The sequence below is a fragment of the Patella vulgata genome, chromosome 1, assembly GCF_932274485.2.
Source record: "Patella vulgata chromosome 1, xgPatVulg1.2, whole genome shotgun sequence".
Taxonomy (NCBI): Eukaryota; Metazoa; Mollusca; class Gastropoda; family Patellidae; genus Patella; species Patella vulgata.
Window position 1 is genome coordinate 6,521,261 of NC_065879.2, and position 144,179 is coordinate 6,665,439.

The 144,179-nt window shown below is 37.1% G+C and overlaps 1 protein-coding gene across 3 annotated transcripts; it reads left to right on the forward strand.

Moving 5' to 3' along the window:
• The first annotated feature begins 13,364 nt into the window (after positions 1-13,364).
• LOC126815283 (beta-arrestin-1) lies at positions 13,365-98,308 on the forward strand. 3 transcript variants are annotated; one of them, XM_050540852.1, is made up of 14 exons: positions 13,365-14,022; positions 55,954-55,984; positions 62,934-62,994; positions 66,666-66,907; positions 79,534-79,593; positions 80,488-80,555; positions 81,425-81,560; positions 82,971-83,055; positions 86,234-86,306; positions 88,581-88,616; positions 91,131-91,277; positions 91,905-91,991; positions 92,590-92,730; positions 93,453-98,308. In XM_050540852.1, exons 1-14 carry the CDS (start codon positions 13,949-13,951, stop codon positions 93,550-93,552), a joined length of 1,341 nt encoding a protein of 446 aa, XP_050396809.1. In that variant the 5' UTR covers positions 13,365-13,948; the 3' UTR covers positions 93,553-98,308. The 3 variants fall into 3 exon arrangements, with proteins under 3 accessions (XP_050396809.1, XP_050396817.1, XP_050396832.1); XM_050540860.1 differs by lacking the exon at positions 88,581-88,616; XM_050540875.1 differs by lacking the exons at positions 88,581-88,616; positions 91,131-91,277; positions 91,905-91,991; positions 92,590-92,730; positions 93,453-98,308 and adding an exon at positions 87,303-88,571.
• The last annotated feature ends 45,871 nt before the right edge of the window (positions 98,309-144,179 follow it).

Consider the following 144,179-nt stretch of genomic DNA (forward strand, 5'->3'; position numbering starts at 1 on the left):
ACAGTTCCGTGCAAAACACGCCTAAAGCTCGCCGTAACAGACCGTTTCATTGGCTTATCCCTGACACCATTCAGAACACGGGTTAAATAACAACTCTTCCAGATCCAAGTGTAGTAAAGACAAGTAAAACGAAATTTTGAACTATAAAAACGAAACGAAATAGGATCTGTGTTTTAATCAGATTGTTAATAAGGCCAACTTCAAGTTTGGTCAAAAGTTACGAGATGTAAACAGGACTAGGGCTAATCCCAACCCTAAACCTAAACCTAAACCTAGCCCTAATGCTTACCCTAAGACTGAAAGTGCACCTCGGGAAAGAATTAACGGTCACCTGTCAGACATAGTCACCAAAAAAGACAAACCGGTCTCAATTCATTTCAACCAACCAATTCATGACATTTCTGATCTCATTGTCACGCCAATAGAAAAGACCAGAGAAAAATTCTAGATTGACAAATTGAAAACAACAGCCCCCCCCCCCCCCCAGGTTTGAATATTCATATGGCTAGCGCAATAGCCCCTGTTGTAGTTCCATTTAGCGCAACAGCAGCAAGTGCATCCAAAATCATCAGAAAACACTATACTGATCTCCAAGAAAATCATCCGAAAATCTGAACACAGAAACTTATAATTGCATATTCTAAAAATAAAAATTTTAGTGCACAGAAAATTAGACTAAATAACACCAGCCCTCACCCTAAGCAAAGAATTTATCAAACCCTAGCCCTAATCCTTAGTAAGTAAATAAAATCAACTAGTTATAAGAATCCCTAGCCCTAACCCCGGGATCTTGAAAATCCAATCCTTAGTAATAAACACACTAATGTGGCTCTCACCCGACAGCCTCAAATTTATTCTTTTTTCTTCAGAAACCAAAATACCAGAATACCACAAGCGGCACCGAAGGAAGACCATCAGCGTCACCAACACCAAAAAAACAGCGAAACCAACTTTGTATATTAATCCAATGTATTGCATGTATTTTTAATAAAACTAGGAAATATCACGAACTAAATTTACATCATCCTTGGTCAGTGCTTAAGTGGAGACTTGACCTTTCCCCCAAATTCTTAAACCTAACCTACAATCTCGCCATCAACCACGTGTCCTAGCCTTATTTACATCTCAGCTACCTTGACGAAAATGGAGTTGGCCTTATAACAAATAGATTTAGCCCTATGGTAACACAACAAAGTAAACACATAGGGGATACTTGATTGAACGTTCCAGAATTAAATTCTCTCAATTCGGAAAATAATGTCCGTCGAGTGAAAAGCAGTATTTCGGAGTACAACGCATGTGCAGACTGCATAAAAAATATCCCAACCAATCATGGCAGCTGAAACATATGTGTTACTTAAAATACGTCACACCACACCACACCACCTCAGCTGTCGGGACTGGCAGAACTGTGACAGGACTGAATTCCATATCACTTGATTGCGATTCTGTCAATTCGGGACGTTCCGGACTGACAATCGAGTACCCACCTAAAGATTTGTAATGGCGACATCGAAAGACATTTTGTCGCCATCTCCGTCTTCATTATCCCAGTTGGTGCAGAACAGTAGGACGTTAAACCCCATTTCATTTCATTTCATTTTGCCGCCTTCTTGAGATTACGTCTCAGCGACCACGGGAAGTACTAGATAGACGAAAGTGCAGTAGCGCCAGAGAAATGAAGTAGAATCAAGTGCTACTTATAGGGGGTGCTCGATTGTCAATCCGGAACGTCCCGAATTGACAGAATTGCCAGTCCCGACAGCTGAGGCGGTGTGAGTAGAATCGTGACGTGTTTTAAGTAACAAATATGTTTCAGCTGCCACGATTGGTTGAGATATTTTTTTATGCAGTCTGCACATGCGTTGTACTCCGAAATTCTCGTTCCCACTCGATTGACACTATTTTGGGAATGGAGAAAATTTAATTCCGGAACGTCCAATCGAGTATCCCCAAAGTAACACCACTTAGTAAAACAGTAATTCCAATCAAAAGACCTTTCTTTCCGAACTTCCAGGAACTTGATCTACCACCTTAAAGAAATTGACAACTGTCACTTAAGATCTGTAATCTTCGTATCGATCTCTGTGCTCGTTTAACCTATTAACAGCGAGTGTTCCATAAATCACCCATTCCCTTGATAACAGTTTTCTAATGGCGTTATCGAGTTTGACCCCTTTTATTTCATGACATATAATCTGCGATCTTGGCGATGTCTATATTAGGATATAAAATATATGAAGCTGATCGCTTCTTTTAAACTATTAACCTTATTCATTAATACCGATGCCTTCTGGCTAGAAATATAAGCCGATGTTATTCCCTTATGTCCCCGTCAGAAAGGGTGGCGTCCTTACTGCGCTGCTGCGACTGTACGGCGACCAGAAAATGCACAAGGTCGCTGACAAACGACGAACACAAAGCGAAAAAAATGTCTAAAAAAATTACAAGCCTAAAAAAAAAAGTCACGTTTTCACAGCTTTTCAGGTCAGACGGTTGTAAAAGATGTGTGGCTTAAATACTGCCTTGGTAAACTCCTCAAATCATTGTTTATGTGATCTGGCAATAATTTATATGTTAAGATTTAAAGATCCGTCTCTGGAGCGTTATGAAAATTCCAGTCAGCAATCTTTCATAAATCAGGGAGCCGCGGTGGCTCAGTGCGTTAGGGCGTGGAGATCCTGTGCAGGACGGGGTTTCCTTGTACACATTGGTATGTACGAAAAAAAACCCGCTTGACGGTTGGAAATCGAAGTAAAAGTAAGTCGTCCGGAGAAACCTCCCATCAATCGATGCGCAATGGTCCAAGGTGCAAGCATGCCCAGGGTCGTGTCGATTGTACTTGAACTGGAGGAGCCTTGTGCTTTTTTCGAAAAGCGTAGCTCAAAAGAAGAAGAACAAACATTGCTAGGCGCCTTGACGGCACACTCTGTGAAGCCGCTAATTCTCTAACTCAATATTTCCATAATATTCGAATTTAAAAACAGGAATAAGAATTCAATACTGATCAATTTCAATCACTATTGATGTCTTATCTTGCCGTGAAACTATAGGATCCTAAAATCCAATATTTAAGGCACAATTAACATTTTATAATCAGTACACGAGTCGTGTATTCTATGCTTTTGGGTGCCATTTTAAAATGAACAAATAAAAACATCCTACAACACAATGTAGATGTAATTAGTAAAGGCTGATTCACAAACGAAAAAATAATAATTTTGCAAAAAAACGCGTATAATGCACTAAGCAGGCGTAAACGACTGCCGTTCAATTTGAACTATTCACATATTTCATCGAACATAATTGATTAGAAATTGTTCAAAAATTGAATATAAATCTTTTTACATACATTCATATTACATTAATATGTGCTTTTAGAACCATTTTTGTCTATTTCAAGGTGCCCAAAAATAGAGCCATAGGCCCTTTAAAAAAACAGATTTGTTATGTAACATTTTTCCACGATATCCTGTAACTTTATGCAACAATAATTTTGTGTATGCAACTAAATCCATATTCAACGTGTATGAAATTATCATGTTAGACCACCTACGCCTGACGATTAACTTTGATTTCAAACATGAAAACGTTACCTAATTAACTTAATGCTACCAACGGTTTATTTAATAAATAGATTTAATTTAATTAATCGAGTGGAATACCTTAAGGGGAAATTCCGAGCCTAGTTTCTATAATGCTGTATAGTATTATATTTCTGTGTGTCAATAAAACCAAACGTTGCTACATGTGTAATGACAATCTGTTTTACAGACCTAATGCGACATCCGTCTTTTATCTCTGTCCAAGATGACTGACCACTAAAAGGTCAGACCGCTGTAGTTCTAAGGATGACGTCACATCACAATGTTTACCAACAAAGCAAGATGGCATCGATAACACCAAAAAAGATTACTTCTGTGGCTTGTTTTTGTTGTTTTAAAACAAACACGAGCAGGTCAATCAAATTAGACGGTAAAAAATGTACTTCTGAAAGAATTCAGAGTAAACAAACAGAAAAAAAAACGTCAAATTGATGGTCACACGTGCGTTGTTTACATCGAACGTAGTAATATGAACTGTTACGGGCAGAATTATATCGTTTTACCCATTTTACGCCTCCGCGTACTATTTTCTGTACCTATTTACGCTAAATATGGAATATTTTTTTATCAAGATATACTTCAAACACCTTTATTTATTTTTCTAATACTAAAAAAAAATGTTTCAGAATTTAATTTGTCGAAAGAAAAAAGTTAATATTTTGTAGTTATTAAGTCGCATCGATGTCATCCTTATCAGTGATTGTAGCGGCCAAGCGAATATTCACTGCGGATCAGTGTGGTGTAATGATAGTAAGCCACATATTAAACTTAGGCTGCCTGTCTACAGTTAGCCCCGCTTAAGAAAAGACACTAAGCTAGTTGACCGACATTTTAAGTCTTAAATGGACGATTTTAGTCGAAAACACTAAGTATACTTCGAGAATTTTGTTTAGTAGTTATTCTGCTTCCATTTAATAAAATTGAAAAAAGTTTATTTAGTCTTTGAGTGTATGACAGATTGGAAATGGGGTAGAACCGCATTACAAAATAGTATACGAAGTTTTGGATATGGCGGCCATTTAGGGCAGAGATCTATTCTCGAAGTATGACGTAGATGGATCCCTGTGTACAGAATGAGTAAGCCAGTCAGTTGGGATGGGCAGAAATGAAATGAAATGAAATGGGGTTTAGCGTCCTACTGTTCTGCTCCGACTGGGCTAAGGAAGACGGGCATGCGCCATACAGTGTGCTATGAGGGAAATTTTGCCCGGGTAGCGGCACTATGGCCTACTCTTATATCGAATTCCAACTACCAAGGGATCTTTTACGTGCACGCCAATGTGTACACGGGAATGATTAGACAGCTTTCCTTGTCAGGCCCTCCGTCCTGCACCACTGACAAGGGGAAAGCACGCCGGAATGGGATGGGCAGAAAATATTTAGCCAAATAGTCAGTGATATGGGAATGGATTAATATTGTCGCCGAACAAAGCAAAGTTTTTAAAAATATACAAAAAGATTTGCCAGCCACAGATGGATTGCAATGGTGTACATCACCCAGTCCTTTTTGTTTCTATTGGCAATCAAGCGTCAATGGTCCAGAATAGATTTAATTGATTCATTCCGCTCGGCAGTAGAGAGAGAAATGAAATGAAATGAAATGGGGTTTAACGTCCTACTGTTCTGCTCCTAAACTGGGCTAATGAAGACGGTCATGGAGAGAGAGAGATGCGGTTTAACGTCCACTCGACAGAAACTAGGTCATTTCGGGACTAAACTATGGCTCAATTTTATTTCAATAATTCGCTTGCGCGTAGGGGTCTTTAGAAGTGGGAGGAAAACCGGAGGACCCGGAGTAAACCCACGAGGTTGGGCTGGCGACCCTATTCCTTTTCACGTACAACCGGGGAATTGAAACCACGCCAGTTGACTCAATGGCAGATCTTACTAATCATTCGGCCATCCAACCGCCCTGTAAATATTATATGTGTTTGCACATGGCTCTACTACTGCAGTTTTAGTCGCATTTTGATTTTAAATTCATAATCCAGGTGTCAATAAGTATTTGTCGATAAACGTTAGGAAGCAAAGGGGATTATTCACCCGTATTGTCAATTTGTACAGGGTCTGGATTTTTGGACCAGGAACTGCTGTTGTTGTTCGTCTTTGGGGCGACACCCAATCCAATAGTTACTATACTTGTAACGTTAAATTGTGTGTTTAACGTTACAATTGATACAGTCTAAGAATCCTTACGCAAGTTCAAATAGGTTCAAACGCACAATTGTCAACACATATCATTACAGTTTGTATTGGAATAAGTAATTCTATGACAAATATTGAAGACTGGACCACTAAAATAGTTACCGAACAGTTTTTCTTTATGGTTATGCGTTCTACATTTGCATAGCGATGTTTCTTGTAATGACGTATTACACAAGCCGCCATGACACCAGCCGGTAAAATTTCGCGTAGCAGTTGGGTTTCATCAAATCATATAATTATGCGGTAAGGCTTCACCTTTATTTCCATAGGAATTGATTTATTATATGTTAAGCTAGGTGCAGTACTGTTTTGGGTCAGTTTATATGTAAATTAAGGGAGCTATAGGCCAGTAACCTTTTTGTAGTGATTTCACTAAAGGAACTCCTGTAGGACGAGCCACTACTGTGGCTGGAGTAAGGCGGAAGACATCAGTAGTGGAACCATTTCTACCAATCCAAGTGCGATCGACGTGAAACTTTGCTTGCTTGTTCCTTGGACAAATGCGCATAGATTGAAAGGCATCGATTTTTGATATTTTAACAATTCCAAGATGGTTGCGATGACGTCGTACTCGGTTTTACGTCCATATTGTACGTTCGTACCTTTTTGTTCCATCCATGTAAAACTTGACGAACCGGAAACAGATGTTAAAAATCACGCGGTGTAATCCTGATTTATACGTCAGGTCTGACATGTAAACCTCAGATGCCTTTGCGTGATATTTTTTTTTTCAGACCATATATTTATTTGGAAAAAAAGATCGGTAGTCTGAGCTTTTTGTATTTATTTACACTGCCGCCGAAACAATCTTGTTATCACAAAAGTGACCCGAGGACACAGACTATAGTTTAGCTAGTCTCTATCATCCAGACAAATATTCTAAGTTGAGGACTAGGGGGCTTCTGGGCGACCGAGACTATATATAGTTTAGCAAAAATTGCGAAATGGCGGCCCTTTCATCTCATAATGTATCACAGTAAGCGTATAGAAAATTGAATAATGGAGAAATTAAAGATCCTTGTGTTAGGACATCAACTTACAGTCTAATCGATGTCTAACCAATGGCCCGAAGGGACAAAGTTTGATTTTTATAATAGGACAATTATCCAACCAGACTAATCTATGTCGTGAACCAATTAACATGCACGTGACTCTTGTCGACATGTCACAATATGCTCTAAACAAAACAAACGTCTATGCTGGAGGGGGAGGTGATTGGGTCCTAGGAAAAATAAAATATTATTTCGCTGCATAAACAAATTTTTGGAAGTGAGTGGCGTGGTTACTAACAGTCTTCACCCTGTATCATTTCAGAGAGAGAGAGAGAGAGAGAAATGGGGTTTAACGTCCACTCGACACAAACTAGGTCATTTTGGGACCAACATATTGTTTCATTTCATTTCAATAATTGGCTTGCGCGAGGGGTCTTTAGCAGTGGGAGGAAACCGGAGAACCCGGAGGAAACTCACGAGATTGGACAGGCGACCCTACTATTAGTCAGGTACAACCGGGGAATCGAAACCACGCCAGTTTACTCCTTGACAGACCTAATGATACAACGCGCATGCGCTAACCATTCGGCCACCCAACCCCCAAACTGGAAAGGTAACACCGACCACTACCAAAAGCCGACGGAAGAGTCAGAGTACACGTCACAGGCCCGTAACTAGGGGGAGCGCAGGGGGGAGGGGGGTGCAACGACCCCTGCAAAAATCCCCCACCCCACCCCCCGTGTAAAAATTGTCGACCTTAAAAACAATAGATATACATTGTCCGTCAATTTTACAGCACCCCTGAGAACACTTCCTGCCCCCTCGTTGCTCTTAGCTAGTTACGGCCCTGACACGTGAACAAAATATGTGGGCGTGTAAATGGCGTGAATAAGTGAATATCATATGTAACATTAACTTTCACAAAGAGCAAATTCTTCAGTCCACCTCCTCGATACAACATCTCTTTTAATCAAGATTGAGTTATTATGTCAACCATTGAACTGGAAAAACAAATCATCATTTGTCTACTTCATCTCGTTTCACCAGTCTTATATTTATCTATTGGCTAAATCTGCTATGTAGACAATTTAATCCCAACCCAATACCCTATACTGGTCATCCAGTAGTCTGCATGGATAGATTCCAGACTAACAAGTTTAAAAAATCGGATGAAAAGATCACAAATTAATAAAATAGAACGTTAGCAAAAAACCCCACCAAAACCCCTAAAACCGAGAGAGAGAGAGAGAGAGAGAGGGGGGGGGGTTAACGTCCACTCGACACTGGAGAAAACCCACAAGATTGGACAGACGACCCTCCTCTTTGCCACGTATAACCGGGGAATCGAAACCACGCCAGTTGACTCAATGACACACCTTATGATACAACGCGCACGTGCTAACCAGTCGGGCGTCCACCCCGGGAAAGCGAGGCTGTCTCGAATATACACATCTTGTCAAAACTACAAACAGTGATAACTTGACTCAGAATGAAGTAATTTGAATGAAATTTTCAATTTTTTAATTTTACATTATCTATTTTTGAGCTATTATAGCAAGAATGGTCAGCTCTTTATCTAAATCTTATATAATGTATCTTTAAATCTTACGTAATGTATCTTTAATTAAATGTTTAATACTCAATCTAAGTACATTTTAGCTTAGATTAAAGGACAATATTGGTGTCAGGTGTCAGCCACATAATATGTGATGGAACTGGTTAAACACATTCCAAAAATAATTTTAACACATAGATCTTTACTACGAACGGGAAGTGGCGCAGGAAAGGGGAAACACAATTTATCACCTAAGTAATAGTGCGAAAATATCACGCATCGTTACTTCAAGAAACTATTTTCGGATCATACGTTCAATATTTTAATCACGATTTGTTTGATTAAAATAAAGACTAACATTTATTCACGTTTATTTGTCTTCCGATAAATGAATTATTGGTCTATTTATATTTATACATTATACAGAATCTGCGTCAATCTGATTTTAACATTTTTTTTTGTTTTTCAATAAATTTACAGAATTAATATGGTAAAAATAGGATACGATAACCAGCTTTATCAGTGCTACCGCTCCCTTGGAATGAATCATTAACAGGTTTCCAACTAGCTATCGTAATACATAAATTTAAATATATATATACATAGTATAAAACATATATACAATTTAGATGATAATTTAGGATTTTTTAAAGGGACACTCCCACATTTTTATCGGTGGAATGCCGAATTCGGTGTCATCAGTAGAGAAGATTTTCCTATGTACTGTATTTCTGAGAAATGAGACTGTTAGGACTCGGTGGGTAAGGCATTGGTTCACTTAACTGGCGTTCCCGGGTTATATTCGGTATGTTCAAGCGTGATTTTCCCTTGACAGTGGTGCAGGGTAAGGAAAGGAACATCGACTAGATGAGGGAGAGAGATAAAATGGGGTTTATCGTCCACTCGACACAAACTAGGTCATTTCAGGACTAACATATGGTTCAATTTTATTTCAATAATCAGCTAGCGCGTAGGGGTCTTTAGCAGTGGAAATAAACCATGCAGAGGACCCGGAGAAAACCCACGAGGTTGGACAGGTGACCCTACTCCTTGTCACGAACAACCGGGGAATAGAAACCAAGCCACTTAACTCAATGACAGACCTTGTGATACAACGCGCATGCGTTAACCATTCAGCCATCCAGATATATTAAAAATTGTCCTGATCACTTACATAGGTATTAAACTGAGTTGGGCTTATATAACCCACACCCATGTCTAATCTACGTGTATTTGCTTTGAGACATCCCATGTGTCCTGGGATTTTAACATATTAACTATTTATTAGCCCAGTCCGAGCAGAAAAGTAGGACGTTAAACCCCATTTTCAACATTCATACACATTGTAGACCTTATATTACCATTAATATTAGTACGCACCGGTTTTAAAAATAAGCCGTTTCCCAAAATAATTTCTGGACTTCACAAGGCATAGAAATAATTCCGATTTCTGGCAATAATGTTATTGTCTTCCGGATAATTTCAGATGTTAGTATTGATGAAGCACACGATCGAATACGGGGTCCTTTTTGTGGATATGAATTATGGTGTTCTGGCTATAGTTGTGGTAAATGATCCTCAGGTTAAAACTGGATTAAACAGTTTTAAATATCTGTCAATCATCAGGACAGAGGAAATCATTAAATCCCCAACATGCCACATTGTAAAGGTTAAATAAGAGGTCAAGACCAAATGTATACAAATCTATACATTTCGTTTCGATTTTTTATACTTTCGATGGCCTACACTACATGAAGATCTGACCAGTTGTTTTAGAAGGTCGCGTCAGAGGTCACACGGGCGGTTTTTGACCCTATGACGTCAGACATTTGATTAACTAATTAGCATTGATGTTTCTAGGGGGTTACCCACAGTTCCGTTCACCTCACGCCAAAAGCTCGCCGTAACAGACCGTTTTATTGGCTAATCCCTCACATCATCCAGAACACGTCAATGATAACAGATCCTAGTGTAGTAAAGACAAGTAAAACGAAATTTTGAACTATAAAAAACGAAACGAAATAGGATCTGTTTTAATCAGATTGAGTTCAAGATATACACACATCAAAAAGTACAGTTTGGTCTAAAAATTATTCAAATCGATAGTTCTAACTTAAAGATACATTATGGGAGATTCGGTAACGAGTTGGCAGTTCTCACTATAATAGTTAAACACTAGAAAATGTAACGGGAATTTGGTGAAAATTTCATTCAAATTGAACCACTATGAATCGAGAACTTAACGACTGAAATTCCCATAAGCCTCGGTCATCATTACTTAAGTCAGTACGATAAACAGCATAGTCTCGATTATCCATTTAATCGTTTAATAGAGAAGGAAAGTTATGCAGTAAATCGGCTTACAATCCACTAAAGATCGCTGGCTAGCGCTGCCATCTAGAGTTGATTATGGCCTGGATAGGTTAATTAATGTCTAATTAATAATTTAGATAACATTTCAGGCCTAAAGCAAGACCTGAAATAGACAGATTCAGCTCTTGCATAATGTATGTTTAAAGTAGCTATGTCTTTTACCCAACATCACTGCACAGTCTTCGACATTGAAAACACGAATTATTTGATAATTTAAGGCGCAGATATCGACTTGTCGGCTTTCGTTTGAAGAGAGACATGTTGTTATTAGAACCCAATTAAAGGTGTTAAAGATTTTATGAATTTATGTTCACTGTGAATTTTATTCACCAATTTTGCAACAAGAACAAAATATCAATGAGATTAGAATCGTTCAGTATGCTGGGGGACAGGAACCACCAAGGAAAGGATACAAATATGCTCAAATCCAAAGCCAGCTCCAGGAATTTGGCGAAATTAAACTAATTTTTGTTATAGTATAGTTATGTTTTTAATTCTTATTTGGCGAAATTAAATTAATTTGTGTTATAGTATAGTTATGTTTTTATTTCTTATGCCAAAACTGATGCTAAAATGTTGGTTAATTAGTTACATTGGGGATTATGAAAGTGTAAATTCTTATCATAACAATCTATAACACCATTGTTATGTTTTTAATCCATTTTAATCCCTAGGGGCTGGATTCCCGCGAAGTCGTCGAAAACGACCCTTTTTAATCCGTTACGGTCAATAACTGCGCCTTCGTGGGAATAAACCCCAAATATTAGAGATTGAACTCCTTTAAAGTGGCTGGGTTTTTAACCCCCTGTAAACTACAATATGGAAAGGTCGAATCTCTAAAAAAGAATATTCCGTAGAGTATTTACAAAAATATGATAAATGTAAAATTTGTCAACATTGAGCATCCTCGGTAGACGGTAATTACCGGTATTTAGCCTCTTTTTATCCGGATGAATCCAAGCCGGGAGATTTTCTACCGTTGATATTTGGATTTTGTTTCCTTAATTAAAGATACATTAGGTAAGAGTCGGCCATTATTGCTGTAATAATTCAAAAATAGATGATAAAAAAGGAAAATATTAAAAATTTCAGTCAAATTACTTCATTCTGAGCACAATTATCACTGACAAAATGTGTGCATAGTGGTGACTAGGGCACTGGTATATTCGAGCCTTCGCCTCGCTTTCCCATTTTTAAATTAAATTTTTAAATGGCTAACCGTTCTAATCAAGTTAAAATCTCAAGTATCCGATGTAGTCGAGAGTTGATTATGATCTTGTTTTGTTAATAAATGTCTAATTAATAGTTCATATAACATTTCAGGCCTAAGGAAAGACCTGCAATAGGCAGATTTAGCTCTTGCATAATGTATGTTTAAATGTTAAATATTCAATTTGAGTGGATTAAGCCGTGGAAATTTCGATATTTTCCGAAATTAATATGAAAATGACGCACGCAGATTTTAATGTTATAAAATAAATGTTATAATACCTCAAATAATATCAAAGAATCACGGAGTAACAAACTGGGCTAATGAAAACTGGCATAAGCGATACAATGTGTCATGAGGGAAATTTTGCCCGGATAGCTGCACTACGGCCAATTCTTATTTCGAATTCCAACTGTCCCATCCGGACGACTATAGATATACGTTGTACGTTGTCCCTTGTTGGGGACAGAATGACCAGCCTTGCGTCATGGTTTTGAGTTTTTGTGCCCCCTTGAGTTTTTGCACTCCCTCGCAAATGGCAAAACTCATGCGGTTTCCAACATTATAATCATAATGCTTAACCGGTATCAAAGAGAGAGAGAGAGAGAGAGGGAGAGAGAGGGCTTAACGTCCACTCGACACAAACTAGGTCATTTCGGGACTAACAAATCGTTTTAATTTTATTTCAATAATTCGCTTATGCGTAGGGGTCTTTAGCAGTGGGGGGAAACCGGAGGACCCGGAGAAAACCCACGAGATTGGACAGGCGACCCTACTCCTTGTCACGTACAACCGGGGATTCGAAACCACGCCAGTTGACTCAATGACAGGCCTTATGATACAGCGCGCACATGCTAACTATTCGGCCATCCAACCCCCCAACCAGTCTTTAAAATATACCGTGGGTCAGATATGCTAATATGCTACAAATCGATGCTAGCATGTTCCCGGGAAACGCTCTCGTCAACGTCGGAACTCGGGGTCTTATTCATGGTTAGTGGGCCAGCGCTAATTCAGTCAGCCTGGCTCAAATGTGTAATAAAAAGAACCCTAACACAGCACGCCCCATAACATCATTTGTCAAGAAAAATGAATTTAAATTAAAAATGGAGAGAAAAAAACCAAAAAAAAACATGCCCTTTATCAGATAAAAGTAAAACGCATCAACGTGTAGCGAACCGCAACCACTTATAATGTTTAATCTAAAAAGAAAACCCGATTTATTTGACTTGAACAAACCGTTAATATAGTTAACTGCTTATCTCACCTTGTACTTATTTCACGGACCTCTGCGTAATCATACCGTTATACTATAATTCCAATTAGGTCGGGATCTCCCCGCGAAATTTAGACGAGGTCTATTTAGAGCAGGTGCCCGAAGGGAAATCCCATTAATGACGTCAGCGACCGAGTAATGGAGTCAATCACGTGACCAACGACATTATCAACATCTACTTGCTAATAATCGTGGTGGATGAAAAAACGATAAATTTATCAACACTTGAGTTTTTGCAATATTCAAAACTGGAATTGAGATTTGAGGCTGACGATCTAGGACACATGAATCGGAACGAATAATCGATACGTGGAATTTGAAAGCGTGTGGGAGCTGTTTATCTAACGGTGTTGTATTCTGCTTTTATGCTGGGACCGAGGAGGGAATATCGGCAGCCATGTTCAGGTCTGAAATCTGACTGGATTCTGCGAATAGTGCCATTATAAACGCTCTTTACGACAATTTTGGCACATCCTATATAATTAGCAATAACTGTTGAGTAAATTCTGTATGCATGTCTTGATGAATTCGTGCGTTTTCAACTGCATGCTGTGATATTTAGGGCGTCGAGACGTCTGAAAATTCAACAGTTTGCTGTTTGTTGTAATATCGGCATTCTGTAGCCGAGTTAATTGGAATTGCGATTAGCCCATAGCCTAGTGCTGTGTCTCTACTCTATCTTGGATTACTTGAACTACAACTAATATTATAACCTCAAGTAAACATCAACAAATGGCGACGAATAACGGACAAAACGGACCCATGGAAAGCAGTACAGATGATCAGTCAAAAAAGCAAGGAACAAGGTATAATAATAATTATAAATTTTATATTAATTAATTTCTGTGTCAAAGCCCTTACATTTTTCCTATTCATTGATTTGCAAAATGAAATTATGTATTGGCCATACAATCTATTTATACAAAGTATAATTAATCGTGCCTGGTAAATTTATATAAATGACAATTAACTGATGACAATGCCACTGAAACAATTTGACAATTAAGTGATAAAAGCTGCAGTTATGTATTGACTACTGAATACAGCTGCATGAGTAGACCTACATTTGCAGCAGTGGTTAGCTACATGTATTTGGACTTCCTACAAGATTAAAACCTACTCTGTCTCATACACAGCACCCATCAGATAATTAATCTAAAATTACTGTACATGATCCGTTGTACGGATGGGTTGCCATTCTTTTTGTATTGAAAACGTGGTCAATCTCAGTATCGGGTACACACGTACATGTATAATACGACTAGCCATAGACCAGAATAGACTTCATTTGATTTTAATTCACCGCTGTAGGAAACATTGAAATTATTCTTTTCTTTAAATTAGAATGACTGATTAAATTCTTCTTTTTGTGCATTTTCTTCGAGCACTACCATGTACATACGGACATTTTAGTTGAGTTCATTGCATAAGTGCTGGCAACATACAGGTGGTATGTTAAGGAATTGCGTGCATCTGTTGGGGGTATTTCCCTTTTCAATGCATGTACAAGTATGCATGTTCTCATTTAAAGTAGCTAAGTCTCTAACTCAAAATCATCCAAAGTCTTAGACATCGAAAACACAAATAATTTGTCAATTTAAATCAACATTAATATTGTGATCTTACCGGGAAAAAATAGGCTTCTGATAATCCAATATTTAAAACAAAATAAACATTTTACCATTGGTACATGAATCGTGTACCATAATGCGTTTCAACGCCATTTGTATCAAGAACAAAGCTATACATATTCCACAATACACAAGTCATGTCAATCTTTGACCTATATTCTTATCTGGAGAGCATGCACAATAAATACTATAGGTGTAGACTGGAATAACCAGATGCTAGAGATTGCCATTCGATTTAGACTTCTTCTGACATATTTCGCCGAACGTAATTGATTTGAAATTAGAGTAATACAGTCGTACTGACTCGTACTACATTATTATATGTTGTTACTCATTTGTGTCAATTTCTAGGTCCCAAATATTAGCGATTTAGCTACTTTAAATACCGGTAGGCAGTAATATTAGTGATTTAGCTACTTTAAATACCGGTAGGCAGTAATATTAGCGATTTAGCTACTTTAAATACCGGTAGGCAGTAATATTAGCGATTTAGCTACTTTAAATACTGGTAGGCAGTAATATTAGTGATTTACATGTAGCTCCTTTAAGTACCGGGAATACATGCGTATCTTATAATTACGTGTACAATGATCATTTTATTTACAATGTGTTTAAATCTAGTACATGTAACATATTGTACAACGTAGTAATATATTTATATTCATATTTTCATTTTATCATCTCATGTTGTTTCTCTATGTTTTAATCATACATACACTGTATGTATTTCATATTATCACAGCCTTATGTGATGACAGACAAAAAATCTATACTTGTATGCATATTGTACATTGATGTACATGTACATGTATGTCTTTAATAATAGACATATTACATGTACAACTACATGTATATACATGCACCAGTCGTTGTTGTTTGTATTTTAGAGGAGAGCCGAAAAAAGCTCTCCTTAATCAGCAAATTGAAAATATCGCTCCCCTTAAAAAAACTCTCCCAGTTTCAAAAAGCAGAGTGAATTAGAAATTAAGGAAAGTGATCTGATATTAAGGAGAGGGATTAGTTGTGTGTATGGGAAATGGTTCTGAAGATAAATAACTGCATGTTACTCAGGGGTCATTCCTGGATTCATAAATGATAATATGTCCCCCATGACTTTGTAAAGGATAGCAATTTTCAGTTTTAAGGGGAGGGAAAGAAACCTCCCTCAGTCGACATTCAGGTTAGCGGCAGGCACTCGAGAGCGATCGCTCGCCTTAAAAAACAATGACTAATATACGTGTATGTACATGTACATATATACAAATAAAAAAATTGAACCTGACATGTTGGACTTTGAATATTTAAAATATCAAAAATATTCAGAAAATAAACAAATCAGTGCCAGACTAAAAAACAGACAACAGAGGAAATGTGCCTGACAAAGCCAGCATTAGTGTCTATCAATGTCTGTGCCATATTTCCAGGCTGGTGAAGAACTAAGAGTTACAAATGTATTTTAAAACATCTTGTATAATATTTTATTAAGATTTATTTGAAGTAGATCTAAAGTATCTAAATACATGTAAATGATACACGACTTTGAGTAGTAGGACTTTCTGTCGATTGTTCCAGAGTCTTGGTCATGGACATTGATAACCGTATTGTAACTGTTATTTATGACTTATACATAAAAAGCGGTTGACCAGGCGTAGCACGGTTATTGCCATAAACCAGAAGTACTCCGGAAGTGGTAGTCCAGTGCCACCAGGCCTATGTTACTCCCCGGTCTGAGCTACGTACCCCTATATACCAAGTTTCAGCCCGTCACTATTTTTTGGCGCCCAGCACAAAGAAAAAATCGAAGAATGCCGCCAAGTCGTATTTAAACCCCTTCGCCCTTCTCTGTACGTACACAGACTCAGCGCTCAAAATTTACCACGGGAAATGGCAAAGCCATGGTAAAAGCCGACACAAGCCATGTCTGCCACAGCATAATTTATTTTTGTGTGCCGTAGTATACCCCATCATCCCAAATTAGTTTAAAGAAAGAAGTATTGGTATTTTGTTTATTTATATTTAGAAGTTGTGTAGGTCTATTCATTTTACGGTCTTTAAATTTGTATATTTGCCGTAAATAGGTCACCCAGATCAATTTACGGCACTCCAATGTTAACGGTTTGGATATCGTAAATGGTGTCGTAATTCGTGAGACACGAGTCAAATAAAACAACGTGTTCTAATTATCAATATCTACCTGTTGTCATAATTCGTTGTACTCAAATAAAACACAAAAACCATATTAAGAATCACATTAATTTTTAATCTCAAAGTAATAACGAAATATTTGAAAAAAACTGAGAAACAGAGTGGGGTGGGGCAATTTTATGCTCGGTCGGTTGGTGTCAAAAAGTTTTTAGATCCCTGGCAGAGTCTCTGTATCATTGATGATAATTAAGTGAATTTGGTAAAAATTTGAATATATAAATGGAAATTTGATTTGCACTGAAGCAAATACAAAAGGCAGCAGATGCACTGAAAATACACCAAGAAGGGTTGAATTTTAATAAAGGACCACGCCCCCCTCCCAAAAATTTTTTTTTTCCTTGCACCGCTCAGTAGATATTTTTTCCACCACTCCGCAAATCCTGGCTACATCCCTGTTAGTATACATGTAGACTGGCTTTAAAGAGTAAAATACAACCACAACTTACACAGAGAACAGAGAGAGAGAGAACAGAGAGAGAAATGGGGTTTAACGTCCACTCCACACAGTCTAGGTCATTGCGTGACTAACATGGTTCAATTTTAGCAGTGGGAGATAATTGGAGAACCCAAAGAAAACCCAGAAGGTTAGACAGGCAAAACTATTCCTTGTCATGTACAACCAGGGAATCGAAACCACACTTGACTCATTGATAGACCTTACAATTGTCTGAATTTTGTCTTGTCTATCATACATACATGATTACATGTATGGTCGCCTGTCCAACCTTGTGGGTTTTTTCCGGGTCCTCCAGTTTCCTCCCTTTAAAGACCCTATGCGCAAGCGAATTGTTGAAAGAAAATTGAACCATATGTTAGCCCCGAAATGACCTAGTTTGTGTCGAGTGGAAGTTAAACCCCATTTCTCTCTCTCTCTCTTTCTCTTTTCTATCTAAAATGTATGGCTTGTTAGATTGTTTGTTTCAATTTGTCTGTACTGTATTGTGGTTAAAATTGTTTCACGAGCTAATTAGTCCTCCAGTCTTATGAGATGATTACAGCCTATTAGTGTTTTAATTAGTGTTTTGTTTAGTGAGATCATACTAAATGTATACGTTGATTATTTCCACGTTAGATTATAGGGATGTTATACTGTATGTTTGTCAATTATTGAATTGACATTCAAGTAATCGTGTCAGACGGTATAATGTGATGGAGCACAAACCGTTAAGCATTGAATTATTGATACATGTAACTTTCTAAATGCTCTGTCCATGTGTAACAACAGGAAAAATACATGTACATGTAGTCTACATTATTTATAATTCTTTAAAGCGAGAATTTCATATTTTCTAAGAAAGTCAAAACATAATTATTTCTATATCTTTTGCTCAATAGGTTATCAACTCACTATTATACGATCATACAATGTAAGTGTCATTCTCACACTTAAAACTCATTTACACAGGAAATAACAACACAATTACCTCCCTTGTTCACCCATTTCCTCAACGTTGGAATTTGAAGTTGAAAATGATATTTTTGCCAATTTCTCAACTGGCAATAGTGAATTATAGGATTAATAGGATTATTCTTTAACAAGGTAGGACTGTTTATAGATACATGTACCATCTATTTTAAGGCTTTATTTTAATAAATTTTAAAAATATAACTTAAAAATGTGAAATTGCAGCTTTAATCTAGAAATAATATTGATTGTGCACCACGGCGCCACAGAACATCATTTGAGCAGTCATTGTTGTTTGTATTTTAGAGGAGAGTCGAAAAAAGCTTCCCTCAATCAACAAATTGAAAAATAGCTCCCTTAAAAAATCTCTCCCAGTTCCGATAAGAAAAGTGATTTAGAAATTAAGGAGAGTGATCTGATATTAATAAGAGTGATTAGTTGTGTGCATGAAGATCAAAAACTGCATGTTAGGGGTCGTTCCTGGATTCATAAATGATAATAAACCCCCCATGACTTTATAAAGGAGAGCGATTTTCAATTTTAAGGAGAGGGAGAAAATAAACCCTCGGTCGACATTCAGGAGATTGGCAGGCGCTCGAGAGCGATCACTCGCCTTATAAAACAATGACTATTTGAGCTACAGTAAACTCTTTTGATGGGCTTCTGATTTAATGTACATGTACATGTAACTGACAACACAATTTTTACGGGAAACCATCACTGGTTTTATTCTAAAAGCACAACGTTTCATGTTCTTTTAAATGTGTTTCCCAATAGCTAAATGCCACTTAACGCTTATGCATGTAACTACATGTAAGCTAGGGGCCTGTTTCACGAAATTTTAACAAAGATAAAATCCATATTTTAGTAGTTTGATTGGATAATATTAGATTGATTTTAGTGCTTAGCCAATCAAAATTGAGGTACATGTATCTACTAAAATTTTGATTTTATCTTTAGTTAAGATTTGGAGAAACAGGTCCCAGGACCCTAATGTATCTACCGTTCATATTTTAGTTTTTTTATACATGTAATTAAAGGTCGTGAGTCTTCGACATTACAACGCATGTTATTGGTCAATTCCAATCAATAGTAATGTTGTTACATGTATCTTACCGTTAAAATATGGGTTCCTGATCCTATATTTAAGACACAGTGAACAATTTTTAAAATTGTATACACCGGCATGGATGAGAGAGATAGAGAGAGATAGAGAGATGGGGTTTAATGTCCACTGATTTCGGGACTAACACATGGTTCAATTTTATTTCAATTATTTGCTTGCGCGTATGGGTCTTTAGCAGTGGGAAAAAAATGAAGGACCCAAAGAAAACCCACGAGGCGACCCTACTCCTTGTCACGTACAATCGTACATCTAAAACTACCAGATACCAGAGAAGGGGACAGCAACACTTGAAAAAGTGTATCACAACCCGAAACATTGTCATTTAATAAATCTTCACTGCTACCAAGTCTGTTGTACTACTGTTGTGCGGGGATTCTTAAATTCATTTATTTAAAACTACTATTTGGAATTTTGGAATTGATTTGGGACAAATAATGTATAATGTACATTGATATACAGTACACGTACATGTACAATGTATATTATTAGCTTGTGGGTGCTAACCCTACATCATTAACACACTGACTACAGTAACAGGAAGTAACAACTTGACTGGCTATTATCTCTACTTTAACAATGAAAACCTACTTTCAGTTTGTCTGAATTCAGGAAATAGAATCTTATTCAGAGATAACATTCTCTTACATGTAATTGAATTATGGATGCATTAGTAACATACATGTATTTTTGACAAGAACATAGAAAATAATTTTTTTCTCAATGGGCTTAACATGTGGTCTCAGAATGAAATAAATTACTTAAGAGTACCCCATTGGTATCATCTGGAATGGGGAGCTACGTGGGTAAGAGGCTGGATCGCTGGTCTGGAGGTTGGTTGTTTGATCCCTGCATGTGCCGAGAAAGTTTCGGACATGGTTTCCCCTTGTCAGTGGTGAAGGAGCAAGAAGGAGGGTCTGACAAGGACAGCTGTCTCATCATTTAGATGGAATGAAAAACCGAGGTACCGTGTATACCTTGGCATGCACATAAAAGATCTCTTGGCAGTTGGAATTAGATAAAAAAGTAGGTTACATGTATAGTGCCGCTGCCCGGGCAAAATTTCCCTCATACATGTATTACACTGTATGGCGAAAACCGTAAACCCCATTTCTCTCTCTCCTTATCTCATTGTGTTATATATGGATTCCTACATACATGTACATGTATTGTATTATTATTGTTATTCCAGGATGACTCTTACTATTATTGGTAACATGTACATGTAGGCCTAATACTGGTCATGCGGAAGTATGAAATTAGTCCTTGGTCCGACTTAGGCGGAAATGAAAAATCGCGGACCACATCTTATTAATCCGCTCAGGCCCCGCTCTAAATTCCGCTCTAAATTCCCTCCGCGAATTTGAGTAAAGCGCCGACCACCGCGAATTTGTTAAACAACCGACCCCCGCGGATTCGTTAAAACGCCGAAAAAATTTAAATGTGTCCACCGCGCAATTTAATGTCATTCATTTATTGTTACATGTATATGAATACATGTATATACATGTACACAACCAAACTTACATGTAGTTAATGCTGACCAACTCGAGATACCCCTTTAAATTACATGTTCTTAAAGGGAATATAATTTGATTAAAGTTTAATGTTAATAATGGTTATATTGAATGTTGTTATTAGGATTAAACTTTATAATCCTTAATTAAGTTACATTCCCTAGTGGAAACGTGGCTCAGTAATAAGCAGTAATTGTATTCCATAGAACTGGGACCTGTATATGTACATGTATGTTGTACATGTATGTAGCGGGGGGGGGGGGGGGTTGGATGGCTGAATGGTTAGCATGTGCGCGCTGTATCATAAAGTCTGTCATTGAGTCAACTGGCATGGTTTTGATTCCCCGGTTGTACAAATGTATGTGACAAGGAGTAGGGTCGCCTGTCCAACCTTGTGGGTTTTCTCCGGATCCTCCGGTTTCCTCCCACTGCTAAATACCCCTACTCGCAAGTGAATTATGGAAATAAAATTGAACCATATGTTAGTCCCGAAATGACCTAGTTTGTGTCGAGTGGATGTTAAACCCCATTTCTCTCTCTCTCTCTCTCTCTCTCTCTCTCTCTCTCTCTCACATGTATGTACATGTAGTCTACAATAAATTTTGCACATATTTATGTTAGCATTTGTTCAAGATACATTTTGACGTTAAATGATTTTTTTTACTGTGATTAGAAATGTAATGAAATTCAAAGAGTATTCAGTTTGTTTAAATACAGTGAATCCATAGAGATTTACCTCCATAGTTTACATGTACAAAGTTAATTTTTCATTGATCGTTTAATGGTAATTGATATTGGTGGTCTGTACTGAGTGAAGAGATTAGGGCAGGTGTTATGATCAAAGGAACAGATTTCGTGGTTGTCAACTCAGTATTTGTCTGCAATTACTATTATTACACACAAAATAAGATAGAATGCAGTTGCAAGTTAAAAATAATAAGTATGTCATCAGTTGAATATTATGGTTCTAGGGGTTGGATTGGCCGAATGGTTAGCACATGTGCGCTGTATCTGTCATTCAGTCAACTGGCGTGGTTTCGATTCCCCGGTTGTACATGTACGTGACAAGGAGTAGTGTCGCCTGTCCAACCTTGTGGGTTTTCTCTGGGTCCTCCGGTTTCCAACCTCTGCTAAAGACCCCTACACGCAAGCGAATAATGACCTACATGTACATGTAGTTTGTGTCGAGTGGACGTTAAACCTCATTGTTACAAAATCGGTTCCTTTACAAACAGATGTGTAGATGGCTGGCTCACTGACCACCAAGAGGACCAGGATTTGGTTGATCTCTGTCCCTGAGTTCACAAATCATTCCCAGACTTAAGTTATTAGGAATTTACTCAGAATTGTTTGTCTTATTTTAAATAAAATATAGCCCTTTATAAAACTTTTGTTGTTTTAATGTATCAAATACATCAATAAGAAACTATGTGCAAAGTTTTGTGTTTCTGGATCAAAGATATTTCTCATAAACAGTGATTGAAAGTTGAGTAAATTCTTAACTTGAGTCTGAGAATGTTTTGTGAACTCGGGGCCTGGTGTTGACAGAGAGAGAGTGATCCAGTGTGTTTTGTACTTCTCAGTGGTGCAAGAATCTCTGATTTGATGAAATACCGCTGGCGCTATCCTGGGAAAATTTCCAAAGCAGGATGTCCTTGAAGAAAATCTTGAAATGCAGTCTGGCAGTATTTCAGGCAGTGATTGTCAAGATACATGTACATGTAAATAGAGTTGTTTTTTAATTAAGAACACTGAAAATTCGAAGAACCATGCACCGCGGGCAGAAATGCGATAATTCAATTGATAAAGATCCAGGCTGATATCAGAAAACCCAAGAATAACAATTTTGATGCAAACTATTGTTAAAGCGAGAATTTCAAATTTTCTAAGAAAGTCAAAACATAATTATTTCTATGTCTTTTGCTCAATAGGTTATCAAATCACTATTATACGATCATGGGCATTATTTCCCACCCTTAAAAATCTATGAAACAGGAAATAACAACACAATTACCTCCCCTGTTTTGCTATTGACAACATGGGGCAGCCATTTTCCAACGTTGGAATTTGAAGTTAAAAATGATATTTTTGCCAATTTCTCAGCTGGCAATAGCGAATTAGAGGATTAATAGGATTATTCTTTAACAAGGTAGGACTGTTTATGGATACCATCTATTATAAGGCTTTATTTTAATACATTTTAAAAATATAACTTGAAAATTTGCAATTGCAACTTTAAATCATTCCCAAATTGAAAGGAGAACAATTCTTGAATTTGGGTATTTTTTTAGTGAAGCAATCGACCACATTGTCCAGACTCAACTTCACTGCCCGCTCCCTGTGGCAACTTATTACAGCCAAGTTACGGAGACACTGATCACCAGATATTCGACCTGAGAGGAAAGTGTCAAACGAACGGAGTGAGTAAATCAAAGTGAATGAATATTCTGGCATCGTTGAACCTACAGGTTTATAAAAAGCACTTCTCAAGTAGTTCACATAGTTCACATTGTTCCTACATGTACATGTAGTAGGTTCGGTAAGATATCACTCGGACTCTACAACATGCAAGTCTATGACTGGACTGAGTGGGAATGTGGGATTTAATAACCGTAGAAGGGATTGATTATTGAAACATGTTACTAAGTTCGGAACCAGAGTAATTGAGCTACATGTATCAGTCACAAGAGCCCATGAAGTCTTTAGTAACATTTACTGGGATTTAAGCCTACAGCCATTAAATGTATATAATACTCAAATTTCAATCTTTTGTATACTTGCGCTTCTGGTAAAATATGTAATTGAAAGTAATATCAGCTTTCATTTTGAAATACATGTAGTCTTTGTTGTTTGTATTTTAGAGGAGAACCGAAAAAAGCTCCCCTTGATCAGCAAATTGAAAATATCGCTCCCCTTAAAAAAACTCTCCCAGTTTCAAAAAGCAGAGTGATTTGGAAATTAAGGAGAGTGATCTGATCTGTATAAACAATTAATATACAGTAATGGTTGTTATTTGAAGAATGGGGGATTGGCTGGCCGAATGGTTAGCGCATGCGTGCTGCATCATCATAAGGTCTGTCATTGAGTCAACTGGCGTGGTTTCGATTCCCCAGGTTGTACGTGACAAGGAGTAGGGTCGTCTGTCCAACCTCATGGGTTTCCTCCGGTTTCCTCCCAGTGCTAAAGACCCCCTACGCGCAAGCGAATTATTGAAATAAAATTGAACCATGTTATTTCCAAAATGACCTAGTTTGTGTGGAGTGGACGTTAAACTCCATTTCTTCCTCTCTCTCTATAGCTATTTGTAGAACACCTTGCAAACTTCATAAAAAAATATTGAATTTTCCATAAAATGCAAATGACACACAACACACAGAAACATTAATTTGAGAAAAAAAGGATGTTATTTTGAATACATATTAATTTGAGTGCTTCAGGGTTTATAATAACCTACATTGTAAAATACGAATCAAGTACAATGTGCATTTAGAATGTGGTATTTTATTGGCCTATAATGATTTTTATATCAACATGTATATTGTATGCAGCCCTCTCGGGTTATTTAAAAGCTGAGAAATAAATCAATACGTGTATAATAATGACGGGAGGATATAAAACAACTGGACTAGCGTATAAATATTGTATTGTTGTTACTATTGTTATATTACATGAAGTTGACAGTAGAATATTGTCACAGTACATGTACTACAGTAGCTACGAGAACCTAGCTAAAAACGTTGAGATATACTGATGTGTTTGTTTTTAGCTACGATTGGATGCCTTTAGTTCCACCTGACAAACTCAATTTCTTTATTAATGCATGTAACATCTTTAAAATAGATAAGTTTATGATATTATGATTAATTAAACTTACAGTGGCCAATGTAGTGGCACAACTATCGCCTAACTTCAAATATTCACGTTTAAATTAATGAAGCGTTGTTTTTGTCTGACATTCACCGCCATCGAAATCCATTCATAGTTACAGTGCTTTAGCCCCGCCTTCATGATGACAGCGTATCACTTAAAAAGATGCTTAATTGTAGTTGGGTGTGGCAGAAATATTATAAATAACAATAATCAATCGTTGTCTTGATTAAAAATATTGTCAATTTTGTTTACAAATGCCAGATGCGAATCGCTCCCGCATGTGCTACGCTGAAGTTTGTTATCTAGTACTACAGTACATACAAATGTACATGTACATCAATGGTGGCCAGGGGATGTTGGATGGCTGAATGGTTAGCATGCATGTACATGTACATATGTACTACAGTCAGTACATACATACATGTACCATACATACAAATACATCAGTGGTGGCCAGGGGGGTTGGATGGCTGAATGGTTAGCATGCATGTACATGTACGTATGTACTACAGTCAGTACATACATACATGTACCATACATACAAATACATCAGTGGTGGCCAGGGGGGTTGGATGGCCAAATGGTTAACACATGCGCGCTGTATCATAAGGTCTGTCATTGAGTCAATTGGCTTGGTTTCGATTCCTCGGTTGTACGTGACAAGGAGAAGGGTTGCCTGTCCAACCTTGTGGGTTTTCTCTGGAACCTCTGGTTTCCTCCCACTGCTAAAGACCCCTACGCGCAAACGAATTATTGAAATAAAATTGAACCATGTGTTAGTCCTGAAATGACCTAGTTTGTGTCGAGTGGACGTTAAAATCAAACTTATAGAATTGATTTTAATGCATGAATCTTTATAAGTGAGAAATATACATGTATAATGCATGTTTGTACTTGTACTTAGTATACAGTACGTGTATTCAGGCTTTCTTTTAGTAAATTTACCTTCCAGAAAGGTTAAATTGGTTTTTCGTTTCATGTTGCTGAGAGTTAATTACATGTGCACAGCCTGTAGTCACGACCCCCTTAAGGCTAAAGTCATAGTCTCATTGACTTTAAATTTATACACACTGTTTACAGTCATAAGACAAAGAACCCTATTGATTTTCAGAGTTATGGCCCTTGATCATTTTGTGTATGGTTTAGTGACAAAAGTTATGCACAGTGTTTAAGATCTTGAGATTGATTTTCAATGATTTCCACCAACTTGAACAGGTAAATTGTAATATCTGCTAATTACTGAATAATGGGTTGTTACTCTTAATCAGATGTTAGTGTCTTGTACTGACAAAAGAAAAAAATATGTGACAACCCTTGTGGACTGTTCACAACTTAGCTGCTGTGGTCGTAAGTTTTGTTGTCTGGCAGACTATCTTTGCAAAAGTTGATGAACGTTACAAGTAATGATAGAGACGTTTTCAAACGCTAATTGTTACATTTACAAGTCGGACAAGTACATGTAGCTCCTATTATCACCATTTAGTAGGCCTATAACCGTACATGTATTTAGCACCTAATTATACCTACAATATTAATAACCTCTGTGGCTGAAATGTCCCTCCACTTTAATATGATAGGTGTAATTATATGTGTCTCTTTTTCAATCAGATTTCAGTCGTTTCATAGTCTTATACATGTACTAGTATTGCAGACCTACCCTTCCCATCACCTGCAAGGGTGTGGTAAAGTTGGTAGACTAAACCTGCTTAGTTCGGGGAAATAGATTTCTTGATTTATAACACCAGATAGGTTTTAAATAAGTTTATATATTCCACAAATAACACATGTTACAGTTAAAACAATTAAATAAAACGCGTAGTCGATGCTGGTTACTCTACATGTATATCAAAACCAAAACTATAAACTCACAAATTCAAAACTACCAATATTAAAGACACTGGCCAGGACATTCATAACCAATGTCAATTGACAGAGTCCCGAAATACGACCCTGTTACACTAGCACTCAATATACGACGTATGTGTAATTACAGTAATAATAATTTTTTTTTTTTCATAATAATAATTTATTTATAAAGCACTTATTACCAATGTAAAATACTGCTCAATGGCGCAGTTAACATTTTGTGGACATCACACATATAAAAATGAAATAAAATTAAATGGATAATAAAATGGCATACGATAACAATCAAAATATGGTAGTAAAGATTATCATAAAATATGACATAAATAAATTAAAATAGCTAAAAGTAATAAAGAATAAAATAGAACAGCGCCTAAAACAGTATACAATGAACTCAGATACATGTATAGGTACATGTACCTGCATTAAAAGCCATAGTAGTCAATAAAAAGGTGTGTTTTTAAATTGCATTTAAACCTTTCAATGCTATCAGGTAGTTTAATATTGAGAGGTAAGGTATTCCACAGAAAAGGAGAAGCGTAGGAAAAAGAGCGTTTACCATAAGATGTGGAAGGATAAAAAGGTGTAAGCAGGTTTACATGTACATGTACATGTAATTACAGTACTGTATATTCCTTTACTGTAGGTACAGTGATTACAGATACATTAAAGATACATTACCGTAGATTAGATAAAGAGCTGCAGTTCTCACTAAGATAGTTAAAAACTAGATAATGTAAAGGGAATTTACTGAAAATTTCAGTCAAATTGATCCACTCCGAACCAAGATTTTAGAGATTGAATTTTCGGTCTAGCCACAAACCTCTTTACTAAAGTCGGTACGATAAAAAACATAATCTCGATTAAATCATGAATGGAAATCAAACAACAAATCAGATCCTAATCCAGTAAATATCTCAGGCTAGCGATGACATCGAGAGTTGATTATGGTCTGGATAAGTTAAAGGAGCTAAATCGCTAATATTTGGGACCTAGAAATTGACACAAATGGGTCGAAACGCATAAAATAATGTAATCTGATTGTATATAAACTGATTTACATTCAATTGTTTCCTTTTTGACTCTTAATTTCAAATCAGTTATGTCCAGTGAAATACGCCATGTGTCTCAACCCTACTGCAATTTCTAGCGTCTGGTTATTCCAGTCTATTAAGCAGGCTCTCCAGTTGAATATGTCTAGCCTCGTTCTTTCTGGTCACTTGTTGCAAATGATGCTAAAACGCACTATGGTACACGATTCGTGTACCAATGGTAAAATGTTTATTTTGTCTTAAATATTGGATATCAGAAGTTTGCCTTTTCCTGGTAAGATCACAACATCAATGTTGATTTGAATTGACAAATAATTCGTATTTTCAACGAGTAAGACTTTGGATGATATTGAGTTAGAGACTTACTGTAGCTACTTTAAATTATGTCTAATTAATAATTTAGATAACATTTCAGGCCTAAAGATGGCTCTTCCAAAATGTATGTTTAAGGATATCAAATGAAATGGGGTTTAACGTCCAATGTGTACAAAGGATCACGTTTTTTTTTTGTCCCATCCCGATGACTAAACAGCTGTCCTTGTCAAGGGAGAACCACGCTGGAAAATCTGGATGAACTTTCTCAGCCTACACCGGGATGAAACTTGCGACCTCCAGGCTAGCGAGCCAACGTCATACATGTACACACTTACCCACCATGGCCCCCCATTCCTTAAAGTTACAATTTCATATTTTCTAAGAAATTCAAAACATAATTATTTCTATGTCTTTTGCTCAGTAGGTTGTCAACTCACTATTATACGATCATAGGTTATCTTTCTCACACTTAATAATCTTCACACTGGAAATTATAACACAATTACCTCCCTTGTTTTCATATTCCCACCATAGAATAGCTATCTTCAAATGTTTGAATTTGAAGTTGAAAATTATATTTTTGCCAATTTCTCAACTGGCAATAGTGAATTATAGGATTAATAGGATTATTCTTCAACAAGGTAGGACTGTTTATAGATACCATCTATTTTAGGGCTTTATTTTAATACATTTTAAAAAATATAAAAATATGAAATTGTAACTTTAAGGAATTCTAAAAATGTTTTAATACAATTTATATGTAGGTACTGGCCATGGACTATCAAGTTAGTTAACTCTCTGTCAGCTCATTGTAAATTTTAATTAGTGTTTGTGCAGGCCTTTGATCTCGTTGTTGTTATGTATGGTTTCAGTTATGTTGTTGTATTTTGTCTGTATATGTTTAGCTCATGTCTGTATTACTGTACGGGGGCCACGGTTAGACGGGCTCGGCATCTAAACACTAAACTACAAAGGGAAGATATACCAAATCAGCAGGATAGTGGAGTAAGGGAGGGTCACGATCAGACTGACTCGGCATCTAAACACTAAACCGCTAAAACGACACCAAACCTGCAGAGTGGGATAGTGGAGTAAGGGGAGACCATGATAAGACGAGTCTGGCACCTAAACACTAATCCCACAAAGACGACATCCACCAATCCAGAAAAAAAATCGACTACTTTTTTTTTTTTGTATGTAATAAACGGATGAACATCCAACTAAAACCTACTCCATGGCCTAAGGCCGCAAATGGAAAGATTGCAAAATCATATTCTAAAAAACAGGAAGAAGCTTCGGCTCTCCTATGCCTTGTCTGCGATATCACTTCTGTGGAAGCGGACGTTAAAACACCAGGTAGTAGTGTATTACTGTACATGTATTAGCTTGTTAACTTTGAGAGAACACTCTTTGACACATCGCCTTAAAATACACTAGTAGCTGTTTTTTCATAAGTATAGGAGCAGAATAGTAGGACGTTAAACTTCATTTCATTTCATTTATCCATAAGTACGTGTTTTTGTATTAAGGTACAATATTGTATACTATTACAATAGGTAATTGTTAGTTGACCGGTAACCGGATGTGAACACCTTGCTTGATACGGCATTTACTGGAAGTGGGTGTGGCCTGTCTATGTGTTTATCTGACCAAAGTGATCGCCATTGTTGTTCTACAAATTAAAACAAGTATGGCGGTTGTTTTGGGCGTTACCTTTTTTTTATTTAATTATTTCTGTAGTTTTGTAGTTCAGCTTTAAAGTTAACCTTATTTCATTTCATTTTAGCCGTACATGTAGTGACCTACAGCAGATTTTAGCACTGGGCTTAGATAATAAACCTTACCTCTCAAACCTCCGTGTTTCGAGATAAGAGATGATGCTATTACCTTCAATGTAGCACATGCGGGAGCAATTCGCACCCGGCATTTGTAAACTAAAATTGACAATATTTTTAATCAAAACAACGATTGGTTATTGTTATTTATAATATTTCTGCCACACTCAACTACAATTAAGCATATAATCCTACCTGAAATAGGTACAAATCCCTTCTTTTTAAATCAAAGCGACAGTAGATTGCTTTTTCTGACATTTTAAATTTACGTCTGTAACACATAAAGGCGGGGCCTTGTGTGCAATAGCCAATCAAAGTACATGTACCCATCTGATCAGAGTTGCGCAGTAGTAATACGCAGTAATTATGAACGTCCGAATCAATTTTGATAAAAACAACGCTTGATTTACTTTATTGTCAATATTTGCTAATAAATGAATGTTGTTTCAGTAGATTGGACTGCGTATGTGTAATAAGTACTAATGGTATAAATAAAATAAAACCAAGTACAAACAAATAGTGTAATCAGGCAAAATAGTGTAACTTATTTTTAAGATGGTACATACATTAATAAAGAAATTGAGTTTGTCACTTGGAACTAAAGCCAAGGCATCCAATCGTAGCTAAAAACAAGCACATCAGTATATCTCAGCGTTTTTAGTTACGTTCTCGTAGCTACACTGGGCTGTGCTTACTTAACAAACGGAGCTATGTTTTGATTATCCTTTTACTCGTTAAATTTTAAAATCTCGTTGGTGTTTTCATTCATTTAAACCTTAAAGGGACTATCCCAAATTGAACAGTCTCAAAAATAGAAATCTGAGTGCGTATGATATTTAAGCGCCAAAATATAGAAGAATGGTGTATTTACCTTGTCTCAAAGTTTCAGCTCAAAATATTAAGTCGTTTGGGCGTGAACATCAAAACTGCTTATCTGGACAATTTTTTGGTTGGGTGACCTGATAATTGATTCCCGTTCATTTAGAGGTCTATACAATTAATGACCCACCTACACATAGTTTTTATAAAATTAAAGCCTGGTTTTATCCAGACACCGCATAATACAGCTTGGGACACCAGTCTCCATTTCCAGATGAAGACTGACAGGTTTAAGTTGTTTGAAAATATATCAAATATATTGAGCTAGTTGCTCGGCCCTAAGGTAGAGGGTTTTAAGGGATTTTAACACAAAATTAAGCAGTTTTATTCTCCAAAATATTATTGGGATTGGCCCTTTAACCATCCGATGAGAGTTTGTTATACATTAAATTTCAAGCCAAAACAAAGACCTGCAATAGGCAGATTTTACTCTTACATAATGTATGTTGTATCTTTAAATCTAATTTTATTTATTATTCATGCACTGATCGGGTTTTTTTTTTTTAGGTTTTTTGTCGGTTTATATAAACAAAAGGTTGCATTGTGTATTCTTCAGTGAAAGCTTACGCCCATTAGCATGTCTGTTAATGTTTATACGAATCATCTGTACAATTGAATAACATTAAATTACATTATGAATTAGGTTAGTCGGATTCATTGACTTGTTTAATAAGTACGAGTAACTGTTACGTTAATGGATAACATTATGCACATGATAATTACAGAAAAAAAAATGAAATGGGTTTTAAGTGTCCTACTTTTTTTTTGCATCAACTGGGCTAATGAAGACAAGCATACTGTACATAATGCAGTGTGCTACAGTATGAGGGAAAGTTTGCCTATATCATAAGGTCTGTCATTGAGTCGACTGGCTAGGTTTTGATTCCCCGGTTGTACATGTACGTGACAAGGAGTAGGGTCGCCTGTCCAACCTCGTGGGTTTTCTCCGGGTCCTCCGGTTTCCTCCCACTGCTAAAGACCCCCACGCGCAAGCGAATTATTGAAATAAAATTAAACCACATGTTAGTCCCGAAATGACCTAGTTTGAACCCCATTTCTCTCTCTCTCTCTCTATTAATGAAATGAAATGAAATGGATTTTAAGTGTCCTACTTTTTTTTTGCATCAACTGGGCTAATGAAGTCGAGCATACATTATGCAGTGTGCTACAGTATGAGTGAAAGTTTTCCTGTGCAGGGGGGTTGGATGGCTAAATGGTTAGCGTGTGCGCTATATCATAAAGTCAGTCATTGAGTCAACTGGTGTGGTTTCGATACCCCAGTTGTACGTGACAAGGAGTAGAGAAATGAAATGTGGTTTAACGTCCTACTGCTCTTCTCCAACTGGGCTAATGGAGTTGGGCTTACACCATACAGTGTGCTATGAGATAAATTTTGTCTGGACAGTGGCGCTACAGCCTACACTTATATCGAATTGCAAATGCCGAGGGATCTTTTACATGCACCCCAATGTTCACACAGGAACTTGTTTTTTCGTACCATCTGAACGACTGGTCTAATGTTCTGCTCTGACTGGGGCTAATGAAGACGGGCTTACACCACACAGTGTGCTATGAGGTAAATTTTGCCAACACAGCAACGCTACAGCCTACTCTTATATCAAATTGCAAATGCCAAGGGATCTTTTATGTGAACCCCAATGTTCACACAGGAACTTGATTTTCCGTCCCATCTGAACGACTGGCCTAATGTTCTGCTCCAACTATAATTTCTAGTATCAAGTATGAAACTGAAATGAAATGGGGTTTAACGTGCTACTTTTCTGCTACGACTGGGATAATGAAGTCGAGCATTTGACATACAATGTATTATTAGGGAAATCTTGCCTGGACAGAGGCAAAATGAAATGAAATGAAATGGGGTTTAACGTCCTACTGTTCTGCTCCTATACTGGGCTAATGAAGACGGACATACGCCATACAGTGTGCTATGAGGCAAATTTTGCCTACTCTTATATCGAATTCCAACTGCCAAGGGATCTTTTACGTGCATTCCAATGTATACACAGGACCTCAGTTTTTCGTCACATCCAAAGGACTAGACAGCTGTCCTTGTCAGGCCCTCCGTCCTGCATCACTGACAAGGGGGAACCACGCCGGAAAATCTGGATGAACTTTCTCGGCCAATGCAGGGATCGAACACCCGACCACCTCCAGGCTAGCGAGCCAGCATCTTACCCACTTAGCCACATGATCCCCTGGACAGAGGCGCTATGACGTACTCTTATATCAAATTCCAACTGTCATGGATTCTTCTACATGTACATGCACTCCAATGTGTATATGTACATAGAAATGAAATGGGCTTTAACGTCCTATTGTTTTGCTCCAATTAGGCTAATGAAGACGGTTATATCAAATTGCAAATGCCAAGGGATCTTTTACTTCCGCCCCAATGTTCACACGGGAACTTGGTTTTTTTTTTGTCCTATCTGAACGACTGGGCTATTGTTTTGCTCCGATTAGGCTAATGAAGACGGTTATATCAAATTGCAAATGCCAAGGGATCTTTTACTTCCGCCCCAATGTTCACACGGGAACTTGGTTTTTTTTTTTGTCCCATCTGAACGACTGGGCTATTGTTTTGCTCCGATTAGGCTAATGAAGACGGTTATATCAAATTGCAAATGCCAAGGGATCTTTTACTTCCGCCCCAATGCTCACACGGGAACTTGGTTTTTTTTTTGTCCCATCTGAACGACTGGGCTATTATTTTGCTCCGACTAGGCTAATGAAGACGGTTATATCAAATTGCAAATGCCAAGGGATCTTTTACTTCCGCCCCAATGTTCACACGGGAACTTGTTTTGTTTTTTTGTCCCATCTGAACGACTGGGCTATTGTTTTGCTCCGATTAGGCTAATGAAGACGGTTATATCAAATTGCAAATGCCAAGGGATCTTTTACTTCCGCCCCAATGCTCACACGGGCACTTGGTTTGTTTTTTTGTCCCATCTGAACGACTGGGCTATTATTTTGCTCCGACTAGGCTAATGAAGACGGTTATATCAAATTGTAAATGCCAAGGGATCTTTTACTTCCGCCCCAATGTTCACACGGGAACTTGTTTTTTTTTTTGTCCTATCTGAACGACTGGGCTATTGTTTTGCTCCGATTAGGCTAATGAAGATGGTTATATCAAATTGCAAATGCCAAGGGATCTTTTACTTCCGCCCCAATGTTCACACGGGAACTTGGTTTTTTTTTTGTCCCATCTGAACGACTGGGCTATTGTTTTGCTCGATTAGGCTAATGAAGATGGTTATATCAAATTGCAAATGCCAAGGGAACTTGCTTTTTTTTTTTGTCCCATCTGAACGACTGGGCTAATGTTCTGCTCCAACTGCCCTAGCGAAGACGGGCTTACACCACACAGTGTGCTATTGTTTTGTTTTGCTCCGACTGGGCTAATGAAGACGATTATTGTCTGGCGTTTTTAAACATCAAACAAACATAAGTTGCATGTAGGTATGTAATTATTAAAATAGGAAACATCTGTTATCTCTCATACATGTAGGCAGTTATTAACATAAACACAGGTATTATAGACATAATTTTGACTAATGATATGGCAGACAAGAATATCATGCTAATATAACCAGTACATGTAGTATATTATGTAGGCAGGGACATTTTCAGGAATTTGAGTAGCGCGGGATCCACTTTGGTTTTGGGCTTGGAAATTTCCTGATAATTTTATAAAATCAGAATCCCTGAGACAATATTTCTAGTCATTTAGGTGCATACACAAACACATATACATGTAGGTTAGATTGGAGTGATACCAGAATGGCGGCGATGCTTGAACAAATGAATTGAAAAAAAAAAATAGTTCCCCCTTCCCCTCTGGACACCCGCCTGTTGTGTACAGTGTAGATTAATACAAAAAATTAAATAATCAACTCCACATCTAACATGTAATTGATAGCTACATATAGTCTTTTGCAATTTTCAGACAATACATGTATCTAATTTTTTGTGACTTAATTAACTCTTAACTGACCCAGGTCGGCTCTTCACGGTTAGAACGCTACTGTGAGGGGTGGATGGCCGAATGGTTAGCGTGCGTGCGTTGTATCATAAGGTCTGTCATTGAGTCAACTGGCAGGGTTTCGATTCCCTTGTTGTTCGTGACAATGAGTAGGGTCTCCTGTCCTACCTTGTGGGTTTTCTCCAGGTCCTCTGGTTTCCTCCCACTACTAAAGACCCCTACGCGAAGCTAATTATTAAAATAAAATTGAACCATGTTTTAGTCCCGAAATGACCTAGTTTGTGTTGAGTGGACATTAAACCCCATCTCCTCTCTACCTGTGTCCACATTAGGGTTAATTGCAACTGTCATCAAACCTGGTGAGCCGAATGCAGCATTCCTAGCTTAATGTGAGATACTTCCTTTATAAACAGACAATTTTCACTTGTTTCATTACTTCCTGTTTGACATTTTAACAGTTAAAATTGTAGTTTCTGCTTGAAAAATTATAGGACAATAGTGATTTATCTGAAATATACGAACATGTTCTGTTAATGATGGATTTATACCTACATGTAGCTACACTGTACATGCACAGTGATTCAGATTTCGTGGCATAGAATTCATATTTATGAATATCATATCATATCCATTTCATTCATTTAAATGAAGGCTTTATCTACTTGGACAGTTGTTTTTTAATGGGTGATATTAAAATGCCTAAGTATGTATATTTTACCACTTTAGACCGTTATGACGTGGATTCTTATAATGTTATGACGTCAAATCTCTGATTTACCTACAGTGAGTCAGATTTCGTGGCATAGAATTCATATGAATATGATATTAAATCTAAAATGAAGGCTTTATCTACAGTTGTTTTTTAATGAGGTGACATTAAAATGCCTAAGGCTAAGTATGTATATTTTACTACTTTTGGCCATTATGACGTAAGAGTTAAAGATACATAATGGGAGATTCGATAACGGGTTGGCAGTTCTCACATAGTTAAAAACTAGATAATGTAAAGGCAATTTCATTCAAATTGATCCACTATGAACCGAGAACTAAGCGGTTGGAATTTCCGACTAGCCTTGATCATCATTACTAAAGTCAGTACAATAAACAGTATAGTCTCAATCATCCATTTAAGCGTTAAATCGTGAAGGAAAATTATGCAGTAAATCGGCTCACAATCCACTAAAGATCGCTGGCTAGCGATGCCATCTAGAGTCGATTATGGTCTTGCTTTGTTAATAAATGTCTAATTAATAGTTAGGATAACATTTCAGGCCTAAAGAAAGACCTGCAATAGGCAGATTTAGCTCTTGCATAATGTATGTTTAATGTACGATAAAATATACTTTGATTGATTGTTTAACATTTGATTAAAGAAAACAAAAACAAAATATCAATGGGAGATAATCTCTCGGCTTGGATTCAGTCGATCAAAATATTATACAGATAGCCATGGCACGTGCAATTCTCTACAAATCTATCAACTATTACAGCCGTAAAAAAAATTTATGTTGACGATTTTGAATAGCAGTGAAATTAAGTTTCTTGGTTATTACAGCAGATTTAGAAATAACGTTCGTTTCATTTTTTAAATCACTTTATCATTAACTGTACCGTTAAGAGCGGCATCTTTTGGTTTAGTACAAATAATATCTCTGAATCACTCGGGTTAGACAGGAACATGATACTAGCAGTAGTTTCATTTTACTTTTACAAGGTTCTTAAAACGATTGTTGAGCTACCTAACATGCTTATTTCTAAATTCAATTTCTTGTTCTAGCTTTCTGTTATGTTTCGTAAAAAAGTAGTCTTGATTATCCCGACCTGTCATTCAGACGTAGAATGGTTGATAGACTGGTTAAGCGAGACTAATTTCAAAACAAGGGCACGTAACCTATCTTTTACTCAAAAGTGTCTGGATGTTATGGACGACACTTGGAACCAGTTTTCAGTCTATTATTTATAGATGATTAATGGTCATAGCTTATTAAGTACAACATGATCGTTTATTTAGTGACTATAATTGTGTGAAACTGATTTGAGGCTTGGCATATATATAAATATTGTGGCGTAATTTTGGTCCCTTAACATAATTATTTACGATATCTCTTCATTCGGAACCACGGCTGCATTATTTTAATAATAAACAACATCAATTTACGTATACATGTATATACGTGATATAACAAGTTTTATTAATGTTTTCCAAATAAATCTCCTTAGACAGGAGCAAACGATCTTTCGCAACTTCGTATGGTTTTGAACTTTGAACTTACACTGTATCCAGTCTTGATGACGACCGTGAAAATAAGTTTGTTTTCGATACTATCGATTATCGACCGACATTTCATTGCTGATTATCGATAGTAAAAATCACTATTGATACCCAGCCCTAACTACGGCCAACTCTTATATCAAATTCCAACTGTCAAGGGATCTTTTACGTGCGTGCTAACGTGTACACAGGGCCTTGTTTTTCCGTCTCATCTGAATGACTAGACAGCTGTCCTTGTCAGGTCCTCCGTCTTGCATAATAAAACAAGGGTTTTTCTTGCATTGTTTTAGAAATTAAAATGCATGATAATACATGTATAACACTGTGTTTGTTCCAAAATACACCAGTGTTGGAATTTTAAAAAAATTTCTTGTCAGACATTTTTACCGAAAATAAAGGGACATAACTCATCATTTAAACAGGTGGTTTCAGATCACTATTAAAAATCATGTGTCAACAAAATATTCAAATTTGTATGTGGTAAGAAATAGGTGCACTTTGTTATTTTACATATTTAATTTCCGTACGGTATTCAAATTTATGTCGGTAATATTCTTAAAAAATTATGTGTTATCGTAATACGATAAAATGAAAGCGTCCCCAGTTCTTCACGTTTTTAAAATCGTGCGGGAGCCATAAAAAGCTCCTGCCAATTTCAACAATGAGGAAAAAGCTCTTTTAAAAAAAAACTCTTCTTAATTATAATGCAAGAGTAATTCTACATTGTATTTATGCTTTAGTCTTGTTTAATTTTTTGTATGCGCTGTATCATAAGGCCTGGCGTGGTTTCGACTCCCCGGTTGTACGTGACAAGGAGTAGGGTCGCCTGTCCAACCTCGTGGATTTTCTCTGGGTCCTCCGGTTTCCTCCCACTGCTAAAGACCCCTACACGCAAGCGAATTATTTAAATAAAATAAAACCATATGTTACTTCAATATGACCTAGTTTGTGTCAAATGGACTTAAACCCAATCTCTCTCTCTCCTTCTCTCTCTCTCTCTCTCTTCCTCTCTCTCTCTCTCTCTCTCTTCCTCTCTCTCTTTCTAGTTTAATATTTGGTGAATGTCTGTGAATATGGTAGCATCAGAATTATCATCATGCAAACTGATAAATCGAATGTGTACAGTATGCAGTTTAAAAATAAACAAAAACTGAAAGTAGTTTATTAATCCCAATATTTAGGAGAGCGATTTAACTAATTTATAGGAAGGAAAGTCGAGGTGCGTCGAGAGGAGCAGGGCCGCGTGCCGACTACTGCCAATTCGTACCTGTTTCAAATTCCTCCAAAATTACTGTATTTTTCGGGGTATAATTCGATACATTTTTCAGCAGAATAAATCTGGCTAATTTCTACATGTTGTCGGCCGACATCAAGGATATTAAAACGTCTGACCATGGAGAAATCATGGGTTAATCACATAGATTAAGTTTATAATCACTCTTGTTTCATTGATACTTACTCCAACAAAGGAGAAGCCATGACTTCTGGTCAGAATTAGATTGATGGATTGTCCTACAAACAGGGTTCACGCGGTCCTTGAAAATCCTTGAATATCCTTAAATTTAAAATTTCATTTTCAAGGTCTTGAATATCCTTGAATTTCGCGGAAATAGGAAAATATCCTTGAATTTCAGTTGAGATCCTTAATTTTGTTTCAAATTGGTAATAATAGTAAGTTGATATGAAAATCCCGTTTAGATTAGAAGTTTTATAACGATAGTTGGTAATGTTTTGGTTATTTTTGAGATGAAAAATTGTAACTTTAGGCTAAAAAATGTCCTTGAAAATCCTTGAATTTGACGTATATTTATCCTTGAATATCCTTGAAAAAATGTTTGACGAAGCCGCAGGAACCCTGTACAAAGGATTAAGTTAGCCACTCAAGGCAAATTAAGTAGTTATAACACAATATAACACGATATAACACGATATAACACAATAAATACGTTGATCACTTAAACATACATTATGCAAGAGGTAAATCTGTTTATTGAGGGTCTTTCGTTAGTCAGAGTTTGCAGCCAAAACTGTACATGGATGTGGTTGACCTCCGTGGAACTATTTATTAAATATAAATTGGGTCATTTTTGACAAATTGGATATTGCCCATATCTCATTTATTTCTCATCGGATCTTCGTCAGGTTTTCATTTTTGGATTCTTTGGACAAATCCCATATGGGCTCTGACTGATGGTTTTCAGAATTCGAAAGTTCGCTCCATTAGTTTTAGCATCAAAGATTTGCTAAAGTTTTCTTCAGCATTTTTTTTCGATATTCACGATGGCGTACAATATCTCCGTTAGTATTTGAGGTATCAAGTTCAAACTTGGCACGAATATGGGACACATTGATGCCTTCAAAATGGCATACACTGTATTAATTTTTGAGGCAGCTTCTGGAAAATCCCGGAAATTACTGAAAAATGACATACAGTGTAAGGTGGTGTTAGCCCCAGATATTATCATTCATTTTCAGGGACCTTGTTCGATAACATTTTCAACCAGCTTGGCCACCATATTGGATTTTACAAAAAACCTTCAAATAGATATTCAGCTGCCATTTTGATACTGATTTTCAAAAACTTTTTATTGTTTTGAATCTACTCTAAAAGGCAACAATCCTTAGGAAACCAATTTTTGAATTTCGAATTTGTTTACTTCCAGTTTCACTTTGAATTTTGTTTGACTTTTGACTTTGACTTTCTATCTGGTGACCTGAAGTTTCTATGACCCTTGACCTTTGTATATATGATGACCCTGATGTCTACTAAACAATTAATATCAAAAAGTTTGGTCTTGAAGTATAACTTCCTGGTTTTATTAAGAGTTAAAAATGGCAGGTTTTTCCTATTTAGTAGTTATTTGATGTTACATGTACTTCATGTATACTCAATAATTCATGGTGTGACTTGATGGTTAACGTGACAAGGCGTGACCTGACGTGACCTGACGTGACCTGACAAACAGAAACATGCCAGTACCCCTTCAGAGTTCTAGCTATTATTATTATTATTTAACAACGAACGGAAATATGCCAGTATTCAGGCCCAGATCCAGGATATTGTCGAGGGGGGGGGGGGCATACATTGGAGCAAAGGGTGATCATGCATTAGTGGTTTGGTGTATTCCCCAGAGTCTTCGTCGCGACCTCATTAAACAGAAACTAAAATCTGGGAATCCCATAATTGCTGGCTGCAGGTGCTGGTCTGAACAGTGACGACCATTCTCACTGGGGCTGGAGGGGGGGGGGGGCTGAGTATTATTATTTAACATGAAACATTTTAGAAGTAAGTACATGTACCTGGAGATTGAAACTACAAATTTAATTTCAAATTACACCTGAGGCTGAGTTTTTTTAAATAATGTAGATAACAGATACACATAAAGTAACAAAAAGAGCCCATTTACATGAACAGTTTTACACTCTTAGTTTGACTTGCTTATATTATATGGTACTTATCACTACAACTTTGTACCATCCGAATGACTAGATACATGTAGCTGTCCTTGTCAGGCCCACTGACAAGGGGAAACCACATCGCAAAATCCCCGCCAATGCTGGGATCGAACATGCGACCTCCATGCTAGTGAGCCAACGTCTTACCCACTGTACCTGTAATACACTTCAACATGGTCATCCTTTAGTTGTGTTGTTTAAGAAGTTTCTGCATTTAAAGTAGCTAAGTCTCTAACTCAGTATCATTCAAATTCTTCGACATTGAAAACACAAATTATTTGTTAATTTAAATCAACATTGATGTTGTGATCTTACCGAGAAAATATTGGCTTCTGATATTCAATATTTAAGACAAAATAAACATATTACCATTGGTACACGAATCGTGTACCGTAATGCGTTTCAGTGCCATTTGTAACAAGGGACTCAAAGAACGAGGCTAGACATATTCCACAAGTCATGTCAAACGGTGATGCCATATTCTTATCTGGAGGGCATGTACAGTAAATACTATCGGTGTAGACTGGAATAACTAGACGCTATATAGAGACTGCCATTCGATCCGAGACTTCTGGCGCATTTCGCCGAACATAATGACTTGAAATCAAAGTAGAAATGGAAACTAATGTAATATAAATAGTTTATATACATTCATATTACATTATTGTATGCGTTGCGACCCATTTGTGTCAATTTCTATGTCCGAAATATTAGCGATTTAGCTCCTTTAATGTTTAGTTTCAAACCATTGTTGGAAAACTGTTCAAATCTGTTGAGAATCATAGAAAACCATTGGGTTTCTACATGTACTGTTGTCTAGTTTAAAGGGTCGGTCTAGATTAGATAATGAGTGTTGGGTTTGTTACTGGTGTAGGCCGAGAAAGTTCATCAGGATTTTTCCAGCGTGGTTTCCCCTTGTCATTGGTGCAGGATGGAGGGCCAGACAAGGACTGCTGTCTATTCATTTGGATGGGACGAAAAACTGAGGTCCTGTGTAAACATTGGCAGTTGGAATTTGATATAAGAGTAGGCCATAGTGCTGCTGACAGGGCAAAATTTCCCTCATAGTACACTGTACAAATGTACATGTATGGTGTATGCTTGTCTTCATTAGCCCAGTCAGAGCAGAAAAGTAGGACGTTAAATCCCATTTCATTTCATGTACAAATGTACATTTACATTTGATTAACACTTAGTCAAGCATCATGTAAATAAATACATGTATGTCCAGGTACATTTGTGACATGGATGGGAAATCTTCCTTTGTTCTTTTCATTGAAAAAGCAGATTGTTTTCCCACTAGTAGATTGAGTGTACAATGTAGCTTAACCGTGCAATAACTAGACATGTTCAATGTTATTGCACACTTTTGCTGGTTTACACTAGTTTTAGTAGAAATCATATAGAGAAGTGGGGTGGGTTTTCTGTGTAATAACAACAAGCATGTTGAGCAGGTGTCAATGTTACAAGTCATTTATAGCACGCTTCATTCGTTAACAGGTTTAACCCTCTCGGCCTTCAGCCTCTGGTTAAACCTGTTAACTCATGAAAGCCGTGCTATAGATATAACTTATGTATGTGATAATTTATTGATTGTATATGTACTGGACACTCTACAGGTCATAATTTTTATCCAGTTTTGATGAAACTTAAAACCGATGTTTATATCCCAAAGATCTCAGTTTTCATGTACACTGTACCTGTACAACTGTAGGTGTACTGTATATTTCTATATATACATTGTACATGTTACTTATTCTAGTTATTTATAGTCTCTAATAGTTAAATATAACTATAATCATAGGTGATTATCAGATCAGATGCCTATATTTAGAATAGATTGTCCTTAAAACAGAATTTTGGTTAATGGGGTTCAATGTCCTACAAGGTTGTATTAACCTTGGTGGGGGGGGGGGAGCTGAGACAAGTGAATGGGGGGAGGGGGCCGAATAAGCGTAAGGGTGTGGTGGTCCTACAAGGCTGTATTAACCTTGTGTGGGGGGGGGGGGGGAGGGGGGCTGAATAAGCGTAAGGTCCAGTGTAGACGCAAATCCCCCAGAAAATTTTGAAAATTGATTCGATTTGGTGCATTCTGAGGTATATTTTGAGTAAGTAACATAAATTCAGTAAAATATAAAGATTGAAAACTTATTTGTATTACAACGTAAGTTTCAAACTTCAATCATGTTACAAACCCCAGGACATTTATACCACTTTGTATAGTAAACGGTAGCATCTGAGAGAACTAGCAATCTGGTTAAAACACAGATCCTATTTCGTTTCGTTTTTATAGTTCAAAATTTCGTTTGACTTGTCTTTACTACACTTGGATCTGGAAGAGTTGTTATTTAACTCGTGTTCTGAATGGTGTCGGGGATAAGCCAATGAAACGGTCTGTTACTGCAAGCTTTAGGCGTGTTTTGCACGGAACTGTGGGTAATCCATTAGTAACATCAATGCTGATTGGTTAATCAAATGTCTGACGTCATAGGGTCATAAGTCGGTCTTTTGACCCCTGACGTGACCTATCGCTATAACTTGTCAGATCTTCATGCATTCGGCAAACCTCGACAGATTCTACGCATCTAATCTCGGCTGTATCACCATTTCCGCCATATTTTAAAATTTTAAAGGTTCCGAATGAAAAATGGCTGCCCCCATGGAGATTTCTGTGGAGAGTGTATTATATCAACAAACGTCACGTTTGGCATTGGGTTTGGGGAATTACCAGGGAATTTTATCAAACCAGCAGCCTTGAGACAATATCTCTGCTCATTTAGGTATATACACTCTACAAAAGACGCAATTTGAGACTTTTTTGTAAAAGCAACACGTTTTCCTGTTTAAAGTAAACCAGCAGCCGCATCTCAAATGTATGGGCGTAGGTACATATCACTTACTGTCATACAGCCGAGATTAGATGTAGGGTAACGGAATCTGTCGAGATTTGCCGAGTGATCTTCATGTAGTGTAGGCCATCGAAAGTATAAAAAAACGAAACGAAATATAGATCTGTATTTTAATCAGATTGAGAGAACTAGGAGCTACCTTAAAACAAATTCTAATGATTTCTGATAAATGTTTTCATTATGGATAAAAGAAAAAATTTGTGACAACCCGTGTGGACCGTTTGGATGAGAGAGAAATGAGGTTTAACGTCCCCATAACGGTTCAATTTTATTTCAATAGTAGTCGGAGGACTCAGAGAAAACCCAGGAGGTTGGACAGGCGACCCTACTGCTTGTCACATACAAGCGGGGAATCGAAACCACGCCAGTTGACTCAATGACAGACCTTATGATACAACGCGCACATGCCAACCATTCGGCCATCCAACATCCCCTGCATGGATGACTTACCTGCAGTAGGTGTATGTTTCGTTGCCTGGCAACCTAACATTACGTGTAATGTGATTAGACAACAGAACTGGAATGATATATCAGTTTACAGGAGTAGCACCAGGACAGTTGTCAATAACTTGTTGCGTGACTCAAGATCCTTAGTCCTCGAACACGCCACAAGATGTCATGTCGAAACAGATTGTTCATCATAGTAGATTTTATTTCAACTAAGATGGATAAAACTGACGAGTTTGTACTTGTATATGTACTGTACCCAAAGAGTTTATAAGGCACTTGGGTGGGTGTGTGGGGTGTTTTTCATTAAAAATTTCACCAATATTATGTCAAATCAGATTGTCCACAGCTACTTATTTTTATTTTTAAACTTGCACGTATATTCGGTATATATTTATGTATAATTTACAGGGTTTTAGAGGCGTGTCTATATGTGGGTGTTCCAAACTCGATAGATAGAGGATATTTGTCGTTTTGTCGTGAATAACATATTTTATTTCATCATTCGTGAAAATATAAACGTTTTCTTGCTTAGAGATGAAATAAAATATGTTATTCACACAGTTCCATACATGGCACGCCAAGAATTGCCATAATAGATAGTTTCATTGTCTAATTATTCACGTCATCCAGAACGCTTGTTATATAACAACTCTTCCTGATCCTAGTGTAGTACAGACAATTAAAACGAAATTTTGAACTATAAAAAACAAAATGAAATAGGATCTGTGTTTTAATCAGATTGGTTGATGGACATAACATGTACGTTACTTAAAATTGATGACGGGGGGGGGGGGGGGGGAATTGCATGTCCAGGTGGTCTAACCACAATCCAAGATATCTTCCAAATACTCATAGTATAACAAAACTGTGATTTTTCAATTATTGGAAAGTGATTAAACTTATTCCCGAAGTCAAACCTGCTAATTTCTTAACAAAGAGTTGTTAGCTCTTGGACTAAGTGACATGACCCTTTTAATTAATAATTGAAATGACCCCCTTTAATTATTTCCCGATGTATATGATGTGATTAACAATATTGTTAGTGGAGAATTGCATTATGTTAAAAGCCGATTCTCACAGACATTGATTTTTGTGACGTATAATTGTAAAGTTATTAGTGGAATGACAATAGAATTAATTATCATGCTCTTTGCGAGACCGACTATCTTCTCTTAATTAGCAGGAGTAAACAGTGGGGCCATTTATTGAGAATATATAAAAGTATGTGTAGTTTGTCATCCGTTTATGGTGGGAGAAGGTTGTTTCATGTGTAGTTTGTCATCAGTTTGTGCTTGGAGACGGTTGTTGTACAGTTTTCATCAGTTTGGAGACAGGTGCTTGTTGCAGAAGTATTTCATTTACGGCACAGAACACCTGCTATCTATAAAATTGTGATGCTTTTTTTGTACATGATCAGTTGTTAGGTTTTAATGGACATCAATCAGCTAGTGTGACATATTACATAATAGATCACAGTTTTTCAGGGTTTTTTTGTTGATGTGTTCGTTAGATTGGATAACAGAGGTTTTGAAATAGTAGTACCATAGTTGATCTGTTTGCTATAACAGAATAGATAACGAGTTCTAAGTGACCACTTCCTATACAAAACTGACAAAAATCTGCTTTATCTATATTTCTGAAATTGGAAATATTTTTGGTTTTGTTTAAAAAATTAGTTTTCATAGCGTAGATGATGACCATGACAAATGGACAAAAAACAAGGTGAGTTAATTTTACATGATGCTTAATTTTTGTTATAATGTTAATATTAATTTTATAAGTGATAAAAAATGTGAATGTTTTGGTTACAGCAGTTTTTAACCCTAACTTTATTTAAAGTAGCTAAGTCTCTAACTCAATATCATCCAAAATCTTCAACATTGAAAGCACGATTTATTTGTCAAATTAAATCAACATTCATGTTGTGATCTTACCGGAAAAAGATGGGCTTTTGATATCCAATATGGAAGACAAAATAAACATTTTACCATTGGTACACGAATCGTGTACCATAATGCGCTTCAGCCCCAGTTGTATCAAGAGACTCGAGACACGAGGCTAGACACATTGCACCAAATCAAACGGGTGTGTAGACTGGAATAACCAGACGCTAGAAATTTGCACTCGCTTGAGACTGCTGGCTTATTTCGCCGAACATAACTGATTTGAAATTGGAGTAAAAACGGAAACCATTGAATGTAAATCAGTTTATATACATTCATATTACAGTATTATATGCGTTGCGACCCACTTTTGTCAATTTCTAGGTCCCAAATGTTAGCGATTTAGCTCCTTTAACCCCTGTATATAAAAGCTTGAGGAACATACATGTATATAGGTTGGTGCTTGTATTTTCAATACTTTGTTAAGTTGAAGGTTACTTTAAATATGATATTAAACATAAATTGTACCTGGAAAAACGGTTTTAGTTATACCTGACAAAATGTCTGGCACTAGTGAACTGGTACATGTACCTGCTATTTTGAACTTTTTGCAGTATTAATACATGTAATATCAATTAATACATTTAAAAAGAAAACCCAAATAAGTGACAGACAAAGTACAGGCACTAGAGGAATTATGCCTGAATTTTTGCCTGAAATTAGTTGGAATACATGTACACTGATCACTGTCTTTTTCCTCATCTGAATCACTGTCCAAGTTCCACTACCTAATTTATCCGATTCAGACTCGGTATTGGCAAGTATTTCCTTTAAAAAAAAAACTTTGTCTTTTAAAAAGGGAATATTCCTGTTTGGGTCATCACTTATATGTAGATATCACCGACCCAAACGAAAAAATGATGTGGTAGTTTAACCAACACTTGAATCAAACCCGGGGCCTCCTGTGATTAGTAAGCCAGCGCCTTAATCGCTGAGCCACCTACATGTACCTGTATATGAGATCTATTACATCCCGTTCTATCCATGAGACTAAATTCAGTGGAAGATGTCTTGGTTGCGACATGTTAAACATACATTATGGGAGATTGGGGGTTGGATGGCTGAATGGTTAGCGTGCGCGCGCTGTATCATAAAGTCTGTCATTGAGTCGACTGGCATGGTTTCGAATCCCCGGTTGTACGTGACAAGGAGTAGGGTCGCCTGTCCAACCTCGTGGGTTTTCTCTGGGTCCTCCGGTTTCCTCCCACTGCTAAAGACCCCTACGCGCAAGCGAATTATTGAAATAAAATTAAACCATATGTTAGTCCCGAAATGACCTAGTTTGTGTCGAGTGGACGTTAAACCCCATTTCTCTCTCTCTCTCTTTATGGGAGATTAGATAAAGAGCTCTCACTATATAATAGTTAAAAACTAGATAGTGTAAAGGAAATTTGCTGAGATTTTCAGTCAAATTGATCCAGTCTGAATCGAGAATTTAGCGATTGAATTTTCAGCCTAGCCTAGATCATCATTACTAAAAGTCGGTACTATAAAAAACATAGTCTCAATTATCCCTTTCATGATTAAATCATGAATGGAAATCGAACAGCAAATCGGAACCTTATCCAATAAACATCACAGGCTAGCGATGACATCGAGAGTTAATTATGGTCTGGATAAGTTAATTAATGTCTAATGAATAATTTAGAAAACATTTCAGGCAATAGGCAGATTTAGCTCTTGCATAATGTATGTTTAAGTAAGACTGAAAACATGAAAAATGAATTGAAAAAGCTCAGATTTATATCAGATACATGTAAAAGAATTTATAAATTTGTACATATACTGTTGGAACTGTTGGAAGAACATTGTATCACTCAATAATCTCAATGTTATACCAAATATTGTACTGTTGGGAGTATTGAGGTTGGATGACCGAATGGTTAAGTGTGCACGTTGTATCATACGGTCTGTCATTAAGTCAACTGACATGGTTTTGATTTCCCAGTTGTACTTGACAAGGAGTAGGGTCGCCTGTCCAACCTCGTGGGTTTTCTCTCCGGTTCCTCCGGATTTCCTCCCACTGCTAAAAACCCATACAAACAAGTGAATTATTGAAATGGAATTGAACCATATGTTAGTCCCAAAATGACCGAGTTTGTGTTGGGTGGACGTTAAACCCCATTTCTCTCTCTTTCTCTCTGTTGGGAGTAAAAACCCTTTATAGATTAATTTTTAAATTGATATAATGCAATCAACTGTCATTCTTTAAGGGGGGGTGGATGGCCGAATGTATCATAAGGTCTGTCATTGAGTCAACTGGCGTGGTTTTGAATCCCCGGTTGTATGTGACAAGGAGTAGGATCACCTGTCGCCCCCCCCCCCCACCGCTAAAGACCCCCATGTGCAAGCGAATTATTAAAATAAAATTAAACCTATGTGTTAGTCCCAAAATATCCTAGTTTGTGTCGAGTGGACGTGAGGGGACGTTAATCCCCATCTCTCTCTCCCTCTCTCTCTCTCTCTCATTCTTTGAAAATCTGAGGCACCTGTGTGCGAACATGTGATCAAACCTCTACAGTATTACAATACTAGGAACGGTTAAAAGACAAGCAAGCTTAAAAGACAATCTGAAAAGAAACAGGAAATCGCTTGCCAAAGACAGTTTTCCATTTCCTGTGATGGGTTTTTTTTCATCATTTTAGTGCTTTGCTACACGTATTTGTGAATTACAGTCCATGATATTTTTTTTTATGACAAAGTTAGTCAAGTTTATCATGGTTTGTCCAGAGTTCACAAAGCATTCTCAGACTTAAGTTCATAAGAAATATCTTTAATCCAGAAAAACAAAAATTTACACATAGTCTCTTATTGATGTATTTGATACATTAAAACAACAAAAGTTTTATAAAGGGCTATATTTTAATTAAAATAAGGCGAACAATTTTGATTAAATTCTTAACTTAAGTCTGAGAAAGCTTTGTGAACTCGGAGCCTCAGCTCCCATTTCAGTCATATTTGGCAGTTTTGATGACGAAAATGACCAGCTAGAGAATTACATGCCATGGAATTAAAAATTCAAACAATTTAACCTTATAACACAACAAGTACATAAAATGAAATGGAATGGGGTTTAATGTTCTACTGTTCTGCTCCAAAAGACGGGCAGGTGCCATGCAGTGTGCTACAATGTATAAGGGGAATTTTGTCCGGACAGCGGCGCTACGGCCTACTCTTGCATCAAATTCCAACTGCCAAGGGATCTTTTACATGCACGCCAATGTGTACAGGCTACCTTGGTTTTTTGTACAACCCAAAAAACTAAACAGCTATCTTTGTCAGGCCGTCTGTCCTGCACCACTGAGAGGCAAGAGCTTCATCGTATAGCTTAATACCTTTCGCTAAAACCGCTGATAATGATATTACAATGTACATGTATATTTGATGAAGCATTAACCACATTTCTCTGCGCTAACATGTTCTTATGTGATATATAAATAATAGATATTGAAGGATTAAAAATCGTGATGAATGTGCCTATTATAGATAATCTGGTTAACACATACTGATTTTATCCATAATCTGATTAATATATAATTAAAGGTATGTAATACACCTGCTAACATATTATTTACTAACATACGATTAAAAACAGAAAAATTATGAGGTACATGTATTTAGCCAACACTGGAATCAAACCCGGGACCTCCTGTGATTAGTAAGCCAGCGCCTTAATCGCTGAGCCACCTACATGTACCTGTGATTAGTAAGCCAGCGCCTTAATCGCTGAGCCACCTACATGTACCTGTATATGAGATCTAATACATCCCGTTCTATCCATGAGACTAAATTCAGTGGAAGATGTCTTGGTTGCGACATGTTAAAGATACATTATGGGAGATTAGATAAAGAGCTGGCAATTCTCACTATATAATAGTTAAAAACTAGATAATGTAAAGGAAATTTGCTGAGATTTTCAGTCAAATTGATCCAGTCTGAACCGAGAATGTAGCGATTGAATTTTCGGTCTAGCCTCGATCATCATTAGTAAAGTCGGTACAATAAAAAACATAGTCTCAATTATCCCTTTCATGATTAAATCATGAATGGAAATCGAACAGCAAATCGGAACCTTATCCAATAAACATCACAGGCTAGCGATGACATCGAGAGTTAATTATGGTCTGGATAAGTTAATTAATGTCTAATGAATAATTTAGAAAACATTTCAGGCAATAGGCAGATTTAGCTCTTGCATAATGTATGTTTAAGTAAGACTGAAAACATGAAAAATGAATTGAAAAAGCTCAGATTTTTATCAGATACATGTAAAAGAATTTATAAATTTGTACATATACTGTTGGAACTGTTGGAAGAACATTGTATCACTCAATAATCTCAATGTTATACCAAATATTGTACTGTTGGGAGTATTGAGGTTGGATGACCGAATGGTTAAGTGTGCACGTTGTATCATACGGTCTGTCATTAAGTCAACTGACATGGTTTTGATTTCCCAGTTGTACTTGACAAGGAGTAGGGTCGCCTGTCCAACCTCGTGGGTTTTCTCTGGTTCCCCCAGATTTCCTCCGGATTTCCTCCCACTGCTAAAAACCCATACAAACAAGTGAATTATTGAAATGAAATTGAACCATATGTTAGTCCCAAAATGACCGAGTTTGTGTTGGGTGGACGTTAAACCCCATTTCTCTCTCTTTCTCTCTGTTGGGAGTAAAAACCCTTTATAAATTAATTTTTAAATTGATATAATGCAATCAATTGTCATTCTTTGAGGGGGGGTTGGATGGCCGAATTGTATCATAAGGTCTGTCATTGAGTCAACTGGCGTGGTTTTGAATCCCCGGTTGTATGTGACAAGGAGTAGGATCACCAGTCGCCCCCCCCCCCCCCACACCGCTAAAGACCCCCATGTGCAAGCGAATTATTAAAATAAAATTAAACCTATGTGTTAGTCCCGAAATATCCTAGTTTGTGTCGAGTGGACGTGAGGGGACGTTAATCCCCATCTCTCTCTCTCTCTCTCTCTCTCTCTCTCATTCTTTGAAAATCTGAGGCACCAGTGTGCGAACATGTGATCAAACCTCTACAGTATTACAATACTAGGAACGGTTAAAAGACAAGCAAGCTTAAAAGACAATCTGAAAAGAAACAGGAAATCGCTTGCCAAAGACAGTTTTCCATTTCCTGTGATGGGTTTTTTTTCATCATTTTAGTGCTTTGCTACAGGTATTTGTGAAGGAGCTTTGAGGAATTACAGTCCATGATATTTTTTTTTATGACAAAGTTGGTCAAGTTTATCATGGTTTGCTATTAATTAAAACCTGTAAAGCACGTCCAGAGTTCACAAAGCATTCTCAGACTTAAGTTCATACATGTAAGAAATATCTTTAATCCAGAAAAACAAAAATTTACACATAGTTTCTTATTGATGTATTTGATACATTAAAACAACAAAAGTTTTATAAAGGGCTATATTTTAATTAAAATAAGGCGAACAATTTTGATTAAATTCTTAACTTAAGTCTGAGAAAGCTTTGTGAACTCGGAGCCTCAGCTCCCATTTCAGTCATATTTGGCAGTTTTGATGACGAAAATGACCAGCTAGAGAATTACATGCCATGGAATTAAAAATTCAAACAATTTAACCTTATAACACAACAAGTACATAAAATGAAATGGAATGGGGTTTAATGTTCTACTGTTCTGCTCCAAAAGACGGGCAGGTGCCATGCAGTGTGCTACAATGTATAAGGGGAATTTTGTCCGGACAGCGGCGCTACGGCCTACTCTTGCATCAAATTCCAACTGCCAAGGGATCTTTTACATGCACGCCAATGTGTACAGGCTACCTTGGTTTTTTGTACAACCCAAAAAACTAAACAGCTATCCTTGTCAGGCCCTCTGTCCTGCACCACTGAGAGGCAAGAGCTTCATCGTATAGCTTAATACCTTTCGCTAAAACCGCTGATAATGATATTACAATGTACATGTATATTTGATGAAGCATTAACCACATTTCTCTGTGCTAACATGTTCTTATGTGATATATAAATAATAGATATTGAAGGATTAAAAATCGTGATGAATGTGCCTATTATAGATAATCTGGTTAACACATACTGATTTTGTCAATAATCTGATTAATATATAATTAAAGGTATGTAATACACCTGCTAACATATTATTTACTAACATACGATTAAAAACAGAAAAATTATGAGGTACATGTATTTAGCCAACACTGGAATCAAACCCGGGACCACCTGTGATTAGTAAGCCAGCGCCTTAATCGCTGACCCACCTACATGTACCTGTGATTAGTAAGCCAGCGCCTTAATCGCTGAGCCACCTACATGTACCTGTATATGAGATCTAATACATCCCGTTCTATCCATGAGACTAAATTCAGTGGAAGATGTCTTGGTTGCGACATGTTAAAGATACATTATGGGAGATTAGATAAAGAGCTGGCAGCTCTCACTATAATAGTTAAAAACTAGATAATGTAAAGGATATTCGCTGAAAATTTCAGTCAAATTGATCCAATCTGAACCGAGAATGTAGCGATTGAATTTTCGGTCTAGCCTCGATCATCATTAGTAAAGTCGGTACAATAAAAAACATAGTCTCGATTGTCCAATTCATGATTTATTCATGATTTATTCATGAATGAAAGTTGAGCAGCAAATCGGATCCTAATCCAGTAAATATCGCAGGCTAGCGATGAGATCGAGAGTTGATTATGGTCTGGATAAGTTAATTAATGTCTAATTAATAATTTAGATAACATTTCAGGCCTTTTAAAGAAAGACCTGCAATAGACAGATTTAGCTCTTGTATAATGTAATTTTAATATGATTAATACAATGACATCATTATTAATGTGACATCATTGTATTAATCATATATTATAAAATTAAAGAACCCCCGCTCAACAGAATACACAACAGACTTGTAGAAGTAGAAGATTGTTTAATGGGTCGATGTTTCGGGTGCAATACCCTTTATCAACAATATTGCACCCGAAACGTCGACCCATTAAACAATCTTCTACTTCTACAAGTCTGTTGTGTATTCTGTTGTGCGGGGGTTCTTTAATTTTATTTTACTACTCCGCCCCGCCGGTATCATCTTTTGATCCAGTCTCCACGTAGATGTATCAGCCTGTCCATCTTTAATTACTCTCTAAGGGAGTGTTGCCGTACCCTTTTCCTGTTTCCAGTAATCATATATTATGACATCATTATTAATGAGACGTCATAATGTATGTTTAAAGTAACAGTATATGAATCATGATTTGCCGTTTGTCAGAAAATAACACATATCTGATGGTTTAATCCATGCTCAGATTGATTATTTAACATTTAATTAAGCAAACCAAATCAAAATATCAACGCTAGATAATCCCAGCTTGGATTTAATCTGATTAAAAATAGGCCCATCAATTAGATTTTGCTAATACATGATGGTGATGAGGGTGCTATAATACATGTATCATATTATGACGTCATCTGCCAAAAAACAGACTTGTAATTGGCCATCATCCTACCATTGATTGCAAAATGGCAGAAAGTTCTACTGGAAAGAAACGTAGACCTGTTTTGTCCACAGATTTTGTGGAAATTACAACAAAAAGCGAAGTGTAAATACTGAATGGAATTGAACCAACTCTGGACTGATATTACTGATATTAGAAATTCAACTTTTACAATATTTTACTTTGCAAGGGATTCCTATATCATTCAAATCACACTCAGGGACTTTAACCACTTTTAAATAATCAACGTTAAACATTTATGAAACAGGTAAATTATCAGTTATAAGAGGAATATAGAAATGCCCATCCTTCTATCATGATGTTGTTTCAGGAGTATATCTCAGAAATTGTTCAAGACATCTTTATCAAACTTTGTACATACATCAAACTACTTTTGTATTATGGTAGTTGTGTCTTTTACTGATTAGAAATTTCTCAGGTTTTATAATTTGTATTTCCATGGAAACAGATTTGACTTAGTTTTAGGTATACTAGGGTGAAGGATGTTTACTAAGGTGAAGGATGTTTACTAGGGTGAAGGATGTTTACTAGGGTGAAGGTGAAGGATATTTACTAGGGTGAAGGATGTTTACTAGGGTGAAAGATGTTTACTAGGGTGAAGGATGATGATGACCTGTTTTGTCCACAGATTTTGTCAAGAAAGAGAAACCACACGAGAGAAATTACAAAAAAAAGTGAAGTGTAAATACTGAAAGGAATTGAACCATTGAGTCAACTGGCGTGGTTACGAATCCCCGCCTGTCCAACCTTGTGGGTTTTCTCTGGGTCCTCCGGTTGCTTCCCACTGCTAAAAACCCCTACACGCAAGCGAATTATTGAAATAAAATTAAAAACCATATGTTAGTCCCGAAATGACCTGGTTTGTGTCGAGTAGACGTTAAACCACATTTCTCTCTCACTCTTCTAGAGATTCTTCCAACCACTACTTAACTTTTACGAAGGAGTTAATATGTGGTTGCAGTCTTGGAATTATTTCCTGGTTTACTTACATGTATTACTCACAAGAAACCTGATACCCTGGCTGTGACTTATTGACTTTATAATCACTGTCTTAAATGAGCGTTGACAGCTCCAGTCTTGACCTGATTAAATGGTTTTCTTAACCTGTGGTTTGAAAGAGGAGTGTAAGCCATGTGTGATACAGATTTGAGCCATTGTTTCAACAGAAATGCTGCCATGTGGAATATGTACATTTACAGCTCTTCTTAGCTTAGTGAAGCTGGATGGAAGTTACCATGAGCTTACTTTCCTTGGATGATTGGTCAGACAGGACTTGATCAATTAACTGATGGTTATAAAGTGAACTTGGAGGGTTGGATGGCCGAATGGTTAGCGTGCGCGCTGTATCATAAGGTCTGTCACTGAGTCAACTGGTGGGGTTTCGATTCCCCGGTTGTACATGACAAGTAGTAGGGTTGCCTGTCCAACCGCCCACTGCTAAAGACCCCTATGCGCAAGCGAATTATTGAAATAAAATTGAACCATGTGTTAGCCCCGAAATGACCTAGTTTGTGTCAAGTGGAGGTTAAACCCCATCTCTCTCTCTCTATCTCTCTACAAAGTGAACTTAAAACTCTCTTAAACTACATTTGTCCTATCACTTGAAGTCCCTAACATGTATATTCTACTTGCACACTGCTTCAAGTGTGCTTGCAACCTGAAGATGTCTGCCAGACTTACAGTCGATATTGAAGAAATTCTTTCATAGTGTACAGTATTTATTGTGGGTTTATTAAGCACTTCGGTTTATAATTATATATTTTTTTTTCTAGATTATAAGAAATGTCACATTTATAGATTGAAATATGTTTTCAGGTTTGCATTAGATCATTTACATGTACACATGTACATATAATTAGCATATAATTAGCATTGAGGGGACATACATGTATCTTTATATGTAGTCAACATGTATTGTGTATCATTGAGATTAACTTGGAGGGAACATACATGTACATGTACATGTATCTTTAAATGTACCATGTGTATCATTGAGATTAACTTTATGAGGACATACATACCATGTGTATCATTGAGATTAACTTTGTGAGGACATACATGTACATGTACATACCAGGTGTATCATTGAGATTAACTTTGTGAGGACATACATACCTTGTGTATCCTTGAGATTAACTTTATGAGGACATACATACCATGTGTATCATTGAAATTAACTTTATGAGGACGTACATGTACATACATGTACCATGTGTATCATTGAGATTAACTTTATGAGGACGTACATACCATGTGTATCATTGGGATTAACCTGGAGGGAATGTGTATCTTGAAATATACATGTACCATGTGTATCATTAAGATTAACTTGGAGCAAACATACATGTATCTTAAAATGTACCATGTGTATCATCGAGATTAACTTGAAGGGAATGTACATGTATCTTTTAATGTATCATGTGTATTATTGAGATTAACAATGCTGATCACTAATTCTTTTTAATATTTTGTATTTTTCAGAGTTTTCAAGAAGAGTAGTCCAAATGGAAAGGTAGGAATGAATTTTAACACAAATAGCCATGCTGTAATAAAAGCTGAAGCAAATATTACATGTAGCTGCGTTCATCAGGAGGACCTGACAAGGACAATTGTCTAGTCACTCGGATGAGATGGAAAACTGAGGTCCTGTGTATACATTGGCATGCACGTAAAAGATCCCTTGACAGTTGGAATTCGATATAAGAGTGTGCTGTAGCGCAGCTGTTTGGACAAAATTTCCCTCATAGCACATTGTATGGCATATTCCCATCTCCATTAGCCCAGTTGTAGCAGAACAGTAGGGCGTTAAACCCCATTTCATTTCATTGCTGCAGAAAAAGTCAAAATTATTTTGTTGTAGTGGTATATGTTGATGTACATGTACATGTACACTGTACATGTACCAGTCCCAAGTAGAGGGTTGTGCAACCGGTACGTCGCTCCAGAGCCATTGAAGCCTCAGGGGTCCCATCATTATCTATTTTGGCATGGCTGTAATTCGTGCAGCATAGCTCCCAGCATGTCGATCGCTAATACCCTATGCTGGCTATGCAATAGTAAAGTGAAGTTATTTTTATACGCCCACATATTGGCGTCACCCCCCCGTCCGTCCGTCTGTCGGTCCGGCGTTCACAAGCAATTGCTTGTGGACGCTCTAGAGGCTAATGTTATTATATCTGATTGACTTTAAATTTATACACAGTCTTTATGGTCATGAGACGAAGAATCCTATTGATTTTCAGCGATATCCGATAATTTTAAATTACTGCCAGAGTTATGGCCCTTGACCACTTCAAAAAATCTTGTGGATGCTCTAGAAGCTAAAATTAATATCCGATTGACTTTAAATGTTTACACAGTGTTTAAGGTCATGAGATGAAGAAGCCTATTGAATTTCAGCGATTTCCTATAATTACTGCAAGAGTTATGGCCCTTGATCACTCCAAAAAATCTTGTAGACGCTCTAGAGGCTAAAGTTATCATCCAGTTGACTTCAGATTGATACACAGAGTTTAAGGTCTAGAGATGAACAAGTATATTGATTTTTAATAAATTTTGATAACTTGAACAGCTAAATCCATGATATTAAATATTTTTTGTATACTAAACGTTAGCATGGGGCAGAACTTTATAAAAACAAAACAAGTTCTAATGGTTTTCTGATAATTACTTAATAAGTTGTTACTCTTAATGAGATTTTAGTGTATTATGAATGTTCCATTACTGAAAAAGTAAAAATATGTGACAACTTTTGTTGACTGCCCGGACGATTTAGCTGCTGTGGGCATTTGTTTTATTGCCTGGCAACCTATCTTTTGCATAGTTGGACAGTATTTTTTATCAGATTGGGAGGAGTTGTGATACATTCAGTTAAAACATGTTATCATAGATTAAGACATGAAAACTGAGATATCGTCTGTCCGAAAAAATGAAATGGCGATCAGCAGATTTTAAGTGTTAAAACTGACTCTGTACAGAAGTGATTCTCAACCAGTGTGCCGCAAGATCTTTCTAAGTGTGCCACGAAGTTTTAAACGGCACACGTGGTACATGTAGGTTATCGGCTATGACGTCATCAAAGATGGCTGTCGACATTATTTCAGTTTTATTCTAACTGCTATAGTTTTCTGTCAATGTATATGAAATAAAGGTCAGAATGAAGCCGTCTATGGGAACTAAAGTGAAAAATATATTTAAGACATATAAAACAATAATTAAAGAAACTTATCAGAACAAACAGTTTAGTTGCCAGTCTGTCATAATTTAAACTGAATGACGGATTAATTGCTATCTGCTTCTAATGACTAACCAATCCTTAATGAATATTAAAATATAGATTTTAAATAAAAAAACAGAATTAAAAAATAATAAAATAACAAGAAAATGTCAAAAAACAGGTGATCCCAATTGAGTATCCACTGATAAGTTCAAACATGTAGTTTGAGTCCTTCTAAGTGTCTATGACTAGTCTCTGTCAACGGTTGTATGCTGTCTCACTTAACCATCTTTTTATTCTGCAAAACCACACTGCTGTACAGTAATAATGCATTATATATAGTTTTACTGGACACTCAAAATTGATATTTTAACAAACTTTATAAATATTAAACATACATTATGCAAGAGCTAACTCTGCCTATTACAGGTCTTTCTTTAGGTCTGAAATGTTATTAATTTATTAATTAACAAAACAAGACCGTAATCAACTCTCGATGGCATCTTACATGTACATGTATGTGCCCGATTGTCACTGATTTGCTGCTCAATGCTCATTGATGATTTAATGCAATAATGGATAATCGAGCAAACTGACTGAAATTTTCAGCATATTCCCTTTACATTATCTAGATTTTAACTGTTAGTGAGAACTGCCAGCTCTTTATCTAATCTCCCATAATTTTATAAATACACTTTTTTCCTCAATATGCCCTCTGTTCGTCCTCACATACCTGCTCCTGTGACCCTTACTTTTCTTCCTCACTGAACAACTAAGGTCAGAAAGTATGCTTCTTCACACCAAAGTAGAAAAATACATGTAGATGAAATATTTTTTCTTTATAAAGTGATGAAAATATATCCTTCCTCACAGCTGACACTACCCTCACCCCCAATCCAAATGAGGAATATAATAGCTTTAGTCATAGTCGAAGGATAAAGAATTTTTTTTCAAAGAATTAAAGAGAATTTTTGCGCCATGTACATGTACCTACAGGTATTGGTTGTGTAACTGGTGTTGTCCACAAGGTATTGGTTAAGTTGTTCACAAGGTATTGGTTAAGTTGTCCACAAGGTATTGGTTACATGTACATCTTTGTCGTCCACAACTAATGGTTGACCCATACTCATGTAAATTGTATGGAATAAATAAGTTTTACTCATAGGTTGTTTTAAAATTGTTTTATTTACCCAATAATCAACAAACTTGATTTGTTTATCGATGTTTTTGTAATAAAGTAGCCCTGTATTGTTAGTTGATCAGCGTTATGATCTTGGGCATAATGATTGCAAATCAAAGATTAGCCGCGCCACGCCATCCATTATTAGTTAGATAATATTTAATTGACTTGATATAAATTATTTGATGGATAAACGTTTGTGATAAGATTATTAATGATGTCGTTTATCATCTATATAAAAAGGTATTTTTTTTTTACAATAACATTGACAGTCTAATCACTCACTAAAAGGTATCATGTGTTTTCTTTGTGTATATAAGCAAATGATAAAGACGAGAGTATCCTCATGGAAACCGCGCTTAGTATTAAATTCAGTAATTGTGTATTCATAAAAATTGTACCTTGTGTTAATATTTTCAATTATTAAATGCCAATCAAAGAATATATAAATGGTGAATATTATTAATATATACATTATGCAAAAGTTAAATCTTCATATTTCAGGTCTTTCTTTAGGCCTGAAATATTATCTAAATTATTAGTTAGACATTAATTAACTTATCCAAACCTTAATCAACCCTCGATGTCAATGCTAGCCTGCGATGTTTACTAGATTAGGATACCATTTGCTGCTCCACGTTCATTCTTGATTTAATCATGAAATGGATAATCGAGACTATGTTTTTTATCGTACCGACTTTAGTAATGACGATCGAGGCTAGGCTGAAAATTCAATCGCTAAAATCTTGGTTCAGAGTGGATCAATTTGACTGAAATTTTCAGTAAATTCGCTTTACATTATCCAGTTTTTAACTATTATAGTGAGAACTGGAAGCTCTTGATCTAATCTCCCATAATGTATCTTTGATATTGATATATACAGTAGCTAATAATGAATATATCGCCAAGTGAATGGCACCATTCGTATTTCTGTGCTAGTTTGGGATATTGGCTGTGTCATGAAAAACCAGCAAGTTTATTTATCAGAATCACCGGTAAATGTGTGAATTGCTTAGATCATCTTTATTTGCCACATGGCCTATGACTGGATCTACTCCCTATGAATAATCACTTGTATATTTACGGAATTATCAAATTTATCTTTAAACGGTTTTCGGCTAAACTGCAGTGTCATGCATTGTATTTATAAGGCATTCACCTCATGAGCTACATGTACATGTACCTTTCGGAGAATTTTGGGGGCCCAGTAAGAAACTTAGTTGCCATGGGTGTGTGGACGAATCAACCAATATGATGTGGATGACTCAACCAATGAATGACATGTGGACGACTTAAGTAGACTTTTCATGTGAACGAGTTAACTGGCATTCACCTTTTCTTCCTCCCTCTGTACCTCTTTCTTCCACAATATTTATTTGTGCAAATAGAATAATATATACCTCTGGTTGAAATAACTGTAGAATACATGTATGTACATGTAGTCCTGTTAATGGAATTATTCCCCAGATTACAGATAGTCTGGCACCAAAAATACATTTCATAAAGTTAATCTCGGTAGCAACCATATAAATAATTTATTTATCACATTTTATCTAAATGCCACAGGGCCACACATACTTGTACATGTAGTAATGAAACAGTTTGCTTTACACAAATTTGCAGTTGTGTATACATTGGTGAAAATTCAATAAATAGAATGTTGTTTAAAGATACATTATGTAAGATTTAGATAAAGAACTAGCCATTCTTGCTATAATCGTTCGAAAGTAGATGATGTAAAATGAATAATTTGAAAATTTCATTCAAATTACTCTATTGCAAGCGAAGATACATGTATTAGCCTATGAAGGTTTGACAGACGTGTGCAATAATTTCAACCACCGTACTGGTTGATCGAAGCTAAGTCTTGGTCCTCCATATTTGATTAAATCAAAGTATCGCTGAACCATTCTAATCTATTTAATATCGGAGAAATCTGATGCCATCGAGAGTTTTAAGGCCTGGATCAGTTAATTAATGTCTAATTAATACTTTAGAAAACATTTCAGGCCTAAAGAAAGACCTGCAAAAGGCAGATTTAGCTCTTGCATAATGTATGTTTAACATCCTACTTCTTCGCACCAACTGGGCTAATGAAAGTGGTCAGGTCTTTATGTTTGATGTGCTGTGTCGATCTCGAGCACCACTAAATCCCAATCTAGGTCAGTACCCCGAAACCGCTCTCCCAATTGCGTATTTCATTTCCCCAAATAATTAGCTCTGTACTGATGTCAATCGTGATCTGTTATCATTTTGCTCCGTAACTGTCGGTCACGTACGTGGTTGCCATCAAGCTATTTTGATAATTTTCAAACCCAAAGAAACATTTACTGGGCAACTAAAGGCGCCTAACACAACAACACTACACCCACCCGAAAGCATTCCCTATTCTGTATTGGAGGTCGGGTGTTCAATCCCTGCATTGGCCGAGAAAGTTCATCCCGATTTTCCGGCATGGTTTCCCATTGTCAGTGATGCAGGAAGGAGGGCCTGACAAGGACAGCTATCTAGTCCTTCGGATGAGACAAAAACCGAGGTCCCACGTATACATTGGAATGCACGTAAAAGATCCCTTGGCAGTTGGAAATCGATATAAGAGTAGGCGATAGTGCTGCTGCCCGGGCAAAATTTCCCTCATAGCACACTGTATGGCATATGCCCGTCTTCATTAGCCCAGTATAGGAGCAGAACAGTAGGACGTTAAACCCCATTTCATTTCATTTCCTATTATGTGTAGTTTAATGATCGAGCGTGAGACATTCAGTAATATACTGAAACAGAGCCACACCCATTTATTCTCTGCGTGTCTGTGTGTTGCCTACATGTCACAATTCTTAATGCCATAATGGATAGTCTCAGAACTTGGCATATACATATTCCTTATAGCCCACGGACGACAACTATTGATTTTCGTGCATGTCCCAACCCCCATGGACAGAGCTCGTTGACCAGTGTTCTCTAAGTATCAGAATGAATCTTCAACACTTTATTTCATGACCAAATAACAGCAACACTTAAACATGCATTATGCAAGAGCTAAATCTGCCTATTGCAGGTCTTTCTTTAGGCCTGAAATGTTTTCTAAAGTATTAATTAGACATTAATTAACTTATATAGGCATTAATCAACTCTCGATGGCATCAGATTTCTCCGACTAAGATTCGATCAACCAGTACGGTGGTTGAAATTATTGCACACGTCTGTCAAACCTTCAAAGGCTAATATCTTCGCTTGCAATAGAGTAATTTGAATGAAATTTTAAAATTATTCATTTTACATCATCTACTTCGAACTATTATAGCAAGAATGGCTAGCTCTTTATCTAAATCTTACATAATGTATCTTTAATTAACTTTTAACTTCCTACATGTACATTGTATACATCGGTCCTCCAACTAGTATACAGGTTCCCTAAGCTTGTCTCTCAAACTAATGATTCATTTTACATACATTTCTCTTTTTATATAAATAAGTTACTATTAAAGGTGTTACATAAACATATAATTATTGAAGGATTAAGTCTTAATAGTCCTGGGATCTGACTATGGTTCTGTAGGGAATATTTTTTGAAGAAGTGTTTAGTAATAGTAGGTGGCTTAGTCAGTATTTTGGACTTGGCTGGACACTCACCACGTGGTACATGTACATGTAGGTTATCGCCTATGACGTCATCAAAGATGGCTGTCGACATTATTTCAGTTTTATTCTAACTGCTATAGTTTTCTGTCAATGTATATGAAATAAAGGTCAGAATGAAGCCGTCTATGGGAACTAAAGTGAAAAATATATTTAAGACATATAAAACAATAGTTAAAGAAACTTATCAGAACAAACAGTTTAGTTGCCAGTCTGTCATAATTTAAACTGAATGACGGATTAATTGCTATCTGCTTCTAATGACTAACCAATCCTTAATGAATATTAAAATATAGATTATAAATAAAAAAACAGAATTAAAAAATAATAAAATAACATATGACCTGGAAATTGGTCATAATGGTACTGGTAAATGTATTGCCAGCCTTGATAACAGAGGCTACATTTGTGTGTATTTTTATATTTCAGATTACAACATATTTAGGAAAAAGAGATTTTGTAGACCATTTATCGCACACAGATCCTATAGGTAAGTTACTACATTAATATAGATATAAAAGATGCTAGTATACCTGTATTGGAGGGTTGGATGGCCAAATGGTTAGCACATGGGCGCGGTATCATATGGTCTGTCATTGAGTCAACTGGTGTGGTTTTGATTCCCCCGTTGTATGTGACAAGGAGTAGGGTCGCCTGTCCAACCTCGTGGGTTTTCTCCAGGTCGTCTGGTTTCCTCCCACTGCTAAAGACCCCTATGTGCAAGCCAATTATTGAAATGAGTTTTGAAATGACCTAGTTTGTGTCGAGTGGACGTTAAACCCCATTTCTCTCAGTCTTTCTCTTTCACCTAAATGTAATTGGAATTTGGTTTACGGCTTAACAATGATTGGGATGCCAGATACTATTTAGTATTTGCTGACATCTTGTAACATGTACGTTGTACACTTCTATGGGTCCCACTGGTACTGGTACTGACAAGAACAAAATGAAATGAAATGGGGTTTAACGTCCTACTGTTCTGCTCCGAGTGGGCCAGTGAAGACAAGCATATGCCATACAATGTGCTATGAGAGTACGAGGGAGAGTTTGCCAAGGCAGTGGCACGATGGCCTACTATTATATCGAATACCAACTACCAAGGGACTTTTACATGCATTTTAATGTATACACAGGATCTTGGTTTTTTGTTCCATCCAAACAACTAGACAGCTGTCCTTATCAGGCCCTGCGTCATGCACCACTGACAATTGGAAAAAACGTCTGAAAATCTGGATGAACTTTCTCTCGCCCAATGCAGAGATCGAACACCCAAACTCCAGGCTAGCAAGCCAGCGCCTTACCCACTTAGCCACTGTGGCTCCCACTGACAAGAACAAACAATAACGTGTTTTTGTTAATATCGCCCAAAATATTGCACAAAGTGATCGGCAAGATATGTTACATCTGCACATCATAACCTTATGGGTTTTCTCTGGGTCCTCCGGGGTCCTCCAACGGCTATAGACCCCTTTGCACAATCCTGTTATTAAAATAAAAATGAACCATGCTTGTATCTTAGTCCCAAAAAAGCATAGTCTGTGTCAAGTGGACTTTAAACCCTCTCTTAGTGAAACAAACCGTACAATGCACACGTACATGTACATGTATCTTAGTCCCAAAAAGCATAGTTTGTGTCAAGTGGACTTAAACCCTCTTTCTCTTAGTGAAACGAAATAGAAAGCATCAAGATGGGTTTTTTTTCCGAATGGTTAACTGATGTTATAAACATAACTTGACATTGTTTCGCCAACAATTGCTTTCTAAGTCGCAATATTGATTTTTAAAATGGTTCTGTGGAGAAGGACATGCTGTTATTTCTGTATACTCCACTCTCTCAAAATACGGATATTTTTATGTCCTCTTTGCTTCACTTTTTTCTAGTAAATGGCTGATTAATTTCCCAATCCTTCGAATGAAGCTCATAAATTGTGCGTAGGTTTTCTTGTTTTGGCCGTGCTCTGACAGTAAAATGTTATATATTATCAATTATCGATTTATGGCCATCTTTTAAATTGTGATTTATTTTGAGGACTTTCAATCTTAGTTTGGGAAACTCTTTTTCTTAAATGTCATACTTGGGACGAATATGATAACTTTATTTGACAGATATTCTACGGAAATCTGTCCTGCAACTCGTATTTTGGACTAATAATAACTTTATCTGACAGAAATTATGCGGAAATCTATCACAAGCCTCGTACATATGTTCGGAAATGATTCTACTGAATTTCTCTATTAATATTAGGGGGGTTGGATGGCCGAATGGTTAGCATGTGTGTGCTGTATCATACGACCTGTCATTGAGTCAACTGGCATGGTTTCGAATCCCCGGTTGTACGTGACAAGGAGTGGGGTCGTCTGTCCAACCTTGTGGGTTTTCTCCGGGTCCTCTGGTTTCCTCCCAGTGCTAAAGACCCCTACGCGCAAGCGAATTATTGAAATAAAATTAAACCATATGTTAGTCCCGAAATGACCTAGTTTGTGTCGAGTGGATGTTAAACCCCATTTCTCTCTCTCTCTCTCTCTCTCTATAAATGTTTATTATATTGAAATATTTATGCATTGTGAAGCAGATTATTTATTGAATGTCAGAGTTTCTGGAAACATAAGATTGCCAGAGGCGTTTACATGTAAAAATATAATAGACATTTGAGAAGGAAAAGATGTTATACGTTGTTTAAATTTGCATCTAAACTCACATCCAAATCTGTAAATGTTTAGGTAAAGATCAGAGAACTAAACAAATGATTATGGTAGTTAGGTGGTAATTGCAACATATAGCAGATCGTGTAATGATAAAAACTGACCTGCTGAAATAACCAATGTGTCTGTCTTCTGTCTGTATGAACAAATTGTTGATTTGAAAGTACATGTATAATACTGCAATATGTGACTAATGTTTTATAGAATAATAGATAGTGCAAGGTTTTCTCCTTACTACATGAGAAGTAAAACACAGATGGTTGAATGGTCGAACATGTGCATTTTAGATCATAAGGTCTTATCAAGTTACTTGGCATGGTTTTGAATTTTTGAATTCCCAGATTGTACATGTGAAGGAGTAGGCTTGCCTTTCCAACCTGATGGGTTTTTCTCTGGTTTCCTCTAACAACTAAAGATCCCTATGCGCAAGCAAATTATTGAAATAAAGTTGAATGATATGTCAGTCCCAAAATGACTTAGTTTGTATCGAGTGGATGTTAGACCCAATTTCTATTTATCTTTTGTTTGAACTGGACAATCTGCAGTTCTGGAAATAAAATGTCTTGTTGTATCTGACAAAATGTCCGGCACTATTGAAGTTCGACCGGACATATTTAGTTTGTGATGGATGTGTATTAAAAATATTGATAAAAACGTGGAAAAAAAACAAATCTATGCCGGATAAAATGGAGGATTTGTACCCTACATTGTCTTCGTGGAAAAAAGACAGATCTACAAATATGCCGCACAAGATGAGAGAGAGAGAGAGAAATGGGGTTTAAGGTCCACTTGACAACAAACTATGTCATTTCAGGACTAACATATGGTTTAATTTTATTTCAATAATTCGCTTGCGCATAGGGGTCTTTAGCAGTGGAATGAAACCAGAGGACCCGGAGAAAACCCATGAGGATGGACAGGCGACCCTATTCCTTGTCACGTTCAACCACAGAATCAAAACCATGCCATTTGATTCAATGACAGATCTTTTGATACAACGCACACACGCGTTCCTTGGTGGGACCTCCATCATGCATCACTGACCAGATAAAAATCTTGAGGTACTTTATCAGTCAACATCTGGATCAGACCTGGGACCTTATGGTTAGTTGGCTAGCTCCCTATTCACCAACTGCCTCAGCGGGTGGTTGGATGGCCGAATGGTTAGTGCGTGCGCGCTACATCATTCATCTATTCCCCATTTGTTTGTGACCAGGAGTAGGGTCGCCTGTCCAACCTTGTGGGTTTTCTCTGTGTCCTCCGAATTCCTCTCACTGCTAAAGACCCCTACGCATCAGCTAATTATTGAAATAAAATAAAACCATATGTTAGTCCCGAAATGACCTAAATTATGTGGAGTCGACATTAAACCTCTCTCTCTCTCTCTCTCTCTCTCTCTCTCTAACCACCTCAGATAAGAAATAAATATATATCGCTACTGTATGTTATATTTTTCAGATGGGGTAGTTTTAGTGGATCCTGAATATTTAAAAGACAGGAAAGTCTTTGTTCATGTTTTAGCAGCGTTTCGATATGGACGAGAAGATTTGGACGTGTTGGGTCTTACGTTCCGTAAAGATTTGTATTTATCGACAATGCAGGTTTTCCCACAAGTTAAAGAACAACAGAAACCTTTAACACGGCTTCAAGAACGACTCATAAAAAAACTTGGACCAAACGCTTACCCGTTCTATTTTGAAGTAAGTATGATGAAATATAATTTCTACCTTTCTTTTATGTCATGTGAGAAATGTAATGAAATGAAATGGGGTTTAATGTCCTACTGTTCTGGTCCGAACTGGGCTAATGAAAACGGGCATACGCCATACAGTGTGCTTTGAGGAAAATTTTGCCTGGCCAGAGGCACTACGGCCTACTCATATATCGAATTCCAACTGTCAAGGGATCTTTTACGTACATGGCAATGTGTACACGGGACCTCGGTTTTTCATCCCATCCAAACGACTAGACAGCTTTCCTTGTCAGCCCCTCCGTCCTGTATCACTGACAAGGGGGAACAACGCCGGAAAATCTAGATGAACTCTCTTGGCCAATGCAAGGATCGAAAACCCGACCTCCAGGCTAGCGAGCCAGCGTCTTACCCACTTAGCCATCGTGACCCCCATGTCATCTGAGGGATTTTGAATACTTTGCTAACTACTAAATAGTTCAAATCCATTTGGGGGGTTGGATGGCCGAATGGTTAGCATGTGCGCGCTGTATCATAAGGCCTGTCATTGAGTCAACTGGCGTGGTTTCAAATCCCTGGTTGTACGTGATAAGGAGTAGGGTTGCCTGTCCAACCTCGTGGGTTTTCACCGGATCCTCCGGTTTCCTCCCACTGTTAAAGACCCCTACACACAATCGAATTATTGAAATAAAATTAAACCATATGTTAGTCCCGAAATGACCTAGTCTGTGTCGAGTGGACGTTAAACCCCATTTCTCTCTCTCTCTCCAATCAACCATCTTGTCAAAGATAATCAAATTCTAATATAAGAACATCACTTCACCCGAGTTCTATTTTCCAGAAACAAGTCAGTCACTTCCATCAGCACCTAATAGACCATTTTTTCTGAACTTTCTATTTTTAGCCTCAAGTGTCAAAGGTGCGAGTTGGTATTTATTGCCTTGATAACAATTTCTCTGACTTGTATCAAATATAAAAAAAAAATGCAACAGAATTTAATGGCCGGTATAACCAATATTTTTAATGTCGATGGATCTCAATGATGCGTCCGAAGAACAGGAACCAATTTTAGATATATTAGTTTGCTTAGACATTAAAAATATTGGTTATACCAGCCATTAAATTTTGATGCATTTTTAATGTCTAAGCGAACTAATATATCTAGGATTTGTTCCTGTTCTTCGGACGTATCATTGAGATCCATCGACATTAAAAACATTGGTTATTCTGGCCATTAAATTCTGTTGCATTTTTTTATTTTACATTTGACACAATCTTAGAGTCAGAGAAATCATTATTAAGGCAATGAATACCAACTGACACCTTTGACACTTGAAGCTAAAAATAGAAAGTTGAGAAAAAATGGTCTATTAGGCGCTGATGGAAGTGTCTGACTTGTTTCTCGAAAATAGAACTCGGGTGAAGTGACGTTCTTATATTAGAATTTGATTATCTTTGACAAGGTGGTTTCACGAGTTCAGTGAATAAGAAAAAGGATATATACATGTGCCTGTAGCTTCCGGCCACGAGATACAAATTCTTATTTAGTTTATACATGTAGGTTTTTTTTCTTATCGGTGTGATAAGTGAATCCTGATAATAAACAATGAATTGCTTTGTCAGTATTTTATCATGATTCTGCATATATTTTAAACATTTAACTACTTTGAAATTTAACATGAAGGTGCTATTGAAGAAGGGGGGTTGGATGGCCGAATGGTTAGCATGTGCACGCTGTATCATAAGGCCTGTCATTGAGTCAACTGGTGTGGTTTCGAATCCCTGGTTGTACGTGACAAGGAACAAAGAGTAGGGTGACCTGTTCAACCTCGTGGGTTTTCTCCGGGTCCTCCGGTTTCCTCCCACTGCTAAAGACCCCTAATAAGCAAATTATTGAAATAAAATTAAACCATTTATTAGTCCCGAAATGACCTAGCCTGTGTCGAGTGGATGTTAAACCCCATTTCTCTCTCTCTCTCCCTCTCTCTCTCTCTCGCTATTGCAGAAAATAGATGTATTGGTTGTCAAATTATGAAAGAGAGAGAGAGATGGGGTTTAACGACCACTCAACACAAACTAGGTCATTTAGGGACTAACATATAGTTCAATTTTTATTTCAATAATTCACTTGCGCGTAGGGGTCTTTAGCAGTGAGAGGAAACCGGAGGACCCAGAGAAAACCCACGAGGTTGGACAGCCGGCCCTACTCCTTGTCACGTACAGCCGGGGAATCGAAACCACGCCAGTTGACTTGTCAGATTATGAATGTTTAAATTAAATATGTGAAATGCGTGTTCTGTTGAATTTGTTACCCCTGATCTTTAAACTACATGTACAGTATCATCCAGTCTAGAAACATTTACAACTAAATTAAAATCTCATCTGTTTACGGTCTATTCTGGCACCTAGATTTTGTAGCGCCTTGAGCATGCATACTGGCATGGAACTGTGCATGGTGTCAATTTACATATTATTGTTATTGAATTTAATCCTTGCTTGAAAACAGCATTGAAATTCTTTGCTATAGACACGTAGGAGGTTTAAAGATACATTATCAGAAAAAATATTTATCGGGTGGTTATTTCCAATAAAAGTACGGCAAATGTGGAAAGTATAGACACACAATCTTACTAGAAAAATACTTGACTACCTGTAAAAAACCCATGGGGCAAGCACTGGGCAAAAATGTCAGGGTATCACTAACTGGTAACCCGAGTGTTTTCTGTTAATTTATTGTGTGCTAGCTTGACTGAGGGAACGGATGTTATTTCTTGATCAAATGGTTAGGCGGTTTTGGGAACATTGTGGGGTGTCAAAGTACAACAGACTCTGCAATTAAACGACGGAAAAAGAAGTTGACAGAAAATAATTAGGAATTTACTTAGGCCTCAATATGTATGGTAAATGGATAGTAAGTAATGAAAAATATATACTGAAAAATGGACCCTCCCACAAAGAAGTAAGCTGACAGACATGGCATCTAACAGCAGTTTATTTATATCTATACATGTGTAGGTACACGTATCTACCGGCGAATACAACATTTTGAGAGGGATTTGAAGCAAATTTTTGATAGATTAATTAGTTTGAATATGTTTTTAGTCCAATTATATCATCAAATCACACAATTTGTACGCGGGAAAGTATCTTTAAATCAAGGGGGGTTGGATGGCCAAATGGTTAGCATGTACGCGGTATCATAAAGCCTGTCATTGAGTCAACTGGCATGGTTTCGAATCCCCAGCTCTTCGTGACAAGGAGTAGGGTCGCCTGTCCAACCTCGTGGGTTTTCTCTGGGTTCTCCAGTTTCCTCCCACTGCTAAAGACCCCTACACGCAAGTGAATTATTGAAATAAAATTAAACCATATGTTAGTCCCGAAATGACCTAGTTTGTATCGAGTAGACGTTAAACACCATTTCTCTCTCTCTCTATCTTTAAATCACATAAAGTACTGATTCCAACAATTAATTGATCGATGGGAAAGATTCCTCATTGGTTTTACTTTACATTCTTCATCCATTTACTGTAACTGGCTTCAAACACAAGTTTTAAATTACTAGAAATAAGAATTGTTTCCTGCTTCGTTGTGTTCAATCTTTGCTTTTTCCAAATGGACAAGCGTCGATCAATGTCAAAAAGTGTGTTAAAGTTGACATTGACCTCATGAAAAAAACCCTCATAATGTTCAAAGTGACAATACTTAATGCAAATTCAGTAAGAAAAGTAGTGAATTTTTATAAATCTTGTAAGAAAAAGAAAACAGTTTAATACTATCAGGAAGGAAAGGAATGAAGTTTAATAATTTCAGTTAGGAAAACAATGAAGTTTTAAGGAAAGGAATGCAGTTAAATAAATTCAGTAAGGAAAGGAATGAAGTTTAATAATTTAGTAAAGGAATTAAGTTTAATAAATTCAGTGAGAAGTTTAATAAATTCAGTAAGGAAAGGAATGAAGATTAATAAATTCAGTAAGGAAAGGAATGAAGATTAATAAATTCAATAAGGAAAGGAATTAAGATTAATAAATTCAGGAAAGGAATTAAGTTTAATAAATTCAGTAAGGAAAGGAATGAAGATTAATAAATTCAGTAAGGAAAGAAATTGAGTTTAATAAATTCAGTAAGGAAAGGTTTGAAGATTAATAAATTTAGTAAGGAAAGCAATGAAGATTAATAAATACAGTAGGAAAGGAATGAAGATTAATGAATTCAGTAAGGAAAGGAATTGAGTTTAATACATTCAGTAAGGAAAGGATTGAAGATTAATAAATTCAGTAGGAAAGGAATGAAGATTAATGAATTCAATAAGGAAAGGAATTGAGTTTAATACATTCAGTAAGGAAAGGATTGAAGATTAATAAATTCAGTAAGGAAAGGAATGAAGATTAATAAATTCAGTAAGGAAAGGAATTGAGTTTAATACATTCAGTAAGGAAAGGAATTAAGATTAATAAATTCAGCAAGGAAAGGAATGAAGATTATTAAATTCAGTAAGGAAAGGAATTAAGTTTAATAAATTCAGTAAGGAAAGGAATGAAGTTTAATAAATTCAGTAAGGAAAGGAATGAAGATTAATAAATTCAGTAAGGAAAGAAATTGAGTTTAATAAATTCAGTAAGGAAAGGTTTGAAGATTAATAAATTTAGTAAGGAAAGGAATGAAGATTAATAAATACAGTAGGAAAGGAATGAAGATTAATGAATTCAGTAAGGAAAGGAATTGAGTTTAATACATTCAGTAAGGAAAGGATTGAAGATTAATAAATTCAGTAGGAAAGGAATGAAGATTAATGAATTCAATAAGGAAAGGAATTGAGTTTAATACATTCAGTAAGGAAAGGATTGAAGATTAATAAATTCAGTAAGGAAAGGAATGAAGATTAATAAATTCAGTAAGGAAAGGATTGAAGATTAATAAATTCAGTAAGGAAAGGAATGAAGATTTATAAATTCAGTAAGGAAAGGAATTGAGTTCAATAAATTCATTAAGGAAAGGAATTGAGTTCAATAAATTCATTAAGGAAAGGAATTGAGTTTCATAAATTATTAAGGAAAGAATTGAGTTTAATAAATTTATTAAGGAAAACAATCAAATTTTATAAATTCAGTAAGGAAAGGAATTGAGTTTAATAAATTCAGTAAGGACAGAAATTGAGTTTTATAAATTCAGTAAGGAAAAGACTGAAGATTAATAAATTCAGTAAGGAAAGGATTGAAGATTAATAAATTCAGTTAGGAAAAGAATTTAGTTTAATAAATTCAGTAAGGAAAGGAATTAAAGATACATTATGGGAGATTCGATAATGATTTGGCAGTTCTCACTATCATAGTTAAAAACTAGATAACGTAAAGGCAATTTGCTGAAAATTTCATTCAAATTGATCCACTATGAACTGAGAACTAAGCGAATGAAATTTCTGCCTAGCCTCGGTCATCATTACTAAAGTCAGTACGATAAACAGCAGTCTCGATTATCCATTTAATTGTATAATCGAGAAGGAAAGTTATGCAGTAAATCGGCTCAGAATCCACTTAAGATCGCAGGCTAGCGATGCCATCTAGAGTTGATTATGGTTTGGATAAGTTACATGTAATTAATGTCTAATTAATAATTTAGATAACATTTCAGGCCTAATGTAGTTACTTTATGCATGTCAATTACTAAAAATGCCATTTAAAGGAGCTAAATCGCTAACATTTGGGACCTAGAAATTAACACAAGTGGGTCGGAACTCATATAATACTGTAATATGGATGTATATAAACTGATATACATTCAATGGTTTCCGTTTTGACTCTAATTTCAAATCAGTTATGTTCCGCGAAATAAGCCAACAGTCTCAATCGAATGCAAAATTCTAGCGCCTGGTTATTCCAGTCTACATACACCGTTTGGTTTGGTGCAATATGTCTAGCCTCGTTCCTCGAGTCTCTTGCTAGAACTGGGGCTGAAACGCATTATGGTACACGATTGGTGTACCAATGGTAAAATGTTTATTTTGTCTTAAATATTGGATATCAGAAGCCCATCTTTTTCCGGTAAGATCACAGCATCAATGTTGATTTAAATTGACAAATAATTTATGTTTTCAATGTTGAAGATTTTGGATGATATTGAATTAGAGACTTTAAACAACATGCTAGTTGTAGCATGATAATAAGAGAATAATTTATCCTATTAGTTATAATTGATTGTCTACATGTACTTAACATTTTTGATAATAAGTGGATACTGTAAACTAATGAAGTCATAAAAATATAACTTATAATTTTTTTGGACATTGTCTCAGTTACATGTACATGTACATGCTGATTTATGGGTTTCTCTCGCTGCTAAACAGTCTACTGGCTGGAGAATTAGATTATTTTGTTATTTTGAAAGCGTACATGTATAACTTAGGTTTTTTTGAAAGCATATATGTATAACTTATAGTTTTTTTAAGACATGGTCTCGGTTACATGTATATGTTGATTCGTGGGTTTTTCTCACTGCTAAATAGGCTACGGACTGGAGAATTAGAGATTATTTTGAAAGCAAGGCCTATCCATGCGAGGGCAAAATAGATGGAGTGGCAAGTTAGTCTATGATGACTGCTTAGACTCCGTGTATTTGAGATCCGTGAGACAACAACAAGGGAAAATGCCATGATCAGGTGATTTTCATCTAATCAGAGCAGTGTCAGAAATCATTCGGACAGAAACCACCATTCTCTCTCCCTCACACAAAGCATCTGTTCTTCCTGTCCTTTTGAAATGAAATGAAATGAAATGGGGTTTAACGTCCTACTGTTCTGCTCCTATACTGGGCTAATGAAGACGGGCATACGCCATACATGTACAGTGTGCTATGAGGGAAATTTTGCCCGGGCAGCGGCACTATCGCCTACTCTTATATTGAATTCCAACTGCCAGGGGATCTTTTATGTGCATTCCAATATATACACGGGACCTCGGTTTTTCGTCCCATCCGAACGACTAGACAGCTGTCTTTGTCAGGCCCTCTGTCCTGCATCACTGACAAGGGGGAACCCCGGCGGAAAATCTGGATGAACTTTCTCGGCCAATGCAGGGCTCGAACACCCGACCTCCAGGCCAATGCAGGGATCGAACACCCGACCTCCAGGCTAGCAAGCCAGCGTCTTACCCACTTAGCCACGTGATCACCCTGTCCTTTTGATCCCATGCTAATACGTGACAAGGGGATGGGTTGCCTGTCCAACCCTTGGGTTTTTCTCTGGGTCCTCCCACAGCTAAATATCCCTATGTGCAAGCGAATTCTTGAAATAAAATGACCAACAGATCTATTTGTTGTTTCATTTTTGTATACTTTTGATGGCCTCTATTGCATGAAGATCTGACCGGTTGTAGTAAAAGGTTGCGTCTGAGGTCGTACAAATGTCTTTAGACCCTATGACATCAGGCAGAATTATTCTTGATGCACCAATTGAAACTCCGTCCACCTCTTTAATTACTAAACTCGGTTGGCTTACCCTGACACAGAGGATTCTTTATAATAAAATTGTCTTATCATTCAAAATTATTACATTTAATACTCCACTTTTCTCTAAATTCCTATTTTATTGAAAAATCTCTTGTTTCCAAAACGGATATCTTGCTCCATTCACAGACCAGTAAATCTCTTTTTCTTCAAAAATGCAAAACGGAATCCATGAAATGTCTTTTATGGAACAATCTGCCTTTTGATATAAAGATGTGTAAAAATGTTGAAAATTTTAAGATTAAACTGAAAACTCATTTATATTGCACACTGAAGGAACCATAATATTCAACTGATGACATACTTATTATTTTTAACTTGCAACTGCATTCTATCTTATTTTGTGTGTAATTATAGTGTTCTTCCTATATTCTATTTGTATAATGTATATGTTTTATAGTTTAGGAGTGACTTGCCAAACTTCCCACTTTAAAATGCTATTGCATTTCAAATGATTTTGAATTTATCCTGATATTACATGTATATATGTCTTTGTAGCTTTAGGAGGGACCTATGGAAGATTAGTTTTTTTTGCAAACGAAATACGTTGCCTCATTAAATAAAGTTTTTATTAGGCTTTCAGACTTTTGTCTGAAAGCCTATTGAGATTACTTAAATTATTATTTATTTTTATTATTATTTTTTTTTTTCGCTGGAGCCTATTTCTCAGTGCCTGTAACAGATACCGATATGGGACCTAATTTTCTATTGGGAAACCATGTGGTGGCTACTTGATAAACTATTTTTGAAACTTCTGCGCAGACCAGAAGTGGCCGAATTTCGTGCAGTGCCAAAAAATTAAAAAACAACCGTAGCTTCGTCAATTCTGTACCTATTTTCATACAAATGACATTTTCAGAAACCCTGAGTCTTTTGTCGGACGATAGCAGTTGAAAATTTTGAAATTTCGAAACTTCGTTGCTGACCTCTAGCGTTTGAAAAATGAAAATTTTGTTTAACAGACAATTTTTGTTATTTTTTAAAATTTTTAAATTTGACGTACATTTTTGGATACCTGAAGACCATCCGATTCCGAGTTATCGCCCTTTATTTCCCAACCCTTATATTTTTGGGAAAGGATGAATCGATATTTCTGAAAGTCCTGGAACATAAAGCTATATAGTCAGACCGCTGGATAAAGCAATTTCAACAACGATCCGGAAACCGGAAGTAGTCGAAATAATATCTGATATTTCGGAAAAAAATAAAAAAATGGATGTTTTGGGGAAAAGCTCGATTTCTCCGTCCAATATCAATGGATTAAACGAATTAAGCTTTCGTTGAGTGGCCCGAGGAATGGACTGTCGTATGATGCCCAATTTATACGGATATTATGACCAAGCAGCAAAATATGACAAGCTGAAAATCAAGTATTTTCTGATTTGGGGCGTTTTTGGACGCCTGTATCTTGAAATCTTAACCGCAACTTTTTAACTTTCTCTATCGTGAGTCCATTCGATAGTCTTGTGAATTATGCCATCCAATAAGACTTTGAAATGTCTGGAATACGTTAAAAAAGGGACTGAAAATCGAAAAAAGTCGAAAAATCGTGAAATTTTGCAAAATGCTCTATTACTTTATTATTTAAACAAATTTTTACTAAAAGATGACAGATTCGGATAGCTGACCTAAGTACGATTCTAACGATGTATAATATGTATTGAGTTATTGAAATTTAATTTTTGATATTTTGACATTTTTGCATTTTTGGCACCTTTGAACATAGGATTTCTCAGGGTCATTTTATCTGATCAGATAATGTAATATATCATTACAGAGCCCTGCCGCTATTTTATTGCCCAAACTGGTTATTAAAACTATTCCGACAATAATCTCCATACCGGAAGTATTCAAAAAATGAAAAAAAAAGGTTAAAAAATTGTCGCTCTTGCGAAAAGCTGGATTTCTCGGTCAGATATTATTACCGGACCAAAAGAAGTAAAGTGTCTTTGGATAGCCCCATTAATGGACTATTATATGGCATCTCAATGGTACGATTTCGATGGTTAGAAAATAAATTGTGGTACGCCGAAAATCTAGTATTTTCTGTTTTTGGGGCCTTTTTAGATGTCTTTTTCTCGAAAACGACAACTCCGATTTTTCTTAAACTTTTTTAACGCAGCGTCCTATGGGTGGGCTATGGCGTGAGTCCAACAATAAAAGCATTGAAATAACATAAGTTGTCCAAAAAGAGCCTCAATCTTGAAAAAAAGTTGAAAAATCCTTAGATTACTGAAAATGATCTTCTAATTTTCTTCCTTTGGAAAACAGCTGAATGGATTATTCTGAAACTTCTTGTACAGAAGGTAAGGTAACCAAACAACTTGTTAAAGCTATCCCGACAATGATCCCAAAAACGGAAGTAGTCGAAAAAAATTTGGATATTTTGAGAAAAAAAACGCGTAAAAATTAATAAAATGGAGATCTTGCAAAAAAAGTGATTACTACGCCAGATTTCACCGAATCAAAACAACTAAAGTGTCATTGGATAGTTCGAACAATGGACAATCTTATGAGATCTAAATGGTAAAAATTCGCGGGTTAGGCAATACCGTATTTTTCGGTGTATAAGGCGCATGCGTAGATAAGGCGCAGGGCGACTTTGGCAGAGGTGTTTCAGGAAAAAAAATATGCGTGGCTTAGGCGCACCCTTTCCCAGCGCGTGTGAAACTCGTGCCATAACATATGTGACTCAAATCCACCTGCGATCTCCAGTAACTAGGTCAATCTCTATTGTTTACAGTTATAATAATTACCGATATTTAGCCGTATCAAGCTTTATATAATTATATTTCTTTATGAAATAAATTGCTTTTGTTACATTTGTTTATATAAATTATAACACGCAATTGCATTATTGCATAACTTTCAGCTGTAATTCTGTTGCTCGTACGGTAGTGAAATTGTCATTCAAGTCCCGCCCACAACAAACATGGCCGTCTATTACATCGTGTTAAATTCGTGAGTAATTGTCTGTGATAAATGAATCGGTTTTGATGATAAACAAATTAAATAATACCTGTAGAAATAATATATCATGATCAGCTACTCACAACTTAAATCCTGACTACCGGTAAAAGAGAAACAACAATTCCAGTTTACTCCAAGTTATGCAAACAACTGACAAACGATAGCGTCTGTTGCCCCGCCCACTCCACGCGTCATGACAATACCCAGATTGTAGCCATTTAGATCTATCAGTAAAATAATACAATAGCATTTTTAATACCAATCAAAAAAACAATGATTTTGTCAACTACAAACAACTTCATAAAGAAAACGGTAACAACTCACTGGTAGATAATTAACTATACCGGTAAAATAATACAATAGCATTTTTAATACCAATCAAAGAAACAATGATTTTGTCAACTACAAACGACTTCATAAAGAAAACGATAACAACTCACTGGTAGATAATTAACTATACCGGTAAATTATAACAATGGGCCAATCACTGAATCCATGTTGAATGAAAACCGTCGGTAACTTAAAACGGTTACTAAAAGACAGTCTTGCTCAAAGAAAACACCCCGATGTATATAAAACACCAGTGAACATTCCATCATTCTTAAAAATTATTTATTCAGAATGGCTACGAGACGAACCGCTTATACCGCTAAGGAGAAGTTGAGGGTAATTAGTTACGCTGAAGCACACGGTAATAGGGCCGCGGGTCGTGAATTTAGTTTGGGGGAGTCAAACGTGAGACGTTGGAGGGCGATGAAGGGGAAACTTACCGACATGAAACCTATTAAAGAAGCGAATAGGTGGAGCGCCGCACGTTATCCTCAAATTGAGAGAGAATTGGTATTCTGTCAGTTTAACTGTAATCCCGCCCATTAACGCTGTCATTGTAACAGACAATACCCATAGCCTATGGTATCATGGTATTGAGCGTGTGCTCAATGGAAATTACCCTTCTAATAGCCAATGAAAACTCTTTGTCTGTCGTAAGCCCCGCCTTTTCGTCAACTTGACTGATATCACCGTTGACGACACACTGTTTGGATTGCGACAGTGGCTAACTGTACCGGTAAACGGATTAGCAGAAATATATGTCATCAAATACGCAGGAATAATAGAAATATTAACGAGAATTTTGCAGATATTGTTAGCACTGTCGTTTATGACTAACGGTATACGGAAAAGCCGGAATAATAGAAATATGACTAACGGTATACGGAAAAGCCGATACCGTATCTTAAATGGCCGCCATATTTATTGCACGAAAAATGACGACATCGGAATGTCGGAATAGCAGAAAAATATGTCATCTAATTATTTACGATATCTTTGCAGATATTTTAATAACACTAAACCGCTATTGACCCATATTGTTGCCACTGTCGTCTATGACTAACGGTATACGGGATATCGGTATGGGAAATGGCCGCCATCTTTATTGCTGTTGTCGATATGATCAACTTCAGACCTCGATGTTGACACACAGAAAAGCCAAGATTTGCTTAATACTATGTATTAGGCGCACCCCTTCTAGAAAATAAAATACCTGGTAAAAAAAGTGCGCCTTATACACCGAAAAATACGGTATATAATGGAACGCTGAAAATCTATTATTTTCCTTTTTGGAGCCTATTCAGACGCTTTTATTTCGAAAACTTCTCTTATTTCCTTTCTTAAACTTCTGTTACTTAGAGTCCTAACGGTGGTCTATGGTGTGAATCCAAATTTAAAAGCCTCCATATAGTATAAATGGTCCAAAAGGGCCACAATCTTTGAAAAGAAGTCGAAAAATCGTTATATCTGTAAATCTGCTTCTAATGGTATAAGGAGGTAAAACTGTCCAATGGATCTTCCTGAAACTTCTGGTACAGGAAATTAAGTTCCCATACCACTTGTTAAATCTATCCCGATAATGATCCGTAAACAGGAAGTAGTCCTCTGGTTTCCTCCCACTGCTAAAGACCCCTTCGCGCAAGCGAATTGTTGAAATAAAAAAATTAAACCATACGTTAGTCCCGAAATGACCTAGTTTGTGTCGAGTGGACGTTAAACCCTATTTCTGTTTCTCTCTGTATGTTATTATATATTTTGTTAATGATGTATATGATTGTATGTTATTATATATTTTGTTAATAATGTATATGATTGTATGTTATATTTTGTATTTTGTAGATGCCACCAAATGCACCTGCATCTGTTACATTACAACCAGCGCCAGGTGATACGGGCAAGGTAGGTAACTCTAATATACAATATTTGGGGTATTTTAGGGACAGACATCGGTACATGTATATTTTTAGATACTAGATGTTAATAATAACATCACAAATACACAAAAAAAGGGATTTTGCCTGACATAGCTAGAATTTGTGCCTTATTTCCAGGCTTGTTTGAACATTTGTTGTGATTGGTAGGTTAAATCAGAATCGTGAGTCTTGTCAAATTTTTTGTGTTCTTTTACCTGATTCTCAATAATATTAAGAAAATAAAGACGAGTGGACCAAGCAACTGTGACCTAAGTAACATGCCGGGGAGACTGAAATTAACTTAGCTGTGAAGAGTTCCACATTTAGCGTGCCAGGAAGGGATCCGAGTACAGTTATTTTATAGTGATGTAAATGGTGCACTGCCTGGAACAGTTCCGATAACTAAATGCTTATCGCGACCCATCTTCAATAAAAGGCTTGATCTCGCTTTAACTTCCTAAATCTTATCAAGGCCTTCACGTAATACCCTGTATATTTCGCCACTAATTTCGATTGGGTAAAAGCCCAGCTTGTGAGCCTATCAAAGACCTTGATTGTCGTGAATACCAAGTCTCGCGCTTTTAAGCTAAAATGTCTACATGTGATAAACAGGTGGCAGAGTTCAAGGTTCGTTCAATATCAAGGTTTCTGTGGAGGTCGCTATGTCACAGCCTTTGATTGAACGCTACTGTTCATATGTCTGTAGATAACGTAGTTATAATTTCGGGAATTGTGATGTAATCTAGCAATGGCCAGATGTTGTAAAACTTGCAGTCATTGTTTCAGGAACATGGTCGCGGCCAAGTGTAAACAAAGCCATAAGATATGTTTAATGTGTTATAAATCCCATTTCTATTAATATTGAATGTTTTTATTGTAGCCATGTGGAGTTGATTATGAATTAAAAACTTTTGTAGCAGATAACGTTGATGAAAAACCACATAAAAGGTTGGTAAACTTTCATTCTTTTAATTTCTTAACCATATATTTTTCCCGCCGAAAAAAACAAAACTTATCTATTAGGTTTTTTTCAGTAATTTTTATTTACATTTTACTTTCAATATATACATGTATGTATAAAATTTTGGTGTTACAATTTAAAAAATTCTTTTCTGCTTTGCAGAGGCCCCTTTTTTGAAAGCTTGCCATGGTTAAAAAAGAATTGCCATACAGGAAAAAATTAACGCCAAAAATTTCGCCAGATTGAATATTTTATTGCCAAAATTATATTTTTATCACAAATGATGGAAATCTTAAATTATAATAGGGAAATATGTTAGGCCCAGAATGACGAGGTTAGTGTTATGTGGACGTTTAACAGTTATCACCTGGTACATGTAAATACTGACTACCATAGAACAGTGAACAGGTTATAGAAAAGGGATCTTGTTTTTACATTGAGTTTTCTAGCCAATCTTCTAAGCCACTTCAGGAAACTACTGCTCCCTTTAGCAACTCAACCACCTATGTCACAGAACTAGTTCATAGCTATTTCTTGAAACTAGTGCAGTTTGGGACACTAGAGCGAACTCTAGTTTCTGGTGGTCCAAATTCTGAAGGGCTAAACCTTACATCTCTTTCATTCAACCACCTTCAAATAAATGAATTTAGCCCATGTTTTAAATAAATGATTTTAAATGAATGATTTTAACCTATGTGTTTTAAATGAATCATTTTAACCTATGTGTCTCAAATCAATGATTTTAACATGTGTTTTAAGTGATTGATTTTAGTCTATGTGTTTCAAATGAATGAAACTCTGAATTTAAAATATAGTCATGTTGATTTTGTGAAGCTTTTAATTTCTTGTACTACAGGAACTCCGTCCGTTTGGCCATCCGTAAACTTACGTATGCCCCAGAAGAACCTGCTCCACAGCCGAGTGCTGAAAATGTGAAAGATTTTATGATGAGTCCCGGGAATATCAGACTAGAAGCATCGCTAGACAAAGAGGTATAGATATGTTAAATCTTGTGTTGATTTTCTGTATTACGAGGGGGTTGGATGAGTCAACTGGCGCGGTTTCTTTTCCCCGGTTGTATGTGACAAGGAGAGGGTCGACTGTCCAACCTTGTGGGTTTTCTCTGGGTCATCCGGTTTCCTCCCACTGCCATAGACCCCTACAAGATGTACAGCAAATACTAAATAGTATCTTCCATCCCAATTTAATTGTTGAAATGAAAATATACTGTGTTATAAAAAAAACATTTTCTGGGGCCTTTCTGGGGTTCGGTGGTCGAATGACTAATGCATGCACATTTGATCACAAGGTCTGTCATTGAGTCAAGTGGCGTGGTTTCAATTCCTCGTGGGTTTTCTCAAGGTCCTCTGGTCTGTCATTGAGTCAAAGGCTGCATCGTTAAAATATTCTAATTTAAATACTTCAACAGATTTACATGAACTATTTATTTCAAAAAATATAAACCTCCTTATTGATTTCCCTGATCAAAGGGAAGTAATTCCATTAAGTACCATAGGCTCAATTATCAAGTACATATTGCTATAAGGAAATGACAAGGATCTTTTGCTTATTTTGTTTAAAGATATTTTAAGTCCATTCTTTCATGAATGATAATTACACTGTGATCAATCTATTAATGAGAGAGAAATTACTGAAATTTTACTGTATTAGTGTCCGAGATGAGAGGAACTAGTTTTTATTGAGCGGATGTTAAACCTCATTCTATGTTTTACTTCTATCGTGAATATATGAGACCAGTTAAGAATTTACTCTACTTTCAATCACTGTTTATTTGTGAAATATCTTTGATCTAGAAACACAAAACTTTGCACACATAGTTTATTATTGATGTATTTGATACATTAAAACAACAAAAGTTTTATAAAGGGCTATATTTTAGATAAAATAAAGAGAACAATTTTGAGTAAATTCTGAAGTTAAGTCTGAGAACTCGGGGCCTGAAGACTGATGTCCTGATTACCAGAAATGATTAGTTCAGTCTGACCCCGAGTTCACAAAGCATTCTCAGACTTAACTTCAGAATTTACTCAAGTTTCAATCACCGTTTATGAAAAATATCTTTGATCCAGAAACACAAAACTTTGCACATAGTTTCTTATTGGTGTATTTGATACATTAAAATAACACAAGTTTTATAAATGTCTATACTTAAGTTAAAATAAGGCAAACAATTTTGAGTAAATTCTGAACTTAAGTCTGAGAATGCTTTGTGAACTCGGGGCCAGATATAATTCGATTCCAGCCTCGTGGGTTTTCTCCGGGTCTTCCCGTTTCATCCCCTGCTAAAAACTCCTATGTTCAAGTTACTTATTGAAATAGAATTGAACCATATGTTGTCAAACTACATGTATTTTATTGAATAATTATGTTTTGTCTTCCAGAAATATTATCATGGAGAAAGTCTGAATGTAAATGTGCTAGTCGATAATAATACAAACAAGACAGTGAAGAAAATCAAAATTTCTGGTAACAATTTACAGTGTTTGATTTGAACTACAGTTCTTGAGATTTCTTACTTTCAAAATCAATCTGATTTTAGATTTGCAAACAAAATTTAACATTAATTGTTCTATTTGATCACAAGAACTAATTGTTGTTTTGGGGACCTCTTGGCTGGTTTGTAAGTGTCAAAGGTGGAAGAGATGTGTAGCTGATAGGCAAATATTCTAATGTTCTATAGACTTTCGATTTCCCGGTTATACGTGGCAAGGAGTAGGGTTGCCTGTCCAACCTCGTGGGTTTTCTCCGGGTCCTCCGGTTTCCTTTCACTGCTAATGACCCCCTATGCCCAAGCCAATTATTGAAAAAAATCTTGTGTATTTAGCACTAATTTCTATCTTCATTCAATGTCAAATCTTTGTTTAAAATTCATCAAATCGTTTAAAATCACCAAAAATCATCTGATTTGTACTTGTGTCAAGTTTAAAGCTGACCATTCAATTTTGATAATGAGTGTCCAATTTAAAAGCAATTCATTTCTCGATCACTGTTAAAAATTAAAAAACCCAATTGGACTTTCATTATCAAAATTATTCAATCAGCTTTAAACTGGACACAAGTACAAATTAGATGATTTTTGGTGATTTTAAATGATTTTTACTAATTTTTAAACAAAAGATTTGATATTGAATGAATGTGAAAGAAATTGGAGCTAGATTAAATGATTTTAAATGATTTTTAAACAAAGATTTGATATTATACCAATCTGATTAAAACACAGATCCAATTTCGTTTCGTTTTTATAGTTCAAAATTTCGATTTTACTTGTCTTTATTACACTAGGATCTGGAAGCGTTGTTATTTAACTCGTGTTCTGCTTGAAATAAGGGGTCAACCAATCAAATGGTCTGTCGAATCGAGCGTGTGACCTTTTTTGCGCAGAACTGTGGGTAGACATTAGCGGCAATAGAAATCAAAACAAAGCAAAAGTAGGTAAAAAATACATGGCGGTCGCTAATTGGTTAATCGAATGACTGACGTAATCGGGTCAAATGTCGCTTGCTTGGTACCTGACGTCATAGAACGTGAACTCCCACTATAACTTGTTAGATCATCATGTAGTGTAGGCCATTGAAAGTATAAAAAACGAAACGAAATATAGATCTATATTTTAATTAGATTGATATTAGACAAATGTGAAAGAAATTAGTGCTAGATACACAAGATTAAATGATACCTGGGTTACAGTGTATCCCACTGTTAGGATGTTTTAGGAGTCCAGACTCGTTGATAGAGCATGTATAAAGATTAATACTCGATCTCTAGAATGTCTCTAAACGTTACATAATGTTGGTTGAGAATGTTCATTAGGATTTGTCATCGTGTTTTCCACTGCCTCGTTATGCAGGACTGAGAACCTGGCAATTAACAGGGTCTAGGTTGTTCGGACGGGACAAAAAATCAAGGTCAAGGGTACTTTTATTTTTACACCAACATGATCACTTAAAAGTTTTCCCTCATAGCACATTGCATGGTGTATGCCCATCTTTATTAGCCCTGTCGCTGCAGAGCAGTAGGATGTTAAACCCCATTTCATTTCATTTGACTAAAAAAAAAAATTGATTTAGCATATTTAAATTATAGTTTTACAATGTAATGAAATCCAGCTGTATGTTAATACAATGGCCTATGAATCTGTTGCCGAGGACGATAATGAGTAAGTCTAAATCTGACTGTCACAGCACTGTCACTTTACTGTCGTCGACAGCGACTTCACTTTGTTCACTTGTTTCAAACATGTTCAGATATCCTTGTCAGTAATAAACATGTTCAGATGTTAACAGTCCTGTTTATAATAAACATGTTCAGATATTAAGTCATGTCAGTAATAAACGTGTTCAATAGTCATGTCAGTAATAAACATGTTCAATAGTCATGTCAATAATAAACATGTTCAGATGTTACAGTGATGTCTATAATAAACATGTTCAGATGTTACAGTGATGTCTATAATAAACATGTTCAGATGTTACAGTGATGTCAATAATAAACATGCTCAACAGTCATGTCAGTAATAAACATGTTCAACAGAGTCATGTCAGTAATAAACATGTTCAATAGAGTCATGTCAGTAATAAACATGTTCAGATGTTACAGTGATGTCAATAATAAACATGCTCAACAGTCACATAAACATGTTCAGATGTTTCAGTGATGTCAATAATAAACATGCTCAACAGTCATGTCAGTAATAAACATGTTCAACAGTCATGTCAGTAATAAACATGTTCAATAGAGTCATGTCAGTAATAAACATGTTGAGATGTTACAGTGATGTCTATAATAAACATGTTCAGATATCCTTGTAAATAACATGTTCAGATGTAAATACATGTTCAACAGTCATGTCAGTAATAAACCCAGTGTTTTACTAAGCTTTTTAACAAGCCTAATCTAAACTATATTACTGTGTCCAGCCAGCATTTAGAAGAGTGTGTTCCATACATACAATGAGCAACTTATTTTTGCGTTATCTATATATTTTAAGTAAAATATTGTTTGTAAAGCAACAAAAAGGTATTTTCTTACCTAGTTTGTGCAAATGTTCTATTTAGTATAGACTTACTGCATTGTTCGGAACACACTCCTCCAAAAGTTTGCCTCCGGACAGACTTCCCACATTAATTGTTCGTAACACTCACTTCCGGTACGAGATTAAATACAGTGTATGTGGCATTGGAAACGGTTTATTTTCAGTAAGCAGACCTTTACTAATAAGGGTTGGGGGGGAGGGGGGGTAGATGGCCGAATGGTTAGCACGTGCGTGCTGTATCATAAGGTCTGGCATTGAGTCAACTGGCGTGGTTTCGATTCCCCAGTTTTACTTGACAAGGAGTAGGGTCGCCTGTCTAAACTTGTGGGTTTTCTCCGGGTCCTTTGGTTTCCTCCCAATGCTAAAGACCGCTACACGCAAGTGAATTATTGAAATAAAATTGAACCATATGTTAGTCCCGAAATGGCCTACTTTGTGTCGAGTGGACATTAAACCCCATTTCTCTCTCTCTCTCTCCCATTACTAATACTGTACTAAGGGATTGTAATACAATGTTATTGTGGGGCCCCATCAATATTTATTTATTCATGTCTCACTGATCACTCACTGTATATATTACTATTCATGTTTTTCTCTCTTGTTTGTGTCTAGTGCGCCAGTTTGCCGATATTTGTTTGTTCTCTACGGCACAATATAAATGTACTGTCGCAGAACTCGAAACAGAGTAAGTCTTTAGTTTTATTTGTTTGTTTGTGGAATTCGAATAAGCATAATCACTAGTAGTAGAACCGAGATCTCAGAACTTTCTTCTCTTCATTCAGGCCTGACAAAATGTCAGGCACTAATGAAATAGTACCTGACATTTTCAACTTAGTGTCTGACATGTATTAAAGACAAATCAGTGCTGGACAAAATGACAGGCACCAGAGGAATTGTGCCTGACAAAGCCTAAATCTTTGCCTGACATTGTCTGTGACCAGTGCCTTATTTCCATTGATTCACTAACATTAGTGGGGTTGAATGGCCGAATGACTAGCGCGTGCACGTTGTATCATAAGGTCTATCTTTGAGTCAACTGGCTTGGTTTTGATTCCTCGGTTGTATGTGACAAGGAGTTGGGCGGCCTGTGCAACCTTTTGGGTTTTCTCTGGGTCCTCTGGTTTCCTCCCACGGCTAAAGACCCCTACACGCAAGCGAATTATTGACATAAAATTGAACCATGTGTTAGTCCCGAAATGACCTAGTTTATGTCGAGTGGACATTGATGATTTCCATCCTTGAAAGTTAAGAAATCGGAATTGCCTAAGGATTGAAATTGAATCTGTGCGTTTAATGAATCTGTTAAAATACATCTGAGTTCAAGGGATAGAAGTCTGTTAAAATTCAACAGATATAACTCCCAATAAGTCATGGCCACATAATTACAGTCTGTTCAATTAATTGATACATTTTATATTAAGATCTTCTTTGGATATTTGAAATGTATTTAATTGAAAATTTGTGCATGTATTTTTCCTGAAGAATGTTTTGAGTTATCTTGGGATAACATGGTTGTCATACTAACATTTATAAATGCTCATCTTCTTGTCATTTTGTCATGTTTTATTTTTGCTTCAAGATCGTAATATTGTTATGTAGAGCCTCTTACTATTGTACGTGTGATATTGTCATAACAATTATTAACATCTTTTTCTTATTTTCATTGCTGTTAACCCTTTAGACACCGTCAGTAAGACTGTTCTTAAACTTTTTTTTATTAATTTTATTTTTTGATATTTGGTGTTAGAAACATGACTAGTTTATTGGTTTAGGTCTTACTACAATTTTTTTAAGATAAAAAACCACTTACTTTACACTTGATGATGGAAATGGAGATGTTGGATGGCCGAATGGTTAGCTGTATCATATGGTCCTGGGCTTTCTCTGTGTCCTCCGGTTTCCTCCCACTGCTAAAGACCCCTACACTCAAGCGAATTATTGAAATAAAATTAAACCATGTATTTGTCCCGAAATGACCTAGTTTGGGTCGAGTGGTCGTTAAACCCCATTTCTCTCTGTCTATTTGTTGATGGAAAGAAAATTAAAACACATATATAATCCTAATCTCCCAACTGTCATATCAGAATTATTGTTGACGAAAAGAAAATTTAAACAAAATTGAAGATAATTTTTATTTCTCTCTCTCTCTTTGCTCTTGATCAATTAGCTGCTGTGAGCCTATATGTTTGGTTGCTAGGCAACCTATCTTTAATATTAATACACCATTACATAGAAAACTTTTTCCTAATGTTATCATTGAGCTTTACATTGCATGATGTTTGAAATTATATGTAGTAAATTCTAATCTAGACCTTGTCGATTTGTTTGTTGTCTAATCTCTGGCTTGGAAATTGGGATTTGCTGCTTGCAATTTTCTTTCGTCGGTGGTTCAACTCCAGAAATAATACTCTTGGATGTAGACATTTTTGTGAAGGAAAGGGAGATAATCTGAGGTGTTTCCTCTTAATTTTCATTGACCACCACTCACTTAGTTAGTCTCACAATGATCTATACTAATGTCCAAAAGAAAGTATACACTGTGCATTTCGTGCTGCATCAATCAAAGTCGTTTTCCATCGTATGCAGCATTTGGGTACAATGTCAATCTGTTTCGCTTTTTTTATTTTGTTTATAAATATTGAGTTTGGACGCAAGAGACAAACCCAGTAAAGTTTTGTTGAATGTTTTTAATCAAAATAAAACTTAGTCATATTTTTAATGTGTATACTTTCTTTTGGACATTAGTATACATGTATCATTGCTGACGTTAAAAATCATTCATTTCTTTAGAATTTAATATGCAACACACATCATCTTTCACAGTGCTATTCCGAACTTTGAACTTCAAATGTTTGTAGAATTTTGAGATTTCTGTATAATGTGCATGTATGAAATTAGAAATCTCACACCACACTTTATGTAATGATTACGAAATTTGATTGGGACTGATTTTCTGTAGATCTGCTTGTCATCATGTTGGAGGTGTTTTCCCTATGTAAGTAGATTGCTAGACCCCAAGTATTATGCTTAGATTCCACACCTATAGTCAAGATATATAAAAATATATATTTTATATTCCATAAAACCCCAGCATGACATATACCATAATTACAAACATTTAAGTACAAAATTATTTAAATTGATCACAAGTATAAAAATTATTTTAATTGATCACAAGTATAAAAATTATTATAATGGATCACAAGTACAAAAATTATTATAATGGATCAGAAATACAAAAATTATTATAATGGATCAGGAATACAAAAATTATAATGGATCAGAAATACAAAAATTATTATAATGGATCACGAATACAAAAATTATTATAATGGATCACAAGTACAAAAATTATTATAATGGATCACAAATACAAAAATTATTATAATGGATCACAAGTACAAAAATTATTATAATGGATCACGAATACAAAAATTATTATAATGGATCACAGGTACAAAAATTATTATAATGGATCACAAGTACAAAAATTATTATAATGGATCACAAGTATAAAAATTATTATAATGGATCCACAAGTACAAACATTTTCATAATTGATAAGTTCCAACTAAAATTTCTCTTGATTTCATGGTCACATCTTTAATTGTCTCTTTAATTAAGGTAATAATCTTTTTTAACACAAATTTGCTTAATTAGATTATACGTTAAATAGTGGATGTTTTTGACTTAAGATATTTTTGAACCAACTGACATGTTGGGGCTACAAATATACTGTATGCAATTGATAACCCATTATAGGTTTTATTCTTGAAAACTGTGTTGTTAAAACCTGATCCAAAAATTTACTGTCAGGAAAGAAACAATACTTACTGCATATTACTAGATGTACTAGAATTTTAAGTTAAAAATGTTATAATATTGTCTCTTATTAGGGCAAAACATTTATTTTTCAAAGACAATTTTTTCCTGAATAATTCTTAACATGGTTTTTTTTTTTTTTTCAAATACAATCTGTTTTTTCTCTTTGATAGTTTTGATTTGAAATGAAACAAGGGCTTTTTCCTATCAATTAACAATGCTTGTAGTTTATGTTAGACTTTCATGTAATCTACATGTATTTAATCCATATGGTACTCATTTTATCACAGCTTATAATTGGTTTATTCCTTTGCTTATTATTTATTTATTATTAAGAGCTTTTACATTCAGCTCAGCACCTTGTGTTATATAACCTATTGCACATCTTACATATATTTGTATCATTTTAATCTTGACAAATGAGTCAGGAAATATTGAATATGTGCCAATGGAATGTATTTTTAAAAAATTATGAATGTGTATGTTGAATTTTCATTGCCATTTTAAGCTGGAGAAAATCCCATTTGTCTCAAGCGTTAAAAGCTTAAAAGTGGCATAATCTCCTGATTCTTTATTTCTAGAATTAAATGTATAATATTTGTTTATGATTTATCAACATTATTTGATGTTTTAGTGTATTATCTGTGTAATAATATTTAATATCGCATGTTTGTCATACATATAGTAATAATTATTCCATAAATCAAAATATTAATTAATATGTAGCCTAATAAAATATCAGGCTTATTTTTGGGAGTGTTGGAAACATTCAAAATTATGTCTCGAGTTGAATACTTTCTAATACTTTTGAAGGATAATTTCTTGAACATGAAATAAAGACAAAATAGCTTAGCCGCATGTCCATTGATCAATTATTCAAGTCGAAAATTTAAGTCTAAGAATCGCAGATCAATAATTAACATCGGCGAATCAAAAATATCTGTGTTTACGGTTACCTCACCCAAAACTTGTTTCTCCCATTTCCCAGGTCCTTTAAATCGTTATTGGCATGGTTTTCTGCAGTCAAATTCCAATGAAAAAAAATACTGGTATTTGTAACCCCAGACCAGCATAAGTTTCTGTATTTTTGCTCTAATGAAGCTAAAATTGTTAGGAAATAAACAATTAGGTATCCATGACAAAAAAACACACTCTATATCCCCAAAACGACAAATTCTTACGACCCCCCCTCCCAAAACAGTATTTACAACACCAGACCAGCATAAGTTTCTGTATTTTTGTTCTGTAATGAAGTTAAAATTGTTAGGAAAGAAGCAATTAAGTATCCATGACAAAAGAACATGCCGTATATCCCCAAAAAGTGTCACCCCACCCATCCCCTACGGAAATAAAATTAGAGACCAGGGTAACAAGATCAACCGTCACTGATATGGGGAACAAGTAGCCATAAACATTGGAAAATTTTTATTTGGCCACACAAAACTGTTTCCTCTGAAGTTGGAAAAAAAAAAAGAATTCATGGAGCTGTGAAAATGATTGATCTATCTTGTTCGTAGCAAGCTTCACTTTGATACAAACAATCAAAAAACAACATTGTAAAATGAAGCTGTACTAATCTAGTATATTATGTGGCTTCATATTTATTGTAAGCTTGAAATGCTATGCATGTCTTTAGTGAATAAACTGCCACTTGTATATTATTACTATATATGTTTATTTTTTGCAGGGAAGGATTTCCTATTCAACCTAGCCAGACAGGATTTTGTAAGGTGTACCATTTGACACCATTACTGGCTAATAATCGGGATAAACGTGGACTAGCATTGGATGGAAAGCTCAAACATGAAGACACAAATCTAGCATCATCTACAATGTAAGTTGTGATCGTAGTATTCATCATTGAATTGGTGATTAATACTCAGGAGGGCTGATAAAGCTTCTTGGAGATGTGTTCCCCTTCCCCCCGCCCCTCGAAACCATATTTCCAGGTTTTCTGTTCCTTGGCCACTCCGGTCATGCCTTTGATCAATTTTCTTGGCAATGTCGCAAGCAAAAACAATGAATTGGTGATTAATAGAATTGTTCACAGTTCTAATACTCAGGAACATGATCAAGTTTCTTGGAGATGTTTCTCCCTCCTCCACGCACAATATTTTCATGTATTCTGTCCCTTGGCCACTCTCTGAGGAGGCCAAATCAAGCTGCGTGGAGATACCACAATCAAAAACAAAAATTACAGTGTTTTTAGGTTTTCTGTACCTTGGCCTCTCTGATGCCTTTTGATTCCCGGCTTGTACATGACAAGTATTAGGGTCGCCTGTTCAGCTTTGTGGGTTTTCTCCACGTCCTCTGTTACCCCCTACTGCTAAAGACACCTACGCGCAAGCAAATTTTTGATATTAGTTTAAATCATGTCAGCCCCGAAATAACCTCATTTATGTTGAGTGGACATTAAACCCCATTTCTCTGTCTGTCTCATGCCTTTGATATTTTATTCCAGTATGACAGATACAAGTCAGAAAGAAAGTCTAGGAATAGTCGTATCCTACAGAGTTAAAGTCAAACTTATTTTAGGTTTTGGATCAGGGTGAGTTGTCTTATCTTTCATATGCTGCTAATAACAAGTCCATGTGCTGCAATCATATCGTATTTTAATATCCAGAACTTCAAGTAAGTTTCACGCTTTCAAGGGAGTGCTGACTAAAAACTCCAAGTGCTTTATCATTTTGATAAATTTTAAGATTGTGATATTGCAGACAAGGTTGTTGTGAAACTGTTTATAATTTCGGCTTAAAAAGCTGCTGATAAGGTCACACCAATTTGAATTTAGTTCTTTGGGAAGAGGGAGTTGCAAGGTCTGTTAAGTAGAGTGGTTTCAATTCCGGGCTTGTACATGACAATGTGTACAGGGGACCTGGTTTTTTTGTTCTATCCGAACGACTATTTGTTGTCCCTTGCCAGGCCCCTAGTCCTACACCACTGACAAGGAGGAATGGGACCTCCAGGTTAGCGAGCCAACGTCTTACTCACTGAGCCTCGGTGGCTTCAACCACAAAAGATCCTACACATAAGCGAATTATTGAAATAAAATTGAACCACGTTAGTCCTGAAATGAAAAGGTTTGTGTCAAGTGGATGTTAAACCCCATTTCTATGAATTTATAAAATGCATATTGTATGTTTCAGTGACTTATCGGTAGAACTTCCATTTACCTTGACACACCCGAAACCTCCAGAGAGCCCCCCTCCTTCCAGAGCTGCCAGTCTTGTTCCAGCAGAAGGTGGCGATGCCCCTGTTGATACCAATCTCATCCAACTTGATACAAAGTAAATTCTTTTTCGTTTTAATAAACTTAAGTCCGATATATAAGCTATTTTACATTTTGGAAGGTATTTAATTTTCCTGAACTGCCTCAAGGAAACACTGAACCAGCAAGAAAGACAAAACTGTATTTTAAGTAATGGATTGAATGTGATTCTGTATAGTTCAACTATGGCTGGTACAGGTCTCATGGTTCAGATCATTTCATTTCTTGTTTAAGTTGTCCTTAGAGCCGGGGGGGTTGGATGGCCGAATGGTTAGCACGTGCATGCTGTATCATAAAGTCTGCCATTGAGTCGACTGGCGTGGTTTCGAATCCCCGGTTGTACGTGGCAAGGAGTAGGGTCGCCTGTCCAACCTCGTGGGTTTTCTCTGGGTCCTCCGGTTTCCTCCCACTGCTAAAGACCCCTATGCGCAAGCGAATTATGTAAATAAAATTAAACCATATGTTAGTCCGGAAATGACCTAGTTTGTGTCAAGTGGACGTTAAACCCCATTTCTCTCTCTCTCTCTTTCATTTCTTGTTCAAGTTGTCCTTAGAGCCATCAATACAGTGATACTTTTCTTCTATGTATATCTGAAAAAAAAAGACTCTTTGTCATAGAAGACAAGAACACCACCTTAAAGTTTAAATTCTCCAACTGATAGCAATGAAGAGTTTCATTCGCATTTTCGCATTCTATTATATTTGTTGTGTATAATAATAATAATCTTACTTTGATTTCAGTGGTGAAGCTTTCTATGGCGACAAGGATGATGATTTCATTTTTGAAGACTTTGCAAGACTTCGTCTGAAGGGTCACGAAGGAGACGACACAGAGGCCTAAAATCTGAGAGCGCAATTTGTTGTTCGTTTATATCATATTAATCCAACACTCACTTAACTCGCTCAAAGGATATTATAGAGTATAGCTTGTACGTAACTCTACCTAAATTTTACTATTTTGTTTCTTGGTGGTTCGTAACAATGACAAAATATTTTGTCCGGTTGTCTCTCCCAAAGTAAATGTGTTCCGCAGTGAATTCCTTAGTAGATGAATTCACATATTTATGTATATATTTATATATATTTACAGAACAAAACACTTATTCTATTTTTGTTCAAGATTTGAGACAGTGATTGTTATCGTGATAGTTTATTTTTGCGGCCAGAAGATAAGGTTTTTAGAAATATTTTATGTAGGAAATTTGCAAATTGATACGAGTGTGTTCAGCTATATGATTTGAGCCATGTTATCCAAGATGACAAAGGAGGTTATGAACACAAAGTGAGGAGTATCACAAAGAACTTTGAACAAATGAGAAAATGATCAATTTTAGAACAAAAATATTTTGCAGCAGAAGTGAGTGATCAGTAATTCACCTTCGCCCAAATTCTATTTTCAAAATGTTATTCGTTCAAATTTAAAAACAGGGATTTGAGAAAATGATTTTTTACAATTTTGATTAATCAAGAGTATATTGGACATTATTGGTCAACTGGCACTACACATTCAGTAAAGTACCATGTCCTCTACCACGAAGCCAAAACAAATGAAATGAAAACATAGATTCGGTTATGTTGTTCCTTTATAATTTTTTTTTATATTTTTTTTTACACAACAAATGTGTTAATAGTTAAACTTACTGCAGTTAAAGTCATAGAGTAATTGTGTTCATGAATTTGTTGTCATAATTTCAAATGATGTAAAGTGGACTTGAACATTGAACTTTTAACAAGTTAAATCTGGATAGACATTGGAATGCGCAAATTCAGGCTATGTCAGGCATAACTCTTCTGATGCCTGTCATTTTTTCCTGCATATATTGATCTTTAGTGTATCTTTTATTGATATTTTAATGTCTAACACAACGTTCAAGATGTCTGATACAACTTCATTAGTACCTGGCGTTTTGTCCAGTACAACTAAAACCGCTATTTCCAGGCCTCTGGCATTTTGTCCAGTACAACAAAAACTACTATTCAGGTCTGCATGTCGCATTAATTTCAACAGAATTTTAAGTTCACTTGCAATAATTTAATGTCTATAGAACATTTACTTCTTTCATATGTGTTCTCTAAATGTTTGTCTTTGTTCATTTCATTAATTTATAGGTTTATTTCAAACAAATGGAAACTTTTGAATGATGAATACTTTGCATGTATTTTTAACATTAAGTTTCATGCCAAATGCTTTCTAAATATATCCACCCTCCCTTGTATATATATGTTCTTGCATATGTGAGCATTTTTAAATGCATTTGTAATGTATGCAAGTGTATTTTTATGTGTTCATTTTAATGAAAAAAAAACATTATTTGTAATTGCCGGATAGATATTTATATATTGAAAGCATTTAAATTATGTATCTGTTGTATTAATATGTAAATGTTTGTATTTATTGTATTATTGGTTTTATTCGAGGTGGCCTATAATAATTGGGGGCCAATGATGTTTTATTAAAAATCCAGGAAAAATAACTGATTACCGGTAGATATTAATTCTTAATATTCTGGAAAGATCATATTTTCTTTAGTTATTAATGATGTTCTAGGTCTTAAATTTTCCCCAAACAGAATTTAGTGGGAGTTTTATCAATTTTGTTGTTTTGGTTTAACATTGGTTGATAAATTACTGTTAAAATTAAATTTGAGATATACTGTAGTAAGGTGTATGCTTCATAATATAATTGATATCCTGTTTTTTAAAATCTGAATCTTGATAAACTCTTTTTGTCCAAGATAACAAATATTCTTAAAAAAATTATACGCCCACATTTTCATGTGGATGTATATTGTCGTTGCCCCTGTCCGCAGGTCACACTTTTTATAAGATTTTGACAAAACTTGAAATATAGGTTTATCTCCAAATGATCTTCGTTCCTTTCGATATTGGCATGTATCAGACCGTAACTTGATGGATTATGCCCCCTGATTGTACGAAAAAATCACGTTTTTAGCTCGTGGACACTCTAATATGTCACAATTTTTATCCACTTTTGAGGAAGCTTGAAATGTAGTTTATATCCCCTGATTGTACAAAAATCGCATTTTTAGCTTGTGGTTCCTCTAGATGTCCCAATTTTTATCCGATTTGAAAAAGCATTAAATTATATCACCGTTACACCATAACGTTTTCTGTACATCTCTTGCAAAATATGGGCGTATGCTGCATGGCAACCGCTGGTTTGACAGTCGAAACAATTATCCAAAGGCCAACTGACAAATTAAGTTGTCTGGTGTAATCAGTTACTCTTGAATTAAGAAACTGTAAAAACACAGGTTAATGATTCACGTATATACGGGCGAAACAGCATCCATGATGTAAATTGATACATGTGAGGATTTGGGTTTTTAGGATAATGTTGTAACTTTTAAGTGTAGGGCAGTAAAATCCATTGTTTTTTTATAATGATATATATATATATATCTGACTATTATTGTATTATATTATTATTATTATTATTATTATTATTGATTGTATATCTATCTTATTGAACATATATCCATGTACTATTTGTAATGTATAAGTACGAAACCGGGCTGGGCCCTGGTTAATATCTACGTCATTTGATGCTCTAGTCATATGATATCTATTAAATCTTTATTTAACTTTTCTCTCTTTATACTTTCTTAAGAAAGTGGTACCTTATGACATTTATAGCTCACTTATAAATCAGGACCCAAATGCTCCCAGTGTTGGCTGCACATATTTGCGAAATTTAATGTACATCATTGTACATTTGGCAGGAAGGTTGCTTATACAGACAGAGTTATATTTTATATCTGATATCGATGTTGTTTGAACATATATTGGGATTTTTCATAGAAATTTTAATGAATTAGTAGTTCACTCTTTATTAAAGATACATTATGGGAGATTACATGTAGATAAAGAGCTGGCAGTTCTCACTATAATAGTTAAAAACTAGATAATGTAAAGGCAATTTGCTGAAAATTTCAGTCAAATTGATCCACTATGAACCGAGAATTAAGCGATTGAAATTTTGGCCTAGCCTCGATCACCATTACTAAAGTCTGTACGATAAAAAATTTAGTCTCGATCATCCATTCCATGATTAAATTAAGAATGGAAGTCGAGCTGCAAATGGGATCATAATCCAGTAAATATCACAGGCTGGCGATGCCTTCGAGAGTTGATTATGGTTTCAATAAGTTAATTAATGTCTAATTAATAATTTAGAAAACATTTAAAGCCTAAAGAAAGACCTGCAATTGGCAGATTTAGCTCTTGCATAATGTATGTTTAGTTGTAGATTCCTTAAAAATAAGGATGTCAAATAAGTTTGTTTTTGATGATTGAAATTAATAGTAGAGAAATCAAACTGGTTTTTATTTGAATATGCAGCTTGTGAGCATAAATACAATTAAGTTATTGCAGAATTAATTGTTATGTGATTGAATATCCAATCTGGATTTAAAATAGTGGGTTACAAAATTCAGACCTAATTAAATGATATTGAGGTGTGGGGTCAGTGGCATAGCTAGGTGGTCGTTGGGAGGGTGGGGAGGCGAGCAAGGGGAGCGACTGCTCCACATTTTTCAAAAGTGGTGCCTTTTCAACAGTTTTTTTTAACTTTTCAGTTCACTGGTGCATAAAATTTGAAAAATATTCTTTTCGTTTTTATTTTAATTGCATGGTTTTGGAAGAAATTTCTGGACTTATTACTTTATTCAACCAATATCCTCTGATTTTCATTAAATGTATAATGAATTTAAAATTATTTGTTACATGCTATGGCGCCTTTTTATACGTGCTCGCTCACCCCCAACTTTAGAACCTGTCTATCGCTACTTACCTCCCTTAGACAAGACATAAATATGGGTTCACTGAAGCATCTGTACATCAATACTAAACAAAGTGGTTGATTTTGAATGAAGGGATCAGAGTGGTGACTTCCTTTAATCAAGACTTCTATTTTGGTCTTGCCTAATTGTGATGTTTATTTTTTCGATGCTGTTAAATTTGAAGTAGTGTAATTGAGAAATCATTTGGTTGTTTTTACTTCAAGCCAGTTTTTTGGGTCTGTGCCATGTCAGGGGCCAATAGCGTCAGTTTTAATTATGAATAAGCATCAATTGTGATACCACAAATGCCTATCCCATTCCACCATTTGACGATAAAGGATGAAGCATACGACCGTGACACTTGTCTCACAATTTTTTTTTATGTAGCTGAGCAGTAGGGGGTTTCCACCCCGATCCGCCCCGGCATGTACACATACATCCATGGGTGAGGTGTGTGGGGTAAAAGTTTGAAACAACTGAAGGGTTTCTCTATTCACGATCTGACTTGACAGCATGTAGAAATATTTAGATTGTTAAGAATCTCATGTATGTATTCGTTCTTGCGGTAAACAGTTTTTTTGTTGTCTACCTTATAGGTTTTTTTTACAGATATTGTTTGTTTTTGTTTTTTTTTTGTAAAGTAATCTATGGAGTCACTATAAGATGTTTTTATAAAATAAATGTACTGGTGCATCTCTTCAATTTGTGACTAAAAGTTTACCTCTTCAGCTTACTACTCAATCTAAATACTTCATGTATATTAGTCCATGCTAATAAAATAAATGTTCCAATAAACCATTCTCAAGTTTTATTGTCGGTTGTACTTGACACGGAGTAGGGTCCCCTGTCCAACTTCGTGGGTTTTCTCTGGGTCCTCCGGTTTCCTCCCACTGCTAAAGTCACCTGGCGTGGTTTCGAATCCCCGGTTGTACGTGACAAGGAGTAGGGTCGCCTGTCCAACTTCGTGGATTTTCTCCGGGTCCTCCGGTTTCCTCCCACTGCTAAAGAACCCTACGCCCAAGCGAATTATTGAAATAAAATTGAACCAAATGTTAGTCCCGAAATGACCTAGTTTGTGTCGAGGGGACGTTAAACCCCATTTCTCTCTCTCTCCCTCTCTCTCTACACAACGTTATTCTTAAAATACTTTTTACATCAAGCAGGATACAAAGTTTACTTAAAAATAACATCTTTCAGTCTATCTCGACTCCACTCAGGTAACAGTGTACACACAGGGTCTCGGTTTTCGTCCCATCCGAACGACTATACATGTCCATTGCCACGTCCTGCACCACTGACAAGGGGAAACCACACCGGAAAATCCATATGAACTTTTGCGGCCAATACAGCGATCGTACATGGGACCTCCATGTTAGCGAGTCAGTGATTCCACAACATGAAATAATGGCACGTTTAAAATCATTAGAAGCGTGCATGCAGGGTTAAATCTATTTGTTAAGGCCAGCTCAATTTTTGTCAAGGTCGATGATATGTAAATGAGGTTAGGACACGTGATTTTTGGTGAGATTACAGTAAGCATTGGGGCTAGGTCCAGGGTTAGGATTGGGACTTACATCTCGTGACCTATGACGAAAAATTGAGCTGGCCTTATCATTTAGCACTAACTATGCATGCATTAGTGATATAAATATATTTCAGATAATTGTGGGATATTTGTGGAAATGTTTTACAACCCCATGGCATTGGCCTGAATTTAACAATGAATGGAGAAAAGAAAGACTGTAGGGTGCCAGAATGATCGTTATTTGAAGCAGCTAAGTCTTATTGAGTTAAAACTCAATATCATCCAAAGGCTTCGACATTGAAAACACGAATTATTTGTCAATTTAAATCAACATTGATGTTGTGATCTTACCGGGAAAAGATGGGCTTCTAAAATGCAATATTTAAGACAAAATAAACATTTTACCATTGGTACACGAATCGTGTACCATAATGCGTTTCAGCGCCATTTGTAACAAGGGGTTCGAAGAACGGTGCTAGACATATTCCACAAGTCATGGCAAACGGTGACGTTATATTCTTATCTTGAGAGCATGCGCAATAAATACTATTGATGGAGAGTGGAATAACCAGACAGTAGAGACTGCTATTCGATTGAGACTTCTGGCGTATTTCGTCGACAATAACTGATTTAAAATTAGAGTAAAAATGGAAACGATTGTAGGTTATGTAAATCGGTTTATATACATTCACATCACATTATCATATGGGTTGCGACCCATTTGTTTCAATTTCTATGTCCCAAGCAAAACAGTAGGACGTTAAACCCCATTTCATTTCATTCCTATGTGCCAAATATATATTAGCTCTTTTAAACCAGGTTGTCTCCCTTATATCAGTGGATCGTATACAACGGTTCCATTTATTATAGATTATTGCACGCTCTAGTATAGTGGGGAATAATATTGCATTTTATTAACGATCGGAAAATTAAAATCGCCTCGTTTATCGTTGCACGATTAGTTGATGCAGTTTACAAGAATATCGCGAAATTGTCAATACCGCCACATCTTGGATTTCTTTTATTACGAAATCTTGAAGAATGATAAAGTCTAAACAATCAGTCAATCTGGAAATATTTAAGGATTAGACGTAATTTTTATATGTCTTTACGAGATATAAGGGTGGGAGAAAACCGGAGGATCCGGAGAAAACCCACGAGGTTGGACAGGTGACCTTACTACTTGTCACGTACAACCGAGGATTCAAAACCACACCATTTGACTCAATGCCAGACCTTATGATAAAGCGTACACGTGCTAACCATTCGGCCATCCAACCCCCCACTCCTGACAAGTGATAAACTGTATCAAACGCTCAGTGGTTTGAGAGGCCTTTAGTTCTCATCACGGGGGGGTTGGATGGCCGAATGGTTAGCACGCGCGCGCTATATCATACGGTCTGTCATTGAGTCAACTGGCGGGGTTTCGATTCCCCGGTTGTACGTAGCAAGGAGTAGGGTCGCCTGTCCATCCTCGTGGGTTTTCTCCGGGTCCTCCGGTTTCCCGCCACTGCTAAAGACCCCTACGCGCAAGCGAATTATTGAAATAAAATTGAACCATGTGTTAGTCCCGAAATGACCTAGTTTGTGTCGAGTGGACGTTAAACCCCATTTCTCTCTCTCTCTCTAGTTCTCATCTCCTTCCTTTAATTTTTATTTGTCTTACTCTATAATCATTATTGCATAAACCCTCCCCTGAAAAATGACTTTTTGATAATCATTCCAACCGCGTAAATATATGCTTCTTTTTGGTAAAATTTTTGTCAAGGCATTCACTTTATGTACAATTTAACACAACCATGTCTAGGTCAACTTTGATATTTAATTTTCCCTTAGTATTTTTTTTCGTGATTCGACATATTTAAGCACGGGTGAAACAAAGAAAGAATCGGATATTAATATGGCTAGACAGTTTTGATTTAGGTCAAGAATAAAAATAGTTGATTATACTGAATATTGTCTATGATGTTTTGTTTCGTGAGATGATAATCTGTCTTGGTTGAATATTTTAAATCTATAGATAAGGCCAGTATTGATTGAGATTACCCGATTCTGTGTTCCTCTGTTGTCTCAGTCGATAATTAAAGTTACAAAATATCGGTACAGAATTGGTTCAAATCCGTTCAGTATTTGCAAAGATATGTTGAACTGAAATTTCATTGATCTATGCGACTCGCTATATATCACTCGGCAAACCTCAGCAAATTCCAGTACCCTATATCTAGCCTCGGCTGTATGACGAAATCCGCCATTTGAACTACTTTCAAGTTCCCTTTGAAGAATGTTTTATCATACAAATATTTCAAAGTCTGGAGCTGTTTTTCTTTCAAGTTTATCCGATTTTCTTCAGACAAGGACAACTATGCACTGAAAATTCTACACACGCTTCGAACGACGCAATTTAGATAAATTTTTTTTTAAAAAGCGGCAAGTTTTGCTAATAAGTAAACCGGTGCCGCATCGCAATTGTATAGGCGTAGGGACATATCACTTAACGTTATACAGCGGAGGCTAGATATATATATATATATATATATATATATAATAAGCCCGTCGCCATTTTGTTTTCTGCGAGTGGATTCGATGGGCTTGTTTTAAATCCGAATTAAGCCAAGCTGGGATTATCTAGCGTTGATATTTTGATTTTTTTTTAAATTAAATGTTAAATAATCAATCTGCGAGAACTTATTAGCGTGGATTAAGAAATGAGTTTTTGATATTTTAGCGAAAAATGCAAATGAATGATCGTTAGTAAACCAACCGATTTCGATTAATCTGTCGAAACACCCAGGGTCCGATTTTTAAAAATCTTAACTAAAGATACAATCCAAATTTTAGTAGATACTTCAATTTTGATTGGCTAAGCATTAAAATCAATATAATATTATCCAATCAAGTTACTAAAAGTTGGATTTTATCTTTGTTAAAATTTCGTGAAACAGGCCCCTGTACCACTGTACTATGGCCCAGGAACTGAGTATGACGTCATCGTAGCCATTTTGGAATTGTGTCTTCATAAAAAGATCCGCCAATTGATGCGCAATTGTCCAAGGAACGACCATGCGAAATTTCATGTCGGCGGTACATGAATTGCCGGAGCCATAGCGTCGCCGCCAAGGACAACACGAACAAGGTGAGGAGTGCCTTGCGAGCAGTTCCTGGTTCCTGGCCCAAAACTTAATGGAAATAAAGACTGCGCAGTCACCAATCAAGCTATTACCCCGATTCCATCATTTATTTATACTTAAATCAGATTATCTCCTTTAATCCAGACAAGAAGTAGACCGGATCGCCTGTCCAACCTCGCGGGTTTTCTCCTGGTTCTCCGGTTTCCTCCCACTGCTAATGCTCCTACGCGCAAGCGAATTATTGAAATAAAAATTTAAACCATATGTTAGTCCCGAAATGACCTAGTTTGTGTCGAGTGGACGTTAAACCCCATTTCTCTGTCTCTGTGTTTCTCTGGCTGTCTCTCTCTCTCTCTCTCTCTCTCATGGGCGGCATTTGAACTATTAAGAGTCAGCCGTATTTATGTGGCTTTAAAGAAAAAAAAGAAAAAAATATCCGCTATATATTTAGTCCGATTTAAGACTACATGTATTTTGAATTTAATATAAAGTTAATAGCATTTATTCTCTTGGTGAGAATGATAATTCCTCTTTCAATTATAAGCATTTCTCTTTTTTTATGTTTAAAGAGTTAGATAAGTCACGACATGGGTTTAGTTCGCGTTACGCTCTTTCTAAATACATTTATACTTTTACCCTGTTTATAGCTGTCGTGTTATTTTTTCATGCCAAAGACAATTTAAGAACATTTATTGGTGAAAAAGTAATGGCCCACGGGAGTGACTTAGTTGCTTAGACAAAGCATGTGTTCCTTTTTTTTCTGTATAAAATTGCTTTCATTTTAGAGCAGCATTACTCGCGTTTCCATTTGCAGAAAGGCCAAAAGCTATTTTCAAGTGAATTATGGGATAGAATTGTTCGAAAATGAGCGTGGAGATTGAATGTCGTGCCTCGGCATTTTTATAACGACCACGAAACTAGCGGTTTACAGGCTAATTTTATAAAATAATACATTTGGCCTCTGGTAACATTTACTTAGAGAAGTCGACATCGTCTTTTCTTCTGATTGAACGTTTGAGAACACGATAGATAGATAGATGATATTTTCTCGACTATGAATGAATGTGGTTTTATAGGTGACATGAAATTAGAAGCCCCAAGCAGGATAAGTACAGATTTATTTAAAGACTCGACTCGCTTGTCACTACACATTAAATTCATCCATATGTATTTTAAATCCAGGACGTGACGTATGAACAGATAACCCCAAATTTACATGGGGCCGAGGTGGCTTAGTATACTTTCCTCTGTGAATTACCGTCTTGCCTATAGATGTTAGTATTACAGAAACGGTGCTTCCACTGTGAGGAGTCATATCAATCTGCTTCACAGAGTATTACGAAAGTCTTCTAATATCTCTGTAAAAGATGACTACCTTCAACACTTGACGTCTCATCACGCGGCGTCAATCGTTGGCTCAATGGCGCGCGCATTGTTTACATAAGACGTTACTGGTTCGGGCAGAATGGAGTCTTTTACTCGTTTTAATACCCATTTACACTAAATAGGAAACAATTTTTACCTACAAATACGTCAAACGTCTTTATTTTTCTAATACATAAAAAAAATGTTTTAGAATTTAATTTGTCGCAGGAAAAAAGTTAATATTTGTGGCTCATTAAGTCGCATTGATGTCATCCTTATCAGTGATTGTAGCGGCCTTCTTTTTTTTTAACTTGAGAGAGGTAACTCACTAACAAATTATGACAAAACCTTGCCCCCATTATCTAATTAACTGCAATGTACTCGGACGGTTGAAATGGTTTTTAAAGAAGGTTTTAAGTCGACTGCAGGAACTACTCGTGCCCTTCTTGTACAGTACTCCATTGTTTCGGGAGGTTGGATGGCTGAATGGTTAGCGTGCGCGCGCTGTATCATAAAGTCTGTCATTGAGTCGACTGGCGTGGTTTCGAATCCCCGGTTGTACGTGGCAAGGAGTAGGGTCGCCTGTCCAACCTCGTGGGTTTTTCTCCGGGGCCTCCGGTTTCCTCCCACTGCTAAAGACCCCTACGTGCAAGCGAATTATGTAAATAAAATTAAACCATATGTTAGTCCCGAAATGACCTAGTTTGTGTCGAGTGGACGTTAAACCCTATTTCTCTCTCTCTCCCCCTCTCTCTCTCACTCCAGTGTTTCAGACAAAGTGAGCAATACTCCCTCTCGCGGCAAGGTCCAGTAATTCATTGAATAGTATACATGTACTTTCCTCTGAATTACCGTCTTACCTATAGATGTAAGTATTACAGGCACAGTGTTTCCACCCAGAGATCAGCTTAGGGATATGAAAACTAAGATAATGACAAAAATATGACCTTTAGTAACATATTTACTTAATCTTAAACACTCAATACCAACTCAACCCACAACACACTTCATCCCACCACATACTTTCCCCTTTAGCCCATTTTTAGTAATACCGGCAATTATTAGTACATATAAAAGCTTTGAACTTTTATTCCAACCTTGTTGGTTTTCTCTGGGTCCTCCGGTTCCCTGTACGCGCAAGCGAATTTTTTAAAATAAAATTGAACCATGTTAGTCAGGAAATGCCTAGTTTGTGTCGAGTGGACGTTAAACACCCTTAAGTTCCCATTTTGGGCTATCTTCGTGGTTGCAGTCCAGATAAATTATTAACCCCAACGAGTTTAGAGAAACAGCTAAATTTTAATGCTGCAGATTAAGAGGTTACACTAAATCCAAATTGTTTCACCCCCTTTCTTTGATTTCACACTGGCAATCCCCTCTATTCGCTTCCACACTGTTAATCCCCTTGAATTTGCTTCCACACAGGTAAACCCTAACTTTGTTTCTACACAGGTGAGCCCCCTAACCGTGCTTCCACACAGGTAAGCCCCTTATTTCGCTTCCAGACAGGTAAGCCCCCTTAATTTGCTTCCCCACAGGTAAGCCATCTTAATTCGCTTCCACACAGGTAAGCCCCCTATTGGGTTCACACAGATAAGCCACTTCCCTACAGGTAAGCCCTCTAACTTTGTTTCCACACAGGTAAATCTACTTTCATTTTCTTCCACACAGGCCCCTTAATTTGCTTCCTCACAGGTAAGCCCTCTAACATTGCTTACACATTCGTTTGTTCGTTCCTGGAGAATTGCGTCCCCTTCCACCAATGGTGATATCGTAGACAAGTGTTCCTAACAAACTTGCCAGATGAAGCCACAAAAATAGGCTTGATCCAGCTTATTTGGGGTAAGACACAATGTCTTTGCAGGGAAGCGCCCATGGTGAATTTCATCCAAAGGAGAAGCTCCAGGTGTAAGAAACGAAAGGATGCCGGGCGTTCGCAGTCTGTCCCGCTTTGCCATAAATGCTTTGATCTTTTATAAGGTAAGTAAATCAGGTTTTTCTCTCAGCCCGGGTCTAGGGCTAGCCGCCTGTCCGACCTAGGTTCAGGGATGCAAGCAATGTTCTCCGGCCTAGGCGTTAACGTGCCGTTGGCCTTGTCAACAAAAACAAAAACGGCCCCCACAGGGCACTCGACATCCCTTCACGTTGGGACGTCCAACTAGCAGTAACCCTCAGGATGATCACTTATGGATCCCGTCACAGGGTAGAACACTTTTCCTTTCGGCTGTAAGGCGAGCGCAGTCTACTAGAATATGAGCTGGAGATACGTCCGTGCCGCAGCTGCACCTTCACTTATAGGCTTAAAAGTAGGGGGCCTGAGCGTTTCTTTCACCTTCAGCTTTCTAATTAACTGACAGATTTGCCTGCTGGGATGATTTATTTCTAGATAACTTATCATTTAAGGACCCATCGGATCTGAATCTGTATGTGTTGAGCTCCGCAAGGGAATTTTCCCATTCAGCGCTACCGCGTAGCCCAACCATACTTTTAAATTCATTTATATAAGGGAGTTGGACACTTGGCTCTTCCAGTTTCCAGCGTGGTTCCCCCTAGTCAGTGATGCAGGACGGAGGGCCTGACAAGGACAGCTGTCTAGTCGTTCGAATGAGACGAAACACCGAGGTCCCGTGTACAGTTGGAATTCGATATAAGAGTAGGCTGTAGTGCCGCTGTCCGGGTAAAATTTCCCCCATAACACACTGTATGGCGTATGCCTGTCTTCATTAGCTCAGTTCGGAGCAGAATAGTAGGACGTTAAACCCCATTTCATTTCATTTTGGTTCTACCAGTTTTGTCCCTTTTAGGGCGAGCCCGTCCGCTTCTTCATTCCCCCTAAGTTTACGTGCGATGGGACCCATGTCAATACTAACTGGTTGCCCTTTGCCAGGGAATCTTCGTAGGGCTAGGTAGATCTGGGTCAGTAGTTCGGCACGGGCGTCCAATCTCTGTTCCTTATTGATTCCAGACTACTTAGAGAGTCACCGAGGACAACATAGTTTGATTTTCTTTGACTGGATATCCACACTACGGCTTCTTTGATAGCATACATTTGCGATGTGTACACAGAGCACATGTTTGACAGTCTATTTGCTGCCTGTAACTCTTTCCCCGGGATATAAATCCCGATGTGTATGAAATAGCTTTATTTAACGTCCGCTTCCACCGAAGTGATATCGCAGACAAAATATAAAACCCGAATAAAGTAAGCTCTCTTATATACTCAAAATGGGTCACTCATTTTACCATTCGAGTTGCCGACAAAGTAAAAATTAATTAAAACAACCTTAGAGTTTGCTCCATGTTAGATCGCGGAATAACAAGGTTGAACACGGCTCATCCAAATTATTAAAGAAAACATTCGCTTTACAAGTTGCCGACCGACACAACAGAAATGAATAAAACAACTTTAGTGTATATTCCATGTTAGATTGCGTAACAAAATGAAATGGGGTTTAACGTCCTACTGTTCTGCTCCTATGCTGGGCTAATGAAGACGGGCATACGCCATACAGTGTGCTATGAGGGAAATTTTTGCCCGGGCAGCGGCGCTACGGCCTACTCTTATATCGAATTCCAACTGCCAAGGGATCTTTTACGTGCATTCCAATGTATACACGGGACCTTGGTTTTTCGTCTCATCCGAACGACTAGACAGCTGTCCTTGTCAGGCCCTCCATCCTGCATGACTGACATTCGCTTTATACTTGTCGACACGTAGAAATAAATTATGAGAACCTGTAGAAAACCCACGAGGTTGGACAGGCGACCCTACTCCTTATCACGTACAACCGGGGAATCGAAACCACGCCAGTTGACTCAATGACAGGCTTTATGATACAACGCGTACGCTCTAATCATTCGGCCATCCAACCCCACCTAAATAGAACAAGGGTTGGATAGAAATTTGATGGGTCGTCAACATGTGTAATGCTAATTTTGCCCTAACACTGCTGTACTGTTTCCACCGACCCTTCATCGATTTCATTAACTATAGGGGTTTATTTCACTTGCACGAGTGGACCTCGATTTACGACCAATCTCAACGACTAGAACAGTTTCCTTGTAACGTAATACACATCTGGAAATGAGATGTAGGACCATTTCACCTTGCCCTCGGGATGATGACTACTGTCCCTGTCGAAGGACTTTCGACACGTCTTCATCAGCCCAGTCTTAGCAGTACAGTATAACGCTATACCCTATTTCATTTCATTCCCTGCTTTCGCATTGATTAGTACCATTATGGACGCGATGCACCCTGATTTGGATCGTTAAATTCTGAAGCTATGTACATTATTGAGAGAAAAAAACCCAACAAAAATGTAATTGATTCATCTTTTAACACATCCTACAAAAACAGGAAACTTGATATTTTCAAGTTGTTTAATGTAATATAACAGTTATGTCGTAGTTAAGCAGGAGTTGAAAATGGCGAACTTTGTCATGCGTACAAGTCAAATAACGAAGATCAAAAGAGATGTAAATATATCAACAATGGAATATACATGTTTTATCTTTAACCAAATTGTAAGCAACGTCTCATTGATTATAACCATTTTTACTTTCATTTAATGTCAATTCAAAGAATTCAAAGAGACGAGAGAAAGGGGAAAAAATATAATCGCCATTTTGTCAAGTACTTTTTCAAGTAAATGCCATTATTAACTACGCGTGTTGAATCATAATAACAGACGATTAACAAACAGAACACAACGTTTGATCCAACATCACGTCTAATAAACAATAGTATTAGGCCAAAACTATTTATCTCTTAATTTTCTTGATCAGAGAGAGAGAGAAAGAGAGAGAGAGAGAGAGAGAGAGAGAGAGAGAGAGAGAGAAATGGGGTTTAACCTCCACTCGACACAAACTATGTCGTTTCGGGACTAACACATGGTTCAATTTTATTTCAATAATTCGCTTGCGCGTAGGGGTCTTTAGCAGTGGAAGTAAACCGGAACACCACGTAAAAACCTACGAGGTTGGACATGTGACCCTACTCTGTGTCACGTACAACCGGAGAATTGAAACCACGCCAGTCGACTCAATGACAGACTTTATGATGAAAAGCACACTTGCTAACGATTAGGCCATCCCCCCCCCACCCCTAAATCTTTTGTGCTACGATTCGTTAAAATTTCAAACCAAAAGCTTTTAAGAAGAACAACTAGGTCTTTTTGTTAAGGCCAGCTCAATTTTTGTCAAGGTCGTTGAGATGTAAATAAGGTTAGGGCACGTGATTGTTTTCGAAATTGTAGGTTAGGGTTAGGGTAAGCATTAGGGGTAGGTCCAGTGTTAGGGTAAGGGTTTGGATTAGCTCTAGCCCTATTTAGATCTCGTGACCTATGAGCTGGAATTATCATTTAGCACTAACCACTAAGTACCCTTTGTTTTTAAATGAGTTTTGTATGCTGAAGAAATTGTAAGCTTAATTCTTTTAAAGGTGTTCCCGAACAACAGGATTCAAATTGGCGCGGCCTATGGTCGACGTCACGAGTGAACCCCAACCTATCGGGAAATGCTCACTGGTGCGCGGTTGCACTAGTCCGTGGGTTCACGCGAGTGCACTATATTTATTATTGCCATATTTACGATTGATAATTACATGTAAATGCACACAGGTAACGAACCCTGACAATAATACTAACGCACCCACCCTGACAATGAGGGGGGTTGGATGGCTGAATAGTTAGCGTGCGCGCGCTGTATCATAAAGTCTGTCCACTGGCGTGGTGTCGAATCCCCGGTTGTACGTGACAAGGAGTAGGGTCGCCTGTCCAACCTCGTGGGTTTTCTCCGGGTCCTCCCACTGCTAAAGACCCCTATGTGCAAGCGACTTATTGAAATAAAAACAAAAATAAAAAACATATGTTAGTCCCGAAATGACCTAGTTTGTGTCGAGTGGACGTTAAACCCCATTTCTCTCTCTCTCTCTCTCTCACTTGACCGATAATGAAATGTAATACACCAATCCCGACAATGCAATGTAATGCACCAACCCTGCCATGGTATGTACGCAACGCACTCACACTTCAGGCCCGGCGCAGTGGAGGGCGGGGGCTAGGGAAGAGCGACCCTCCGACATCACTTGCATTTAAACCGATCTAGACGGAAAAGAGGTCGCCTTAGCAGTCGTAAATCCTCCCCACCACCACACCCTCAACCCCACCCAATCCGTCACCCCAACACAATATTAAACCTAAACGTTGGGCAAGATAATAAAATTCATTCTTTTTACGTTTGATTGACATTTTACCACCAAAGAGGTGGATTTCTCTCGCCGTGTCATTTACAATGACGGTTTAAATGTCAGACTTGGCGGCACGTCTTTGAATCTGTCCATCAAATGATGGAACAAAGTAGACAACATCCTGACCGTTTCCTGGGATTTACCTGTATAATTAGCAACTCTAGGTAAGGCGGTGGATTTTATCGTCGCAGGCACGGATACTGGAGATAAAAACACCGGAAATTGATGTCTGAACACTGTTCATTTGTCTCACTGGCAGTAGTATGTGTTCGAATATTCTAAATACAGACTGAATACAATCTATTTTGGCAGTTCTATCATCCTTTGTTTGAACGTTCGAATATTCTATAAATAAAGACTAAATACAATCTATTTTGGTAGATCTATCGTCCTTTGTTTGACCGTTCCTGGAATTTTCGATTATTTGATTGGAACTAAACGAATAAGTCCTCACATTAGAAATATTTAAAATCTATGTGCATCATTTGTATGTTTAGGAAAATGTCATGTTATATTTTCCATGGCTGAATCTACGGTAAAGTGTACTTAAATTTATTATTTAATATTTTATTACGAAAACAGAATCAAGATACTAACGCCAAAACATTACTTAAATTCATTATTTAATATTTTATTAAGCAAACAGAATCAAGATACTAACGCCAAAACATGTGGTTTAACGTCCACTCGACACAAACTAGGTAATTTCGGAACTAAAATATGGTTCAATTTTATTTCAATAATTCGCTTGCGCGTAGGGGTCTTTTTAGCAATGGGAGGATACCGGAAGACCCGGAGTAAACCCACGTGGTTGGACAGGCGATCCTTGTCACGTACAACCCGGCATGGAATAGGCGCTATATAAATAACTTTATTATTATTATTATTATATAATCTCCGGCTTTGATTCAACAATCAAATTAAAAAGATTTCAGTCAAATCATAGGTGACCGTGGCAGAGCCTCGTCTAAGGATTTGGTCGTGCGCGGCAATGTCGGTCGAAGCCCGAGACGCTGTCTCGCTAGCCTGGAGGTCGGGTGTTCGATCCCTGCATTGGCCTAGAAAGTTTATCCAGATTTTCTGGCGTGGTTCCCCCTTGTCAGTGATGCAGGACGGAGGGCCTGACAAGGACAGCTGTTTAGTCGTTCGGATGGTACGAAAAACCGAGGTCCCCTGTACACGTAAAAGATCCCTTGACAGTTGGAATTCGATATAAGAGTAGACCATAGTGCCGCTGTCCGGACAAAATTTCCCTCATAGCACACTGTATGGCGTATACCCGTCTTCATTAGCCCAGTTCGGAGCAGAACAGCAGGACGTTAAACCCCATTTCATTTCATTTCACTGTTATTCTTTTTATATTCAATTTTCACAATATCGTAGTTTTCAAGGGATCCAGACTCTCTCAAATGATGACCAGAAATGTTTGTGAACTATATCTCATACATTAAAGCTTTTAGAAATATTTAAAGAAATAGGGATTATTTGTTTGAAGCGTAGAGGATGATAAGGAATAACGAACGGATCACTTGCAGATAAACCGGTCAAGATTTTTAATAAAACTTAATTAAAATTGTGATTCAAGGATTTGAACAAAATCTCTGCTTTACTCTAACAAATAAATACCAAATATCTCTACATCGGAGTTTTCATTGTAACAGATACAAAGGGTAGCAAAACACGTGACTTTCTATGCGTTGCAATAGCAACGCTTACAGGTTCATTGACATGCGCAGACAGTGGTTCGGTGCTTAAGGCGCTGACTAACTAACCGGAGAACGCTTGATCGAAGACAGTCATATGTGGATTGTGGATTAGGGTTATGGTAAGGTTTAGGGCTAGGTCTAGGGTTAGGATTAACGCTAGCCATGTTTACATCTGGAGACTGACGAAATCTGCAGCCCTAACCCTTAACCTAACCTACACTCCACATATGACGTCATATGTGCTAGACCGTCTCCGATCTAGCGTTCTCCCAACTAACCAGGAGGTCCTGGGTGCGATATCGATGTTGCCCGAGAAAGTTCCCTAGTATTTCCCTGGGTGGTTATCCCTCGTGCAGGACGGTGGGCTTGGCATGGAACGGTATATATTCAAGGTTCCATGTACACCAGTGGTTTTCAACCGTTGTTTTACCATCGGCACACCTCGGAACATATGAAAAATAACGGCACACCTGGATAAATATATATGACCCGGAGAACCCGGAGAAAACCCACGAGTTTGGACAGGCGACCCAACTCCTTGTCACGTACAATTGGGGAATCGAAACCACGCCAGTTGACTCAATAACAGACCTTGTGATACAGCGCGCACACACTAACCCCCCCTCCCCCACATATAGTTAAACGAACATTATCTACAACAGAATTTTCCTAACGGAATGGGACTAGGGCCTACACCTTTTCAATGACATAAATCGATTATAAGCGGGGAATGGTGTAAATTTTGACTTAAATATCCTAAAACAGCACCCAATCAGGTGAGTGAGTCCGTTTATTGGTTTAGCCCAGTTCGGAGCAGAACAATAAGACGTTAAACCCCCATTTCATTTCATTTAATTTCCATTTATTGGACGTATCTGATGAATCAGAACCAGTAGGTCCTGGGTTCGATTCGATCCCGGTGTTGGCCGAGAAATTTCCTCACGATTTTTCAGCCTATTTCCCCCTCTTCCTGGTTTTCCTCTTCTTATTAGTGTCGGGCGGAGAACATGTCAAAGACAGGCGCCTATTTGTTTAGATGCGACTGATAACCGACGTCCACCTGTGTAATCTTTGACGTGCATGGAAAAGAACCATAGATAGTTGGAACTCTATAGAGAGTAGGTATTCCACCGATATCATTAATCCAATTTGTGCAGAAAATTGGTAGCCTACATCCGGTATTTTAAACAAATACGTTCCCCCGCCTTCTACAATATCACCCTTGGTAAAACTCCAGAAATGAACGCCCGAACCCCGCCTTCAAGAATCCAGTTCGTTCAGTTCAGAGAATTAGGACACGACCTACGGTACTTTAAACAAATACGTTTCCCCGCCTTCTACGATATCACCCTTGATGGAAATGGACGTAAAACTCCAGGAACGAACGCCCGAACCCCACCTTCAATAATCCAGTTCGTTCAGTTCAGAGAATTAGGACACGACCTGCGGTAATTTAAACAAATACGTTTTTGTGCCGCAGACATCTCGGCAGTAATTATGAGAAAGCTTAATTTCAACTTAGCTAAGTTAAACTGACATTTTAGTCGGATGACAAGTTGAGTTGTCATGTTCTGGGTTGCTCATTTCGCGTACGATTAGGTACGGGGTCTTTGAAGTTGTAATAAAAGAGGCTTACCTGAAGGTCGGATGGTCACCGATATCTAAATGTAAGTGATTACAGGTAAATGCTAGATCAAACATTCTCAATTAATACTGGGGGTTAGATGATCGATTGGCGTAACGCGTGCGCTTTCGGTAATAAGATCTATCATTGAGTCATGTGGCGTGGTTTCGATCATGTACGTAGCAAGGGGTCGGGCTGCCTGTTCAACTTTGTTGGTTTTCTCTGGATCCCCCGGTTTCCTCGAACTGCTAAAGACCTCTACACGAAGCGTATTATTGATATAAATTTAACTATATGTTTGTTCCGAAATGGTTTAGTTTGTGTCGACTGGAAGTTATCCCCCCCTCTCAATCCCGGTGTTGGCAGAGGAAGTTCTTTGGGAGCTTCCAGCGTGATTCTTCCTCGTCAGTGGTGCAGGACGGCGGGTCTTGCAAGTAAGAGTGTGTGGTCTTTCGGGTGGAACGAAAAACGGACACCCCGTATACATGTACACGTTGGCGTGTAAGTAAAAGAACCGGGGATATACTGGTTAGTGAACCAGTGCAATAACCCACTGAGTCACGACGACAAAAGTAAAATGAAATGTGTAACACTTTGGAGAGAGAGAGAGAAATGGGGTTTAACGTCCACTCGACACAAACTAGGTCATTTCGGGACTAACAAATGGTTTAATTTTATTTCAATAATTCACTTGCGCGTAGGGGTCTTTAGCAGTGGGAGGAAACCGGAGGACCCGGAGAAAACCCACGAGGTTGGACAGGCGACCCTACTCCTTGTCACGTAACACTTTGGTCCTTAGGACAATATTGGTTCTTTGAAAAATTGTTGCTTCACTCTTTCTATATAGTCAAATCACACGTACTTAATGAACGTGAATAATATACTTACATATAAAAAAGAGTGATATTTTGGTAAAATCCTAACCATTGTCAAAATATCCAGCAAATTCTATCTGTTTATTGACCTATGGTTGGTAGACTAAATAAGGTAATGTTCTCCCCCATGGTCTTGGGAAATGGGGAGGTTTATTCCATATTTTGGGATGTAAATTAACGTCAAGATCAATCTAAGACGTGTAGAAATTAGGGGATTATAAAGGAGGGCGTTGAGCGAGACTGGTCAGAGCTCACCCAGGTATTCCGAGCAGCTATTATTTATTGAGAACGAGGGACCTTCGAAGCCATTCCAGCTTAACAATAAAGTTGTAGGTACCATTTAACCTGTAGTGTTTCATCACGAAGAAAACAAACACAAAAAGGAAGTCCTATAGTACTACAGGTTTAATTTGGAGCCGTGAATCCAGGAGCGGATAGAATTAGCCAATATTTTTAGTGGCTATCTTTTTTTTGATTTTTCACTAATTTCTATCTGTAATAATGGCTGAGCAATTTTATAGAAATTTAGGTGCCCAGTTGATAGGCTTGTCTTCCTCTATTTCCACAAATTCGGTAGCGAATATAATTGAACAATATAAAGGGGATCCTAAACAATTTAAGGAATGGGTTAAAAATATCGAAAAATATTGTGTTCTTGCCACAGTACTTGAGGATCGGGTAAAGTTAGTCGCATTCCAAACCAGGGTGGGAGTGAGTCATTTTATCCAAAGAAAAATGATAGCAAATGTGACGTGGGATCCACAACAACCATTGACAATCAAACAGAAATCCGAGGAAAACGTGCAAGTTTTTGCTGAAATGTTTTTATCATTAGCCGCTGAAGCATTTCCAGGTTATGCCGGACAGCCGGAATTTGACAGACAACTAAATAATTTCTTTGTAGTTGGACTTCAGCACAAATATATCAAAAAAATTTTTTTACGTGAAGATCCGCAGACTTTCGCCGCAACTGTAGAATTGACTAAGCAAGAACAAAATATAAGGAAAAGATTCGAGTTAAGATTAGGAAGGCAGCATGAACAAGTATATACAAATAGCGAACATGAACCCATGGATATCGATTATGTTCATGGATATCGATTATGTAAGAAACCGCACGTGTGGAATATGTTTTCGTCGTGGTCACGTAAGTCGTGAATGCCGACAAAAGCGAGGGGTAAAGGAGGTTAAGGCGAGTTTTCAGGGAAACACGACTTGTTGGTTTTGTGGCACAGAAGGAAAATTTAAACGTGACTGTAGGAAATTTAAACGACGAGATGCATCGGTTAAGCCTAAAACTCCACGTAAACAGGGGGGGGGGGGGCTGACGGGAAGAGTAGATATCAAAAACCTTTATCTGGTATAAATGTATCGGGTTGTTCCAGGTCATGTTTGATTAAAATAGGAAAACGAAATTTTCGATCATTAATTGACGCCGGGGCTCAAGTATCTTTAATTAGTAAGCAGGTGTATGATTCTTTAAAATATAAAGTAAACTTATATTACAGTCAGCAAATGGACTTGAACTTAAATTGGTAGGTTCTTAAAACTTGGAATTTCAAATTAAGGGTAAAAAGTTGAGACACGTGTTTCATGTTGTTTCCAATATGAATATAAACGCAATTTTAGGTCGACATTTTCTTGTTTCTCATGGCTGTAGGCTTTTCTTTGATTTAGGATGTATGAAAATTGGTAAAATGTATGTTTCCTTGGATAATGGCGCGGTAATATCATCTGTTTTGCGAGTAGCAAACGAAGTAATTTTAAAACCTCAGACGAGGTATGTCATTAATGTGAAATTGAAGAAACATAGCTACGACAGTGAGCAAAATGTCTTCATGGTTGAACAAGCAACTAAAGTGTTTGTGAGTAATGAACCCGGACTTATGGTCCGCATGAAATGTGCTAAAAGTTTGGGCAAAAGAATCCCGGTTTTTATTGTAAACGGTACGAACAAAACGTTTCGACTAAAAAGCGGGTGTGTTATTGGTCGCGCTGTCGAGGCGATTGACAGTACGATAGCGTCGGTGGATCAGGTTTTACGGTGAACTTCGCAGATACACGGAACGCGTTAAGTTATTTAATCTTTTGAAAAAAAATCGTGATTTATTTGCGGTGACTCAGAGGTAGGACATACAGATACTGTAAAACATGAATATTGACACAGGTAACCATTCCCCCCATCAAACAACGGGCATAACGTCTAGACCTGTTGTTGATGCGGCAATTGATGAGATGTTACGTAATAATATAATAAAAGAGAGTAATAGTCCTTGGTCGTTTCCTATTGTCTTAGTAGATAAGAAAGATGGAACAAAAAGATTTTGCGTTGATTTTCGGAAGCTTAATAAAATTACTAAAAATGTTAGTTGGCCCCTTCCATTGATTAAGGACATGTTAGGGAGATTAGATAAGTCAGAATACTTCACAACTCTGGATATGAAATCAGGATATTGGCAAGTTTTGGTACATGAAAAATATGAGGAAAAAGACAACGTTTGTATGCCATAGAGGTTTGTTTGAATTTAATGTAATGCCATTTGGAATTAATAATTGTCCAAGCTGTTTCTGGCATTTAATGGCACGCGTTCTTAAGGGACTCGAAGATTTTTCAATAGCATATATTGACGATATACTAATTTATTCTCGTTCGAAGCGAGAACATTATGAACATATTAAGCTTGTATTTGATAGGTTGAGACAACATGGGCTGAAATTAAAACCCTCTAAATGTATTTTTTGTCAACAAGAAACTAAATATTTAGGCATTGTGATCACCCCTTGAGGAATTAAAACAGATCAGGATAAGGTTCGTGCTATTAAGGGTATTAAGGGTATAGATCAACCTCGTGCGGTAAAAGAAGTTAGGAGTTTCCTGGGAATGTGTAGTTCTTATAGACTTACCAGATTCACGATTTCCCCTGTTTAAAGTGTTACACCGTTGTGTAGACTGTATTTCTTTTCACAAAATTATCAAATCATTCAAAAACGTTTTAGATACTCTTTGGGGACCCCTACACTTACTAATTTACCACCAAAATTAGAACATTTAAGAGAGATTTCTATGGAAAGTTTATTGCATAGTTTGAGGCACTTAGAGAAAGACAAAGTCTGGCTTTTCCGTATTATGTAATAATATTTATTGGTTCAACACTTTTATTTCTCATTAGATTTATATGTTGCTATAAACGCAACTGAACATTTAAGAATTTCTTAAGCCATTGTTTTGGAATGAAAAATTGTGGAAATCGTCCTGAGATCAGTGCAATAGACGAAATGGCTCTATCAAGAAAGGGCGAGTTAACAACTGATGGCGATGAATTAGCATCCATCAAGCCACAGGCCACCATAATCCAACCAACGCCCGTACCTGGTACATCTACTCCACCATCAAGAACAACTGTTCCTGCCACATCAATCAGATTAAAATACAGATCTATATTTCGTTTCGTTTTTTATACTTTCGATGGCCTACACTACATGAAGATCTGACAAGTTATAGCGAGGGGTCACATCAGGGGTCAAAAGACTGACTTTTGACCCTATGACGTCCGACATTTGATTAACCAATCAGCATTGATGTTACTAGTGGATTACACACAGTTCCGTGCAAAATACGCCTAAAGGTCGTCGTAACAGATCGTTTCATTGGTTTATCCCTGACGCCATTCAGAACACGAGTTAAATAACATCTCTTCCAGATCCTAGTGTAGTAAAGACAAGTAAAACGAAAGTTTGAACTATAAAAACGAAACGAAATAGGATCTGTGTTTTAACCAGATTGCTGCCGCTACTGGTAACAGGATTCCGAAGGAACGGAAACTAGTGGGGAAATTACCCCCCGATTTCATCGTACCTGATTTACGGGAGATGTTCCGTGTGTTGTGTTAAACAGTCACCATTGAATGTGTGTATTATATAATTAGCGACTGTTTGTGCGTAGGGGATCACGTGGCTAAGTGGGTAAGACGCTGGCTCGCTAGCCTGGAGGTCGGGTGTTCGATCCCTGCATTGGCCGAGAAAGTTCATCCAGATTTTCCGGCGTGGTTCCCCCTTGTCAGTGATGCAGGACGGAGGGCCTGACAAGGACAGCTGTCTAGTCCTTCGGATGAGACGAAAAACCGAGGTCCCGTGCACGTAAAAGATCCCTTGACAGTTGGAATTCGATATAAGAGTGGCCGATAGTGCCGCTGCCCGGGCAAAATTTCCCTCACAGCACACTGTATGGCGTATGCTCGTCTTCATTAGCCCAGTTTAGGAGCAGAACAGTAGGACGTTAAACCCCATTTCATTTCATTTCATTTCTGTTTGTGCGTATATGTCGACAGCTCTTTATCTAATTCTTACATAATTCTATATATCCTAAAATATTTGTTGGGGCGGGGGCGGGGGCGGGGGTGGGGGGGTGGATGGCTGAATGGTTAGCGGTTTCCTCCCACTGCTAAAGACCCCTACGCGCAAGCGAATTATTGAAATAAAATTAAACCATATGTTAGTCCCGAAATAACGTTACCCCCCCTCTCTCTCTCTCCTCTCTCTCTCTCTATATATATAATCGGATATTTTTGCTGACCTTTTATTTAACGGCCTGTTTCAGAGACACACACGACATAAAATTCCATACTTTAATTACCTGAAATGTCAACCCCTTTGTAAATATTATCAGCTTTTTATATTTCGCGTAAAAAAAACATTTCCTGGGTAGGAAACAGATTTAATAACACACAACATAACAATTGACAGGTGCCCTGTAAAAATAATATAACGGTAAATTCAACAATTTCTCAGGTTCGAATAACGTCAATCGTATTGTGTCACTTTCCCGGTTAAATCTATTTATTAATGACAGGTCAATTTTTGTCAAGGTCGCCGAGATGTAAATAAGGTTAGGGCACGTGATTGTTGGTGAGATCGTAGTTTAGGTTTAAGAATTTGTGAGAGAGGTTAAGTCTCCACATAGGCCTGGCCTAGGATGATGAAAATTTGGTTCGTGATATTTCCTAGTTATATTAAAAATACATGCAATACATTAGATTAATATACAAAGTTGGTTTCGCTGGGTTTTTTTTTGGTGTTTGTGGCGCTGATGGTCTTCCTTCGGTGTCGCTTGTGGTATTCTGGTATTTTTGTTTCTGAAGAAAAAAACATAAATTTAAGTCTCTCGGGTGAGAGCCACATTATTGTGTTTCCTACTAAGGATTGGATTTTCTAAAAATGAGTTTTTTTCCATTATCCCGGGTTTAGGGATAGGCATTCTTATATTAGTTGATTTTATTTACTAAGGGTTAGGGCTAGGGTTTGATATATTGTTTGCTTTGGGTTAGGGTGAGGACTGGTGTTATTTAGTATAATTTACTGTGCACTAGGATGTCGTTCAGATTTTTATTTTTAGAATATTCAATTATAAGTTTCTGTGTGAAGATTTTCGGGTCAATTTCTTGGAGATAAATGTAGTGTTTTCTGATGATTTTGGGTGCAGCACTTGCTGCTGTTGCGCTAAATGGAATACAAAAGGAGCAGTCCTTATCAGTTAGCACTAGCCCACTTTCCCTGTTGAAGGGATGAAAGGTCGGATCTTTTACTGTAAAATTATGTATAGTATTGTGAAGTAAAGACTTGCTGTTTTGTCCTAGCTGGTCTAAAAAATTACAAAAAGTATTGCACCATTATTATTACTTTATCTGCCCATGATACATAAAAATGAATCCAATAGAAACCAACATAAATTTTAAATGCTTCTAATTGAAGTTAGAAATTTAATGACATGGGGTTAACGTCCTTTTTTCTGCAGCAGGTATACCACCCAAAAATAACAAAGTTTCATAACAACAGCCCCCATGGTTTGATGAAGATTGTCATCTCCCCAAGATTTTCCGGCGTGGTTTCCCCTTATCAGTGATGCAGGACGGAGGGCCTGGCAAGAACAGCTGTCTAGTCGTTCGGATGGGACGAAAAACCGAGGTCCCGTGTACACATTGGCGTGCACGTAAAAGATCCCTTGGCAGTTAGGATTCGATATAAGAGTAGGCCGTAGCGCCGCTGCCCGGGCAAAATATCCCTCATAACACATTGTATGGCGTATGCCCGTCCTCATTAGCCCAGTTTAGGAGCAGAACAGTAGGACGTTAAACCCCATTTCATTTCATTTTATTTCATCTCCCTAAGAATAAGTAATATCAAGGTTTTAAACCGAGTTCGAATTAATAATACACAAGGTGATTTAGAAAAAATGACTTTAGAAATATTTTAAAGTCAGAAAGGGGAATTATTAGCATCGGGTATATAATGATCTCTTGGAATCTCTAATAATTCTGGGATGTTATTAAACCAATCTGATTAAAACACAGATCCTATTTCGTTTCGTTTTTATAGTTCAAATTTCGTTTTACTTGTCTTTACTTGACTAGGATCTGGAAGAGTTATCATTGACGTGTTCTGAATGATGTGAGGGATTAGCCAATGAAACGGTCTGTTACGGCGAGCTTTAGGCGTGTTTTGCACGGAATTGTGGCTAATCCACCAGTAACATCAATGCTGATTGGTTACCTGACGTCATAGGGTCAAAAGCCGCTCGTATGGCCTCTGGCGTGACCTATCGCAACCTATCTTGATGTAGTGTAGGCCATCGAAAGTGTTACAGTATTACTTTCTATCAAGTTCAGATGACAAGACTAGTTTAGCATCTTATAATACTTTTATTCTTCTTCTAACATATTATGTACAAAACTTAAGACTCCGTAATTAGCTTGTGTTGAGGTGGCCTGAAGTTAATTTCTAGACGCCCTCGCCTAGTCTGAGACTCTGTGTCCTTGCCCGGACCTCACTGTCGATTCGTTTGTTACCTGGGTTTATAAACCCTTCCAAACAAAGGATCTTATTAGGCATCTGGCTAATGTATCATGTATTATATCAGGTTTAACATTCGATACAATCAGACAAAGAAAGTTTAAATAAAACATGCCAACAACAAGTTAAGATTACATAATCACAATGCTACCAAGAACTACAGGGGTCGGACAGGTTGATATGTTGATATTAAAATCACTTTCATGTGTCAAGGTGGCAGGAAGCATCTATAACATCTGTGATTATGTAACAAAAGTATAAAAAACAAAAACGAAATATAGATCTGTATTTTAATCGGATTTTTATTAAACAGCCAGGACGTACACAAAGCACACGGGAACTCCTGCACCACTGACAAGGGGGAATTACGCCGGAAAATCTGGATGAACTTTCTCGGCCAATGCAGGGATCGAACACCCGACCTCCAGGCTAGCGAGCCAGCGTCTTACCCACTTAGCCACCGTGGCTTCCTTACTGAAATAGACATATCTCACTCCAAGGGTAGGCCATAAGTACAGAAATTCAGCTCTATATGAGTGCCTGGAAAACCCTGACTGTGCTTGACTCCGTTTTAATAGTAAGTGGTCGTAGTGATTATTAGGTCACTCATAAAGGAGTTCCCTATAACGCCATTATACATATCTAGCACTGATTTCAGAGAGAGAGAGAGAGAACGAGAGAGAGAGAGAGAGAGAGAGACAGAGAGGGAGAAATGGGGTTTAACGTCCACTTGACACAAACTAGGTCATTTTGGAACTAACACATGGTTCAATTTTATTTCAATAATTCGCTTGCGAGTAGGGCTCGGATGACCCGGAAAAATCCCACGAAGTTAGACAGGTGACACTACTCCTTGTCACGTACAACCGGGGAATCGAAACAACGCCAGTTGACTCAATGACAGACCTTATGATACAGCGCGCACTTGCTAACCATTCGGCCATCCAACCCCAATATCTTGATTTGAAACTTTCAGACATGGTAATTGGGCCATTTCTTCAGATTCGCTTGCTCTAATGTACACGCTTGTCAATATGCAAGTGATATTAAGATAACAACTTTCTATTTTTATAGTGTATCTTTTTGCTGTTTTGTATAATTTTCTTTGTTTAATTATAACAGACATGAAATGTATAATAAAGCCGATATTTTTAGAAATTGGCATTTAACTACGTGGTCACGTAAAGGCTGATTAGAACATTCATCATGTCATTAGTTAGATGATAATAATACATGTATTTCATTCTGCCTGTTGATAGCTGTCATGATAAACCATTTCTTCCGCTGTCAGGAAGAAGGACCGGAAAGACTGCCCAACATGACTAGATTGTGTTCAATAAAAATGAAAAGTAAATCAGGTCGATTACTGGGGTGTTTTTACCGAGAACGAGAGCGAGAAATGGGGTTTAACGCCCACTCGACACAAACTAGGTCATTTCGGGACTATCATATGGTTTAATTTTATTTCAAGAATTCGCTTGCGCGTAGGGGTCTTTAGCAGTGGGAGGAAACCGGAGGACCCGGAGAAAACCCACGAGGTTGGACAGGTGACCCTACTCCTTGCCACGTACAACCGGGGATTCGAAACCACGCCAGTTGACTCAATGACAGGCTTTATGATACAGCGCGCGCACGCTAACCATTCAGCCATCCAAACCCGGTGTTTTTACCACTTTGGAAGAGATCGCTACTGCTACAATTTACAATGTCACGATGTCAAGCTCATTAAAGAAGCTAAATCGCTAATATTTGGGACCTAGGAATTGACACAAATGGGTCGCAAGGCATATACTAATGTATTGTGAATGCATATAAACTGATTCACATTTAATCGTTTCGGTTTTTACTCTAATTTCAAATCAGTTATGTTTGGCGAAATACGCCAGAAGCCCAAATCGAATGACAGTCTCTAGCGTCTGGTTATTCCAGTCTCTAGCGTCTGGTTATTCCAGTCTACACCGATGGTATTTATTGCGCATACTCTCCAGATAAGAATATGGCATCGCCGTTTGACATGACTTGTGAAATATGTCTAACCTCGTTCTTCGAGTTCCTTGTTACAAATAGCACTGAAACACATTAAGGTGCACAATACGTGTACCAATAGCAAAATGTTTATTTTGTCTTAAATATTGGATATCAGAAGCCCATCTTTTCCCGGTAAGATTTAAATTGACAAATACTTCGTGTTTTCAATGTCGAAGACTTTGGAGGATGATATTGAGTTAGAGACTTAGTTACTTTAAGTTGCGAGCTACGGTGGCAAAGTGAGTAAGGTCTCGGGTTGGCCGAGGAGAAGTTTTTCGGGATTTTCCAGTGTAGTTTCCATTGACAGAGGTGTTGAAGGTCCCGATGACACGGTATTGACTCGCTGGCGTAAAAGAACCCTTGGTCGTTGGAGGTCGACGAAGGAAAGAAGAAAACGCCGCTGTCCGGGCAAAATTCGCCTCATAGCACACTGCACGACATATACCATCTTCATTATCCCAGTCAGTGCAGAAAAGTAGGACGTTAAACCCGTCATATCTTGTGGGCTTTTATATTCGTTAACTCCTTTAGACAATTGGGGGGTTGGATTGCTGAATGGTTAGCACGTTCGCGCTGTATCATAAAGTCTGTCATTGAGTCGACTGACGTGGTTTCGAATCCCTGGTTGTACGTGGCAAGGAGTAGAGTCGCCTGTCCAACCCCGTGGGTTTTCTCCGGGTCCTCCGGTTTCCTCCCACTGCTAAAGACCCCTACGCGCAAGCGAATTATTGAAATAAAACTAAACCATATGTTAGTCCCGAAATGACCTAGTTTGTCGAGTGGACGTTAAACCCCATTTCTCTCTCTCTCTCCTCGGTTGAGCAGCAGAGAGAGACAAGGACAAACACAGTCTGATAAAATACAGATCTATATTTCGTTTCGTTTCGTTTTCTTATACTTTCGATGGCCTACACTACATAAAGATCTGACCGGTTGTAGTAAAAGGCCGCGCCAGGGGTCATACGAGTGGCTTTTGACCATATGACTGTTTCGTTGGCCAATTCCTCACATCAACTAGAACGCCTGTTATGTAACAACTCTTCCAGATCCCAGTGTAGTAAAGACAAGTAAAACGAAATTTTGAACTATAAAAAACGAAACGAAATAGAATCTGTGTTTTAATCAGATTGATACAAACATGGTATCGAAACCACGTCAGTAATAAGCCACTTGCTAGAAAGTCCTCATAAAATGTGCACGATCTAGCATAACATTTTAACTGAAATATGCCTACTTTGGTTATTGTGTTATAGCATTGCAGGGGAGTAGAAAATAAATATTATTAATATCTCAATACCAGCGGCTGCCAGGCAGGATACGCCCACATTTTCGAGAGATGGATAGAGAACAAGCTAAAAAGGAAGTGATTTTTCCTACAATCAAGGGCCATAATTCAGGAAATTACAATTCGATATGCGCAAATATCGAAAGGAACCGAGATCTTTGGGTTATAAACTTACATTTCAAGTTTCAACAAAATCAGATAAACATTATGACCTCTATAGGGTCCACAAGCTAAAAACGCGATTTTTCGTACAATCAGGGGCCATAGTTCAGGAAGTTACGGTCCGATATGCGCGAATATCGAAAGGTACCAAGGTCGTTGGGTTATAAACCTACATTTCAAGTTTCAACAAAATCGGAAAAAAATTGTGACCTCTACAGTGTTCACAAGCTAAAAACGTGATTTTTCGTACAATCAGGGGCCATAATCCATGAAGTTACAGTCCGATACATGCCAATATCGACAGGAACCGAGATCTTAGGGTGATAAACCTATATTTCAAGTTTCATTGAAATCGAATAAAAATTGTGACCTGAAAATGTGGGCGAATAATAAAACGATATTTCAGAAACTTTTCCTGTCATATATAGTGTGTTTAGAAATGAAATGAGATGGGCTTTGACTTATCAGGTTCGCAAAAACGTGGTTGTCTTTAGAAATAGGACCTAATGCTCTTCCAAATTAATAAGCACATGATGTGGGATGCTCGCTAGAGAATTTCCATCAGCAGTATAATATCGGGTTTAAAGAAATAAGGACACTATAAACGTGTCATCGTTAAACAGCTTACAGCGTTCCATGATTACAATGTATGAAAAAATAACATCGTCATAATAGACTTCTCATTACAACACAGAAATTAATTTCCCATCCTATCGATCCATCTAAGATGGCGACATCACTGGAAAGCCATCGACTTAAAATAAAAAAAAGACTGTTTGATGATCTTTCTCCAGGGTGGATCATTACAAAGATGGCTTTTACCACTTGAAAAGACTTAAATACTATCAACATATATCTCTTTGATAATTAGACCTGGACTGTAATTATGTTACTATTTATGCCACAATATAGCTAAACTAAGAAAAAAGGTCATAAATTCCGCAGAAAAAATTCTCATGGTTATAAATTCCGCAGAAGTAATGATGATTTTGTGACGTGATAAAATGGTTTCTAAAAAAGCAGCTGTTTTGTTTCCGGCCACCTGTTGCGGTTTTTTTATTTCATCCGACATTAAAAAATTAGAGGATATTTTTGGTTTTGTTCAATAAAGATGAATTATATTTTTAATTGCACCAGCGTAGGCGTAGCAATTTAGCATCGCTTTTTAATTTTAAATCATCTCACGTCTTCTGTCATGCATAACTGTTGTCATGACAACAAGAATGGGCTCTTGAGATGCAATGGTATTTTCAGAATCAAGGAAATATTCTAGCGACATATTTGGAAAAAAAATCAAATATCGGCGTTTTCGGTTACATGGACAAAAAAAAGGCGTGGGTCGATCGGAATTGTTTGTTTGTTTTTTTTTTGTATTTCATGGGGTAAGATTGGCGAAAACTATCCGGATCAACTAATATATTATTTTTTTTAAAATAAAAACAACCCTGCATTTATCTTTATGTTTTCAAGAAATAACAACTCGCAATGTTAAATAAAAGATGTTTTTTTCCCATACTTGTCCAATCTGATTAAAATACAGATCCTATTTCGTTTCGTTTTTATAGTTCAAACTTTCATTTTACTTGTGTCTTTACTACACTAAAAGAGAGAGAGAGAGAGAGAGAGAGAGAGATGGAGTTTAACGTCCACTCGACACAAACTAGGTCATTTCGGGACTAACATATGGTTTAATTTTATTTCAATAATTCGCTTACGCGCAGGCGAATTATTGGAATAAAAATGAACCATATATTAGTCCCGAAATTACCTATTTTATGTCGAGTGGACGTTAAACCCCATTTCTCTCTCTGTCTTAGACCAATCACGTAATCAGTATTATTATTGAAATTATAAAAAAAACCGAAACGAAATACAGTTTTGTATTTTAATCAGACTGGTTCTGATGTCATGTGTAAGGACCGTAACTAACTCATGGCAACGAGGGGACGGGAAGTGTTGACGGACAGTGTATATTTATTGTTTTTATGGTGGACAATTTTTTTACGGCAGGAGCGGGGGGGGGGGGGGCGAAAAGTGATGCATCTGCAAGATGGAAAATTTACAGAATGATGAATATAATGATAGTGGTAAATTTACAGAATGATTAATATAATATAATGATGGTGGTAAATTTACAGAATGATTAATATAATATAATGATGGTGGTAAATTTACAGAATGATTAATATAATGATGGATTTACAGAATGATTAATATAATGATGGTGAATTTACAGAATGATTAATATAATATAATGATGATGAATTTACAGAATGATTAATATAATATAATGATGGTGAATTTAGAGAATGATTAATATAATATAATGATTTTACGGAATGATTAATATAATATAATGATAATGATTTTACGGAATGATTAATATAATATAATGGTGGTGAATTTACAGAATGATTAATATAATGATGGTAAATTTACAGAATGATTAAAGGGACAATAACACTCTTGCTGGCTTGACAGCTCCAGAAAATAAAAAATAGCCTTATTCTAAGTACTAGATGTGTTAGTGTCTTACATGATGTGTTAATTATTCATTAAATCCTATTTTACTTGTCCAGAGGGTTCAAAAATATTTTTAAATCCAAGTCACATTTGAAAAGCTTTACGTCAGGCTTTTCAAATCATTTAGTTGAATTTTTCCAATTTTTTAAATCAGATGTGTTAAGACGAAATTTGTATCATCAATTAATTGGAATATTGTAAAATGGTACAATTTGTTGACCAGAATAAAGATTGGGACATATTATTCACTTACAACAAAAGTGGTATTGGGCCTTTAATATAATATAATGATGGCGAATTTACGGAAAGATGATTAATATAATATAATGATGGTGAATTTACAGAATGATGATTAATATAATATATAATATAATGCGTAATGATGAATTTGCAAAAATGATGAATTTGCAAGAGCGTTATTTCTGTTATGACGATCGCATAATTTACCAACTCCAAATACTGGACTATCTGGACTATATATAAATACTGGACTATATATGAATACTGGACTTTCTGGACTATATATAAATAAAACAGCGGAGACTGGCTTCCAGAAAATATGATCACTTATAATAATTTAAGATAAGATACAGATATGAGAATTATCGGACGAGTCATTCCAATAATTGGTAATAATGGACTGTGTCATATAGCAACAGCAATGGTGATAATTTTTATCTGTCTGTTTTTGAGTAATTACAAAATCAAGAATTCGCTTTACGGAACGAAACGAGCCCGAATTACCTAGAGAAAAGAGAGAGGGCGTTAACGTCCACTCGGCACAAACTAAGTCATTTCGGGACTAACACATGGTTCAATTTTATTTCAATAATTCGCTTTCGCGTAGGGGGTCTTTAGCAGTGGGAGGAAACCGGAGGACCCACGAGGTAGGACAGGCGAGCATATTCCTTATCACGAACACGCGGGGAATCGAAACCACGCCTCTTGACACACTGACAGACCGGAGGACCCTGAGAAAATCCACGAGGTTGGACAGGCTAAAGACCCCTACGCGAATTATTGAAATAAAATTGAACCATATGTTAGTCCCGAAATGACCTAGTTTTGTGTCGAGTATACTTTAAACCCCATTCTCTCTCATAATAATTTTACATTAATTAAGTCTCGTTCAAGGTAAAAATATGACAGGGTATTATATATTTGTACAGACAATACATCCTTTAAAGAATAAAACCAAACCATTATACAAAATTCGAAGTCCTTAACAAAAAATAAATAAATAGTGTAATCAGCGAACGGACTGTTCACCGTGTACAAAATACACGACAAACAGTGGCATTAGGTAATTTAGATAAAGAGCTGGCAGTTCTCGTTATAAAATGTCGACAATTTCAGTCAAATTATTTCATTCTGAGCCTAGATATTAGCGATACAATTTTAGGCTAGCCTCAATTGTCATTAGTACCGTTGTTACGATAATAAACAAAAGTCTTGGTTATCCAGTTTTACGGTAACTGCAACCACCTAGAAACGTAATTAAATCTATTAAAGACCACAGGTACTCGATGGGATCGAGAGTTGATTATGGTGTTGGTAAGTTAATTTAAGTCTAATTAATAATTTAAATAACATTTCAGGCCTAAAGAAAGAACTGAAATAGACAGATTTAGCTCTTGCATAATGTCTGTTGTTTTATTTCGTTTCGGTAGATTTCATTATTATTTGGTTTACAACATTACCAAAACCGTTTCCCTGCCAAAAACTATAAATCGGCTATTTTTCATTGGACAGAAACTGCTGGATACGAAGAAAAAAATCTAAACCATTTCAACAACATTTCAATTCATCAACTCTAATCGATGTCATTAAACGATGAAGAGCGACGTATTTTAAATACCGTTGCAGTTATTGCATTGTGTAGCACCAGTGGTGATTAGTGTTCGAGTAGGTGTCTATCAATAGCCGTACAGCGCCCTCTGTCATCCGCTGACAATTGACAAGCTGCAATGTGTGTTCTTGTTGTCAATAAACTGCAGGGTTACAGTCTTAGGTTAATTTAAAGGAGTCATTCCAGTTTTAATAGGGACAACGGTGGCGAGCACTCATTGACCTGGGTTCAGTTCTGGTTGTTGGCCGTCAAAGGTTCTCATAATTTCCCAACCTGATTTTCCTTTTTTTGGTGATGGCCGCTCTTTGTACGCAAACTGTGTAAAAGTATGTAAAAGGTTGTGGACCCTCTAGAGGTCACAATTTGTATCCAATTTTGATGAAACTAAAAATATATCTTTAGATCCCAGCCCCTTTCGATATTTGCGCATCAGACCATAACTTTCTTGATTATGGCCCCTGATTGTACCTTTTGTTTTTACCCTTTTCTCTATCCATCTCTTGCAAAATGTGGGCGTATCTTGCCTGGCAACCACCGGTCCTCCTTTTTTGGTGATGTAGGCCGTAGGACCTGACAAGAAAAAGCGTCTGATGGTTCGGGTGGGACGAAAATTTAACCAAGGTCCATCCGTGTCCCGACAAATGTCCTTAATTTCACACTGCCTGTCAAATGGCCGTTTTCAATATCCGGTTGGTGCAGAAAGCAGGACATTAAACCCCATTTCTTTTCTTTTCTGACAACCTATTATTTTGGTAATCTTTTAGAGGCATTTAGTTAAGGCTAGATCTAAATATTAAGGCCACCTGCATATTTCGTCAAAGTCACGAGATGTAAACAGCGGTAACCCTAACGCCAACAATAACGTGCCCAACCGCCGTTTAAATCTCTTGACCATGATCTGCAGATGGCCTTAATATTTAGACCTGAGCAACTGGATAGTTTATAATTTTGGTGTTGCAGGCGAATGTGTGGGTAATGCACGTGCTCTGGCAGATTTAGCAATATTTTTTTCTAATTAAGGTTTGCTACTTTCAAGATCGGAGTAAGATTATTTACATATGTTATCTCGATTGCTTCTGGTGACCTATTAGTAATGGAAAAAATATATACCTAAATTAATACCCGTAGAATTACACAACCAAAGCCTTGATTGACCTTATTTGGTTTTCCAAGTTGAAGAGCAATACTTCCTGAACATACCAGTAGTAGTTAAACAACCCAGGCCTTGATTGACCTTATTTGGTTTTCAAAGTTGAAGAGCAACACTTCCTGAACATCACATACACAGTTTAATCAAAATTATTCTAACATTACGAGTTCGGTCTATTTTTGACTCCACTTTATCTTGTTCTAAAGATTTTTATTTATTAGATGAGTTCAGTAAGGCACGGATTGTGGTTGGTCGATTAATTAGGCATTTAACTAGCTGTTCAATCAGGTACACGTATACTATTGGGCTGTCGTCAATGGCCAAGAGAGGGAGAGAGAGAGAGAGAGAGAAATGGGGTTTAACGTCCACTCGACACAAACTAGGTCATTTCGGGACTAAGATATGGTTCAACTTTATTTCAATAATTCGCTTGCGCGTAGGGGTCTTTAGCAGTGAGAGGAAACCGGAGGACCCGGAGAAAACCCGCGAGGTTGGACAGGTAAACCTACTCCTTGTCAGGTACAACCAAGGAATCGAAACCAGTTGACTCAATGATACGCACACACGCTAACCATTCGGCCATCCACCCCGCATTCAACTGGTCACGTTCAGCTTGCAACTCAAAGATCAATTATAAAGTTGGGATTGTTTGCATTTAGTCGAAATTGCCTGTGGTATAAACACAACGTAACCGGAGAGGGGGCCACTTCTCATATTTTGGGAAAGTTGAGTAGTTAACAAAGTAATTTTCTTTATTCTCAACCAGAGTCAAGATACAGCTTAAAACACTCCAGCAATAAAACAACAATTTGGGGATTCCATTTTCAGACAATGTTCACCTTCCCCTCCAGGCCAAGCACTACTTCATACCGCCATGGCGGACAATTGGTTAAAGAAAAGAAAATGGCGATAAAGATTCTCATCAGCTCAGTGTGCCCTAACAGCAGGAATTATAACAACCAATTAGCGTACACGTTACATTCAAATCATGGCAACCGATTAGACAGGGAAGGCATAATTAAGGGGAACTAACTGGTGATCAGTCATTCTCCCTCCAACCAAAGACAGAATTGTCAGAATAGTTTAAAGTAACAAATGTAACCTGATGTTATGTTTATAAATGTTTGTGAATATCTGAAGATATTTATACAACGAAATGAAATGAAATGAAATGGGGTTTAACGTCCTATTGTTTTGCTCCGAACTGGGCTAATGAAGACAGGCATACGCCATACAGTGTGCTATGAGGCCTACTCTTATATCGACTTCCAACTGTCAAGGGATCTTTTACGTGTACGCCAATTTGTACACGGGACCTAGGTTTTTCGTCTCATCAGAATGACTAGACAGCTGTCCTTGTCAGGCCCTCCGAACTGAAATTTGAATTAGGAAGAGGTTATTCATAACCACAGTATTTAGGGTTAGGTTTAAGAATTTGGGGGAGAGGTTGAGTCTCCACATAAGCACTGACCCAGGATGATGAAAATTCAGTTCGTGATATTTCCTGGTTTTATAAAAATACATACAATACATTGAATTTTATATACAAAGTTGATTATTCTGTTTTTGGTGCTGGTGGCGCCGATGGTCTTCTTTAGGTGGTGCTTCGGGTAACTTTTTATTAACACTGTATGATAAAAAAAACCCACTAGCGTTACTGTTAGAATTAGCTCAGTTACTTCAATAATTTCATCAATTCTTCAGATATATTTAAGAGGCAATCGCAATTCATATTGAGAGTTAGTGGGTTATGGTTAGGGAAATGGCATCTTTTTATTTAGACACACTGTATAATAAACCAGCACAAATGTTAGCGTTAGGCCAGTTTTGTACCTACATATACTTCAAACGTCTTTATTTTTCTAATGCTTTAAAAAAAATGTTTTAGAATTTAATCTATCGGAAGAAAAAAGTTAATATTGGAGGCTCATTAAGTCGCATCGATGTCATCCTTATCAGTGATTGTAGCGACCGAGCGAATATTCACTGCTGATCAGTGTGGCTGATTACATGTACTGTACTTGACTATTTCCAAGCCAAAATTGCTAAGTGTATTTGTACAGCTAAAAATTGGTCATTCAGATCCGACCATCCGGCGTTCGACAATTCCCCGTGATTTTCTAGCGTGGTTTGCTCTTGTCACAGGCAAAGGAGAGTGTCTAGCCACACGGATAACCAATGCCGGACTGGACCCACCTGTCACTGACAAAGGACAGTGTCTAGCCATACGGATAACCAGTGCCGGACTGGGCCCACCTGTCACTGACAAAGGACAGTGTCTAGCCATACGGATAACCAGTGCCGGACTGGGCCCACCTGTCACAGGCAAAGGACAGTGTCTAGCCATACGGATAACCAGTGCCGGACTGGGCCCACCTGTCACTGACAAAGGACAGTGTCTAGCCCTACGGATGGGATAACCAAGGTCCCGTACAGAAATAAAATGAAATGGGGTTTAAGGTCCTACTGTTCTGCTCCGACTTGGCGAACGAAGACGGCTATACTTTGCCCGGACAGCGGCCCTACAGTCTACACTTCTATCGAATTACAACTGCCAAGGGATCTCTTATGTTCGCGCCAATGTGTACACGGGACCTCGATTTTTCGTCCCATCCGAACGACTAGACCGCTGTCCTTGTCAGGTCCACCTCCGTCCTGCAGGTTCCGTAAAGAATATTTGTTGGAATTTTGAAATTGGAGTTGGTCGCAGCGCCGGTGTCCGGACAAAATTATCCTCATATAGCACACTCGGGTCTTCATTAGCTCTGTTGGTGCAAAAAAGTAGGACGTTAAACCCCATTTATTTCATTTACACGAAAGAGCACATGACGTACGATACTGATCGGAGGCGGATGAATTTAATAATAAAACAAACCGCTATGTCCTCCTGAATCACAATATTAAACATACATTATTTAAGATTTAGATAAAGGACTGACCATTTTTGCTTTGTAAGAGCTCAAAAATAAGATAATGTAAAATGAAATTTTCATTCAAATTACTTCATTCTAAGCCAAGTTATCACTGTTTGTAATTTTGACAAGATGCGTGCATCGTGGTAACCAGGGCACTGATATATTCGAGATTTAGTCTCGTTTTCCCATTTTTAGATTAAACGTTGAAATGACGAACCGTTCTATTAAATCTAATTAAAATCTAGAGTATACGATGCCATCGAGTGTTGATTATGGTCTTGTTTTGTTAATAAATGTCTAATTAATAGTTTATATAACATTTCAGACCCAATGAAAGACCTGCAATAGGCAGATTTAGCTCTTGCATAATGTATGTTTAAATTAAATTAATGAAAAGTTAATACGTGCTTCTATTTGATACATTCTCTTCCATTTATTTACTTAGTTGATGTCTCTAACACAAATCAAAGGAAAGCTAAAACCCTTAAGAACGATTGTACATTATCTAACTGTGCATTAACACCACTCACTTGTTTAGAATGAAACACTACTCAAATAACGTTATTTTATTTAATACGGATTTATTCATTTAGAAGAAGCAGCTTTATTAAATTCATCGATATTTCCCGGAAATGTTATTTCTACGAAGAAAAAAAAATCCCGGTCATCTTGAACCTATGGATTCTGATTCTAAACCGTTTGTACAGTTTTGTCTTCTGTTCTGGGGGTGTTTCTCCCTTGTCAGTGATGCAGGACCTGACAAAGACAGCCCTCTAGTCGTTCGGATGGGACAAAAAACCGAGGTCCCAGAGTGCACGTAAAAGATCCCTTGACAGTTGGAATTCAATATAAGAGTAGGCCGAAGTGCCGCTGGGCGGGCAAAATTTCCCTCATAGCACACTGTATGGCGTATTCCCGTCTTCATTAACCCAGTTCGGAGCAGAACAGTAGGACGTTAAACCCCATTTCATTTCATTTTTATTTCTGTTCTGAGGATGATTTCAAAGCTAAATTACAACATCTAAACCAAGAGATGTTTCCCGGAATTATTGTAACACTATCGTTAGTGATAACAGTAGACCAGTTTAGTAAATACAGCATTTATTTACAACGGGAATATATGAGTCACTGGCTAGATGTGGAAATCTCCCCAAACCCCACATCCAACGCGTAACGCATGCCCTCTCCATTGCTACATATTATAATAACCTTGTGATCGTCCATTTTTTAAACTTCACTGGTTTCACTTATTCCGTAACTTATCGCCTTAACTTATTTATTTTACTAGTTTTACATTGTTTTTAAACCTTTATTTTTAGCAAATCCCTAACCTTTAAAAATTGTTAAAATTATCCCGTGGTATTTTCCGCTTTCCATGGTCAATTTACTAGGAAATAAATGCACCAACCTTAAAAACCGTCTGGAAACTTAATCTTCTTCCAAAGATTTCTCCCAGGGTCGCATCCGGACATCAGTGGTTCCATTACTGTTATCTTTTCAACGTGTAATTTATATAGAGAATTCTGGCGTCTAACAAGATTTTCTGCGGCCCCATAGGACTGGTTCACGATGTGTCAGGTTCACTGGTTCACGAGCACCATTACTGTTACCTGTTTCACTATATCTTACAGATAACAGAATATCAGCATAATTATAAGACCTTTATTGAGAACATGAAATAGACACAAATCAAGAGGAGCTCTATTCCAAGTCTTACTTGCTGTCAGTAAACGTTGCTTATAAAGCCTCTAACAATTAGCTGAGGTGGACAGGAGTGATAATCAAATATGGTATTGTTTATTATCAATTATGGTGTTTGTAATTAAACTGCATATTTCTTTAAAAGTCATTTTCAGGTCAAGGTATATATGATACATTCTCTTTGAAGTTCAGTCTAGTGTTACACGCGGATCATGTGTAGCTTGTTAAAGAACATCTTTAATAAACTAGATGTTTATTAAGAACGTGTCTTCACAGAAGTTGTCGAGAGTTTAAACGTCAACTTCAGTTATAGATCAGATTGTCACACCAGTTTATTTATTGAACATAATATAAACGTCAACTTCAGGTATAAATCACTCTGTTACATTATTTCCAGGAAGAAAGAATCACGATCATCTTGAACGATTCTCAACACTAAACCATTTTATTTTGAAGAACAATTTTATTAATTTTTTCTTGTGTTCTGGAAATGTTTTCAAAGACAACTACACAACATCTAAAGCAAGCTATATTTCCTGGAAATGTCTATGCAGAAATCAGGACCATCTTGAACCGAGGAATTCTCCATACTAAACCAGTTTATTTAAAAAAAATAACAAATTTATTAATTTTGTTTTCGAAGACAACTAAACGCCATCCAAAACAAGCGATATTTCCCGGAATAGTTACCTCTATGAACCCCCCCCCCCCAAAAAAAAAAAATCAAAAGTAATCACGACCATACTAAACCAATATACTAAAAAAAACCCCAAAAAACCCAAAACAACAATTTTATAAATTCCGCCTTGTGTTCTGGGAATGTTTTCAAGAACAACTACAAAACATCCAAACGGGGTTTGGTGGCCGAATGGTTAGCGTGTGCGCGCTGCATCATAAGGTTTATCATAGAGCCAACTGGTGGGGTTTCGATTTCCCGTTTGTACGTGACAAGGAGAAGGGTCGCCTGTCCAACCTTGTGGGTTTTCTTCGGGTCCTCCGGTTTCCTCCTACTACTAAAGACCCCTACGCGCAAGCGAATTATTGAAATAAAATTAAACCATATTGTTAGTCCCGAAATGACCTAATTTGTGTCGAGTGGACGTTAAACCCCATTTCTCTCTCACAAAACTTCCAAACCAAGCTATTTTCCCGGAATTGTTATTTCTATGAAGCAAACATCACGACCCTAAAGATTCGGCATAATAAACAATTTTATTTTGAAAAAACAACAACAATTTGATTAATTTAGGAATGTTTCAAAGACACTACACAGCATCCAAACCAAGCCAAATCGCAGAAATCATTTGATTTTGAAAAATACCGTAGGGTGAAATCTGTTGCCTCGCATTTCTTTCTTCCTCTGCAGGGCCAACATCATTGTCTATCCGTATTAATACCAATGTAATGAAATACGCTTATTAGATTTTAACGCTGGAACAAACGCACACCTTTCTCCGCCGAGGGCTCGAGAAATGACACGTGACATTGTCAATTACGTGTTTTGATTGGTTGCTAGTGGAAGCTTTCAAATAATGACGTATTCGATCTAGCAGACGACAGATCGAGGATATTATATGACAAACCTTGTGGACGCCGTTAGTAGTGCGTAGTGTAATGTGCTCTTAGAAATAGTTAGATTCAGTGAGGGTAAAAAAAGAATCAGAGTGAACTTGATAAGCACTTAGTGCTGTACATGATTCCTTACACGGCTAATAAAAAACATTCGGAAAAAGGAAATATATGTTTATAGGTAGCTTTTATCGACGTCTATATACATGAGTGTTTTGACATAAAGTGACAATGAATTTATATTTAATGGATATACAAAGTTTTTTTTAATGTTTTGGATACAAATCAAGTAGTTTTGTTTCAAAAGAAGAGGATATTTTTCTAAAGATATATATTTGTATATTTTGGGACAGGTAGGACCACAAAGTTTTTTTTCTAGATTTAATATTTAATCATAAGTTTGTTTGAATTTCAAATATTTTACAATTCGCATTAATTACATACATTAAAAAAAATTACGACTGTGTAAGATTCGGTCTTATATGTGCAGCAAGGCCTTGGTCTATTTGCTGGACGTGGTAAATACATAGTATAACCCTACTGCACGTGGTATAACTGCGAGGGAACCTTTGCCCTATTTGGTAGATAGTAAGGACTGTTTGCCCTACGTGTGGTAAATAGCAGAGACTTTATCTAGGGCTGTTTGCCGGGAGTTGGTAAATATCAGAAGCTTTATTCCGCACTATTTCCCCCTCGTGATAAAAAGCTTAGGACTTATTTGGGGATGCTGGCACCGCGGGGTAATTGCATAGGACTTTAGGGCAATAGCATTGACCCCGTATGTTGTTATTAGCCAAACGTGGTAAGTAACACACACCACATCTAGGGCTGTTTATCCAACGTGATAATTTCTGAAATTGATGGAATTACTTCAAGATTTCAGAGCAATCAATGCCGGGTGTAAAATGTATACGAAATTGCAGCCATATCTGAATGTCATTGGCAGAGTTGTCGCACTTTAGACAAAAATAGTGGTGTGACTACAACTTTTAATTATGTGTACATGAAGTAGTACAGCTGCAGCCAATGTGTATCTTCTCCAGATTCTGGGGTCTCGCACTGTCCCAAAGATTACGAATTTCAGCATCATTCATTTAATGTTAGGAGTTACGGATGTCACGTGGAGACATATTTGAACCATACCATAATTTTCTAATGGTCCATTACCTTCAGGAAACCTTTATTTTTCTGAAAAATTCTTAACTCAATATAAAAACTTTACAGACACATGTCCGTGCAACGCCGGGTAACTAAGCTAGTGTACAATATTTGTGTTGATTTGGAAGCCTGATTGGTTTCCCAAAATTGTTTAGACATAAGTTGTTCTGAATTTGATAGTAATTTCAAATGTAGATTTCAAATGTTGATTTCAAATTTAGCTTTCATTCATATCCAGGTATGTTTTTACAGAATGAGGAATGAACACGTTTGGAATTATTTTGAATTTTCTATTTTGAATTTTATTTTCATTCTCTTACACTCATTAAAGCCACTGATCGCCTTTTGAGTCAAAATGTTAAATGTTAATTAGAAGTGAAATAATAGAATTAAGTACATTTAGCGAGGAGTAGGCCGTGTATGGGCGGATCTAGCAGGGGGGGGGGGGGCTGGACCCGCTCTTGTCGTGGACAATTTTTATATTTTCGGAAAAATGCAAAGGACGCAAAGAGTAACATTAATCCGGTAGATATACCTATCCATGGTCTCTGGACCCGCTCTTGTCGTGGACAATTTTTATATTTTCGGAAAAATGCAAAGGACGTAAAGTAAAACATTAATCCGGTAGAAATGCTCACGAACCCCACACAGTCTCCCGACCACAGATATTTCAAATGTATTGTTTTGTTTTTGGATGAAATGGGGTTTAACGTCCTACTGTTCTGCTCCGACTCGGCTCATAAAGACAGGCATACGCCATACAGTGTGCTATGAGGGAAATTTTGCCCGGACAGCGGCACTACGACCTACCACCTTTCTCTGTGAACACAGGGATTGAACATGGGGCCTTCAGGTTAAAGAACCAATGTTGTTATTTTTTGCCTCTTTGTTTTGTTGTCCAATATCCGGTACAGTGCATTGGATATGCTTGACCCTGGTTAGATCTATTTCATAAGGCCAACTTCAAGTTTGGTCAAAGGTCACGAGATGTAAACAGGGCTAGTGCTAATCCCAAACCCCAACCCCATCCCTAATGCTTACCCAAACCCTAACCTACAATCTCGTCAACAATTACGTGCCCTAACCTTATTTACATCTCAGCGACCTTGACAAAAATTGAACTGGCCTTAACAAATAAATTTAGCCACTTGACCCCGGGCCCTCGACTTATTATCTATCTATACGTCATTGGTAGAAGTGGGAATTGGGTTACATAACACCAATGTAATAATGAAGTTTATGTGATTTGGCTAGATCTAGATCATCAGTTTAGAACGGTCATGTTTCAAATATGGGAGGGTGTGTGCTTTAGATCGTAAGGTCTGTCATTGAGGCAAGTGTCGTGGTGTCGATCCAACACCTGTATGTTACAAGTAGTGGGAACGCCCCCTACTGTTAAAGAGACATACGCGCAAGCGAATTATTGTAATAAAATTGTTTCATACGTTAATCCACTATCCGCAAAAGCTATGTTTTGGAACAGGAGGGATTATGGAAGGTTTTTGATGGAGAACTTGACCGCCATATTTTAAACGTAATAGTTTCATTTCCTTAGGGTCTATATTACAATGATTACATGACCTACTTTAAGGACAGAAATTTAGAAAAAAAAGGTTTCGTGGAGAAAAAGACACAACACTCATTGTACTTTACTGCGAACCTTAGTTTTTTGTACTATACGAACAACCGGACACACTTCTGTGCTGATCAAATGAAATGTTTAAATGAAATGAAATGGGGTTTAACGTCCTACTGTTCTGCTCTTAACCTGGGCTAATGAAGACGGGCATACGCCATACAGTGTGCTATGATGGAAATTTTGTTCAAACAGTTAAAATTTCGTGAAACAGGCCCCAGATCTATATGTCGTTTCGTTTTTTTTATACTTTCGATGGCCTACACTACATGAAGAAGCGACTGGTTGTAATGGGAGGTTGCGTCAGGAGTCATACGAGCCGCTTTTGACCTATGACGTCAGACATTTGATTAACCAATCAGCGTTAACCCCACCCCCTCTCTCTCTCTCTTTCTCTTCACAAGATACACCCCCATAATGGTGTTGTTTAATTGACATTTACCACTTAAAATGTCTAGACCTCTCGGAATTGTGTCAAAATAAAAATTGTAAATTTCATTGGATTTTATATGTTAATTTGTTATGTGAGACGACATTCTCTGTCTTATTGAAAATGTCAAGTCTGTGATCAAATTTCACCTTGTCTGTAATGCAGGACGGGGGAGGGGGGGGTCTTGACAAGGACGACTATCTAGTCGTTCGGGTGGGACGAAAAGGCCCGAAATAAAAGTAGAATTAGTATACAAACCAACTTCGGCTGAAAATTTCGAAACAAAAAATAAACGTGTAGAGTTTTTTCCCCATTACTAACAATAATAACCCACCTGATCAATTCAATTCAATGCTTTATTTTATTAAAAACAGTTAAACTCTTTCAAAATTATAGAGAGAGATGGGTTTAACCTCCACTCGACACAAACTACGTCATATCGGGGCTAACAAGGTTCAATTTTATTTCAATAATAAAGACCCTACTCCTTGTCACTACATGAAGTCGCCGTAACAGACCGTTTCATTGGCTAATCTCTCACTTCAATTAAAACGCCGGTAATATAACAACTCTTCCAGATCCTAGTGTAGTGAAGACAGGTAAAACGAAATTTTGAACTATAAAAAACGAAACGAAATAGGATCTGTGTTGTAATCAGATTGAAACTCTCACACAATATACCCAAATTACAAAATGCAAGTAACAAAATAAAACTAATAATTGTCTAGCTGTGTGCGACGATAATGATGGATTTAATATTTGATGTGGTGTGAAATAATCTAGACTATAATCCAGAAATCGATCAATTAGAATTGATATTAATAACAGATTATAGAATAAATGAACGGATCAATTATTCTCGGATTAATTGTTAGTGGGAACCATTTAACTTGACGATAAGGCAGACGCTCGCGTCTCTTTCCCTATTATTTTGATAGATGATTGTAAAAATGAACTGAAATGGAAGAGAGAGAGAGAGAGAGAGAGAGAGAGAGGAACAACACAAACCAGGTCATTTCGGGACTAACATATGGTTCAATTATATTTCAATAATTCGCTTGCGCGTAGAGGTCTTTAGCAGTGGGAGGACCCGGAGAAAGCCCAAGAGGTTAAACAGGCGGCCCTACTTATTGTCACGTACAACCTGGGAATGAAAACCATGTCAGTTGACTCAATGTCAGACCTTATGATACAGCGCGCACGCGCTAACCATTCTACCATCCAACTCCCCATGAACTGAAATGAAATGGGGTTCAGGTTCAATGTCCTTCTTTTCCGTACTAATCGGGGTAATGAAATCGGACATACGCCATGCAGTGTGCAACGAGGACAATTTTGCCCAGGCAAATTCCGGCCTTTTTTCTTATGTCCGGCAAATGGGACGTTGTACCTCGATTTTTCGTCACATCTAAACAACTGCACGTCGTTTCTTGCCAGACTCTCCATCATGAACAACTGTCGGAAAAACCCGAGAAATCGAACAAGGGACCTCCTGGTCACCAAGGCAACGCCTGACTCAATATGAGCCAGCGCGACTTCCCAACTCAATTGGTTTACGTTACACCACGAGCCCATAGGTGAGTTAGAAAGATTATGCACATTTGTTTTGGCCCCATATTCTAATATTTTAACATACGGGTCATACGAGCGGCTTTTGACTCTATGACGTCAGTCATTGATTAATCCATCAGCGTTGACGTTTCTATGGGTTTACCCACAGTTCCAGTCGGAGCACGCAAAGACCTCGCCCATACAGACCGTTTCATTGGCTAATTCCTCACATCAACTAGAACGCCTGTTATATAACAGCTCTTCCAGATCCTAGTGTTGTGAAGATAAGTAAAATGAAATTTTTAACTATAAAAAACGAAACGAAATAGAATCTGTGTTTTAATCAGATTTCCATTAACAACAATCATCCACAGCATACATCATCATCATCATCATCATCATCACCAACAATAATCATCCACAGCATACATCATCATCATCATCATCATCACCAACAATAATCATCAACAGCATAAATCATCATTATTTTGAAAATAGATAGTCTAAAACAATTTTGAAGGCTCCATAAAAATTTATTCACTTATCAAATGGATAGTAACTGTGTTCAGTTAAATGCTAACTTTAATCGACCCTTTCCCTCTTGAAATGGGTTCATTGGGGGAAAAACCACACACGACACACATATTCTTAAGTGCTTCGAACCGATTTCATCTGTAATCTTACAAAGACGAGTCTTTTAATAAAATTCCTATTATAAGAATACAGGAATGGTATTGATAATATTTGTTCCAAAGCAAATCAAAGGTTTTTCAATAAAACGGTGTCTGATTCTCGGTTCTACCACTCTCTCTCTATAAATTTATGTTCTTTAATATCGGTGTATGGAGAATAAAGGCCCACTCATGATGTAGATGATTAACTGTAACTTTTGCCATGGTGTTCATTCTAACTAAACAGTATTTATTACAATACGATATGTATTTTTTAAAAGAAAAAAATCCAACAGACAAAATAATGACCGTTTTAATTTATCAGGAGAGTAATAAATTGTGAACATGGTTGGGGTGCGTTTTCGAACAGGGCCTGTACAGACTCGAACATGCCTCTGGATACAAAATCCGTTCTTTGAAGAAATGCCTTCGGAATATGACAAGATTGTATGGGGAAACTTAGCTATCATTATGATCATCGCCCACTTTCGGTTTCTGTTTCAAAAGTTTTGTATTGTTGACGCATTCCCACCACCACCTAAAGCACGAAAACTACCTAGCAGAACATCGCCAGTTACAGGTGACAGTTGAGATTTATTTGCCTTTAGATCGACTTTGGATGTTTCTTTGGACTGTTAATGATACTGACACACAGTTATAAACATTAATATGTTAATTCTGTTATATTTTGGTTATAAAAGTGTAAACGTGATAGCGTGTTATCGGAAGTCAAATTCTGGAAATTTTCACGGAACGCCCAAACCCCGGAAACTGTGCTTCGCCAATAAAACCTTAAAATAAGCCCTGTCTTCCAGGATGCGTATAACACAACAGATAACAATTCATACTATATCTGATTTTATTTAAAGTGCGATACATCTACTTAGTGAACTTACGGGTTTATAGCGCGTCTTTCGTGTCAAGCTTGCTCTTTCTAGAAGGAGGTGTTGGGTGGCCGAATGATTAACGCGTGCGCGTTGTATCATAAGGTCTGTCATTGAGTCAACTGGCGTGGTTTCGATGCCCGGGTTGTACATGACAAGGAGTAGGATTGCCTGTCCAACCTCGTGGGTTTTCTCAAGGTCCTCCGGTTTCCACCAACTGTTAAAGACCCCTACGCGCAAGCGAATTATTGAAATAAATTCAACCATATGTTAGTCCCGTAATGACCTAATTTGTGTTTTCAATTGAATCCCTTGGACTTTTTGCTTACTCCCTGTTAGGTTCTTTAGGATCTTGTGCTTACCCTTGAAACCATATGATACATTGGAATGCACGTAAAAGATCCCTTATCAGTGATGCGGGACGAAGGGCCTGACAAGGACAGCTGTCTAGTTGTTCGGATGGGACGAAAAACCGAGGTCCAGTGTACACATTGGCGTGCACGTAAAAGATCCCTTGACAGTTGGAATTCGATATAAGAGTAGGCGATATATAGTGCCGCTGTCCGGGCACAATTTCAATCATAGCACAAAGTAAACATTTTACCATTGGTACACGAATCGTGTACCATATTGCGTTTCAGAGCCATTTGTAACAAGGGACTCTAAGAACGAGACTAGACATATGCCACAACTCATGTCAAACGGTGACGCCAGATTCTTATCTGGTGAGCATGAGCAAAAAATACTATCGGTGTAGACTGGAATAACCAGACGCCAGAGATTGCTACTCGATTGAGACTTCTGGCGTATTTCGCCGAACATAAAAGATTTGAAATTAGATTAAAAACGGAAGCGATTGAATATAAACAGTTTATATACATTCATATTACATTATTACATGCGTTGCGACCCATTTGTGTCAACTTTTAGGTGCCAAATATTTGCGATTTAGCTCCTTTAAGGAAAAAAGAAAGACCTGTAATAGGCAAATTTAGCTTTGGAATAATGAATCTTTAAGACGGGCATAATTTATGTCATGTAGTGTGTGCTATGAGGAGGGAAACTTTGCTAGAACAACGACGTTACTGCCCACTTTTCCGCCTGTCCAATCTCGTGGGTTTTCTCCGGGTCCTCTGGTTTCCTCCCACTGCTAAAGAACCCTACGGGCAAGCGAATTATTGAAATAAAATTGAACCATATGTTAGTCCCCATTTTTCCGCCAAGTACTATGTCAATTTTGTATTTCGTTTTGTGAACTTTCTGGGTTTTATTGCACCTTAGGATAGATTGGGTATGGTATTTATACTATAATATTTGACATTATTTTTGATTTTACTCCTAGAACATGCTGGATAAAAATTTAACGAAATACCAACAAAAACCAACAATATGGCAATATAGCAAGGGGTGGCCTTGGGAGCTACATGACCTAGATTCACAGTCTGGTTCTGTTTTAGTGATCCGATTCATTAACAATGATTAGAAAAACGATGGTAGTTTGACATAACAAGAATAAGATAGATAACCTCAGCCCAGCCCCTCTTTAGGACAGGGGTCTGTTTGGGACCAACCAGTCCAATTGGTTTAAATAAAGCCCCATGATATTAAAAAAATTTGCAGATCCCAGCATACTAGCATGAAAATGGATAGACGTGTCTATAACTATTCCATGTACATGTAGCTTAAAACAGGTTGATTTAAAAACCTGCCTGTCTTCCGTTGCCCACCAACGGCTTCTAGCCTGAAATGCCAAGGCTAGTTAAAAGCAATCTTAAACCAACAACTTAATTTAACACAGCACATTAAGATAACCTTCCACTTAAAAATCAACCTAG

Coding starts and splice junctions, on each gene's coding strand:
- LOC126815283 (XM_050540852.1), top strand. CDS start 13,949: ATGGCGACGAATAACGGACAAAACGGACCCATGGAAAGCAGTACAGAT. Junction 55,985..62,933: donor AGAGTAGTCCAAATGGAAAG/GTAGGAATGAAT, acceptor TTTATATTTCAG/ATTACAACATATTTAGGAAA. Junction 80,556..81,424: donor GATGAAAAACCACATAAAAG/GTTGGTAAACTT, acceptor CTTGTACTACAG/GAACTCCGTCCGTTTGGCCA.